Consider the following 131,697-nt stretch of genomic DNA (forward strand, 5'->3'; position numbering starts at 1 on the left):
CATGAAAATAATGTAATGCTGGTCCACCGGTGTTGTTCGTGTACCTCATTTAGCAGCATTTTGACCGTGTGCAGCCTCACCATGTCTTGAAATGCGGTCAATAATAGCGTAGTAAGATTCAATATCAGCAGTCTTATACGTGTGAATGGATGTCACTCCTTGGTCCGACCGAGAGACACAGACAGACTTACGTCACTTGTAGCCGCAGGGCTAGTCCCAGTAAATCAACTTTCGGCAGCGTTGCCAAATACCATATTACGGTATTCTTTCTTCAGCAATTTAGCTTTTCACGGGAGTAGGCAACGTGGTGTGTTCAAGAAGAACAAGATGCATATATCCCTGACAGAAACCGGGGTCTGCATCTACCAGTTCCCAGCTTGCTTTATACTTCTTCCGCCAGCCACAACATCCACTGCCTGACACTATCGGTAAAGCCTCATCCACGAACAGGCAAAGCCCCTACCACGTAATTCAAGCAAGCACTCCTCCCATAGATTCATCAAAGCTTTTGCCCCCCATCGCTGTTGAACAAAGCCTTGTCAAACGCACAGACATGCATGGCTCTACCACGGGGATGCTCGAAGATCTTGTATTTGAACAGTGCCTTCAGCCGAGGAAGAAGCCACGACACAGAATTTCCGGCGGTGGAACGCCATCCCCAACGTGAGGCAAGACCTTTCAAGTGTGCAATGGTTTTTTGTTTTTTTTTTGTCCTGTGTGAATCTTCTCGAGGTTTTTTTTTTTTATGGCAAGCTGCCGCCCACCCCGGGGGGTTGCATCTGCGGTCTCGGCCGGAGAACTAACTACTACGGGATCGTATGACCTGGCCTATGAAAATGTGTGGGTGGAAACCAGGCAGGGTCAACCCGCGCATGCTAGGAACCTGTGCTATGCAAGCTCTGTTTTTTTTTTTTTTTTTTTTTTTTTTTTTTTTTTTTTTTTTTTTTTTTTTTTTTTTTTTTTTTTTTTTTTGGGGGGGGGGGGGTTCTTCTTTTCTTCTTGATTTTCTTTTTTTAGAGATAAGCAAAGAACGTATCAGAAATCTCTCACTCTCTTGCGATATGCTGCTGAATCATTGCGCCATCTTGCTGAGACCTTATCCATCTCCAATACCACCCACGGCGGCTTATAAGTAGTGCGTATCATATAAAAATTCTTATTTCTTTCTCTTTTGGGGGTGTTTTTTTTTGGTAGTAGTTCAATTCATGAAACGCACATGTCCATGCAGTAAACAATTGATTTTGTCTTGTTCTTGTTACATGACGTCTTCCCTATCTGTGATACTTTTAGTACGCGTCCTGCGGCTGTGAAACTCCAAGGGAAGGGTAACGTCCCGGTCTCCCTAGACGGAGACCGCCGTTGCCGCCGGCGGGGCTGACGGAGAGGAGGCGGGGAATGTTCATACAGTCGTCTACCCGATACCTCCGGGAACCAAATCATGCATCTATACTTTTTTTTTTTCCCTCATCGGGTTCGCGATATTCCTTGTGTACTCTGCATTGTGTAAGCAAAATTCGGTTTCAAAAAACTTGGTTTGAAAGCAGGCAGGGACAGCATCGAAGTGAGTGGTCGTCTCGCTTACTGATTTTGGAAAGTTATTGCTGTTCCATTCTGATTTGGTACTGTACAGTCGAGGTGCATCAAACAAATGACTCGAGATACTGTGTTAAAGATAGTACTTGGAATACAACAGTATGCATACTTGCATAGTACCTTGCGGCCTCTCTACTAGGTTGACCCCCTAATCCACACTTTTTCTTTTTCTTTTCTCTACCAGAGTTCTTTTTTTTTTTTTTTTGTGATGGGGGGGCGGTCACCACGAGGATGGGGGAAGGTTAGTCAATAAGGTCCGCATGACACTTTTTTTTTTTTATCCCAAAGTGCGGAGGAGGGGGGGCGGCGATTTCTTGCATCCATCCATGTATGACATGTCCCAAATTTGTACTACCATGCGATTTGGCAATTAATACTGTGTGAAATAGTACATGGTAGAACCTTCTGTCATCCCGTAACTGGGATCTCCAACTTTTTGCCTCTGAATGGTTGTTCCATGTTTTGATAAACAAAAAGCCCCGAGAAAGAGAGAGATAGAGAGACATACATGGAATGAGGCCTCTCCCCGCCCTCCCCTTCCTGGTAGTTCTGCACGGGTGGGCCTTCGGGAGGCCGGGAATTGTTTCGATACGGATCAGGCTGCTTCTTTAAGTTCTTTCTGCGGGAGGATTGGTTATGATGCAATCATGCAGCACCGTGTCCAAGCAAGCATGCAAGCAAGGTCGATGCACGATAAAAACTTAGCTCGCAATCGTTGTTTTAAAACAAGGCATATGATTAAGGGGGCACGCGATCGAATATCTTGAAGCGCATAGTGGTGTAAGTAAATAAATAGCATCGGCGAAAAGAGTTCACAATAGGACATGTTACCGACATTTTAGGGGTTCCTGGACGAGAAAAATTGATCGATCGTCACTGCATGCTCACCCAGAATCATGTGTATGAAGATCTTGTGAGCCGGCGAGGCAGTTTGATATTTGTATCACTACTTTTTTCGACCTCTATGCAGAAAAGGCATAATTAATGTTGTCTTTTATATCGTACATTACGATGTATATTGACATACTGGTTATTTGTTTCTAATATATAAATCTGTTGATACAGAAATAGCATACATATTAAGACAACGGAACGATCGGACTTTATTAACTTTCTTAACCTTGAAAAGAAGTACATAGTCTCCACGTAACATCAATCAATCCTGAAATCAACTTGTTTTATTATAACCATTACGTACCGAGTGCTTTCCAGTTCATTTATCTGGTACATGCTCATTAATATTGCAAGACTCCTATCCCTGATTATACGTAAGTTCGCCTGCAGGGAGCTTCACTAACATGGGGATTGTACACACTATATGGTCAACATATACTCAGGAGTAGGTCGCTAAACAATCGGAAATGCCCCTCAGTTTCCCATCATGGCTCCCGGATGACGACCCGATCAATCCAATTCCTGATTCAGTCCTTTTTGAACCAGTGACCTCCGGAGATACTAGCATACATACCCGGCCTCCCAAGCTGCAGACCTCTCTATGCTAACCCAGGATGCTGGCGAGAGTTGAGTGCCATGATACCTCGAAGTCATAGACTCGGAAACAGAATTACTTCTGTGGCTACCTCTACTGGTGGAATCTGTGATCTAGGCAAGACAAGCAACATGCCAGTCTGCCAAAAAAAAGTCTTTCCAAAGAGGCTGACAGGAGGTCTGGGTAGGTAGACGGCTAGTTGGCTGCGAACAGAAACACAAATACACAAACACACCATACTTTCCCGGAGGGAATTGGCACACTCCTGATATTCCTATGGCAAAACTGCATCCTATTCAAGCTGATTTAGCCGGCCTCTCCTCTTGCCGCACTTCAGCATAGAGCTCTTTGGAGGCCACCTGCCTGTGGTTCGGCCATTCAGCCCTGAATGGCACTGCAGCATGATCTATACGCCGCTCGATTGCTATTCTCTCCGGACATACCCAGATGAATTAGTAGTATAGATGCACAAACAACTCTGACCAACCATATTTGGCGCTGATGTTACTGACAGGCGACCCGATGAGAGTTTGCAAGGCCCACAGTGAGCATCGGTCCCGGCTCGAGCTACATGTGTAACAACAAGGATAAAGAGCCGGATAATCTATATCCAAGTATGTGCTCCCTATGCTTTTGTTCGCATCTCGATTTTTTTTTATTCCTCTTTGCACGTGGACAGCGTCTCTACAGTAGTTTGTCGAGCAAGACAGTCTCCCTGAAGACAATGTAAGGTCACATAAAGAAACGATAAGCCCCATCCAAGCTTCATCTTGTGAGTCCTTTACAAAAAGTCCCATCAAATAAATACTCAAGGCCTAGGGCATGTCATCAACACGACGCCAAGAATACTGAAGCCCCTATTAAGTTACTACGTACAGCTCGGGAACCAGCCTTCATTCCGCGTGGAGACTAAGGGCTTTCTCTGCAAGTTCTTCCCTTGAGCATAAATTACAGATTTAATACTTTTAAAGTGACTTCTTGTTTTCGCGGGAGTCACATGGGCATACATAACTAACCATTAAAGGGGCAATAAAACAGATAGGGGCCCGAGACAAGTGGAAGCCAAGTCTGCTCGCTCAAAACACAAATCACAAAAAGATATAACATCACCAAAGGTGAATAGGTCGTTGCTAGCCTTCATGGTCCCAGAGAGGGTCGAACTCTCGACCTTCGCATATGCTCAATTACTTGATATACCATCGCAAGAATGATATATTAGTACGACGCTCTAACCAACTGAGCTATGGGACCCGACAGGATGTGTCATGGACAAGCCATTCGAGATGCGGGTCCGAACTTGACTTTGGTATATTAAACTTGCCAAAGAGGAGCTCCGAGAGCGGGGTTTTACGGGACCCGTGTGGGCGTCTCCTATGAGGGCAATCTCCCGATCGACCGGATAAAGCTGTCCAAGGCGCTCCTGGATGGACCTGGCCAAGTTGTAGCAACACGACGACAAATTCTGCAAATCGGGTACCGTCGAGTTCGTACATTCAGGTCTGGTGCTGGCTGGGGCATCCGTAGTGGAGACAGACATCGCGCCCACTCGCACACAAATCACACAAACAATACCGCCAAAAATAAAAATAATAATCTCTCATGCAAAATAAACATACCACAGAGAAATTCCAGTGCCCTGGATCAAAAACAACCCGTGAACATGTCACGAATGGTCCCAGAGAGGGTCGAACTCTCGACCTTCGCATGCTAGTTACTTGATATGCCCTGTGTGATACCTCTTGTGGAGGACCAACTGGAGAACATATTAGTACGACGCTCTAACCAACTGAGCTATGGGACCCGGTTAGAAATGTTGTGGTGACGCAGCCGTAGTGACATGTTATGAAGAGAGGGTCCGTATTGCCCTGAGTCGAGTGATTTCAGCAAGACATATATGGGTTGTGCACTTTGCTTGGATCCTCCTTTGATGGAGACTGCAATGCCTGGGCCTCATCAGAGGTTCTAATGAACCAAACAAAGGTGCAAGGGGTACCCGGCAACGATATGTGCTGGTCTGTGTAGATACCACAACAAAGAACTGGCTCACGAGACTTGGTGGGATATGAGAATGAAGATGGGAATGCCAAGATCTCACAACACTTTGCAGATTAACCGTTAGCCCTTGGGGGGATCAGGGTTGTGACAAAGATCGGAAATTTGGGGTTCTAGGGGCCGTCTTAGATATGAAGAAGTAGGAGGCAAATAATCATTGGAACTAATAAATAGATGTGTAATATAATCAAGTAAAAAGAAATCACAGGTTGCCGTTGCCAGTTCCAAGAAGTGAAACGATAAGTGCCATCCAATTCTTTTGACAGAAAGCAGAAAAAATCACAATCTTTGCCTCCCAGGATTTAAAGCGAACAAGATTCATAGTCGTCATATGTCCGAAAAAAATGGAAAGAAAAGCGTGACAAGACAAACGTCGATTGGTAAAATGATTGCCAGATAAAAGCAAATGTTGCCATCCAAAAGAAGGGGGTATCTAGCTTGAAATCGAAATGGTGCAAAATTTGAACAAAAAACATCTTTCAGTGTAAATTGATTGTGAAGAAACTGTGCCATCAAAATAGGTTGTCGATCCTCGATGACTGAGGCTTTCGTAGCTGTGCCATGCAACACGCTGCATGTGCAAGACATGGATGGGTTGATCGAATCGGTTGCGTCGAGTAACACCATAGTGAATGGCTCCGGGTACTCTAAGGAGCGTAACAATCGTTGACGGCAGATTTGGAAAGGCAGTGACGTGCAAACACCGCCACTGTACGCCCCTGATGACGCAATCGTACCCGGCTCGAGCTGTCGATCCACTAGAATTAACCAGGTCGGCATGCTCAAGAATTACTGCAGAGGGAAAAGTAACATGGTGCCCCTCAAACAGCAATGGTCGTGTTCTTGCGCATCTCGGCCTCTTCAACAGTGAATCCAAACACCAGCTTGTACAGCTCCCTCAAAAATCCATAGTGCGAGCTCCGGTGCATCATCCAACCCACCGACTTTGCAAGGTCAACCGCGCCAACTCTCTTTCCTCGTGTCGGTAGAAGGTTACCGGCGGCGCCGCTGCCAACAAGCGCGGCGTCGCTCAGGACCAGGTTCTTGTAGTTTTGAAGTAGTGTTGCATGCTGTGGAAGGTTTCCAAAAGAGCCAGACGGCAGTGATTTGACGAACGCCTGAAGAGCAGTCGCACCGCCGGTCCCATCTGCCATCGCGGACGCGCTGTCCCGGCTGAAGCCAATGTTCATCGCCGCTTTGACTATCAAAGCCTTGATACGAGTGATGTTGATATCCTCCACAGTACCTCCGGAACTCCCTCCGCTGATATTGCTCCCTGCTCCGCTCGCCCCGGTGCCCGTGACCTTTGATTTCGTCTTCTTTCCGGCAGTTGCAGTGCTGCTGGTCTTCTGGCTACTCTGCGAGAAGCTTGACAAATTGCTGGCGCTGCTTGACCACCTCGGAACAGTCACACGGCTGCTCTCGCTGCTTGTTCCTAGCACAAGTATGTTGGGCATCTGAGGACTGGAGCTCTCGGGAGAGATAGGGGTATCCTCAAACTCAGTTACGGGCGTCTCAGGTACCGGCGGTGCATCTCGCTTCCTGGGTCGCTCGCTGTTGACACTCCTCAAGCTTTCTCGCTTGGAGTGCATCGAAGCCCGACTTCCTGCTGTGCTACGAGTCTCAGCAGCCATTGCATGCGGCGCATGCCATGAGAATGTAACTTGACTGGGGCGTGGCGTTCCACGTTCAGGTCTAATCTGTGTCCAGCCCTCCCTGAAAATGTCGCATAGTTCCCAACACGCTTGAACCGCGGAACCGAGAAGATCCTCATCAGGGGCCTTGCCGTCCCGCCGGTTCTGTCGAATGCTGAAAAGCATCTCGGCAAGCGACCAACAGGCCCGCAATAGAGAGTCGGTTTGTTCGGCAAGTTCACTGCGCTGCTTCATCAGACGATGGCACAAGGTAATGTAAAAATCTAGGGTACGCTCGCGAAATGCTTCGGGCAGATTTCGCGTGTCCTGTGCGCTGTATAGACTGTGAGACAGGTTTAGTCAATACATGTCCAAGAAGATGTTGTCGATCAGTCCACTGAAGCTTACTGGTTGTTGAGCTCGAAACTGACACGCAGGACCGAATCCGCTGTGTCGTCCTTGCGAGTCCTGACATCGAATAGTGCTTGACAGAAATCACGACACAGATCAAGATTGGTTCGCAGAGTGTATGACTCCTCCGTTTCGTCCCGACTGTGATATAATCTCTGACACAGCTTCCAGCAGCACTTCCATGCCTTCTCGTGAGCATCAGGCGTGCCTGAGCTGCTGAAGACGCGCTCCCTGTGGATCGAACTCAGACCCGCTAGTGTGTTGCATAGAGTCCAGCACTCCTCGAGTGCAGTGTTGAGCGCCTGGATTTCATTCTCCTCTTCCATTACCGGGCTGTGATAATCAGGGTCGTTTTCATACTGCTCTGCATCCGATTCGCCCTGGCTATTTTCTGGTATCACTATAGTGCAGTCAGCATCTGTATTAAAAAGCAGGTAGACTACTCATCGGACTGGCTTCTCACGTTCTAGACTGCTCGCGCTGCTTGAGCGCAGTCTGTTCTGATCACTGATGACGTCTTGCAAGTTTTGTGCCTGTGGTGTCGCGGTTTCCATTGAAAACTTTGCAGGTTTGACGTTTGTTGAAATGGGTGGCGGTGATATTACGGGTGACTTGACGGAAAGATACGATATTAGTACATGGGATATATTTATTACCAAATGACAAACTGATCACAAGCATACCTTGGTTGAGCGTTCACTCGGGGGTGGGCTAACGATATCTGCTGGTGTCTCCGGCTGGTTTGGACAAGCATGTTAGTTAGATTGCTCGCAACATACCGAGAACATCGTTTGTACCATCCTTTAAACATCCAACATGGGTTATACATACCCAGGCTTGGAAATTCTGAGGAGCATGGATGACAGACACAGCCTCCTCACTGCCGCTTTTTCGTAGATGTTCTGGTATGTTCGTCTTCAGCATTTGGAGCTTTTGTGAGTTATGCAGAGAGTTAGCGTCTTTGGCAGATGGAATAAAATTTCTCGGAGTGGTTGCAATATAGGAAGTACCTGTGGTTGAGGGCTCGGATGTATGCGCTGCACAGTGAACCCAGTATCTACGGACTCGTCGTCATCTTCGATCTCGGTTGTCTCAGTGCCGGTGGATGTCACTGGTGAGGGGCCAACGATGTCACTGATGGGGCTCATAAGGTGGTTGTTGGCAGAGCTGGCCCTTGTGAAAGAGTGAGGACGAAGGCTCTGAGGTGAACTTGTGGACCCGGCAGGTGAGGACCTAATGTAATGTTATGATCGATGTCAGAAAGTCGCAAACCAACGTAAGGGATGTTTCTGTGTCACTAAGGGCTGCGGCCACGAAGTCTAGGGAGGTTGGTCCCCTTTGGGAATTGCAGCTCATGAGCGCCAGAAGTCTTGTGTCATGGTACATACATTGACAATAACTTGTTCGACACCGCCGGCGAGTCTGGCGATGACACGGACATGTCTGCGTACGCCGAGGAGTGCGATGAAATAAGGCTACCGGTTGAGGATCTTAAAGGCGCTTCTAGGGCCATGACGCAGTCCACGCAAGGCCGCCGCACGCTTGTTCAGACGCCAATGGCAGTGGTACCAAGGGTTCACCTGTAGGAGGAGGAATCCCGCGATTCTGCCTTGTTGGTCAAGGGAGTTGGCTCTGCTGCAACCTAGATCAGAGATGAAGCGAGTTATACCAGGATTGGAGCCGCGGATACGCTAGTGCTTGAGGCGGCCGCAGGAACCGGCCTCTTCGTCTGTTGTCTGCAGCAACTAGCGTATACCGACGGGAGCAGTAACGTTGACCCGGTTTTGTCGTGGGAGATGCGAAGCCCAGTTGAATCCTGATCAAAGAAAAATACTGAGGAGGATGCGGCTTGGAGCTATCCTAGTCCTGCGCTTAACCGCAGTTGCGAGCGCGTCGGGTTTGTAGGAGTAACAGATGCAGGAAGACGCAGATAGGTCGAGCAGCCGCTTTGCTCTGCTTAAAGATCCTAGAGCTGGTACAACCTTAGCTGGCCCGAGGCTTGATACCAATTGATATAGTTGCGGCAGTGTGGTCGAGTTTGAAAGATGATACAGCTCGACGCGCACAATGTTCGGGAAGACGCTCGGCGTCTGTCGTACAAAAATCAAAGAATCCGCCTGGCGCCGATAGGTAAAGAAATATAAGCCGGTTACAACAGAAGAAGTAGGAGAAACAAGTAAAAAAAATATTATCAAAAAAGGACGAGACGCAGTTGTGATATGGGTATGCAGCCTGCTAGTTTGGCGGTATTGGCAGGTCAGCTTAGCTGGGTTGTTGGTGTTTGCGACTGCGAATCGCAGATGCAGAGTGTCGTAGCCAAAGATGACCTGTTCTGCATGGCCTGCTGGAGAAGCGATGAGAGAGGGGCGGCGACCGGGGGACTAAGGTAGTGAGCTGCGGTTGAAATGAGGGACCAAGAACAGATCGTGGTGGGCGGTGGGCCTAGTATAGTGGCTCCTTGGCTTGGCGTTCGGTATCTGTTGGACTTTACGGCAGGCAGGCAGCTGAAGGTGAGGTAGGCACCTAGATACTGCGTACAATTCGAGGTATGATAATATTCGTCTTCCTGACAACTCGAAAAGGAAGAGGGAGAGATGCAATTCTCGTCATCAGGCCAGCCTCACTTAAAGCTGATAGGCGAAGTTCCGGAGGAGGATGCGCGCCGACGTGTGGACGACGTCCAGGTCGTGTTTCCACGGATGCAGGTGGGGTCAGACAACAGGTCTTCAAAATCCATATTGGTATGGATAATAATGGTAAGGCTTTTGCTATCTTTGTATACTTCCCACATACAGGCTTGCTAATAGAGGTCCATCGCGTTGATGCAGGCGAATTGAAAGTCGGAGGCTCCAGCCCTGTGCTGCGGTAGCCCATACGGATCTTTGCGCAAAAACTGGCTAGATTCGAGCTCTTCTCGTGCCAGGACACCTTCTGTACGCAGCGCGGCCACTCACAGAGCAGCATTGGCCTGGTCTGCAGTCGTAGTGGATGGCGGGGCTCTCTGAATGATGCCCTGCATGAAAAGCGACAGGCGTCGGCGCTTAAAAGCCATCTGGGGGGGTAGGCTGCCGTGTAGGTGCGGAGACGAGTGCGCCCAGATGCTACCCTGCTGTGCCCCCTAGCAAGCTCTCCTACCAATCGGCAGCTCTGTTTCTAGGTAAAATGCCATCCTGATTGGAAGACTGTACAGTAGTAGAATCTTTCTTTTCATGATGACGGATAGACTCATGAGTCGCCGGAAAAGAGGATTGAGACGTGCGATGGGGCTTGCTCGAAAGGTATGAGATTTATGAAATTAAGTTGAGTCGATTCAAGTGTAATAGTAGCCAGAAGACGTTGGTCTCTGTGCATGCACTAGGTACTTAAAGTCAGGTAAACCAAGCAAGGTACATTGGCATCCGACTCCACTTAGTTCGCAATAGGAACCTTGAGTTGGCAGGCGCCCTACGGGGGACAATAAGGATGGGCTGGCCGTTCCTGGGCGCGGCCCGTCCATAGCCCGCACCGTTTGGCGTTCATCACAGCCGCAGCTTTGGTACAAAACTGACCACAAGACATCCCTGCCGGAGAAAAAAAAAAGAGCAGGAGCTCTGAGACAGAGGGCTTGGTTTTGTGCCTTATGAATTTATTGTTTTATGCACACGAACCATACACGGATTGAGTCATTCAAAGTAGATAGCTTATAGGATGAACCTGTTCATTAGAAGGTGCTGTGTATTGCATCTCGATAATGGCAAACGGCTCATTCAAAATATGAAGAAAATGAATAAGGGGTACTGGTGCTCAATTTACGACGTACAGCCGCCAGGTCGCGGGTGGTCTTGCCGAAACTACCAACGCCATCAATATCGTTCGAAACATGCTGCAGAACATTGCTGGTAAAATAGTGTGATCGATTCCTCCTCATGCATCGGAAGGTAACATGCGAAGTAACATCTTAACAAGATGCCAAACGGCCACAACACCCAAAAGAGAAACGTTTTCCAGACGGACGATCTGGTGCATTGAAGGGCCACATGTTTTTCTTCGGCTACACTACTCTTTTGTTCCGCCGAGCCCGAGCTAAGCAGCTCTGCCACTCATTTCTTTCTGTTCTGTCACATCCGGCGGCTCGACGAACCCGACAGCTTGGGTCGCTTCCCCCCCTCCTCGCCTTTTTGTGTATACTGTAGTACTTTGAATGGTGAACCTTACTGAAAGACCCCACAAGGAAGCCATCCCCGGCCCCTCTTTTTCTTGCTCGAACGGTTGTTTTGGTTTCTTTGTAGAGAGATATTGCACACAAACGGATCCCCCAGTCGATATCGCTTTACAACAACATCGAATCAAGAGGTTCCCACATGTCCACGTCAGGTCATGGCGGGCTCAAGCTTGCGTAGCCGTCTTGGGCGCTCCTGAGCTTCCTACTGGCTCATCTATGATCTTGCACCAACCAGCCTAGCAAGGCGCCCTACCGGCAGGTGGAGTATTTTCACCAGACATACTTCTATCATGCTTTTCGACATCTGTGGTGCGTGGATGCGTGATTGCGGCACGACGAACGGTAGAAGAGTGAGCTGAATAAAAAGAAAAGAGAAAAGCAAGAAGAAAAAAAGATATCACGTAAAATAAAGAAGACAAGCTTAATGTGCGTTCATGCAACGAAGTCTCCCAGGGCCCCTGGTTTATCTTGTGTACAACCATACCAGCCTGTGTGTCAGAAACAAGCGTCACAACCGAGCGAGGACCGGTGTGACAATGATTCTACATTCCCACTAAACAGCAAAAAGCCCGATCTGCGCCAACAAACCAGCCAAAGAGCCGCACATCACTACTAGGGGAGGTACACAAGAACCAATGGCCATGGTGCCCGCGTCTAATCCTTCAACGCACAGAACCCGGCGCTTGTTTTCTGCTTATCCTTGGTCTATTGATCTTTAGTTCCGGCTTATATGCACTGCATCAATGCATGCTGGGCCCATACCTACCCAAAGGTTGCAAGATCCATTGCATTAATTAGGACAGTATCAGCAAAACAAACACAGCAGGGCAATTTGCTTTCGTGGTGGTTGGGAGGTGATCTGCCTTCGATTACCCCATTGGAGCCACGACTATTGCAATGTTCAGTTATTGAATCCCTCGACGTCTACCCACTCGGTTGATCCGTCAGGCATGAACAACTTCACCGCTGCCTGACCCGACAGTATGGTAGCGCGCGTTTTTGCTCGGAATATTTGCATAATCAACCAGACTTCCTGCCTTACCTTAGCTCACTTGTCAAAGTTTTTAGTGGAACAGACCATACCTTCCACAGATTAGTCTAGTGGATGGACTTGTTTGACGTGGCACCCAGGTATAGGCCCGGGTTATATTTGTTATGGCAGCAAGCGGTGAGTTGATTAAACCCTTCAAATCCCAGACTTTCTGCTTTGAATTGCCCAATGATACCGCATCAGCAATCTTGATATTCCATCAACCCCAATATTTGTACCACCCTTGTTTACTATCCGTAGAAATTTCTCGGCCTTCATTCCCTAAAGCGTATTGATTTGCAAGATACCCTGAATTTATGAGGAGGCAGCTAAGAGCAGCCAAGTTACTCCCAAGCTCCGTACACTCCATCCTTGCTGCTCACATGATTGCTTGTGGATTCGCTTTCAGGTAGACATACCTGCTCCATGCAAGCAAGAAGCTGTTAGCAGTTGAACATGGAAACGATCCTTCTAGCCAAGTTCGCTTGCGCTTGTGTAAGCGCCGTACTGCAACACACCACTTCAAACACAGGGATGAATGTCCACCACACCAGAGGCCTCAAGACAAAAACAAACAAGTGCGCCTAGTCTGGAAAGCCGCTTCTCCCTTGTCATGTAGAGTAATTGTACTTGCGTAACTACTCCCTGTAGACGACAGCATAAGGGGAATGGGGACCTTCCTTCAGAACTAGAACACGACCCGCGCCTAAATCCTTTGCGCGGGCACCCAAGATGTTGGGTTCCCCTTGTGCCTAGGATCATAAGCGCCCAAAAATGCTCGTGTCATCATGCTCAAGTGTGGTGTGTGAAAACATGTAGAATAAATCCCCCAGAACGCCATGCCAATATTGTAGAGTATGCGGCCATTAGAATCCGCCCGGTCTGTCGAGAAGGACCTGCGGGAACTGGCCTAGTAAATCCAGCCGATCACCAACAAGACCACAGATTTTGTAAGAATTTTTTAATGTTGCAGAACAGCCACTCATGACGAGTGCGACAGGTTCATCTTCTTGTCGTGTCGACCTTCGGTCGAATATCTGCAGATGCCGAGTATCCCGGGTCAGCATATTTAGATCTCATGCAAGTCCCAAAAGGACCAAGATGACATACTTGAGCAGCTTTTCAATCAGATCGACGTGTGTCATGATCATACGGCGGCAGCAATACCTCTTGCAGCCAAGGGCATCCATAGCATCTCTAGAGTGTCAAGTAGAAGTTTAGTCAGCCCCTGAATGTCGTCTATAGATGGCATCGCAAGTCCCCTCCCAGCACCGCACATACCCGTCAGACATTCCACTGTCGATGAGGTTGAGAAAACGCTCCCAGAGGTCGCCAGTGACCTAATGCGGGAGACAAGATGTCGAGGTTAGCGGTGGCTCTTCGCAAGGGGGAGCGATCAACCAAGGGTTCTCTACCTTGCCACAGGAGAAGCATCGGATGGGAATAATCATTTTGACTGTTGTGACGGAGTGTTAGGTCTTAGAGTAGCTCGAGGCAGGTGCGTAATTGAGAGACGGTTTTGGCGATGTTTTAACGATTTCCTTTGTCGCAACAGGCTTGTAAATGGCGGGACACGTCGGGAGGCCTGTCGCGTCAGAATGCGGAATCGGCAAAAAAAGGCGTCGCTACAAATTTTAGTATGGGTCTCGCGGGGATTGATTGGTCAGAATTGAACCCCACACCTCGATGCGCCTTATCGCAGAGCTTATCGGCGGGCTGCAGCTCAAAATTTCTTTGAATTGGAGGGTCCGAGGTGAGAATTGGAAAGCTGGGTGAAGCATAGCAAGTTAGGCTGCCCGCGGTGAAGAATATTTGCACGAGCTCCCTTTTCACTTTTAACCACGCATCAGTCGTTTTGCAGGCGATCACCGTAAAAAGGCCCACTCTGCCACAGATCCAGTTATGGACTCGTCTGCAGTAGAAGACGTGCCTTCGCCGGCCATGGCCAAGGGCAAGCGGAAGCGAGACAAGGCGGAGCAGGGCGAGAAGAAGACTTCAAAGCGACATCGATCAAAGTCCAAGCTCCGAACAAGCGATGCTGAAGCTTCAGCTCTACCCAAAGCCGAGGATGATGAAACCAGCATGGCCTTGGTGAAGACAGAAGTTGAGGAAGAAAGTGACACCGAGGAGCAGGCTCTCGTACCTGCGGCAGCTCTGGCGGCAACATGGAAGATTTCGGAACCCATGGGCGGTCGTCTGGCTGATGTAGAGCCCATTCTCAGCCAGGATGAGAAGTCAGTCACTCCAAGTGCAGACTATTTGAGGCAAAAAGCTAACAATGAAATATTTCAGATATATCGTTCTCGCGTACGAAACCTCGATCCAGGTCTACTCCACAGAAGATTCACTCCTCGTCAGGAGGATACCAATCGGAAAACCGCTACGAAATCGCAGCAAATCTCACTCCAAGTCCAGCGGCGCCCCGCGAGTCTCGGCCGCTGTTCCTTCGTTGATCGAGTCCCAGGTGGTGTGGGTAGCCGACGACTGGCAAGTTATCTGGAAAGTCAACTGGGAGACGGGAGACGCAGCAATTCACACCAAATCTGGCTCCAAGGTGTCGGCGATGCAGGCTATCAACCCAACTGGTTCCAAAGACCAGGAGCTTCTCCTCACGTCCGAGAACTCTGCCAAGGGAACCTCACAGCTCGTGGCGTATGCCACTGCCTCGGGACGAGCTGATCGTTACGAGCTGAACAGCTGCCCTGGAGATGTTCACATTCTCAGGGCCACAGCTGATGGCTGCACTGTTGTCGGTGCTATGGATGCCAGACTGCTGATTGCGAAACTAAGACTGGAAAAGGATTCGACCAATGCGTTTGTTGTGTCAAGCGAGACCTACGTCCTTGAAGCCCCGGATGATGTGTGTTCTCTTGACGTAAAATTGGGTTCGAAGAAAACAACTTCCACACCAAAAAAGCCGAAGTCGAAACAGAACTCTGGAGCAGCTGAGGCTGGCCTGGTTTTAGATGTTGTTGTTGGAACCGTCAGGGGCTCGATATACGCGTATAACGACGTTCTTTCTCACCTCCAAAAGTCTGGCTCTATTGAGCGGATCCAGCCCAGGCAATATCATTGGCACCCCCGCGCTGTGCACAGCGTCAAGTGGTCTCTCGATGGTAAGTTCCCTTTTTTACTATTGGACTGCTTCATGGTACTAATAGACTATTTTCAGGCGAGTACTTTATTTCTGGAGGCACTGAGAATACCTTGGTTCTGTGGCAGGTTGATACAGGAAGGAGAGAGTATCTCCCCCATTTGTCAGCCTGCGTCAACAACATTGTTGTTTCACCTCTGGGATCTTCATACGCCATTACCCTTGACGACAATTCGGCCATGATTCTCTCCACGTCTGAAATGACGCCCACAACGTATATATCAGGTCTCCAGTCTCTAGTCTTGAGTGGCAAGAAGAAGAGAGACAAGGCTGTTCGGCGGGTCTGGAAGCCAGTTGAGCAGATCACCAGACCGCTCACTGCCGCCATCAATCCCAAGGAGCCCACACGGCTTTATTTGAGCGTCGGCAACGGCCAGTCGGCGATGAATACTGATTCTACCCCGTCAGCTTCTTCAGTACAAGTATTTGATTTCTCAACTTTCCAGAGCTTATCCAAGCAACCTCTAGCTCGCACTAATCCCACCGAAAACAACATCACCCCGAAAGGCTACCCTGTCACCGAGCCTTGGGTTTCGCACATGTCCTTCTCACATCAAGGAGACTGGCTGGCATCCGTCGATGAATGGCAGCCACCGGTCCGCGATCTGGAACCGATTGCCGAGGACAAACATGCAGCCGAGTCACTTAGCCAGGAGAGGAAGGAGATCCACCTCAAGTTCTGGAAGGTCGGCGCGGAAGACAGTGGTCAGATGGAGCTAATATCACGTATTGATGAGGCGCATTTCTCGACAAGACCTGAGTCGATTCTGAGCTTGGCAGCTAGCCCGAGGACATCTTTATTCAGCACAGTCGGCGCAGATGGCAAAGTTCGGCTGTGGGGGCCGTTTTCACAACAATCTAGCAAAACGCCCGCCAATGCTCTAGTGGCGAAGGGAAAGGGAGCACAAGTCGCAACTGAGACGGTGGAGGGATGGACTTGTGTCCAGGAGATTCCTTTGGCCTCCAACACCAGCATCACGGAGATTGAGGTTGACTCTGCGGATGAGCCCCTGAATTTCAAGCCATCAGGTGCCTCGACTTTCTCCGACGATGGCTCGACATTGTTTGTTGCATATGGTCTTCCTGACGAAGTGGTGCTGTATATCATCGACGCATCTTCTGGTCGGATACGCAACAGAGTAAACCAACTATTTGAAGGCGAGGTTCGCAGCTTGCAAATACTTGGGTCGTGTCTGATCATATTAGCCGGCAGCGTCGTTGTCTATGATGTTGTTGAGGATACAATTCGGTACAACGTTACGTTTGACGACCCCAACCCGAACCTGAAGCTGCAGATGACACAATTAGCAGTGGACAAAAGATCAAAGACATTTGCCCTCGCGGTGCCCGTATTCTACAAGTCAGACAAGCCAAGCTACAAGAAGGGTGTTGTGTCGGAGGTCGCAGTCTTCACGCTTGAAGAAGACCGACCAGTCCTGGTGCAGGCCATACCAAACCTAGTCATCTCGTTACTCGCTGTTCCTGGCTCTGCTGGGTTCGTCGCAGTTGATTCTGCCGCACATGTACTCGCAGTTATCCAGGCAACGGCAATGAATCCGCTCGCGGCACCGCTATCAGATTTGCAGCTGGACAAAGTGCCAGATAATAACGACCAAGACGCAATGGAAGTTGACGATGAGGACGAACCCGATAGCAACAGAATGCTGTTGCAACTCAGCGGAACCAGCGACGCAATGGACGAAGATAATGATGCGGACGATATGGAAGACATGGAGACGCACAACGCAATATTAGTGCCTGAGAAGCTGACACAGATCTTTGACGGTGCCCCTGCATTTGCGCTGCCGCCGATTGAGGATCTTTTCTACCAAGTCTCGGAGCTGATTTCATCCAAACCGGTTTCTAGTTCCGCTTGAGACCGTCTATCGAGATTTTTATTTGTGTTCGTCTTGGATGGTTGACCAGAGGCGTCGCTTACCTAACTAAGGTACCTCAAGTAGGTTCGTAGTTAGGGAGGTTAGCTTTGCTTCCGATGTCGGGAGTATAGTTGTGTGGGCAGGTCTGTGCTTGTGCTGCGGTTGAATTGCGCGACTGCGGGGAAGGGATTTCTAACCCCATTACGCCATGTTGTAAAGCCGAAGACAAAGGGGTATAAAAGCGATTTTTCGTACATGCATCCTCATTGAGACTCTGGAGCGAGTTCTGGAGTTAATACTTGAATTTCTAGTTCACATTCATCTCATCCGTTTTCTCTTTCTTTTTCTTTTGTTCCCTTGTCAAATGTCTGTCTCTGTGTTCATTGACGATTTAAATGTCATAAAGTAACTTGGCATTATCTAGTGGCTATTCAGCCGCCTATACCTGAAAGATACAATTAAAGTGGCGATCCCGACCTTCATACCAATCCCTTTTCGCGCGCGTCTGGAACATCAAAGTCCCGGGTTTCAGGGTGATTTAATTCAAGGTCTTCTTTTTTTTTTTTTTTTATACTTTTAAAGCATAAGACTCATACCATACGATCAAGGAGCCGATTTCACAATACTCCAAGATGTCGTTTACTTCCATCCCTGTGCTTGACCTCTCCCTGGCCTCGTCGCCAACGACGAAACCAGCATTCCTCGCCGACCTGCGCTCCGCCCTTATGGAGGTTGGCTTCTTGTACCTCAAAAATGTTGGAATCCCGGATTCACTCTTTGCGTCAGCCATCTCCCACGGCCGGGCCTTTTTTGACCTGCCGCTGGACGAGAAACTCAAAATCGAAATGAAGAACGCGCCGTCGTTTCTGGGCTACAGCCGGCTCTCGGCTGAGGTGACGGCCGGAGCGGTCGACCACCGCGAGCAGATCGACCTGTCAACCGAGCACGTCGTGCCGACGGCGCCCGGCACACCGAGATACTACAACCTCCTCGGCCCTAACCAGTGGCCAGACGAGGCGGCGCTGCCGGGGTTCCGCGACACCTTCACGGCGTACATGAAGGCCATGGGCGCCGTCTCGATGCGCTTCACGGCGCTGGTGGCCGAGGCCATCGGGCTGCCGGCGTCGGCTTTTGAGCGCTACTTTGAGCGCAACGTCCAAGACCAGCAGCACAAGCTCAAGATCGTCAAGTACCCAGACGTTGGGGAGCTGGGCGCCGACGGGGCGGCCAGGCAGGGCGTCGGCCCGCACAAGGACAGCATGTACACGAGCTACCTGCTCCAGGCCAGCGGGCACCGCGGCCTGCAGGTGCAGAACCTCCGCGGCGACTGGGTCGACTGCCCGCCCGTGGACGGCACGCTGGTCGTCGCCATCGGGCAGGGGCTCGAGGCGCTGACGGGCGGCGTGTGCGCGAGCACCACGCACCGCGTCCTATCGCCCGCCGCCGGGGAGGGTGCCCGCTTCTCCATCCCCTTCTTCCAGGGCGTCAGGCTCGACACCGAGTTCGAGGAGCTCGAGAAGGCGGGGCTGGGCCGCGCCGTGCCGGAAGAGGTGCGCGAGCAGCGCCGGAAAGTGCTGCTGGAGGGGAGCGGCGAGAGGCTGGACGACGTCGAGTTCACGTTCCGCACGGGAGGGGTCGCGACGACGCTTGGCGAGGCGACGCTCAGGAACCGTGTAAAGAGCCACCCGGACGTGGGCGAGCGGTGGTATCCCGATATTCTGGCGAGCATCAGGGAAGAGCAGAGGATTGCCGGTAGGCAAGGGGCTGGGACGAGCACGGCGCCTGGGGTGGACAAGCTCAGGGGTGATGCGCAGGCTGTTTGAGAGCACTTTTCGGTTGATTTCTTGGCATGGGGAAAGGAGGGGGAGATATTCCCGATGCGGCAAGTAGAGGGACAGCGTGCAAAAAGGCTACAAACAGAAAGCCTTGAATACAGAGCTTTTTCCAAGTCGTGAATTCGTTTCAATCTTGTTCCTCATATCGGCCCAGTCAAGCAAACAGCCGCAATGTCCTGAGCAGTGATCCTGACAAGAGTGCAAGCGGCACCCCCGAACCATCGTGCGCATATCAAGTCGACTGCGCCCAGTGACCCCAAAGTTGAGCAGTTCTTCAAAAGTTTGCTCTATAGAGAAACTTGATACCAGCCTGAAGCCAGCCGAAAACTCGATTCCATTGAACAAGGAACAGACGGTCGCTGAAAAAGCCAAAAGCCACAAATGCCCCCTAGATAACTCCCTGCTCCCAACACCATTGGCCCATCCCTAGTAGCCAATTCCTGTGTCCAGCAAAGAAGCGCATCTATTTGCCATATGTCGGGAAGCAGTCGGCAATCGTCTTGCTGTGCTTGTTCTCGGCGTGCTGGAGCAATCTACAATGTCGCAAAGAAAAGTGTCAGCGAAGTCCTGACCGAGCCCAGAGGGAAAGTGCAAGAGTAGGGAAGGGTTAGCAACGTACTGGGGCTCTCGCGTGGTCATCAAGAAGGTCGACTTGCAGATCTCGCACTGGATGTTTTTGGCATTCTCGTTCTAGAAGGATTGGTTTCGTTGTGTCAGCGGGAATGGGCGGTGGCCTTGTGCGGCTCTGCGCAAGTAAAAAAAAAAAAAAAAAAAAAAAAAAAAAAAAAAAAAAAAAAAAAAAAGGCGGCGCCACATACAACTTTGAGCTGCGATTTCGGCGCGCTCTTTGCGTCCTTGGCGTTGCGCTCGCGCTTCTGCTGTGCTCGGTTGCCCTGTTTTGCAGTGGTTGTTTTGCCCGTCAGGTTCCAATTCCATGTCAAGTTCGCTTGGGATAATGGCGGCTGGGGCGGGGCAGTAGGGTGTTGGTTGAACGCCAACAGCCTTGAGGGGACTCGCTTACGTTGCCCATTTTTGCTTTCTGTAACTACTCCGTCTCGTCCAGGTAAAACCGTTTATGATTCTGCTCGTTGGAAGTTGCTGGCTGTCTGTGCTTGAGAGGTTGGCTTAAGGATCGATACATAGAAAAAGAGAAAAAAAGAAGTCAAGAGTCGCGACCGCTTACTCTGGCAGCAACGAAGATCGTTCTTTTTTTAGTGGGTCGGCAGCGGGAGGCAGTGGGGGTGGTCTCGATCTGGACCCCTGGCCCATGGGGGCCAGGAGGTTCGGTTGCTTACTAGGCGGTCTTGCTGGTCTTGTCGTCGTACAGCTGGATGCACGTGATTTTTAAGGGACATGCAAGCTGTCGTCAGGTGCTCGTATTTACACAAGCTACCTAGTCTGGGTGTTTTGTCCGAGGCTAAAATATTTGGCTGTTCAAGTAAAGTAATTATATGCTGGTCTATTGTTCAGATGAAATATAAGCCGATCGTTTTCTTGGAAGAGGAAAATCAAAATAAAAAAATAGAATGGACGTTGAGGGAGGAAAACAGGCACTCATATCAAGCAATCTGATCTTGTCTGTACTCGTTATCTTGGCGTCGATCTCAGAGTGGCCGCGAACATACATGTCAACCTGCCCCGCGGATATATCTCTCGGGCCTTTATCTACCTCCTTGCAGTTCCCAGTCAACCTTGACAAATAAAAGTCATCAAACAAGAACATGGTTCAACTCGGCGTAATCGTGCATTCCCCGCCATCACGTTATCTCGCACGTTCATAGGCGTCAGTTCAGTCCCTGGTTCCTGGTCTGATCTGGTCTGTGCACCGTCTCAAAAGCAAGAGCGACCGTTGAAGCTAATTTTACAGCACAGAGAGAGGCGTGTGTCACTAGAAGTGCTGTGTCGTCATCGCTATTTCTTTATTTCAAACTCAATGTTGAGCACGTATTTACGCCCTCCATCCCAGATAAAGGAAAGGTTCTTAAGGTATTTACTAAACTTCCTTTTGCTACATGTATGTACATGATTATAGGCACGAAGCTTCAGTGCAACTGTAAAAAAAACAAGAGTTCTTTCATCTCTAGGACCCTCAACCTGACCTACTGGTAAATCAAAGAGCGTCGACCCTGTTTACCCTGAATTTCATTGGAGCCGTGAGCAGCAGCAGAGCTTTGACACGCACTTTACTTTGCCTGGTTGGTTAGTGTCAAGCTCGTCCACTTCAGCTTCGACCAACATCGATCGCCTTTGATCGCATCAAACAACCTAAAAAAAGCAACCCCCGGGGAAATCAAAAGAAAAACAACAAAAGAAAGAAGAAACCACATCGCACCTCTTACACAATTTCTTGTACCCAAAACCCAAAGGGCTGGAGGCATCCAACAGAAGGTTCGCCAAAAACTCACGCCGAGGTTCGTCAAACGAGGTGCTTGTACCGCCGTCACAGCTCAAAATATAGTCGGGCTAGTAGCAACCATGGCTGGGCATGGCAATGCTATTGTCTCGCCGGACGAGATTACAAAGGCGGAATTTGAGAAGGCTCGCAGAGAATACACCGCTCTCATACAAGTTATTTCCGAAACTAAAGCCAGTTCGTATCCTTCTTCACATCCTTGTCCTTTTTTCTTTTCTTTTTTCGGTTGTATATTTTTGGTACATCATTGCTTTGTTCGACTAAATCAATATATCAGTCTATTAACCATACTTCACAGCCATTACAAGATTCAAAACCGCGCAAAAGACTCTGGCAGAGCTGGACAAGTGGCGTTATAGAGCGGTCTTGAAACAGTACGAGGGGCAATCAAGCCTCAGCTATGATGATGTCCAACAGCTAGTCGAATGGAAGCTACGCCATGGCAAGTTCCGGCCCATGATACAGAAGTACATCGATTCCAACGACCCGGCCGCGGTTGAATCCTGTATCAGCGCCGGTCTCGCCATTTACCACGAGACCAAGGATGCTTCAGCCGGCATGGCCGAGATTGTTAAGCATGTCAAGGGCATGGGACCTGCCACGGCCTCGCTGATGCTGGCCGTCTTTGACCCCAGCAAGGTCATCTTTTTCAGTGACGAGGCCTACCTGTGGTTATGTTGTGATTACACCAACCCGTCCGCGTCCAAGATCAAGTACACCATGCGCGAGTATCAGAATCTTGACCGCGCCGCCCGCCTGCTGGCCGCGAGGCTAGGCGTACGTGCCGTTGATGTTGAGCAGGTAGCCTTTGTGCTCATGCACAAGCAGTACGCAGTCGCCCGAGAAATGCCCTCCACGCCCGTATCGTTGACCATAATGACCCCAACGCCGCCCCGCAGCAAGCGGACCCCTTCGGACACCGTTTCCAAACTCGAGATGGACAAAGACGTGGTCTCAAGCGGTAAGGCCGACCTCTCGACTGGCGAGGCTGTTGATGCCAATAGGATTGTAAGTAGATCCAAGGATTTGAAGACAATTGGGCGCACGACTGCCTTCACGAAGATCACGCTCAGCGGCGGCTGGACTTCGCCTCGGGCCGAATTTACGGCGCTGAGGCAGCTGTCGGCCAGATATGTCAGGCCGGCCGCCGTGACAGGGCTGCTTACTCCTTTGGGGAAACTTGATGGTTACAATGCTGATGAGACTCAGGATGAAAACGACGTACCCATGGAGGAGGCGCCCCCAGTTGTGAATACCAAGCGAGTAGCAGCCGCGGGGAAGCCGTTGGCGCCACCAGACAAGGGAGAAAAGAAGAGGAAAAACGGCAGCATGGCTCCCGAGGAGCCTACACGGCGTTCCACTCGGCTCAAGAAGGCGTAGTGAGGTGCGATATTTGGGTAGGATTAGTCAATGACGATTTCAGGCATCAAAATGAAGCTTGGAGGAGTCACAGGACTGAGTGTGACAAGGCAAAGTGAAAGTAAGACCATGTGTTGCTTTCTCTCTGCTGATATGGGGGGAATTTCTGACTGTCAGCCCTTTTATCCAGGGTTTCAAGATTGATTGTGTGCGGACAAGAGCTTGGCTAAAGGTCTTTTAATGCAGCGTGTATGCTTTCTAGGTGGCGAGGGCTATCACTCGCTCGGCCTCTTTCTTGAATGTAATGTATAACTATAACGAAGACCCGTGGTCTTTGGTATTTTCATGACGCATTGGAACAAAATACTCGAGTAATTAGTGTGTTCAAAAGAGTCCTGTTTCGCCCCTCCAGAACACCAGTGTGACAAATTACAATAAAGAGGCAGGCCGCATAGATATATCAAAACACCTCTTACATGACATCTTGACCACCTCCCTTGTATAACCACTTGGACGGCTCGAAAAACACCTCGAGGCTCACAAAGTCAAACGTGCCAATCGCGGCGGTGATGTCGTGCCAGCCCTCGAGTCCCTGGACACCACCGACCTCGGTGGCGTCTGTCTCCTCGTGCAGGTCCCAGCTCCCGTCGACCTTGCCGCCCCTGGTGAAGAAGATGACGACCCTGCCGCCGGGCCCGCCGGCGAACTTGATGCCCAGCCCCATCCTCTCGCCGCGCCGGAACGGCGTCGTGAAGCTGCAGCCGCCGGCCAGGTCGTTGGTGTAGCGGTGGCCGTCGTCGCCGTGCACGGCCAAGCTGGCGCGGTGCCAACCCGGGAGCCGAAAGGGCGGGTAGGGCAGTGCGGCGAAGCCGACGGCCAGGGACGTCTCGTCGGCGCGGCTGTCGCTGCGGATCTGGACCTCGTAGTAGACGACGGTCGGCTTTCCGGCAGCGGCGCTGGCTTGCTGCTGGCGGCCCGCGCAGTACAGCGGCGGGTAGGCAAGTACGGTGGAGTCGGTGCAGCGGCGGTCGGCGGTGCGCAGCTCCCAGTGGCCGTGGCCGAGCCAGCGGAGCAAGCCGCGGAAGTTGGCTGGCTGCATCAGGCGCGGGTTGTGGGCCTCGTGGGCGGCGGCCGAGGGAGGGTCCAGCGCCAGCGGGGGCGACAGCGGGTGCGCCGCGCACCAGGCCTCGCCGGCTTCCATCTCCAACTCGGAAGCGTTGTTGGCAGGGGAGAACTCGTGGTGCGAGAAGATGTCCGGCGGCGGTGGGAAGAGAGACGTGTCCGGGACGGCGGCCTGCCAGTCGTGCTGGGGTGGTTGTTCTTGTTGTTGTTGTTGCTGGGCGGGCGGGCTGCTGTAGTCTGGGGGTGGGCCGGAGGGGTTCTGGGATGGGGGAGGGCCTGGGGGTGGTGCGTAGTCTGTCGTTGACGTGGTGTTTCCTGCCGCTGCTGCTCCGGGAGGTGGTCCTGGTGGTGGTGCATAATCGGCACTTGTCGTTGCTGAGGGTTGGGGAGTATGCGATGGAGGCGGACCTGGAGGCGGCGCAAAACCATCATCAACTGCAGGTTGAGGAGGTCGAGGAGTCTGCGACGACCCAGGTGGTGGGCCCGGCGGCGGCGTATACTCCTCAGACTGCCGTTGTGGTTGCTGCTGCTGTTGCGGTGCGGTATGGGAAGTCTTTGATGCTACCGGTACCGATGCCGAGTTCTGCTGAGCTACAGCGGCCGCAGGCTTGGGCCCGACGGCGGACTGGTCACGCTGAGATTTGCTGCCAAAGCACATGATGGCGGGCTTTTGGCAGATGTGATGTATAGCAGACCGGGTATAACCCCAAAGGACGTCAAGGCGCGCACCTGTTGACAATTCCTCTCGCTTTTATCTGAGCAGGGAAGGGGAGGCTTCCGTGCTGGAAGACAGCAAAGGCCTTGCACACAGCCCTCTCCACAGTTGACTCCGTTATGTGTCTTTTTTTTTTGTTCTAGGCTTCTAGCAGACCAACGAGCAAAAAAAAAAATGTCATCTACCAACGTGTTGGCGGGTGGGGGTTTGCCTATTTTAGATATGATTTGTTTGGCTAGCCCTGTGCTTTTTGAGAGGAAAGTTTCAGCAACGAATACGATAGTGTGAACGCCTTTGCAGAAATCGGAAACTTTTTTTTTTTTTGTCTTATCGTTTTTATCTCGAGAGAGGGGGATTGAGGAAGAAAAACGATGACGAATGAACGGAAATAAGCGACCAAGGGCGCACCAAAAGTTGTCAGGGATGAGGATAAATGAAGGAAAGAATACATGTATTACCTACCGAAGTTGGTGGGTTGGTCACTGTGGTGACGACAAGGGGGCGCAGCAACAGGCACCAAAAAAGAGAGAAAAAATAAAAGTAAGTAACGAAAACGGAAATCCGGTGCGAATCGCTTGCGGGGAAACGCAATCTCTCAATTCGACAGGTGACAGAAAGTCCAAGTAGGCTGTGTACAAATGTTCTGAACTAAGGAGCTTGGTATGTACCTTACCAGGTAGGCACCTAGAAGTGAGGTACAGTAAATAGGTAGGTACCCACCTAGGCGCCCAGAGTTTCTGTACTGTACGACCTGGTCCGATTCCATCAATCAAAGAACCATCATAGCCCGCAGCACACCCAGGTCACGCCAGTCTGCAAACGTTGAATCACAATCGCGTTTTTGTGTCAATCAATCTCAAGACGTTGAGCAGCAATTTCATCAATGTTGAACAACAACAAACAAATCCTCGATTGAACTTGATTGATCAGAATCAAAATCCCAGCTGATCTGCGAGCTAAACAAGCCTATCTCTTCGATTTCCAGAACCTCGGAAAAAAAGCAAGATAGCAAGAAAAAGTCAACCAAAGTGGACGGACAAAGAAAAAAAACAGAACTGGTCCGTAAAAGTCCGTCCAAAAACAAAAAGAATGAAAAAAAAAGCCAAAAGACCAACGCCCCATCGATGTCCATGCCTCAAGTTGGAAACATCGTTTATGCAGGATTCCGATATGCAGGTTACCCCCGTCTTCGTTCCTTCGAGATGAATGCAAACGTACCATGTTTGATGCTCGCAAGGAAAAGGCCATGAAAAAAAAGACGAGAAAGGAAGAGAAATTGCGTCTAAAAAGAACGCCATTCTACCATCCTATATGCGTCGAGAGAAGAAGAACCATGTGGAAATATATGCCATGCATGTGACTTGTAAAACGTTACGCAGAAATCAAAACAGAAACTGGTTTATATGAAAGAGAAAACAGTAAATCGCGAGAGAAAAAAAAAAGACAAAGACTGTTAAGGAAAGGAGGGTATCTCAAGAAGAACCATGCATGACTGTGCTTCGCCAAAAGCCCTGAACGCCACATACAGAACACCTATATCCATGAAAACAGAAAAACAAGATGCCACGCACGCATGCCTCTTTTGATGAGGCTGCTCTCACTGTTTAGAGAGCGACAAAAGTATAAAGAGCAAAACACCTGTAAGAGAAAAAGAACGGGGGGTTATTTTTTCAAATGATTCATGACCAATGTGAATGTCTGAAGAAAGTGTAAAAAAAGAATGGAATGGGTATCATTTCATGAACAATGAGAAGCAAAAATTGAAAGACAAGAATCAAGAGGACTAACGGTTACCAATCAGGAGTGAAAGGCACCAAACCAACGCTGGCCACGACGAAGGAGCATCATAGGTATGGGATCGACCTCCTGTGGTCGGGTGGTGACAGGCTTGTTGTTCTCCTTGGGGGCATCCTTGGTAGCTTCCTTGGGGGTTTCTTTGGCAGCTTCTTTAGGAGCGTCCTTGTTAGGAGCAGCTGTGGCCGCGGGAGCTGCCGGGGGAGTAGTGGGTTGGGCACCATTGCCAGCCGTGACGGTGACTGTAGTCACGCCCTGGGTGACAGTTACAGTCTTTACCTGCTTCTCAAAAGTCGTAGGCACAGCGGCCGGTGGGTTGGTCGTTGTGGCAGCAGGCGGGTTCGTCTTGGGGGCAGCTTCTTTGGGAGTCTCCTTGGGCTTTTCCTCCTTGGGAGCCTCCTTGGGAGTCTCCTTGGGCTTGTTGTCCTTAGGGGTCTCCTTTGGCTTGTCATCCTTCTTATCTTCCTCCTTGGGCTTCGGTGTAGCAGCAGCTCCCCCCTTGGGAGCGCCATCGGGCAAGCCCATCGTCAGCTGCTTGGGGTCGGCAGCGTCCTTGAAGTTCTGCTTCTCGTCAAATTGGAAGGGCTCGTTCGACTTGATCGATTCGTCGAGTGCAATCTCCATGCAAGAGCTGTAAAACTCCTTGGATACAACCTTGGCACCGTTGAGGTCGTCGCTGGTCTTTGCAGTGTTTTCCTTGTCCGTGAGACTAAAGTCCCAGACCCAGTAGATGGTCAAGTCGCCCTTCTTGATATCCGCAGGCAGCTTGATGTCGTTCTGGCACCAGTTGTGAACGCTCGAGTCCTTACCGGGTTGGGTGAACCCTGGCAACGCTGATCTCCTCTTGCTCTCGTCTTTATTGTTATTGCCCTCAAAACAGCGTCCGTCGTCGTAATTGCGCATGGCCAAAAGACGACCTTTCTTGTCTCCGCCCTGACCGTCGGCTGTCCACTTCTTGTGGACATCCTGGATGGCCTGGCCATCTCTGGGCTCGGTGGTTGCGTAGATGTAGACTGTGCCTCGGTTAGTGGGCTTCTTAAGATCTGGCCCCGTCACGTGGCCATTCTCCAGGTAGCGAATGGCAATCATCTCGCCTGGGGCGGCCTTGAGCTTGGGGTACTTGGCATTCTTGTAGCCATCGGCCTTCGTTCCAAGAGCTGGGTTGCACAAAGGTCCCTTGATTGGGTCATTAGGACCGCCGAGGTTCTTGGAGAAGTTTTCATCTTCGCGGCCTTCCCGAGGTCGGAAGTTTCGTGTGTAGCCTTTCGGCTCCAAGAACTCGCCCTTTTTCCCAATGCGCTGGATTGTCTCTGGCCACGAATGAGCAGTAGCCTCCCCAGCTAGTAAAAGTAGGGCGGAAAGGGCACCCGAGGTTGATATCACGAATTTCATGATTGATGACAAGGATGTGAGTGAAGATGTTGGGTAAGTGGGTGGTGTTGAAGTCAATAGATCCGGCAGGGGAAAGGCAGGAAGCCTTTGTCTTGTGTCTCGGGAAACCAGATGTATCAAAGATGAATCGAGTTTGGACTTTTGGTTGAATTTTTGGGAGATGTCCCTGGTCGTGTTTCGCTCAGCGATTGTTGGTCAAGATGTTTGTTGTTGTTGTTGTTGTTATTGTTATTTTTCGAACGTTGGTGACAAGATAGGCAAGACCAAGAAAAACAATGGTATACGTTTGTGAATGGTAGAATAGAATAGAAAGGGAAAGGAGAGGACCCTCGATGAGGAAGCAGGGGGTAGGGACAGTATTTTAGTATCAACCCAAGTGGGAGGGATCACGCTCAGCGTGGAGTGTTCAGACCTGCTGAGTGTAAAAGGAAAGGGATATGAAAGGCGGCTTTGAGTAACTAGTCATCCCGATTGTGGCTCACAAAGACATTGTGGTGTCCGGGGATAAAGGATTCGTCGTGCCTAGAAAGAAAAACGCAAAGCAAAGCACAAAGCGGAGCCGGTTGATGGTGGGGTTCGCCTGGCTTTGTCCACGCCTTTGGACTGCCGGTGCTTTGTTGCGTTGGGTTGGGTTGCGCAAAATTCGGGAGGTGTCAGTCCTTGGAGGTGAGGCAAAGGTGACCAGAAAGCAATAAGCTGCTGACGGTGTCGATTTTGAGGGATCGGCCGTGTTGTCCCAAAAGGGAAAGCGCAGCAATAAGATGGAATAAGACGAAAAGTTCCCAAACTCCGAACCCTGACCAAACCAAATTCCCTGCTGACTGTGTAGAGAGGTGTAAGGTATGTTGAATCTGGGTCTGCCAAGCCCACATTTGCTCTTCCCCCCTCCTTCCGAAAAGAATCCTTGTAGTAAGTACCTTAGGTAGATAACAACCCAATGCCGCAGGTCTGACAAGTTTGTTGCCTGCAGAAACTCGAAATTCTCTTGTCGATCCCGTCGAGGCTCGCTTCAGTCCAGGCACAAAATAAAATTGAGGTGATACCTGAGATCCGACGCCCGAACAGGTATGCGATGATGGGACGGACAAGGCAAACTGAGCTTCCAGAAACAACCCTTATTTAGGTCTCCAAACGAGGTAGGCTGAACAAAAACGAAACAACGATTGCTGTCAACTCGACCTAATTTGATTCAGGGTTGACTGCTGAAGATAGGATGGACGGGTGTCAGAGGTCATAAAGATCAGAAGAGTCCAGTTGGTTTTTGAACATGAGTAGGTTCATCCGTATCATACCGTTGCAGTAAAATTGGGAGATGACGATGATGGGGCCTGGTGACTCGATCCTAGGTGGATATTACGACAGAGAAACAGAAGAAGAAACAAGTTGATAATATATCCCTGCGCCTATGAATGCTGGTCAGAGGAAGCCACTGGATATCGTGTTGTCTTTGTAGAGACATGAAGCTGGCCGGCCAAGATGGTCGCCCCCATCATGAGACGACGCGACTTGATCTCTTTTATTACTTTCCCTGCTTTGTCCAGTACCACCATAGAATTACCTTTTCTCTTGCCGCCGGCTTTCGAGCCGCCACCCGAATGATGGGGCCAGGAAGGCCCCAGACTATGATACGGAGAAAAAAAAGCAGCATAGAAGTCGGCTTCTCTGCTTGGCTTTTGGCTTTTGGGGCTCTATGAAGATCATTTGGATTTCCCCCCCGTTTGAGCTACCCCTGTCCGTAGATTTTCTTTTGTCAGGGTGGGCATGACAAAAGAACGACACCCCATCGATTCGGATGGGCCTGGCGGTTCCGTGGGTGGAACCCCCTTTGTGTCGCGTGTGGCAGCCAGTCAAAACCATCCGTGACACTAGGGTATTGCAGTTGGCTAAATTGGGCAGATACACCGTTCCATGATACATTCGACTGACAAAAGAGTCAAATCACCAAAAGTAACTTGGGTCAAAAAGACATCATACCAAGATATCAATCGTGAAAAAGACCAACGTGAGGCTGGCTCGGACGTGGCGGTGACGTTGGTGGATTTGCGCGAACTGCAGTTTTTTGTGGGCAAATGTTTGAAAGAAGATCAACCGTTTACCGTCCGTCCGATGTGCTGTTCTTTGAGATGGAGCAGCGGCCCCACTTGTTCCTTGCTTGCTTGGTGGTTCAGTCGGATAACGAATGCTAGAACCCTGCCCTGCCTTACTGGGTACCTTGCCTTGCCTTGCAACCTTACCCACCAAGCCTACCAAACGGGCGGCGCATGTACTAAGCTCCCAGGGCTTCAACCTCTATGCTGAGTACGCAGTGCGTCATAACAGAAGCATTTTGCGTCTCCCGCTGCGCCCATCAGCCTCAGACCAAAGCCTGCCTGTCGATCGATGATCAGACATTTAAAAAAAAAAAAAAAAAAAAAAAAAAAAAAAAAAAAAAAAGTTCACCATTACTGTACACGTGGCCAGAATGCCGGTTTTATTTCAACTTTATCGTCTTTTGAGTATTTCTGAAATGTCTCGACTGGTCTTTGCGACGCTGCGGGTCCAAAGTTATTTAGACTGAATACCAGTAATATTCAGTAGCAAAGACGAGAAGGGATGCGCCGACGTGGTGGGACTTGTGGTTTACAGGGGTCGGGTTGCGAATCGATCTTGGGCGCTTCTCCCGAATTGAAATGCTTAGGCAAGCCAGGACAAAAGGTAGGTATCGTATGGATGGATGTCACTGGTCCATATGGCTAGTAGACGGAGAGGTATTTCTCAGCTAGTTCTAGTTTTTTGGCGGGGTCGAGGAAACGAAAAAAGCAACCCCTGCATCCCATGCTGAAGATAAACAAACACTTTCTGTAACGATACAAGGGGGATGGCGCGACAAGAAAACCCCAATTTACCTGCAGATTTGAATGCACCTCATCCAGTCAGTCACCTTGTAATTGTCGGTGCGCACATGATCTACACTTTACCCGCATTTCCGTTTGAACGTGCGTGCGCCTTACCTAGGTCTAGTCTAGTTCTAGTTCTAGCTAGCAGCAGTCAATTCCTAAAAACAGCTTTAAACGTGGTAGACAGCCAGACGAAAAGCGCCACAACAAGCTCCAAAATGTCTATGCGGCTGTGTTAAATAGGCTGCAGGGGGTTCACGATTGGTGATGACTGAACCACTTTGTCGACAGCGGTAACCGCCGGCATAATCCAGGCCCGACGCCTGAGAGCCTCTGCATCTTCCGTGGTAGCTATAACAGCCCGCATGGATGTTAGCTTGTTCGCCACTATTCTGTCGCAAGATATCGCTCATGGCCCTTTAATTTTTGCTAGTGTCGCAATAGGGCTTCCTTACCACCCCGCCGCTGCCGCCAAGTGATACTCGTGTAACGCGTTTCAAGATGGTCAGCGAATATTTGCCAGTATTTCCTCTTCTCATAGTCGTACTCGTATTATACTGTAGCCAGCCAGGAAACCGAGCATACAAGACCAGTCTTGCATTGTCGAAGATGGATGGGTTGTTGCTCTGTGCGTACAGTAGCGCGTTCGACCGCTGCAACGAGATATTTCACCTGTAGATTTCTGGCCGGTTTTAACTAGACGAACCTTTGAGTTGCCATGTGCATCCCGCACCAAGAAAAAAATAATCAAAAATTAAAAAAATCAAAGAAGAAGAGACGAACCCAACCACCAAACATCACTAGTGTCACCAGATCTTCGGAGAGCTCTATCTAGTCATGACATGTTCGATCGGAGACAAGGGCCTCGATTTTGTTCTTCTCCCATAAAACGGTTTTTGCGTTCTCGTCCTATATCCGAAGCTGTTTGATCGACAGGATCCGATCTGGGGAGATTAGATTCTTTCCTATCTGGTGTTTCTGTTGTAGAATGTTGATACCGCTCAGCCACCGCCTTTGAGATGCATCAAAAGAGCTATATGCTCATTTAGGAGTACTTTTTTTTCTTCTTTTGCTATTGTTGCGTGCGTCCAACGGAGATACGAATGTGTCTTCCCCTTTGACGCGCAGCCGTCTGTACTGCTGCGACACCCGTCTCGTCTTTCCATGGTGCAATCAAGTCTTACAATACCTGAACACTCGTAGAACCGCATTAACACCTTTTAATTCCCGGTGGTCATTATCATTATTTCCCACCATGGTCGTTTCAAAAAATACTTATCGTGTTCTAGTTCTCGTTGGTAAAAGGGCATGTTGAACCGTACAATCCTTGCAGACCCATATTCCCCAGATCATCAAAGTGGGAAGCGCGCGCCAAAAAAAAGCAACGCGAGGAATGGAAATTTAAAAGGGTTTTTTTTTTCTTGCCCGGGAAGCCCGGGGACAACTCTCTCTTTTTTTCCCCCTTTGGCCCCCTCTTCTCTTCGCCTGGACTTTCTGCGCCGGGGGTTTCCTATCGAATTGGTGCGATGAAACACGAAACATTTCCCATTATCCACATAAGCTCCCACCTAAAACGTTTCCTGCCGGTCCTCAAATATACTTGTGTTTAATTAATTTGAAATATTGGGTATCGATTCGGCCCATCATAGAGAGCCCTCTCTTTTCTTCTTCCGCATTCGGTTGCGCGGGGGGGGGGGTTTCTTTTTTCTTTTCTGACCGTTTTGTTACTCCTTGTCTAGGGATAGTCCCTGAGTTGCGGGCAATATTTGACCAAGAAAAAATAGCCATGTTAGGTACCTAGTTACCTTATGTCTATGCATGTAGTTGTAGCATGTATTGGCCCGGACCTTCCCGTCAGAAGCGCCGTGGTGGGCGGCCAAAGCTAAGGCCTACATTTCCGCTAGGTCGCCTGCCAATTGCCAAACATGGCTTTGCATGCATGCATGCATGGTCTGCTTGTTGCAATTCGACTATATCAGAATAAACCTTCATCGGCTACCGCACCAGTAAGCAGCCACCTTGGATGCGGCATAAATGTAGTAAGCATAGCATGCACAACAGAGAGGCAAGACCAATGGAAATTGTTCTTAGACTCACTGATTGTTCGACTTTGACCAAGGCAAGATGGCCGAGTTGGTTATGGCGTAGGATTAAGGTGTTTAATCCATGTTTCCTATGGAGAAATCCGCGTGGGTTCAAGTCCCACTCTTGTCAAGATTGTTGTGTTTTTTGATGAGTGTAAGTAAGAAGGCTCTCGTGAGTTTTTACCTTTACTGGGAATTATAGTATTGTCCCATCGCAAACCTGTGTATTATATTATGAGCTAACAATACTATTGTATTACACTGATAAATAATAAAATGTCTTTAATAAGACATAATAATATTGTATCACTTTTCGGGATCGCACTAGTTTTAGTAGGCACTTGTATGGTATGGTATCTTGTTTCCCATGCACTAAATCGTTCGTTATCCACTCCAATAGTATGCAGATATACAGTTAATAGGAATGCAAAAACAGAGATGAAAGTAGTAGGTATATCACACTGATGATAAACAACCCTGGCCCAAATGAAACGACTAAAATGCCCTAAACCTACAGACCATAAACTGCAACAATAAAGGACAAAGAAAACAAAAATTAATCGAGTTGGCAAAGTAACATCCATGCCAGCGCTTTTTATTTTACTCAAGCAATAATTAAATCCCAAGCATCCTCATGATCGTTGCCGCACACCGGCGCGTCAGCAACGTCAGCACCGACCCTGCGATGGCCTTGATCATCCTGGTCCTCGTCCTCGAGCGCTCGCTTCCGCGAGATTTGGCTGCCGGTACCAGCCAGAAGTAACTGCTGCTGCTCTTGATTCAGCTGCTGGTCGGAGTGGTTCAAGTCGGTGCCCAGTTGGGCTGCTGCATGTTGCGGCCCGTGGGGGGACGGGGAGTGGCAAGGGGACGGCTGGGACGACGAGACCCGGTACTGCTGCTGCTGCTGCTGCTGCTGCTGCTGCTGCTGCTCCCTCCATTGAATATGGTGTTGTGTAGACGCGGCCCCGTCGTTCTGGTTGTACTCGGCTGCACCGGGACCCAAGTCTAGGACCGTCGAGCCGGGCGTCGACGCGGCTGGGGTGTTCCAGTGCTGGTGCGACTGTTGCCGAGACAAGTGAGGTAATTGAGACGCCCAGTACGGATGGTCGTTGAAGCTCGACGCGGCCGAGCCTGCGCCGCCTACGTTGCTTCCCGAATTGACGGTCCAGCCGCCCGAGGGCATGCCGTGGAGTCCGAAGGAAGAGCCTGCGTGAACCACCTCCCAGCTATCCGGGACGACGACCTCGTGGTGGTAACTAGCAAAGGAACCGGAGGTCAAGAATGGATCGACGACGGACTCGGCGCAGCTGTCGGCCGTCGACATGAAGCTCATGCTCGGGGCTAGGCTGCTGCTGGTCATGTGCTGGGGCAGCGGTGCCGCCGACGAACCCGACATGGAAGCCAGCCCGGCCGTGGGCGGGGGAGTTGCGAGCCCAGAGCCGGGGCTGCCGCCGTGGCGGAAGTCGTCCATCAGGCCGCGGAACAGGGGCGTGCCGCCGCGCTGGCCGTAGGCGACCGAGGACGAGGGGTGGTGCATCACTGCCGTGGGTTGAGGTGCTTGAGGGTGGTGGCTGTGGTAGTTTGCGGCGTAGGCGTTGCCGTTGCTGGGAAGGATGCGGGGGCCGGACCAGGCGGACGTGTTGGCGTAGTTCTCCGCCATGGAAGCGTGTATGTGTTGTTGGAAGCTGGGTGAGGGTGACATGATATGGTCGCGGTGGAGGCCGCCTCCGAGTCTGGAGGTGGTTCTGTTTACGGACGATGGGGTAGATGAAGGCACGATCATGCCGGCGGAGACGCTGGCGACCCCTGGTGCCGGGGACGAGCCGAGCATGGCGGGCTCGGACGGGGTGTAGGCCGCGTTTGCCGACATGCTCTGCGCAACGGCGGCAATTTGATCGGCCGCCTCGTCGCCCCCGATTATCGACTGCTGCAGGTGGATGGGGTCCGACGGGTCGATGGCCGACATGAAGCGCCAGGACATGCTGCCAGCGGCCTGGCGGTTGATTGGGTACTTGTGGCCGGCGGCGAGACGCTTCTCGTCGATCGAGTAGAGCGTCTCAAAGGTCCAGAGCAGCAGGCACCGCCGCGTCCAGGGCCGTTGCTGTCCCGAAGTCGTGGCCACCGACGCCGGCTCCTGTGACCACAGTTCCTGCATCATGGCGACCTGACTGATGAGGCTCATCTGTGTCACTGGCTCGTCTGGGCCATTCGATCCGTCTTTTGAGCTGGAACCGCTGCCATCTTCACTCTGGGGCAGTGTGGCGGAGGCCATCGGCTTTCTGGATGCGGGAGATGTGGTCGTGCTGTGCAGCTTCTTTTGTACAAGTCCGGCTTTGGCCCGTTTCATTTCATCAAGCATCATGTTCATGCTCCGGTCAGCTTCATCGTCCCCGGTGCCCGTGTTTGATTTGCGGCTACGCTTCTTGCGACCAGCCTCAGCGGCAAGCTCTTCAGGGGAGGGTTCGAAGCCGACGTAGGCATGGGGCTGGTAGGTCGCCAGGCGGCTGAGCATGACGGCGAGCTCTGCGGCTGGATAAGGGACCATGAGCTCGTTCTTGTGGCGGGAAGCGACACAGTTGCAGTTGCCGCCGGCGGCGAGGCTGACGCCGTCGCATTTGCTATCGTGGCCAACGGGCTTGTTCTCGATGGAGAAGAAGGGATCTGAGCCGGCACCTCGGTCGCGGCATAGCTCCTTAGGTCTGCACAGGCGAGTCACGACCTTCCAGTCGTGGCCCACGAGCTCGGGCTGGTCGATCGAGACCTCGATGCACGAGTTGAGCTCCGCGCCGGCGGGGAACTGCGTGGCCTGGGATATGTCGAGCGTCGCCTTGCAGTGCAGAATGTCCTGGACGCCGTCTTCGAGAGCAGTAGAAAGCGGCTCATGCAGCTCCGGGAAGTCTTCCTCCCAGTCCTTCCTGAGGTTGCGGATCGAAGTCGACGGCACCTGGGTCATGGTCCGCGTGTACTCGTGCAGCATGCATCCCTTGATATTGGCTCCACTGCGCGGCCAGTCCTCACGCTTCAGGTTCTTCTCGAGGTGCGGGAACAGGTCCTCGTCGAGCCTCTCCCCCGTCTTGGTGTGGTACGCATGGAACGAAGTTGAAGGCTTGCCTGTGCCATTCTGGCTGTGACTTTCGCCATTGCCGGAGGATGATGACGAGGCGATTCTGGCCGATGACGACGTCGACACAAAGTTGACCGATGTTGCGGCCACCAGGATCCAACACTCCTTTGGCCGAATTTGGACGCGCTTATCGGCAGCTAAAAGGTACGACCAGTACCGGTAATTGTATCTCTTGTCAGGGAGACGGGACTCCCTTAGCGCGAGCAGCACCGTGTTGTCCTTGAAGCTCTCGCGTTCCTCTTCCTCTTCGCGGCCATTGGCTCGCTTCTCCTCTGTGACGAAAACGAAATGTTCTGCACATTGACAGTCGATTCGAAGTTCATAGGTCAGCCAAGTCTTCACAAAGTCACAAGGTTAAATCGCAAAAAAGGAAAACAGAAAGAAAATAAAAAAAAAAGGTCGACAGGGGGGAAGCCGCCGATCTCATCCCAGGACAAAGATAGGCGTTATGTTCATCCCTTGCATCCCCAACGGCTTCTCCGCACCACAGGATACACCCTGTCACCTTCCCCCTGTAGTTTGTGCATGTGTCCAACTGAGCTCACAGGGAGAGGCCCCTGGTCTAAGCGGCAACATGAACGGCACCGCCGCATCGCTTAGAGACTTGACTTCTTTTTTTTTCTCTGGGGGCTAAAAAGATGCTTGGGAAAGTTATGGTTTTCTTTGCTTTTCTCCAGTTGCAAAGAAAGCTTATCTAGTGAAAAAAAAACTCCAGGTCGGTGATCACCCGAAGTTACGGGGCCATATGCACAGCCCACTGCCTTGTTCCCGTATCTCGCCCCTTGGCAAAACTTCCGGATCCGGCTGCTTGGGAAGGTGATGAATTGGGGACGGGACTGGTGTGGGCAAGGCGCATTAAGAAAAAAAAAAGGATGGTGACACGACATGTGTTCTAGCCAGAAAAAAGAAACAAGGGGGGTTAAAAGAAAACGTCAACCAAAAACTTACGCATGGGGTTGTCCTTGAAGAAGTTCTTCGTCACCTGGATATGGCTAGACACCATCTTGCGGTCACGAACCATGGCATGGTTCATCATTTTTGTCTGGCTCTCACCGGTCCTCTTGTTGACCACTTGCATCTCCCACTGCCTGACCGGCAACTCCGCGCCGACAGAGGGCAACGTCTCCAGGTACACAAGCCATAGCCACTCGCTGATGAGCATATTCCTTCCGGCCTGGTCGCTGCTGTTGGATGTGTTACAGCTGTTGCTGCTGCCTCCCTCCGCGTCGGGAGCCAGGCGCCTCATCATCTGGTACTTGTGTCGTCCCATTGCCGGTATAGTTAAAAGAGCTTGTGCGACAGGCATGTTAGCTCACACTTGGCCGATGAGAAACGTTCCCTGTATGTTAATAAATAAAAAAGAGACTGAAAAAGGGGGGAAATTTCGAGCATGTGATGGTACTAGAATTCCTATTTCATTTCTTACCGTCACAAAACGCCTGTTCCAGCCATTCGGGCCACTTCTGCTCCTCGCGTCCATCAACAGCCTTCTCGGCCTGCTTGGCTCGGTAAGCCCTAAAGGCAGAATTGTTATAGAGGGGATTGTAGCTGATGGGAGGTGCCCCCGCCGTTGACATGCCCTTGCGAGGCGTCGATGCGCCGTGGAGGCTCCGACCTTGGCCATTGGCAAAGTCGAGGTGCAGGTGCTGGCTATTGCCGCGCCTGGCACCGAAGCTGTTCCGCCTGGTTTGTTCGTCTGCCAGCTCAAGCAGCCATGCCGAAGGGTTGCTGGGCCCACAGACGGCAGAGCGATGGCTGCTGTCTTGTGTCGACAACGGAGTGAGCGTCGGGGATGTGGCAGCGCTGTTATTTGCTGTTGATGCTGTCGAGCAGTGCGCGAGAGGGTTTTGGATGCTACCGCTGCTGCTGTTGCTGCTGCTGCTACCAAAGACTACTACTTCTCTGTTCTGCGCAAAGCTCTGGACGTTTTGATGCTGTACGTTGCCGGTCGACTCGCTCAGAGGCAGTCTGCCTGCTGTGGTGGCGTCGACGATGCTACCAGCGGCGAACGGTGCGAACCGCGCCGGGGCTGCATCGTCGGCGCTGGCAAAATGTGACAACCTCTGGCGTTTCCTCACACCACCGGTCTCAAAGTGATCTGGAGGAGGGTGAGGAGGACCTTGTTGATGGAGGCGGCGGACGGGAGGATTGGTGAGAATGACCATGATGGACGGTTTACGATTACGGGTGGCGGTGGATGCGGGAAAGAATGCTGCGGGTGGGATGTGACAGGATTCCTAAAGCCAAGGTGATGATGCGTGTGACTGGAGTAGAGTGACTGTGTGTGTGTGTGATAGAGAGAAGAGAGAGAAATGAAATGAAAAAAAGGGGAATGAGAGATGAACGTAGGATATGTTGAGAAAGGAATGGATAAGACTCGTTTGGCGAGAGTCCGGCTTTTGTAAGTCCAAGTGCACAAGAACACCCTCCCACCCTATTGAGTAGTAGAACAGGTTGAGCTAGGTATGGTAGAGAGCCGTAGAGGGAGTGTACCTTGCATGAGAGCAGACAAAGACTACACCCCTCCACCCCCACCTCTCTCTTTCTCTCTTCTCCTCCTCCTCCTATCCTCCTCCCGCCCTAGGATCGCGGCCGATCTAGGCTTGATTCTGTTGCAATTTTCTCGGGGTACTCCAGGGTAGGGAATCCAGGGTAGTCATTCTTTTCCTCTAACTTGGTAACACTAGCTCGCTCACACCGAAAGGATCTTGCAAAGGGAGAATCTCAAAGTACCAATAGCCCCCACGTTGACGTCGTTGGAAAGCAGCAAGGCAGCAAGTAGCCAAACAGGTAGTAGAGCCTATTGCTAAGAAGCTCATTATACTACAACAAAGTATGCCATTTTACACCCGCAGCCCTTGATGTATCAGGCATGCAATAGGTGTGTGGTCCAGAGTAAGAAGCAGCGAAAACATGGAGAGGCAGACAGAAGCGACACAAAATGGTATGTTGGTGGCAAACCCATGCAAGTACTATGGACGAGCTTGAATATACTCCGGGGTCTGACTTGTCTTTGGTTACTTGCAGAACAAAGTCAACGGCCGGCCGTCGCCCGAGGGAAGGGTAGGTAGGTAGGGGGGTGTGTGTGGATGGGACTTGGAAGCTGATCCAGAGATGGAATTCGGTGCAGTGCATCCACATCCGACAGGCATGCTGGCAAGATTGCATGGCGTCTTACAAGATCGAAGAGAAGGAAGGGAGAAATCCAAGCATGCAACAAACATACCGGTAGAAGGCAAGAAAAACACAATAAACAAAATCGACGAATAGAAGAAGTATCAAAAGGATAGAAATAAAACAAATTATAAAAAAAAAAATAAAACCAAAAAGGAAAAGACTGTAGGACGAACAAATGACGCCAATCGTGTCAGTCAGTATCGGTATTCGATGGATGTGGTTCAAGGGACGACTGTGACAAGACGAACCGCTTCCATTGAGCTCAAATCGTCCCCGTTTGTGCAACTTTCTCTGCGATGCTATGGGAGGAGGAATACTAACCAGCCCTGCGCTTTACTTGAGGGCAAAGACTATTAAAGACTCCCACCGGACTCGACTCTAATTAATGTCCTAGTTGATGTGGTCAATTGATGTCGGTCTCGTCCACAACTTCCGAACCCTTCAGAAAGGGCGCCCAGAAAGTCGGCCAGAACCTCGACTCGCCATCATCCAACGTTACTAGACCGTCCCAGACTAGACTAGTCCTAAGGGCAGGCGCAAATTTGTGTGGTTTGAGACACGTCGATTGATCGATACATTTCAATTCTTCATCAAACTTCATGCCTTTGCTAAAGCATTCAAGTCGCCCTCCAAATGCGCTGCCCTCGACATTGTCCACGCCTTCGCTTCCTTTGTCTGGACCACATCAAGCACAAATCAAATGCAATGCATCACTTGCTAACCATAGGAATGAGAGGTAAATGGTTGCTTTTTGGGGAGATAAATACTGAAAAAGGGGTATCTAGTTGTTCATCAGTCGAAATGCAAAGAAAAGAAAACTGTACTCTCACCCAAAAAAAAAAAAAAAAAAAAAAAAAAAACCAAGTCCCTCCCAAGTCCACTGGATCCAAGACAAAACCCTTACATCTCGTCGCCCTCTTCATCCTGCCCAATAGTCACCTTCTTCCGTCCTTTTCCTATAAGGTTTTGGAGTGCAACCTTGTTAGCCTGTCCCTCTGTCTTCTTTTGCATCTTGGCAATCTCCTCCTCGGCGTCAACCGCCTCTGCCTCAGCAAAGTCAAGCACCAACTTCCTGCCTAGCAAATGCGTGTTCTTGAGAGCATTGAGCGCATTCTCCGCCTCCTTGGGCGTCGTGAACTCTGCGAATGCGAAACCACGGGTGCGGTTCTCAAAGTTCTTGGGTACCCGGACAGAGCGCAGCTGTCCATAAGTCCCAAATAGAGTACGGACATCCTTTTTGGTTGCCTCGAACGGCAAGTTCTTGACGACAATCTTTGTCCGCTGGCCTGCCTGTTTCTTGGCCTTGTCCTCACGACGCCGCTCTTCAGCCGCATCCAGACCTCGGTGCGACGCCCTCACCGTTAGTGTGTGACCTTCGAGGTTGTAATTGTCCATGACTTTGAGCGCAGCTTGTGCAAGCTCTTTGCTACGAAACTCTACGAACCCGAAGCCCATGCTGAGAACTTGGCCGGGTTTCTTCGGGTCGGTCTTTGTCTTCACTCTGGCAGACACAAAGCCTTCTAGTGATTGGAAGGTTTCGGCCAGCTTTTCGGTCGTTGTGGCGAAATTGAGACCCTTAACAAAGAGTGACGTCGTCTCGCCTTGTTCCTCTGCGTCATCACGTTCCAAAAGCTCCGTCACCGACAACTTCTGTTTTCCCTGCTCCTGTACAGTTGGCTCGGGGACATTCTTGAAAACATCCTTGGGTGCCATCTCCAGATACAACAGTGAGGACTTGAACTTGGAGTAAGCAAGCTTCTTGAACGCTGTCTTGGCATGTGCTGCATGAGAAAATTGCACAATAGCTATTGTTGCACTGGGAGGCATCAATACCCGCGTCAGAGGGCCATACTCCTCGAATGTTTTCTTGAGCTCATCCACAGTGGTGCCGTGGCTGAAATTTTTAACCAAGATAGTCGTGTCACCCCGTTCCTTGTGTCTGAAAGCATCCAGATCCACTCCGTTGGAGGCAAAGTAGGATTTGACCTCTTCGATGGTCGAGGTCTCTGCAATCGCCTGCTTGACACCTGCGTCTGAGGACGAGGGATCGAACAAAGCCGATTTCGAAACACCTAAACGCTCCGCCACCGCTGCGTTGACGGCATCTTGGCTCATATAAAGTGCATTCCAGTTGAACCGCTTCGTTGCCGCCTCGGCCTTTCTCTTGATTTGCTGTTGCTTCTTGAGGGGCAGTTGTGAGATTGCGTACTCGTCTAGCACCCTTTTGGCCTGGCCGGGTAACACGTGCAGGATTCGCCCCTGAAAATCACACCCATCCAGCTTCTGGAATGCCTCTACGGCCGACGAAGATTCAGAGTACTGTATGAAGGCTATACCTTTACTTGTGCCGTCACGCCCAGCATGAGATAAGTGAATCTGTATAGTCTCTTGGTCAGCCTTGCTTGCAGTGGTCGAAATTTAGATTGAGACATCAGACGACGGGTCCTTTTATCAGAAAACAGAGCATCTACTAAAATACTGTGATCCAGGTTGGCATCATATACCATCGGTATAAGCTGTCCCTATCAGATGTTCATCACGTGGAATCCCGTCGTCGATAAAAAGAAAAAAAAAAACTAAATTGGTGAACTTACCTCATCAAGGGGCCCGAATGCGCCAAAGACAGACTTCAAGTCATCTTCGGTGGCACTGTAGGGCAAGTTTCGCACAAAGAGTCGCGATGTCTTACGGATAGATTCCACCGGATCATCCTTTTTGACCTTCTCGGGCGCAGGCTTGCTTTGCTCATCTTGCACATCATCTTGAGGCGGCTGGTCCGTTTCAGGGGCCACCTCAATAACTGGTGCGGGCCCTTCATCAACGGGCACAGGCTGTAATGCTTTGGGATCATCCGGATCAACCAAATCAAGTAACCGGTTTGTCCGTGATCGAAGCCAGTCGTCATCAGTTGCCGGTTTCACATCAGCCTGAGCCGGTGTATCGGTACTTTCATGAGCTGGTGCTTCTGGAGGGGGTAGGACTTCAGCTGGCGCTGCTTTCACCACAGCGGCTGTAATATCCTTAGCCTCTACGGCCTGTCTCTTGACTGGACGGGCCGGAATATCTTCATATTCATCATCACTTTCATTCTCCAATCCAACCAGGGCTTCACTTGGGTTGGCCCCTGTTTGATCGGTATCGACGATCATGGTTGATGACTCGGCGGCAGCACCTCCAGGCTTCAAGTTCATTGTCTCCAAATACTCCTTCAGCTTTGGGTCCGCCATGTCGAGCTCATCTCGCTTCCTCTTTTGTTTACTCGGAGCTGGTTCAGCGTCTGGCTTTGCCGCACGCGCTGCTTCCTTCTCCGTTGTGTGGGCTGCAACGATTGCTTGTGCGGTGACCACCTTCTTGGAGGCAGGAAGGGATGGGTCGGAGATCTACATGCCAGTATTGGTAAGCTAGTGCTCATGGACGTATCCGGGACGTGGATTTTGGCGAATCAAGGGATCAAGGTGAGCCAGGAGAAAGGAGGCGGCTTGGCATAGAATGATGCTTACCGGACGAGCTATGTCAACTGCAATCTTGGACATTCGTATGTAAGACCGGTTGTAATATTTTGCAGCATCAGCCGCAATCTGGGGGCTTTTGAATCCCACGTATCCAATCCTCCTCTTCGGTATCAGCTTTAAGTCTGTGATTTCTTGACCTTTGGACGCAAAGTGCTTCCGAAAGTCCGCCTCGGTGATGTTGGGCGGAAGGTTCCGCACGAATATTCGTGAGGAATCCATTGTGTTTGCCATCTCGCCCGCGGCGGTGTAGGCCTTGAAAGGAAAGGCAAAGAGACACAAGTGATGAACTTGAGCTGAACAAACAATCAAGGGATTGATGGGAGGCGTCCTGGTTTTGAGTTGAGCTTGTCGCCAAAACTTTTTTTTTCTCTGCCACTTTTCCCCCACTTTGTTACGTCGCCGCCTTCTTCAAATGGCTAGAGGCTCCACAGTGGATAACCAAGTTGCCCAGTGCGATGCCAAGTACATGTTAAACGATCGATTTTCACGAGACTTGAGTTAGGTCGTGTTTAGTGGTTCTTAGTAGAGAGCTTCTATTTTTTCTCGGGATATTGTCTAATAATACCTTATCTACATATCTACCTTACTACATGGTAAACCGAAACGTTCAAGAGGTGATATCGATAGTACAATTTTCTACAAGTAACTTCCGAACTCAATAGATCAGTCAAAAGTGGACCTTGGACAAAAGTACCCACTGGCGCGTGGGATGTGTACTGGTAGTAGGCCCTAGCGCTCGATTCTCATTATTGTCTTCTACTCGTGTAACGGTCTGTTTTGCTTGTACTTAGCGAAAGTTCACAAGTGCCATGCACTTATACCTAATAATCACTCCACTTTCACATCGTAACATCTGGCTTGTTCGCTAATAGGCACGATAATCCGTTCGGCTCAAACGTCAAGACAGGATAATTCCTCAGGTGAGATGCAAAGGCTTCCTTATGCACCCAAAATCCCACTTAATCCTCCCCAATATCCAAAGGGGTGGGCCCAAAAAGGCGCGTTGCTTCTCCGGCGCCTCGGCCGCCCCGCGCCGTGTTGCATTAGACGGCCGAAGGATGCGGGCCTCTGACCACCGGTCCGCCCTGCTCATTTGGGTCCGATCGCGACTGCAACTCAATAGAGTCACAGAGGGATATCCGTGCCCACAATCAAAAGACATAATATCTGACGCCGATACCAATTTATAGCCAAAAAAACAAAAACTCACAGCCCATTCCCGATATCAAACACAACAGCAATCCACCCGTCAAGATGGCAGAAGCGAACCCCGCCACACGGGAAAAGTTGGACGGTACGTCTTATAGCGCAAAGTCCTACCTGGCACAGTACCATGAGAACCCTACTGACAGACTCGTTGCAGCCCAGATCAAGGCGGCGGACATGGTGAGCGCCTAACACCTACTCCTTGGACCTCGAGGTCGCCCACTTCGATCCGACATATGGCAATACGCTTACCAATTCCGCCATGATCCAGAACGATGACCTAGCAATGGAGATCATTGACGTCGGTACGTATAAAAATATCTTGTCTGGCGCAAGGGAAACTGGTGGCAATGCCGAGACGTTACTGACATGCAATCGTGCTGCACCTCATCAGCCCAAGAGGCGATGTCCAGGCTCACTATCGAAAAGGTCCGTCGCGAAACACACCCCCCCTGATTTTCGGAATCGAGCCGCAAGACACAAATGCCGACCCGAGAAACAATCGGAAGGGAGGCTAGGGGCGCAGCAAGACGTGATATAAACATGATGCTGACTGATAGGGGGCGTGTGCAGGACATTGCGGAGCATGTCAAGAAGACCGTACGTTGCAGGGCATCCTATCTTCCTGAGACACAGCTGAGTGTTTTTGCTGACCCCCAATGACTATCTAGTTTGACGAGAGAAAGGGTCCCACATGGCACTGCATCGTCGGTCGGAACTTTGGCAGCTTTGTCACCCACGGTATATACCATCTTCTTCAGCCCCTCGACAGCTCGAAGCCAAGCTGGCCCACTAATTATTCCCTCGCCATGTACAGAGTCCAAACACTTTCTTTACTTCTACCTTGGCCACTGCGCTTTCCTCGTCTTTAAGACGCAGTAGTCTGGGCCTTATCGAGTAGGCTACAGTTCGATACCACGGCGGTTCAGCATGATTTGACATGCTTATGTTGTTCTATATACCTGGAACAAACATACGACATCAGTGTTTTCATATTTGGGGCAGAGACTGAAAGAATTAAAGGAACATTAAAGTACAACGTTCCATGTCACCATCGGAACGATGTCAGCCTATCACCCGCTAATGTCATTTGAGAAGCAAGAACTGGAATGCGGGGCACAGAATCAATAATTTCTCTATAATTCACGTGTCTGACTTTTTCGTCACTCTTGTGTTGGCGCGGATCACAAACATAAGATCTGAGGACAATCTATACATTCCTAGGGTCGACAGTTCCTTGGCACGACTCTCGCAAATTCTCCGCCATTGTCACCTCGACACTCCTGTGCAGTCCTCAGATATCGATTTCGGGGAGTTTGTACTAGCAGACTTATCCGAACGGGTGTGTACCGGGGAAGCTGAAGGGCGTTCCGGGCTCGTCCCTTGTGCCCTCTGAACGTGAGACCAGACCGTGGAGAGAGGACTCCATATATCTATAGGCGTCTGAGGTGCAAGGACGGACCTGTCAGGAATTTGTGATTTTGCGTAAATCACTGGCTGCACCTTTTAGGGATTACACAACCTTAATCCATCTATGGGGCGGTGGCAGGTAGATTATGGAGGCGCTGTGGTAAACATATCAACTGTCAGCCAGCTCCTGGTTTCTCTAACCTCGGCCCCGTACTAACCATCCACAGCTGTATAGAGAAAGCCGGGATCGGCATGGGAAACGTGGTTTCATGAAAAACATTCGCCTGCCACTAGTCCAAAGACGGCGGCTATCATCTCGGGTGCGTAGTCATGAAGACCTGATCAGCAGCATCACACGGGTGAGTTTGGGCGGCCGAGCTCAAACACTCCACCGGTATAAATGAGGATGACAAAGGGCCTTATCACCGTTGAGGTAACAGTCTGTACCATGTTACTGCTGTCTAGGCGACTGACTGATTGGTATTGGCCTCTATCCGTGCAAACCCTGGGATGGACTTGTTATAAGCATAAGTGTTGTGGACATTGGATAATACGCCGTGTTCTGTCCTTGTGGGATCAACAATGTACTCGGATATTCCCTTGACCCCATTTAATTTTTAATGTCCGTCCAACATATATTCAGCTATGTGATATATACATTGCTGGTGCTAATAGAGTGTTGGTTCACAATCATGTCGCCTGTTATCACATCACCCTGTTCGTTGCCAATCGCTACATATCCAATGTTAATTATGTGTTTTATATGTTGGCATACGGAAGAAATGCTTCAGTCGTAATGTGAGCTACTCTAGTAGTCAGGAACCTTGGGATAAATCATTGCGCTACCGAAAAGAACAAGATGTCTCTGTAGTCTTGAAGGTCGACAAGGAGATAACAACTGGTCCGAGCTACGATCGATCTTAGCCACAAGCAAAGATGATACACTTCTTGTACATAATTAACAACTTGGTAACCCAAAATTAAGTTCAGGCATGCTTGACTGACAATTAATTAGCATTATTATTATTTATTTTTATTTTTCTTATTGTTGTTCTGACTGTAAGCATGAAAAACTAAACCAACGACCCAGGCAAGCCAGGCGAGTCGGTTGTGACGGAAACGATACCCTTGGAAGCAGCGGTCACAAGTACTATTTGGTGGTCGCGAAGCCCCACTCCTAATCTGGCCTGACACCTCCACTTTGTACCCACCGAGCATTACGAAGCAGTGTAGACGGGGATGCCCGTACACAGTCATGCTGCGTACCGACCACGACTTCCTCCGAGCAGGGCCGACAACAAACCTACCAACATTTCATGAAATCCATGTTGTGTTTCTTGTACAGGGTAGATAGACACTCGAGATCGACAGGTGCAACCGCAGATCATCCAGAGGAGAAACGTTGCCCATCCATACAATATTTCTGGTACAAATGGTACGAGGACTGGACTCTCCTTTTTAGACCTTTCCATGATCCCGTCTGATTGCCCAAGGTGTTAAAGTTTCCAGATCGCCAATTGATGGCCTCAAGCCACTACATTCCAAGACAATTATGCAACGGCCCCGAGGAACGACCAGCCCAAGCAGGCCCTTCCCCTGCCGTGGCTTTTGGTGGCTGTGAAGGAAGTAAACCTCGCCCGTCCAAGTCATCAAAGGTTTGATGCATGTCAGGCTAATGCTCGACACAGAAGCCCAGTCAGCTAGGCTTTGCCAGGTAGGACAAAGCTCCTAGTGCAGGGCGCCTTGAAAGAGAGAGAGAGAGAGAGAGAGAGAGAGAGAAAGAGAAAGGCTCGCTACTTGAGGCTACTGTAGTAAGTTATTCGTAGGATATCGGTAGATCGAAAGTCAGGGGCGGGGCGAGCGATGGGTTAAACGCCAAGTCCCTTGGTCGGGCCCTGACCGAGAGGCGAGGGAGTGCAAGCTAAGCTGGGCTCGCATGGCGCGGTACATTTCTGCTCGATCCCACCATTCAACTGGCCTCGTTTAAATATTACATACCTTGGGCACCCAAACAAGATAATATTGAGTACTTTTTCCAACACCGGCGGCCCTTTTGAGGTTGTCGAATCAGGATCTTTTGTCTCTTGTTGGCTAGCAGCACCCTAGCTGAGCTTGTGAAGAGTGGGGTATGGAAGGTTACAGCGCAGCATTCAAGGTCGGGTTGGGTGGATGCATCTGGAAAAAGGCGGATGGATGGAAACATTGAATTCACTCAACAACGCAGCTGCGAAGAAAAAATAAAGCTCCCCGCTCAGGATATTTCAAAATACTCTCACCCTTACCTCCAGCTGCCAAGGCATACTGCAGCTAGGGTCAAGCTTTCACTGCGTCCTGGAAAGTAAGATAGATTCCCCTTCGGCCGTTTCTACTTATTACCGCCCGAGTAGCCCGAGATGGAGATTATGTCTGTGACCACTAGATTTAGGATCCAGATCCCCTTTCCTTCCCTTTTTCCCACCTCTGAAGAACCAATGCGGATAACGGCGGGCCGGAACCGACGGCCGACATGGCAAGGGATTTTTTGATTCCATCCCCTTCCCGTAAAATCGTCCATTGCCCGCTCACCCCCGCACTCTGCAGTGTTTATTGTGGGTGGAGGGTCTACTGCTGCGGTTTACGGGATTCGTTCCTGCGTGTCCGCGCTGGTTAGGCCCAGGGATTTTGTTTTGTTCTCGGTTCTGAACTCGGCAGGCTAAAAAAGCATTTTGCCCATATTTTATCAAGCCCCACTAGATTTCCCGGGACTAGCTTTGATACATCTGCAGTTGATTTAAAAAGAAGAAAGGTAAATAAATTCACGAACAAAATTTCCTTGCAAAAAAAAAAAAAAAATAAACATCTCATGCGCCAATTATTCTGCCACCTCAATTGTACTGTGTAACTCTGTACCTACCTAGGTACATACCTTAGGTACCTTACTAAACCCGTAGGCCTGGCCGGTACGGAGTACGATGAACGCCCCCACTTGCACCACACCAGCTTTTTTCTCCTTAGATCGGCCGGGGGAGGGTGTAGGTGCTCTCTCATCCAGGCACATGGCATCCCCTTTCCCCTCCAAGCTGAAAGACAAGGTCTTACTGTCATTACCTTTCGCACTCGCCGGCCAAAAAAAAAGGTAATAATCACAAAAATGCATACTGATAATGTTTATTGTTTATATTTTGTGCGGGCTATCTTGAAGGAGCCAGCATGACTAGTTTACCATACTAATCGTGCGTTGCAACTACTCGCGGGAGAGCTGTCGCATGTTCCTTGCCGGCTGGTGAAGAATATCGCATTATAACCCACGCCATGGTATACCCGGCCCGACCGGCCCAGTCCGACCACTGACGACAACGAACTCAGCCAAAAGAGGAACCAGCAGGTTGGACAGGTACATGCGGGTCTAAGACATGCATGCGCATATTTTTCTTCTTTCTATAAGTTATGCAGGCAAGCAAAGCAAGAAAAAAACTACTATAGTAACTCTACGGTACGTTGAGCCAGATTGACTTTTGTACTGTATACTGCATTGCCGTTCCGAGACACCGCGGATGGTGAGAGATTGGTGGTTATTAGAAGTTTTCTCCTTTGTTCATCCGACCGGGCCGAGAGAGCCTTCGAGGGGTAAATAAGGCAAAACGGTACTCAGTGGGAAGCGAAGCCTAACTAACGAGTGAGGGATTCCTAGCTGCAGGCGTAATGTGAAAGTAATCATTGGAGCTCCACATACCAGGAAAAAGAAGCAGCTTCTCTTTTGGGATTCGGGACCTGTCGTAAGGTTAACCGAAAATGCCCTTCGTGGATTAGTGCTAGTTGCCACCACCAAATATAACTAAAATACCTAGACTAGTTCTAGATCTGGAGCTGCCCAATTAGAGAGCGACCGACACCCGTTGCTGAGCCGGTAATAGGCACTCGAGAGAGCCTTTGAACTAGCATACGGTTGTCAGTCAGCTCGTAATATCGGCATTGCTGTAGAGTCAAGCTGGAATGTGAGCTGAGAATAAGCTATGAGCTGGAAAGAGGGGGACAAAAAAAATAGCTGTATCTTGGGGGTTGCACGCATTAAAACCAAATCTTATAGACAATAATTATAGACTTATCGCAGCTGTCGGTGGGCTACGTTCTCTATACCGCTAAGTATAAGTTGATTGACTCCTCTGATTCAAATCGTTTGGGTTCAATAAAAAGCCTTTTTGAGCCTTGCAAATTCCCGTCTAATTCTGATGGGCGGACTTGTTAGGTTGACAGAATCCACTTGCAATGGGCTTCTAGAAAGAAAGAAAAAAAAAAAAAAAAACAGCCCATGTGACAAGGCAATGGACCAGTAGATCATCAACGCGGAAAAAGCTCGGGAGTTTTGTTTACTTGATCGTTCGGTAACATACTCGCCCACAATTTCAAAATGAGGAAGTTATTGATTTCTTTTGCTTTTCAAATTACCCAAGAAATACAACGAATGCGAATTCGCCACAGGCAAATCGTAACATGTCACGTCTTGGTTGTACGTGGTACAGCCTCAGATTAAAACGACGCCAAGGGTAAGAAGCTCGTCCAGTAAAGGCTAGTACAGCCGGCATCATGCCTGACACCCGTGGAGTGGATTTGGATTTCTCCTGGGTGCTAAAGTAGCATTAGCATTTTAGCAGCATTGTTATTGTGGTACGTGGGTACAATGGTCGGTCTCCCGGGGTACATCAGACGGAAACAACAGATGTCTCCCCCAGGAATAAATAGATCTTTTGTTTGAGAACTTGAGTGGTACGGTGTATGGCCCCCTTTTTTTAATCTTTCTTTTTCTTTTCCCTGCCAGTTCCTAACCGATTGTTTTATACTCCGGGTGGAGATTCAAGTTGTCATTTTTAAACCTCGTCTTTGGTACCTCATAAAGCCTTTGATGAACAAATGAGAACGAGTAAGTAACGCTGTGCACAGGAGGCGAAGAAGGTTTGGTCTCGATTCAATTCTTTAGTTCCTTCATTATTACTGACCCCAAGTAGAATTTCAAAGCCAAGCACAGCACAGCCGTAGCAGTTCCTTTCTGACAATGACATGTCTGTCCATGCCAAGCAACCACGGGGACCCCCCCTGCAAGGTCGATCATTAAAATGGATCGGATCCACCTGGAGCAAAGCGGGCAAAGGTGGGCTTACTCGTTCAGGGTAATAATGCAGAGCCCCCAAAAAAGCCCGCCGTAGTAAACAAAGCTGTAGGCAACACATCCATGTTAACCCATAGCATTTTGTTGCCAGCAACAATCCAGCTGAAAGTCACTCCTAAAGCCGGTTGGCCCAGGTTTACCTAGACAAAGAAAAGGGCCAGCCTGGAAATTCTCAGTGAAAACACATTAATTGGATAGGTCCATCCGCTATGAGTTCTCTATCTCTGGCACGGGAAGGAGGAGGCCCGGGCGCGTGCAAAGGTTGCGGATTTAAAACATGTCGAAAAATAAAGAGGACTGCCCTGCCGCCGGCTAAAGGTACAATTAATAATAGTTCAGCGGCGCGGCAAAGTGCCGCTGCAGAAACCTGGATCAACTCACAATAACGAGCGTGAAGAATAACATCTACGTGGTAATATGCCTTGCATTAACAATTCTTCAGTCGGCCAGAACATTCAACCCTTGTATCGGGCTTTCGTCGGACTTGAAAAAAAAAAAAAAAAAAAAAAAAAGCCTTTTTGGCCACAAGAGTTGTTTACAGACTGTACCCTTCCATCAAACCCGACAAAACAAGACTTCTACTTCTAGGAACTCCTAGGAAAATGGCGAAGCTTAATGTGTGGAATTGACACCAGGAAAGAGGAGCATCTCCAAAGGGGAGCAAATGGTGTTTCAGCACATTGAGAGATGGGATCCCTGCCATGAAATGATTTCGTCATGCAACGCACCCTGGGATGTGTACAAGACCGTACTGTACAGTAGGCAAAGATCAGCTATTCCCTGCCTATCGTAACCGAATGGCGTGTGAGATGACTAGTTCTAGGAGTCCAGGCACAATGAGTAATTAATTACCTGCGTAGTAGATGATTGATTGTGGGAAAGCGAAAAAAAGGTAACACAATTTGTTAGCACTTTGGAAACAAGTCTAATGCGGTTCAGTAGGATTCTGCAGGCGTTGCTGTTGCACATGCCGAGATCTAGACTTTGACGTAACTCAGAACACATGGCACAGCGGAGACACCGAATTGTCGGGAAGCAGTCGGTCGAATAAACGCACAGTACTGACAAGCGATGCGGTGTTTAAGACCCGAAGCTTCTTTGTTTTGGCAGGGATACCTTTCTTTTCTTTTTCCCTTCTCCTATCTTGGGAAAATAAAAATTCGAAAAAAAAAAGTGACTTACCCACCGAGAAAGCCGATTGCTGACAGCCCGGGGAGGTGCTCGCTCAGTGGAGAGAGCCTACCGTACATCCATCTTACTGAGGCGGTAAAGGAAACTTTGGGTAGAAGGGCGTGAAAAATAAAACAAAAATAAAATAAAAAAGCCCGGCTGACGGCAGTCACCCAATTGCACAACGCTTTTAAGAAGTGAAGTGGCGTGGCGTGTTCGGACGGTCTACAATTCTGTACTAGATGGGTGAAAAGGTACCGGAACCGAACCTTCGATCAGCTGGTCACGATGAGGCCGTAACTGCATACTCCGTGTAAGCCTCGATCAACCCTGTCGTCCTCGTGTGGTCATCTTGGGATGCCAGGCTGTTTTGTTGACAAATGGTGTGTTTCTTAGAAACATGCAAGACATTTTTTTTCTTCAATTTTTTTTTGTCTTGTAATAAAAAAATAATAGACTCAAAATCTTATCTCCCGACTCTTTTCTTTCTTTCTGATTTACCCTTTGTCTTTATTTTTGTTTGTGTGATCGTAATCGACTACTTGCCATTTTCTTTGCTTAGGTGATGATGAAGGGTTCGGATTAGACTTGGGCAAGGTTACCTGACGCATACACAACTAGATATGACTTCTAACCCAATCTAGTTACGGCTCGGGGATGGACAGCTGACGCAAGCTAGGTCCTTGGTACTTTATTACGGGTATCTACGATGTGATTGATCAATTATGCGACTGATAGTTTGACGAGTGAAAGCTTCCCGCGCCTCGAGTTTGTGACCAAGAATCCATAGCATCCAGGAGAATAATAGCAGATGGTGCTGGATCTTACTTACCTGCACTGGCCAATTTCTATCCCACCTAGCTGATAAATATGCACTGTCGTGTCCTGCGGTACCGATTGCTGTCCATCCTTAATTAAGTGCATGTTATATTGTACAGTTCCAAGTAAGTTGATGGAGGGCAAGTAACAATGATTCATTCGTACACATGCCCTGATACTCATCCCGTGTTCATATGTACGCACAGTCGCCCGAACAAAGTTGGGACGAAGAAAATTAGACAAGCCAAAAAAGAACCTTCATCCTGAAGTTTCTCTCCCTCTCATTATTTTTCTCTTATGGTTGATCATGCATATACAAACCTAGTCAGGTACCTGGGGCAAGTAATTATTTTGTTTTCTTGACTTTTCGGAGCGAACGCCTTAGGTGCTCATTGAACAGCTACCTTACGGTAGTTCGGACATGTAGTCATTGGGGCCTTTCAATAGTTGGGTGGACAAAACGGTATTACCTTTACACGAATTGGGGTCCAGTCTCGGCTCGCTTATCCAAACTTGAATTACCTCGAAATGCACCGAGAGTCGTGAGTGAGTGATGTCAACAGGTACGGCCGTCATGTCATGGCAGGGCCCGCCAAAACTTTAGGCTCAATTTAATGCCGCCACGCCATCGGCCAGCGGCCAAGTAACCTCTCACCGTCTGTGACCGACCTCGACGAAGCATCCTATTACGGAGTACAAAGAAAAATCAGACAATACGTTACTGCATTGTCAATTTTCTGCCAGATATCGTTTGTACTTCGTGCAGAGTTGCCTGATGGCTGCTGTGCTACCCATCCATCCAATGCCGCTACCTATTTCTCGGTGCCCTTGTTGGGCGACCACGCCGCTGGAGTTTTGAGGTGCCCAGGGTGGCCATAGCTGCACCCAGCTGAGTGCAACTGGGTGATGGAAGGGTGGGGCCTGGAAACCATTGAAACAGCTTAGCACCAGCCAGCCCAGTCTTGAGAATGGAGACACTTGATTGCTTTTCCAGCGTCTTTTTCGGCCATAATGGTCAAACGGTCTGCAACTGGCTTTTTGTCGGTGTAGAAGAAATCATGGGCTTCTCGCGTCATTATGAAGCAGCTTATCAATAAAACTTGGAGGTGAAGAAGAAGAACCTAAGATTGTTTACCTATACAACATATTTTGAAGGTACGAAGTAGAAGCCGGTCAACGGAGGTAGACAAGTAGAATACCTACCTACCTAGGTGCCTACCTTACCTACCTTAGGTGGTAAGGTTAGTACGCACGCAACGTAGTAGCGGCGGTCACCATAGCAAAGCCATAGGACTGAGCCACGTGCCGTGCCGGGTCGCCCTGGAGAAGCGTCTTCGCCTGGCCGTCCGTCCCCACCCTCCTACTTCGTAGTTCTAGTCACTTGTGAACAATTGAACTAGGAAATAGCCAGCGTCGGTGCGGTACTCTTTTTTTTTCTTTTTCTTTTTCTCACTGGCTCCAATCAACCTCTGTCAGAACGTTCTCTTCCGCACATAGCCAGCATCATGACATGCCAATGATGCCCTGACTTCAGGCTTGACATCTCTGAGCAGTGTTGTGTATTGAGTACTGTATGGTACATAAACTCAAGCGACATTAACCATGCGGTGGACTAAAACGCACCACTGCGCGTCGTACTCTTTGAGCAGCTGTGGGAATCCGTACCTCCCTGGCCCTTGTCCCACCAAGCCCCCCCGTCTTGCCCCGTCCTGGGTGGCTGACCCACAATAGCGGGACAGGTACTGGGTACAAGAACCTCTTGCTGACTGTTCCCTGAGTGGCTGGTCGGCTCACCGCCCGTGCGCCCCTGTAGCTCAAAACTACAGCGCACAGCGACCGCTCGTTGACCAGGCGGCCCAGAGGTACCGTCTACCTTCGTCCAGGCTGTCTCAATCGTCGTGGGGCTGGCCTTGCATACAAAGCAAAAGGAGGAGAGAGACTGTGCCTAGAGGTACCCGGCCGGAACGCCTGGCCCCTGCAACTCACCAACTCCGCCCTCCACTGACGTTCCCACTCCATTTCTCGTGCCTCTTTCGTTGTTCGCTCCACCCACCCATCCATTCTTTGCCTGTGTGCGTGTCGGGGCGATCCCAGGTGCATCTTCCGTACGACCTCTTTCGCCCCGGGTTTGCTTTGTGCTGCCTTTTTGCTCTGCTTGCTCATCACTGCTTGCAAGTGAATGTAGTGCTTGTACGCCCTCTTTGGAAACAACTGTTGGGTCACTTCTTGCTCCGTCCTTCTTTTTTCCACCGGTCATTGTTCTTTTTGGATCTGCCAATTTACTTGTTACCTCACCACTGAACTGGCAAACCCCTGTTCCTCTCGTTTCTTTGCTTTACTACCCGCTCTACATCTTTGCTCTCAGTATTCAGTCTTCTTTGGACCGACATCGACACTTTCCCTTTCGACACCGACTGTCTCCTTACCTCGCCAGGGACCTCCAGAAGAACTATCGGCATGCAATGAGGTGAAGAGTGCTACATTACGGAAGGATACTTGCAGCATTGAAAGCCTGAAGAACGTCTGTCGGCTTCGGCCGCCCGCCGTGCTCGGCTGGTCTGACAACTGACGTCCTCTTCCCCCCCTTTACTCTCTTGAAGAAACCAACAACAACAACAACAACAATAACCCATTCTTTTCGACGAATGCCAAACAACCTTACCACGACCGACGACGATAAGGACCAGCGGAATCCTCGCTGTGATTAGACTCGGACGAATTGCAAGACGGCCGAGCCGAGTTGCCCGTCAAAATGTCTCTCGTCATTCCGGCAGGGGGTCTGGAGCTGGAGACGTCGGTCGACAAGATGACCAGTCTCCCGCTCCAGGCTTTTGCCATAACTTTGAGCGATGACATGCTGGAGGATCTGATAGACAGCTTCCAAAATGGACAGGAGATCGAGTTGTCCCTGGGGCAGTCACCGGTATGTTTATTGTGGATCGAACGTCCCTAATCATGTCTTTTGGAAGTGCCCTGTTGTTTGCCTGCGCCCGTCAATCACCCGGCTACAATCAGAATAGATATTGTGATTGTGAACAAAAAAGCCTTTGAAAAGCTGGTTACTTTGCGCTCCCGTAACCTGCTTGGCGAAGAAGACGTTCAGCCCTACATATCAAACTTGCATGAACCATAACTCACCTACCCGTCAACTCGCAACTCACTGACCACTGCTGTCTTTATATCAAGGCTTTTCTCTACGGCGGCAACACTCAACCTGTCACTCGAATACCCGAGAATTTCTCCTACGATCTCTACGTCACCGATCCAAACTCACCCGAAATCGCTAGCCTTGCACCCAACCCGACGATGCCACTATTCAAGAAACCGCACCTTAACTATGTTAAGAAGCCCAAGTATATGCCAAAGGGCTTAATTGACGAAGATGAGACTCCGGAGCTGGGAGCTTTGGAGATCATCGAGAACCCGGAAAAGTCTCAGACGTCCTCACAGTATGCATTCTGTGTCCAACTGACCTTTTTACCCAGTGGTCAGGTAACTAACGCTAGAGCTCACTTTAAAGGTCCAAGAGCTCTTCACTTCAACCTCAGTCTGCGCTGAACAAGAAGCCGAAGCCTGCAACGACGGGGAAGAAGACAGCGGCTAGCAATGCGATAACCATGTCAACACAGGCTCGCTCGCGTCCTACAAGTCCGGCAATCAGCGCCGTCGGCTCTCCTCTTCCCGAGTCGTCGATCGAGTCTTCGCACCAGCAAATCGTGAAGGAGGCCAAAGAGCTGCGCGCACCGCTCATCCACGCTCTCGCTGTTCGGGAGATGACATATGACGAACTCTGGGAGAAGTGGGGCAAGGGTCGTGACGATGATGACGACTCGAGGCGAGAGTTCCGTAATATTCTGAACAAGGTCGCCGATCAGGTCAAGAACTCTAACAAGTACATGATGAAGAAGAATCACTGGAAGGAGTTGGATGTTTGGAATCACAATTACGACTCGGATTCGGATCGTCAAACCGCCATCGACAACGCTGTGCGGCACTTTGACAAGATGCGAATTGGTGCCTCGGAGCCAGAGTGGCAGAAGCTGTTGCCGTTTGACGACCGTGGAAAGGGCAAATGTCTGAGCAAGCTCCAGGCCTCGCTAGCCAGGGGCCCTAAAGGACTCACCGTTCACGTCCAGAATGCAGATGATACGAGCGGAGGTGGTTCGCCGGACACGGACAATCGCTCCATCAGCGGGTCGCAGCCCATGTCTAGGTCGAGCTCACAAAACAAGCCCAAGAAGACAGCCGAAAAGAAACCAGTTGAAAAGAAACCAGCCGTGTCAGCACCGAAAAAGCCGGCGGCACCCAAGGTTTCTCCCTCCAAGCCCGCTGCCAAGCCCACTGCCAAGACGGGAGCCAGAGGACCGCTATCAAAAGAAATCATCACGGATTCTGACGAATCCAGCGACGAAATCCCGCTTTCACAGACAAAGAATGTGGTCAAAAAACAAGCGGCACCTGCGGTGAGGGCTCCCAAGCCTCCGGTATCTGCGCCGACTTCGGGTCCTTCGTCGCTTCCCAAGAAGCCCCCGCCACCTGCGGCACGCGAGCCTGCTAAGCCACAGATCACAGCAAAGGCGCCGGTCAAGAGACCCCGCGAGGAGGAGGACAGCAGTTCCAGCTCGGGCACACCTCTTGCTAAGAAATTCAAGGTCAAGGAACCAGTGAGGGCACCAAAAGAGCCCATCAGGGCACCGAAGGAACCTATCAGGGCGCCCAAGGAAACCACCGTCAGGGCACCCAAGGACGTCATCCGTGCGCCACGAGAGACGAAGCCGATCAAGGAAGCCAAGGCTGCACCGTTGCCTGTCAGCAAGCCCCGTCCGGCAGATTTGAGCCAGAGCACGTCGAGAACCGGAAGCTCAAACATTTCATTCAACCGATCGAAGAACACATCGCCTGCCAAGTCTTCGCCTCTTGCATCATCGCCTCCAACCAATGCCTCCGATATCGATCCGGCTGAGGAGGCCATGATTGCCAATGCCAATCGCAAGCGCAAGGCTGACGCATACTATAATGACTCGTCCTCGACCACTAGCAGCAGCAGCAGCAACGTGCAAACTTCGAGCAAGAACTCGATCAAGAAGCGCACACACGACGATGACGTGAGCGCGAGCAGGCGAGGCGCCGGTAGCAAACTTTCCCCGGATGTTGTGGCTAAGGCACGGCGCTTCAAGGAGGCTTACTCGGATTATGAGCGACTGCACTACGAGCTTTCGGGAATGAACAACCCAGAGGAAAGCAAACTCAATGAGCTCATGAACATGCACCGCAGGTTGGAAAAGATGAAAAAGGAGATTTACTCGACTACAGGCGCTGCTTACAATGGGGATCGTGGCCGTGACCGCGCCCAAAAGTCTGGAGAGCAGAAGCGGAGTAGCGCCGTGGCCAGCAGCCGCCGCGAGCGCGACGAGTACAGTGACTATGGCCGGCATTGAGATTTGACGAGGCGATAAAAGTCGAGCGATACAGCGCCGGTAATATTATTCTTGGCAGCGATTCGCTCCTTCGCATCTCAAAACGTATTGCTGATACACGTCGATTGACTCGGATGTGCTTCTGCTCCCAGACTCTGAAGGCGACGGTGGACCTCAAACCCGTTAGCCGGTGTTGTCTTGATTATTTCCCGAGGAGTGTTTTTTTTGTTTTCATACTTGTGCTTTCTTTTCTTTTTCTTTTCTTTTTTTGCTTTTTATATGATCATTATACTGCATGTTTCCCAAGTTTACCCCGGAGTGCGGCAAAGAAGCAACTCTTGCACATTTCATTTCATCATTCTATGGCGCACCTTGATTCTGGAGTTCATGGGTGGCATATAACAAATCACAGCATATTTTATCTTTTCATGGAAAATGGTTTTTGGATTTACTACTCCCCTTGCCCTCTTTTTCCTTTGCATTAATCTTATACGAATAACCTGAGGAGCATATCATTGTATGATCCTTTTATCGATTACACTCTCTTCGGGACACGGGCATTTGAAATTGATGGATGCCACACCAGGATACACTTGGTATTTCTGTCCCATGACGAAAACTGGATGGCGAAGGGGCTCGAAAACAGAGGGTTGGGAAGATTGTGAGGGACGACGATGGTTATTGCCAAGGTTGCTACTCTGCTTGACTAGTTCTAGTTGATTGGTTTGGATCAGCTACTTGACGTTTGGGTTACTTCGCTTGCATTTGACTCGAGGACTCATGTTGATTTGCATAGAGTCTCATTCAGTGTCTCTAGCAGGTTTAGAGCAATGGTTCATTTAGCTACCGAATTGAAGACAGAGAGTTAAGCTCACAAGCGTGTCACCATAGGCTGTCGACAGCACATACTGGAGACATTTGGTGATGATTCAGACTCGGCAAATGAGCAAGGTTTTATATGCATGTGCTTTACGTGTGAGTTGACGACAACTAATCCGATTAAAAGTTGTCTGCCGAGCTGAATACATTCATCCTATTAATTATTGCAGTACGACGACTTCGCACGGCCCCTCAGCCCTCCGTATCCTCCCAACAAGGATTCAGATGAGAAGGAAATCCGTCTCATCAAGTGAGCACCCTGTACTCGCTTGGCGTCAGCCCTCCCCCAGCACCATCCTCAACCGGCAGGCGACGCCATTCCTCGAACCTGGCAATCTTGCCGCGCTCGATGACCAGATCCACTACCCCGGAAAACTGCCCGCCGTCTTCTCGCCTCTGCTGCTGCTCACCACCCCCTTCAACCTCGTCGCCGCCGCCGATCCTTCGACCTCTGTTCAGCGTCCGGTACCTGCACCTTCCGTAGCCGGCGGCCAGATCGACGTCGCGCCACCAGACCTCGTGGTCCGGATCGACCTCGCACGCCACAAGCACGCCTCCATAGCTGTCCCTTCCATCACCACCACCGGCGCCGCCGCCGCCACTGGCGTCGTCGTCATCGTCGTCACGGTGACGGCCCTCACTGCTCCCCCACCGGTCCCGGTGGTGACGGCGCAGCGGCGAGCCGGGCGACAGGATCCTCAGCTGCGCGCCGTGGTCCACGTAGACGAGGTCAGGGGCAAAGTGAGATAGGAACGGCGTCGGGTCCGGGTTCGCACAGGCGCTGGAGATGAGGTGTGGAATGTGCCGGATGTCGATGTCGACTGCGGCGGGTGTTGCTGCTGCTGCTGTTGCTGGGTCAGGCTGAGCTTTTTGTGGTGGACTGTATTTGCTGTTTTTGCCGCCCTCGCTATTGTTCTTGTTGTTCTCGCGCCTGACCGCGGCACTCTTGCTGCGTGTCCGCGTCGGCGGCCGAGGCGGGAATATATGCTTGCGCAGTTGTCTTTTGGTCCGAGGGGATAACATGTGTATGGATTATTAATATTAAGCAATACTTTTTTTGAATTGTTTTTTTTTCTCTTTCTCCTGGGTGTAAGTAAGATATAAAAATATGCCCAGAACAAGTGAAAGATCACAAAAGAGCTGTTGGGGGGTATGGTAATTTGATGGATAGTAGAGCAAGCGGAGGTTTCAGTGATCTGAGCTCCTCATCCCTTTTCTTCTTATTTGTTTCTTTTTCCTCTGAAGAACAAAAACAAAGAATATCCCTCTCAACCAAAAAAAATGAGCGAGTCGGTAAACGTGTTCCAGGGGTCTCAAATTTAGCAATCATAACCTTCCTTGATGTTCCTTATTAAAACCAACCCTTCTTCCTCAAAACGAAAAACCTCGGGCAAAGCATCGGGGACGAGGGTGACGTTTGACTTGGAAGGGATGAAATAAAAAAGCTAGGATGGGACCACAAGGTCCCATCTATCTGTTGATTGAACCCCGCCCTTTGAATAGGGAGAAAAAAAAAAAAGAACATATGATTGCCAGCTACGGGTGGGAAGAAAAAGACTGGAGCCTACTCAGTACCAACAGTACCAACAGTACCAACTCGGCAAGACGGCAAAAAAGAGTAGAGACAAAGAAGAAAAGATAGAAACAAGAGTAGAAACAAAAGCAATAAGCCGTCTTTGTGGCGCTAAAAACAAGGAAGTGAAAAGACCGTGGTTCCTTGCATGCTTCGTCTTTTTTTGGGGGGCTTAAACAGTCAGTGTTACTCAACCCCCCAGTGGCTCTGCACAGCTGATGTGTACATTATTTTTTTTTTACCAAGTTGTCACAAATGCTGGGACCAAAAGGGGGGAACAAAAGAAGGGACCGTTCGTCATCGACGCAAGGGAACGTCTGAGCTGCAAGGCGCCGGAGAGCCGAAAAACAAGAAAAGAAAAGAAAAACCAACTGGAGACATGATGGGATGAAGAAAGTTTGAACGTCTGCGGTTGACCAAGCAGACATCTTTAGACCAGGAATTGCCGCCTTGGTTTTTTTTTACAGGTCCTGATGACCAACCAAGCCGAACCAACTAGCGTCGCGAAAGAGAGAAGAAGAAGAAGAAAAACAACCCGTGATTTATCAAAGCAGCCGCTCTTCCCGTGCTCCAACTGAGCGAGACATTCGACCTGAACCCCGAACCCCCGTCTCCGGGGCCCAGTGCGGCACGTCCCGAGTTGCCAAACCCTCGCCGCCGCGGTAAAAAAAAAGATCACATGACGGATGTGCAAAGTCTACTTCTAAGCCTCATTCCCCCTTGCCCAGTCGAGTCAGGATGATATTGAGGTCTGAAAATGGTGTACTAGTTCCGCGTCATCAACACGTATTCCTTCCACGGCATGTGGCAACTGTCTTCAAAACTAAGCCTCCGGCGGTCCAACAGCAAGAATGACATCAACTTAGTTCTGAAGTAATTTAATCTGTACGCCGCTGGCGCGGATGTCGTGGCTGGTGATGATGATGTAGTCTTGTAGCTCATGACCCTCCACTTATCCCCCCCCCCCCCGTTGGATGTGCAAAACGTAAGTGCCCACGTAGACCGTAGATTGCTACTTTGATTGTTTCCTTTGAGCCTTTCTTCATTCGGAGTGCCGAATGGTACTTTCTTCTTGTATGTTGCCTTGAGATTCTTCAGAGGAAACGACCCAAGTCATACACTAAGGGCAAACAGCGAAGCAAAAGAATATCATCAGATGTACCCGTGAATCACCAACAGACTAGGCAGATAGAGGCAGTAAAGGACTTTTTTGTTCCGATCCAAACGACTGTTGTTTTGCTCCCATGCTGCTGTTTGTCAAGTACAGTCACCAAAGGACAGGATCTTGGGTTTGTGTCCTTGTTTGCGCTTGCATTTATTCCGTATGTTCCGTTTGCAAGAGCTGACCAGGCGTCTTGCTCAAAACTTTGAGAGCAATGGCATTGCAGAAGCATTCAGGGGGGCTGTTTAGACGACGCTGGTTTGCTCCAGGTTTAACCAAATGGTATCAATCTTCTACAACATCCGCGCCCATGTGAAAGCAAGGAAACTGGACAAGCATCCTAAGATCTTCCATTGACCGTTCCAGTGCAAGCAGTGTGGCAGCCTGAACGATATATACCACTCAATAGATACCAGTACAATCAATTGTATTTTTGTTGAACAATAGAATAGTGGGCCGATGCTTGTCAAGGACAATAGCTTGCCTGCGAAGAATAGAGAATATAATGGAGCCATTGTCTGCCTAGGCGTCACCTCTTGCATAAAACCAACACTTAGCCAGTAAACAACATATTATTCCCTGTCAAAGTGTTCTCGCGCACCAGAGCACACTGAAATCAGAAGAAAAGACAGCGGCGGTCAACTCGTCAACCATCATGTCCAACGACCATAGCAGCAGAGACGGGCGTGGGCGCCAGCATGAAGATCAGAGGTTCTTCCATGAGAGTTCAGGTTACGGCAACGACGGCGGAGGTCCACGCACACCTGCGAGATACCCCAGCGACCAGTCATCGAGAGGCAGCCCTTCGGCAGCTATGTTTGTCGATCGGTGGGCGCATGGCGATGCTTACGGCTCGCGACGCCCGCTACTGGTGCCAGCGTACTCGAGAGGGCCTGAGATCTCACCATCCCGACCCATCGGTGACGGCGTCCCACCACAGCGTGGCCATCGACATAACTCTGGCAATCAGCAAGGGTCAAGCCGCCGAGACTCCAGCTATCATAGGCCTGACGATGACGGTAGTCCACAGCAGCGGTACCGGTCCCCAGAGGGCAACGCAAAGGGTGCAGGCGAAAACAACAACAGCAGCAAACAGCTTGTCAGGACACAAGGACGCCGTCTAAATCAGGCCGGATATGCACTACCAAGTCGCTACCCGGACTCGGACGACCCGAGCCTGGACTACGTTTTGGAGCAGCTTGAGCGAGAGCTCCAAGCAGCAAGCAGATTTTATGGAGCGTACATTGAAGCTCATGCTAGTCAACTCGCCGAAACCGGCGATGCTAGCCGCAATAACGATGTACTCAACATGATTTGGGTACAGGTCGTTTCGGCAAAGATCAACAAGGACATCAACGAGAGGAACAGATTCCATGACATATGTGCTGCAATCAAAAAGAACTTTGACACAGTCGAGAAAGTCTCTATTGATCTGGACAACCCCAATTGGGACAAGTCCGGTGGCGCCCTGGAAAGCGCCATGAGCAAGCAAAGGCGTGTAGGACTGAAGGCGCTGGTAGTGCTGGTCCAAGGAATCATGATGACGGCCCAGACGGTACAGAGGGAGCGAACCAGTTGCTTGGCCGTCTATAGCCTAGTCAAGCAAGCCCTTGCTATGCTCGATCAAGACAAGACAGAGAACCATTACTTGTACAAGAAGTATGACGAGGTCGATGCGGTGAGCCCGGGCAACAAGGCCGAGCCCGAGCAATAGGACAACGCGGCAAACGAGTCCTCAAACGAATGGAACCCATAGACTACCGAATGACTGGGTCTCTACTTGGTCTCCTGAGATGGGGGAACCGATTTGGAGATAGAGCAATGATGTTGTACGGTCATCGTACCAGTGAGTGAGAAGATAAGGGGGTGGCAGGAGCGAAGGTGGTGTTGTAACTACTGGGCGGTCAAGAGCTGCTCTGAGAAGTGTGGTTGTAGGCAGAGTTGCTGGTGACCAGCCGAAAACAGATCGTGATGACAACGCTTGATATCCCACCTCCCGGGTGTGAGTATCTAGGATATGCATCTGGGTCGAGCCCACCATTGCAGTTATTATCAAGATAGAGTTGATTAGCAAGTATCCCATACCTCAGATATCACTCAGATTCTGGAAATCAACATATACACCACTGACCTGAGAAAAAAAAAATTGAAGCATCGTCCTCAGCAGAGTAATCGGAATTGAATTGTTACTCGGACAAGGCCACCTCAACCCCGAAGAGAAGAGGGACACGAGTCCCGTGGTAACGCCGCGTATCGCACTCCAGTGTCTCCCGACACAAATCTTCGCAACGGCTCTCCCAGAGGTGATCGGCTTGACGAGCTTAAAAAGCCGTCTACCGTCCCTGCTTTTCTGATGCCAATTGCAGACGTGAAGTCACGCCAGGCCGTCACGGGCTTGAAGAAGTTGGGTATCGCCCGTCCTTTTTTTCTTTGCAGAAAAACGACCGCGGCTTCCCCTGGTGGATGAAGATTACTCCGAATTTCTCACATGTACGGTGATGAGAGTCTATCGTGAGACAGACTCTCCGTAGATTTCGACATGGAAACGCAGCGTTGAAGAGGACGATGCTTGGGGGAGAAAGAAGAAAGGAAACAGGAATGGGCGTGAATTTTTTTCGGGTTTTGACGCGTCTAGTCATACAAGGCTGAAAATCGTGGGAGGTCGACCAGCCAATCAAAGGGCCAGTTTGTAAGCTTTAAGTGGGGTATAGTGGCCCAATGACGACTGCTTATCTCAGCTTGGAGGTGGATGGACCCTGAATCTCGATTCATCTGGCCTTGACCTGACCGCCCTGAACAAAACGAACGGGCAGTACAATTGCCCACAAACCCCCCCTACTCCGGCCGGTGGTGGAGGGGAGTGGACCCCCCTTTTTATTCTATCAATCGTCTCGTGAACCATTAATCGCCCCCTTAGGCTGACCTAACCAAAATGCATACTTAACAATCCCCGACTCGTTTTGGTGCTGGATTCGCAGGATCTTTCCCTCCCTTGACATACATAGACCGAACGACGTTCTCGACAAAACCCCTTAGCATTGTGAATCCATGTCCAGCGTGTGAATTATACCTTTGGCATTTCGTACTTCCCAGGTAACAGCAACAGCCACAGGAGGCTCTTCTCTTCTTGACCACTTATTTGTCGAAGCTTTTTTTTTTTTTTTGTTTCTTCATCATCGCCCCGAAACGCAGCAGCAATGACTAGCACGCCTCAAATTCCACCAGAGGATTTCCCTCAAATGTGGCAGAAGCCTGCCTTTGAAGACATACTCGAGTGTCTGTTGAGTTTGCGTGTGGAACCCCCGATCTGGAAGTGGAACTCGAAGCCCGCAGCAGCTAGACTTCAGGACAATCAAAAGCAAACCCAGGACTTGTCGGAAAGTACTCGGCAGGCCATTGCTAGGTACTTGTCAAGTGTCATCAGTAGCCCCCTAAGCTGGCTGGAGGATGATGAGCAGAGAGATGCCTTGTGGACGGAAGCAGGCCGGCGGTTGTCAGAGCGTTGCGGAAGGGCAGGTACGTTACAGCCACGCTGCTCGTTACTTGTCTCTTGCGCTCCTCCAGAGCTTTGGGACAAGACTGCTTTTGCTACCGCCATATGCTCACAGGCCTACAGCTATGGGTGAGATCATCAGGAGTTGGCCTTTTGATAGCGAAAATGGATACCCCCCCTTCGAGCTTGTCATCAGGGAACCCCCCTTGACCGGCGATTCTCTTGGGTTAAAAACTTGGGGTTCATCCTACGCTCTAGCACGCATGCTTGGTCAATTTGCCGCTGGTCCCCTGCAACATCTGGTTCGACCCCTAAAATTGTCGTCGTCGTCACCACCACAACCGCCAACACAACCCCGCGTATTGGAACTTGGCTCGGGCACTGGGCTGCTCGGCCTAGCGGCTGCTGCTATCTGGGCCTGTCAAGTTACATTGAGCGATCTCCCAGATATCATGTCCAATCTCCGTCACAATGTAGAACGCAACCAATCGATTGTCAAGGCAATGGGTGGGGACTTGGAAGCCGGTGCCCTTACATGGGGTGGTAACGGGGACGATGAGGTCGATCCGGATCTGTTTGGAGACAAGAATCAGTTCGAGGTGCGTAGTTCCTGTTGTAGATTCGAGTGCTTGATCAGAAAAAAAAGCTGCATGGTTGATGACAGTCAATATGCGGCCGCTTGAATATCGCCTCGTAAAAAGTGAACTACTGACTGACATGTTACTTTTAGATGATCATTGTTGCCGATCCCATGTACGACGACGACCACCCGAGTTTGCTGGCCGGTGCAATCAATGAACAGCTAGCCATCTCGGCTAACGCTAGGGCTCTTGTCATGGTGCCACGGAGGGACACCACCACTATTGGACTTCTCTCATCTTTTAGGCAGTTGATAGAAGAGCGCCCGGATGCTTCATTTGTTTGTAAAGAGGAGGGCATGGTTGCCAGTCAAGATGACTGGGGTGGTGATGAGGAGGACGAAGCGCAGAAAAACGTCGACTGTTGGTGGGGAATCTTTCAAAGGAGGTAGCATGTATGTTCTCAATCGTTCATTAGCCTCCACGTCCATGTTTGGATAGACACTGTGTGATTTTCTTTAGACACCAGATAAACACATACATACGATAGATGGACTCTCTCCTATTAGGAAAATATACATGCTGGTGGTTCTGTGACTTTGATGCTCCGAGACTCTCTTCCTTTCACGAATGTCACCGATTCTTGAAGGCCTGATAAATTGGCATAAACGTGATCTACAGGCTTTTAAATTCCATTTTCTGTGGGCTGTAAGTCACGTTCAGTGCGCATGCTAGTCACCACCTTTTATATCTCTTTCAATCTCACATCACTCCCCTGTGACGGTATGGTGCTCCAAATCGCTCCACTTTTGACCTCCCGGTGACCTCGGATTTCTTTCATCTTTCACCTTTCGTCCTGCATTCAAAAATCCTAATCACTTATTGCGGTAGATTTTGGAGCTGAGCCAGCATCTTATTGTCCGACAATACTTCCCATATGACCCTGAATCAAGATTTCACTGAACCCCGAAGTCACCACGACAACTGCTAGCACACCATCTCCCACGACTGATTTCTACGCATGCTTGTTTGCTTAGTTTCTTCTTCCTTTCTCCCCATAATGGTTTCTTGCTCCACTGACTGTCAAAAGTCAACAGCACGTTCAGCGCATCCACGACGTCGCATCTCTCTGTAGAGTTGCTCCATGAGTGGCCTGTCTGTCATCGGAGCAAGTCGGTACACTGGGAAGAGGTAGGGAAAGGGAGACAAAGGTGGAAACTGCTCAACATCCTGACAACCAGCTGGTGCCTCCCACGCAAGTCGCAACCAAAAAAAAGAAAAGAAAAAAAAAAAAAAAAACAGACCAAGTGTTCTACAGAGGTAAGTTTCTCTGTTCTAGGGTCTATTCTCTTGTCTCTAATCCTTCACTGTCCCTCTATTTATTAGAGAAAACTTCATCTTGCTGTATGGAATTCAAGGAGGGAGTTTTGCTCCGAGGCCAGTCACTGCCAAAATAGTCGTGGTCATCCTTGACCGTCTTGTCATTTTTTGGGGGAGAGATTTCAACTTTTCTTTGAGGCCAGAAGGAGGGGCAGACAAAAATTCATAAGCAGGCAAAAGAATTAACAACAATGACCTCCCCGAGGCGATCATCTTCAGCAACAGGCAGGGCCGAGAGAATGGTGTCGCACAACCGGTACACGGACGAGCAGAAGCGATTCTTTGCCATCCACCTCAAACTTTGGAGCCAGAAGCAGATCAGCAAGGACGAGGTCATCAAGCGCTTCCAGGAAAAGTTCAAGGACCCAAGGTTTGGCTACAGCCAGTATAGATATCTCCGTCAGGAGGTCGGCCGGGACGTGGAGTTTGGGTATGTCATCTTTGGGTTGCAGTGGTTGCATCTTGGCCATGCTTCTTTTAGAAACATTCATTCGTTTTTTTATCCCGCTCCAAAAACGGATATATATTGCCACATAACTGAAGAGCACTGTCACTGACAACCCCCTGGATATATACAGGGCTCCTCTTCTCCAAATCCATGAACAAAATACCCTCATAACGGCACCGCAACCCGCATCATATGTACAAAGCTTTCCATACCAGCAGCAGCAGACCGCCTCAGCCCCTCAAGGCTCGTACGAAGACCAGTTTGCCGGGCCGGTCACGGACAGCTCGCCCCTCCCCCAGCAGGACTTCTCGGGCGGATATGACGACTTCCCTGACCTTGAACTGCTCCTCGAAGACGGTGCTCAAGCCCCTCCAGCAGCGGCTGTACTTACAAGTACGCGAGGCTTTGCAGCTTTTGTGCCATCCCAGCATCAGCAGCAGCAGTATCGACAACAGCCAGACGCCACGGACGCTTTCAAGTGCTCCGGCGGCGGCCCATGCACTATTCCACTGGGAGCACCACACAGACATGAGCTGAATGGCTCGATAGTGTTCCCGAACGAGAAGGCAATCGCGGGCATGCTCGCCACGGAGAAGATTCTGATGGGGGTGGACAATATGCGTCAGGAAATCGACGGTACAAATTCCAAGCCGCCAGTCAGCAGCAGTGCAACAGGATATCCGTTCACTGCAACGACAACTCTACGAAGCAACTATGCTGCTGCCCCGGCCACCAGGGACATTAAAAGCAACAGCATATTCGCTGGTTTCGAGTACGAATCTCCCCATTTGCAAGATCAATCGACAAGTCTCGGCACCACCACGGGCAGGATGAATCTCGACAGCAACCAAACAGATATGGTGTTTGACGACGACATGTTGAATCAACTATGTAACGACACCACAAGCCAAGGCACCACCAGGGGTACTGATTCAATGTACCTGCCGACCACCATGGCGACGCAGTACCCATTCTTTGAGCTCCCGACCCGGGATCCATGGATGCCGACGAACAACCCACCTGACAGCAGCCTCAACTACGCCATTACTAACCCCACCGGCCTCCCGAACTTGACCCAAGCCAGCAGTTATCATCATGCACCCAGGACCCAAGCAGGAATGACCGCCAGCCCGTCCGACTGGAGAAACCAGCAGCTGGGCCGGATGACCACTCAGCAGCCGGTAGCTGCCATGACCATCCCGCACCGCGGCGTCGGGTCCAGCCACGCTTCAACCGGGGCGAGGCAGCTACAGAACAGGAACACTGGATTCGGGTTTGATATGGGCGCCGGCGGCATGCAGACGGCATATTCTCCGAGCACCACAGCTGTCGTGCCGCAGTCGATGTGGCCTCAAAATGCATCACCTACCGTCATAGACCCGGATCTCACCGTAGCGGCAACCTCCGAGCCATCCCAATGCTTTGACACAAAGGGTGCTGGTGAATCCGGCGCGCTAATGTAAGGTCTTTGTTTTTTTGGCGTGTTTGTTCTTGATGAGCTCTGTGATTCTGATCACTTTGTTTATGTCTTTTCAACTTGGTGGGCAGGACTGGAATACTCATTTTCATTACGTTGAGTAACCGTGGCATATTTCGGGAGTTTGGGAGAATTTGTTGGAACTCGAAAGGAAGTTGGCATCTATTTCCCCCATGTTGCTTTTATTCTCTGATACCCCACTATGGCCATGATCGAATCCAACACTTCGGGCAGAGTATGTGAGTGTATTTCTATTTCTCTTCTCTTTTCGGAGTCTAATACATTCCTCAGACGGCCAGCTGAGCTGGGATATCCATTACCCATTCATCTTCTGAACATTCTCTTCTCAATCATCATAATCCGTTTTCTTAGTCTTTTCATTACCTTGTCGCTATTGTGAAGTTTCCACGATGAATGAATATCTCTATTTCTCTGTTCTTGTCAAACCCGTACATAGTAGGTGCTGATACCGAAGAATGACTAGACTGGTACATAGTTTTTGCAAGTACCTAGGCCCTACTACTCTAGGTATGGATCACAGGCTGGCTGTTTGAGATCACACAGTCCATGGTTTGTACTTGATGCCTGTTGCTGTATTCGTGCGTGGTAGCAAAGCGTTTGAGGCTCTCAAGGTATTCCATGGAACACACATTAAAAGCATAAAAAAAATCAACAAATGAACAAAGCTCCAAATTTTCATAGACAAAGGAAGAGAACATCAATGGGGTAAAATTTTTATTAAATGATGTGGTATTGTCATTCGGCTCATCGAACCAAGGTCCTTCCCTTGGACAACTAGTTGCCAAAATCTAGACCAGTCATACATCCGATTTCTGAGGTGAACTCCCTTCAGATCAGACGCCATTAAGCCGTTTCCGCTACCCGCTCCCGCGTTGAAGACCAAGAACGAACAAAATGCTACCCAGAAACGCCACCGTACTCCTTTTGTCTATATGTACAGATACCATCTATGAACTGTAACCTTCTCTTCTGGAAAAGTGACCTCGCGGCACGAGAAACCCGGGTCACGTCTTGTTAGGTGGATTGATAATGCTCTTGGGTGAGTAGAGTTGTCTCATATGCCCTGATAAAGGCCTGTGAGGCTGTTAGGCGTGTGATAGTGATATAAAAAAAAAAGCCGAGATTCGGCGGACAAGATCAACATCTATGCCGAAGTAGCTTCGGTCTTCTCGGACTTTTCCTTCTTGCCCTCGCCGTTGACCTTGGTGGCGGCGTCCTCGCGAGCCTTCTTCTGGTTGGCTAACCTCTTCTCCTCAGCAGCAACCATATCTAATCAAGAGCATGTTAGTACAAAATGTCCTTTTTTTTTTAAAAAAACCATGGCAGTACAACCCAGCAAAGGAGCTTGACTCACCCATCCACAAATCCTGTCCCTCGTACTCCTCCTTGTGGATCCTCTTCTCAATCAGATGCTTGTGCTCGGGATCGTTGGGGTCGACGACCATGACGGTCTGCCACCTGCCCCTGCCGCTCTTGGCATCGGCCGTCTCGAATACGGCGGTGGCGATGAGGACGGCAAGGGTCAGACCCTGGGCGTAGACACGGGCCTGGACCAGCTTCTGGGCAGTGGTCAGGTACTTGTCCTTGCCGACTGCGGCGAGGGCGACACCCATGCTGGCCAGCCAGCTGGCGAAGACGATGGTGTACCTGTTCTCGCGGCCCCAGTCCTTGAGGCGCTGCATCTGCGAGGCCTGCTGGCGCGCCTCCTCGAGCACGCGCGTCGACTCGTCCTTGTAAAAGTTCATTGGGTCTTGCTGCTTGGCGAACGCGATGCTGTACCGCTCCGCCACCGTGATGGCGCCAAAGGTGCCCGATGACGTGACCAAGAAGGCACGGAATGGCAGCGTCAGCGACCGGAAGGCGGCATATCGTTTGGACGCGCCCACGACTCCTGCAAGACCCAGCGCCAGGCCGACGCTGCCGCCAACCAGGCCACCCTTGATGGTCGCACTGTAGTGGGCGGCTTCTTCCTCTTTGCTGATGACTCTCATGATTGCGGTCTGGTGTGCAAATTTCGGGCTTTATTCGTGTGATGCGAGTTCGAATTGGAGTTCGTGTACTTGTTTGGTGTTTTGTTTGATTTTATTGCCGTGACTTTGACTGCGAAGCGGGCTCGAAATATTATAGCTCGGTGTAGATGACGATATTGGTCGTAATAGTTTGATAGGAGTGGGAGAAAAGTTTGGAATTGATGATGTCAGAGTGTTGCCAAGTGCAATTGATAAGGCAGAACAGAGTGGATGGTGTCTGAATCGGCCTCTAACTTGGGGACAGTGGCGGTTCCAACGAATGGACTATCTACAATTATGTACAGACCAAGGGCCCTTCTTGTTGTCTCGAAATCAAGAAATAAAATACAAGCAATGACTGCAAAAGTTCGTGAAATCTCGGGTCGGTGATTGAGCGCTCAATCAGATCATTGCGTAGTGGGACGATTTCTCGGGATCTGAGAGCGCGATTGCCGAAAAAACCCTACCCAGTATTACATCCTGATGCCATTCAGCCACAAAGTATAGCTTGAGCTTTTGGACTTTTGGCCCCGCGCTCGACCAAGTCGTGGCTGAGTTCCCGAGTTATGTCCGGGCGTGGCGTTCTCACTCAATCTGTTCATCTCCAAAAGCCCGAGTTGTCATCAAGTAGATGCCGATTGCTTTTCCAAAGTTTAGGCGCGCAGTGACGCATGGAATGCGATCAATCGGAAATAATGCGACAGTCTGCCGTTTTTGAAAGTTGAATGCAGGTACTTGATGTACGTTGGTATGCACCGTATTCGAGCCTAGACAGGGAGGCCAAGCTCCTCTCAAGCTGCATGCTGTTCAAGAGTTAGGGTTGTTGCAACCCAACCTTTACCCGTCAACAACTTGGGTTGCCGTGAATGGTGAATGATTGTCCCCTCCATCAGTCCTTCCATCAGTCACATCAAGTGAGTCAAAATTGGATGACATACCTTTTCGCCCCATATTGTTTATAAATCCAAAAAAAAAAAAAAAAAAAAAAAAAAAAAAACCTCTCGAGGCTCTGGAGGATTATCTATCTTACGAGACGTGGTTAGCACATGCATGTCTGTTTTGCAGTAATTACCTGCCTACCTAGCTGCCACATAGGGCCGAGACAGAGACGAAACCTCCAGCTGAAGGACTACCGCTAGCCACGGCACTAAGTGGCCGTTTACCAAATGCCAATCGGCGCGTTCCGGCTTACACGCCTTTACGGGCCTAGCCTCGCTGCCATGCGTTTTAGTTCAAAAAATTCACGGCGAAGATGTTCCGAGCAGCATGTGCCTGACTGCCTGCTGCTGTCATCCACCCATCATTCAATTCCCCCATTCAGACCCCGAATTCTAGCCAAAACCCGACCTATCCCGAGGCGGCATTTGTTTAATTTCGTTTTTCATTCTTTTGAGTGGTTTTTTTTTTTGGGAGTCACTCAAGGCGGAATTAATTCCCCGTGGCCAAGAGGCGAATACTCCATACGGACTAACATGGAAGAAAGTACGGTAGGTTCTTGTTCCACGCGATAGTCGCGCTTGGTGGACACTTGGAAGAACAAATCCAGTTCTACAGCGTTGTCAACTGAACAAATCACATAGTAGTACAATTAAACAAAATATTTTAGCTACCTCTAGCTGCCCACCCTGCGTACTGTATGTAACACGGTAGTTACAATTTCGGGGTCCGACCGGATTTACGTGGTAATATGTGCAAAGTAATTGTGAGGCGACGATTTCTTGGTCTTGGCATAAACCATCCCAAAACCACCAAGGTTTACCTGCCGACGAACCTTCCATTTGTAGCAAAGATCGGCACACAACATAAAATTTACTGCAGTAAGGGTCTTTTGGATTTTGATGTTTTTGCAGCGTTTTTTTTTTAAAGTTGCTGGAGAAAACAACTTGACTTTGCCGGCTCGCTTCGGCATATCCACTTTACACTACGAAATTTGTTTTGAAGACCGAGAGGGAAAGAGGATCAAAGTTTGTATTATTAGCAGGGAAGAGCGACACGAGCTTCCCAGCCCAAGATACAAAACTTTCGCTACAGATTGCTGCCTGGAGGAAAGGATGGTCTCTAACTTCTGGGGAGAAAAGGCCAAAGTCGCCGGAGTATGCTGCACCACTTTGCGCTCAGCAGATAACCTGTTACATTGAAAAAGGACCTCCCTCTGGAACAAACCATAAGGCAACTCACCGCCACGCGCCGTTGGTCCGACAGCCCTAGAACAAGTCTGGAAGACGTCCGAAGTTTGGGAACAATTGCCAGGGCAAGGTTCCCTGGGACTTGGACCGCATCAAACCGTCTGTCGTTCTCGTTAGGTAACCGGTGAGAATTGCAGGGTAGGTCCCTACTTAAATTACAACAAGTCTAGACGTATTGATTGGTGCGAGAATACGTAATGAACAAGGTGGAGCCCTGAATAAATGCTACATGATTCGGGCCATTTAGGCTTGTCCCCCCCCCAAAACGGAGCGCCAAGCTTCATGCGACCATGACAGAGCCGCCCCCAGAGTGCTGCAAGTGCGCAGCAGACCTTCATGTGCCAATATGATGATTGCTTTAGTTGCGAATGCGACTGGCAAAAGAAATATCCGTGCCAAAAAAATAAATAAAAATAAGAAAAATCCATCGCTGTTTTTAATAAATCAACTAGTTCTAGTGCAAGTGTTATTGCTTTTAGAAGAACTCCTCCATTTTTAGAACATACTAATTACTCATGGTACGAATAAAATGCTGCGGCAAGGGTTCTAGCTGTTCTGGAAACGCGCTCACCCTTTTTCATTACTACGTAGGTTAAGTCCCTGAAATATAAGTAATGCTACGATATAGGCGGTAAATATCACTCTCTCAAACCCCGTTGTATACAACCCGTCTGTGCGTGTCCATCTCTGCCAGCCAAGAAAGTTTAATTTCTCGGCCAGAATATCATTTGACCAAAAGGAGAAACTAAGGACCTTTTTTTTCGCGGGATACCGTTATTTCTTCACTGGTCCCCAATGAAACTGGATGGACCCTTGGCCACTTAGATTATATGACCACAGCGATTTCTACTTTTAAATCGTCTCGGGGATTTTCAGGCAATTGTGTCAGGCCAGCTGCTTGTATTTTTTTTTTTTTTTTTTTGAGCGACAACTCACGCGACAGGCCGTTGCAATTTGAGACGTCGGGTGGCCCGAGACGAGGCCTGTCCCGGATGTTGCCGTCGAGATGCCAAGACCCTGCCATTTAAGAATATACCTACTCGGTCTACCAAACCGGCCAACCATATAAATACTGTACACTCTTTTTGTTTGTTTATTTTTGTCTTTCCAGATAGGGGTTGCCGAGAACCATGGTTGGCTGTAAAACGTATCCTTGCTACCTTGAACCTATGCAATCTTTCGTGTCTTACCGTATGTATAGTAAGTATACTACAGTCAAGTCAGGAGAAAGGGGGATCCGTGTCAGTGATAAAATATCGGGGACTAGTCCGAGAGTAGAATAGAGAGGCTCCAGAGAAACGGTTTGACGCGTACGGATGAGGTTGTCGACTGGCGCCATGTTGTCGTGGAGCTTGGCTCGTCTCAAAATGCCAAGGGACCGGGGGACCGAGTTGTAAGGAAATGTGACCTTAGTTGCTAGTGATCAATAAGTCTCTCTCCTATAGGCTGGACAACAAGGCAGACAACCATTTGTGTCCCCTTGGTAATATTTGCTTGGGTCTCCTTGCCATAATACTATTACAAGTTGTAGGGGCACTCTGGCACCCAAGTCAATGGGCGCTCTTTGTAACGGTTATTGAATGAAGTCATCTTACATACCAATTGCTGACTATTAGTCTAGTATTGTAAACAATCAAGTGAGTACTGATATTTTTGCCACGTACAGCCAGACGTGACCCCCCATTTCTGTGCATACTGTACATACCTCTACAACTTGCCCAAGTTGTACAATATAGTCGCCGCCGATCACGGAACAGCTCTAGAGGCCTAGCAAGGCAGCGGGTTACAATTACAGTAAATGAATCGGCACCGTCAACCTCCTCTCCCTTAGTCCATGGAATATGACCCCGATCAATTCCTGCTCCTTTTCTTCTTTTCATCATTGAGGAGTGAGCCCCATTGTTTCCGTTTCCCACTTGCGGCGCTTCGTCGCAACCGTTTCGGGATTTTGTTGTTGTTGTTGACGCTAGCAGGGACATGAGTGACAAAAAATTGAGTCGGCCCTGTCCTTAATGATGGATGCCAGACGTTTAGAGTGGAGAAAAAGAGAATAAATCGGACAACTGTGCGTAGGATTCCCCAAGTGAACTGTGTTGTGCGAATTTACCACGGGATAAATGGGTATCCAGTTCGACTACGTAAAGGTTTCGTTTGTTGTACCATAGGGTTTTCCTTCGGGTACAGGCCTGCCCCCACCGAATGACAAAAAAGCCACATGGTTAATCCCGGTACGTTGCTTTTGTGATACTCTGTTTTTTTTTTTTTTTTTTTTTTTTTTTTTTCTTTCTTTCCCAAAGTACCAAAAATGATTCCTTGTCTGCCACGCCTGTTTGGTGTGACTTGAGCTGGAGTTTCTCGGAAATACCCCTAAAGCACTGGATAAGTGTAGTATTTGGGCCCCTCTGCCTGCAAAAAGAAAAAGCATGTGGGAGAAATGGTTAAAGTGTGTTTTATCAAAAAAAAAAAAAAAAAATATGGTCTACGAAGGTGGCAAGCCAGCTGGAGCTTATATTACCAGTGGTTTTTTTTCTTCCCTCTCTCCAAACAGCAGGCGCGCGGTTGGCCTTCTTCTGTGCAACAACCATCACAAGCATTTCAGTTTCTCCGATCTCGTTCATTTTACCGTAAGTAGCATAGTAGGCTAGTCTACCTTAGTTACCTACTGTAGGTGGTAATGCGAGTCATTGTTTAGTGCCTGCTGCGAGGGTTCGAACGGCTTGCAGGAAAAAAAGGGCTGGGAATTATTTATTTTTTGGGTCAAGTCCCATTTGACCGGCGAGCTCTTGCGTCAGAGTTGGAGAAGAAATAGGAATAAGGAAGCGCGCCAAGATGCACTCATGCCAACGGGGACCGCCTTTTTTCCCCATCACTTGCAACTGACTCGAATAGGGCCTTCAGGACTTGGCGCCGCGCAATTCAAGCAAAACAACAGTGGGAGGATGGCGTTTGGAGCAGATTTTGGGGTAAATCACAATGTCGTCAACTTTTCCTCTTGAGGCGGGACCTGGGCTCATTGTGGTGCCAAGAACCTTGGAAGACCACGGGTAGTTGAAGGAGAAATCCTGCTGTAGGCGAGATGATACCAAAACACAGGGCCCAGTATAAATGGAATGCATACCTACTCGGTAGTTACATTCCAATAGCCAATAGTACTATTAACACGAGATCGTTATACCGTAGTAAGGTGGAGTCTTTGAAAGAAACAACCCGAGGGTCACGTTGCGTACAACGCAAGACCACTCCGACTCCGACATGTGTTACTTTCATCTGTCAACGCCTTGATTTCCTTTCCCAACTTTCCTAAGAAAGTCTGGTGAAACGAGCAGGTACTCCACGCTGCGATCAAGTATGGAGCGCATGCATAGGTAGATCTGGTCGGCATGACCTACCGCGAAGAGTGCCCCGTAAAAGGTAGTAGGCAGGTACCTTGCCCATACTACTTTAATGAATGGGACAAATTTGGGAAAAGTATAGTGCAAGTGTGGCGCTGATCGGAGAGGAAGTTTAATGCCATACTTTTGCATCGTAAAGGCGATAAAAGAGTTCGTTGGTCTGAATTTCAACCCATTAACTCGGGTTGACTGTAGAAACCAAGTGTAATTATGTTAAAGCTTGGGGTTCCTAGTATGAACCTTCTCCAAATTTCAAACGAAATGGAGGGGGGAACTCTCCAAGATAGGTACACACAAAATATTGCCACTGAGCATACTATATGGACAGACAATGGGATTCTAAGAAGACCATGCATTGTACCATGTAAATCTCCGGTCTCGGGGTTTAAGTGGGAATTGATTTCGATGGAATGTTGGAATGTAGGTGGAAACATTTCCTGCGACGAAACTTGGTCGTATGCGAGCATCTTTGACAACAGGATGGAGGCATGCGTGAAATGCAAGTGATAAGCGATCTACAGAAAAAGGTTGGGGTAGATATCTGGAAACCACATAAGCAAGCTCGCCGAATATGACTAGCACAAAGCCCGCCCGAGTTGTGGTTCGCAGGCTTGGTAAGGCAAGCAATTAAACTGATGTACCGTACCTACGTACATCAATGACTGACAGCCAATACGTACTCTGTAAGGTAACCTAATTCTAGAATTAACCTAAGGCATAATAGAAAGCAAAAAAACACCAGGGCTGGCTGGGCCTTGTTCGAGAGTACCGTGCGAGACACCCACTTGGTGTGGGGCTGAAGTCGGTTGCACACATCCATGTCATGAACCAGCGAGCATCATCCTGGCTCACATTTACCAGCAGTAAATAACATGCGGTAGGTAAGAACCTGGCAAGCCTGGGCATCTTAATGGAGATGCCGAAGTTAACAGACTTGCATGCGCAAAGCATAGAATGTATGGGTAATGCTAGTCTTCGGGGTCTTACCAGTAAGTACATTGTCCTAGGTAGGGTACCTGAGGTAAGTTGTTTGTGGGTAGGTATGTAACTCGTACCGGTAGTACCTGAGGTACCTAGTTAAGTTAGTTGAGCAGCAAGACAGGCCTGCCAATCAACCAGAAAAAGCACTCAAGGAACTGCAGACGGGTAGGCAAGTGTTCAAGCCCCTAGTCTACCTAGTACAGTCTAGTCTAGTTTAGTCTAGCACTCCGTAAAGATTCTAGCGGCTGTTGCAGATGTTGTTGGAGATGGCTTTGTACTAGTGTACAAGGTCAGTGGATTGGCCTTCTGTGCGCAGATCAAAGACGGCAGGCTGAGCTTCCAGGATAGATGGTTGGCCAGATCGGCCAGCAATGCATCAACATGTTTCTTTTTGTATGCACAAGGGGGTAAATACGCTCTCGAGAAGAAAGATAGGGAAAGGGGGGCTGGCCTCCATGCAATGACATATGCGATCAGTAACTTGGCTCGATTTGCGCTTACCCTTTTGCCTGGTAGCTATCTGGCTTTGCTACATGTTCCCCCTCAAATGTGACCTATCTACAGCCAGGGCCCTACCTTGCTTCCTTGAGCTTTCTCCGCCTACCCTTCGCACTTCGAGTCCGATGTAATAAATGATCAACGAGGGCGGAGAACAACAAAACAGAGTGACATAGCCTACATGCCTACGGTATATAACTACCTACGCCTTGTCAACACCCTCATCCCCCCTCCTCGACTTTGCGATCGGGACCCTTTATTGATCCTCCATTGCGCGTACATTTGAACATATTATCCTTACGGTACTTGCATCCCATTGATCTTGAATACCGACTTAAAAAAAAAAAAATCAAAAGCCAAAAAAACAAACTACACTAAGCCTTAGGCAAACGTACACTTTTAGCGGCTTATTCCCGTCTTTCACACGCCTACTCCACGTTCACTTTGTAAGCATCGATTGCCACCCGGGACTATTTGTTCCTCAGGGTCCTTTTCAACCTGGAGACGGCAAAAAGCCATCAACAAGCAATCTTGGCACGATTTACGGGGAACGAACACGGTACCATTTTGGTTATTATTATTATTTTTTTATTTTTATTTTTTTTTTTGCCTTTCATTTTGTATCTTGCCCCCTTGCTTGGTGGCAGGATAAACCAGACAGCCAGTCTATATCAGGCGCGCGCAACAAACAGAGACAACAGCCACCCTCAGCCGGCCACCCTGAAAACACATTGGAAAATACAAAAGAAACCACACCAAAAAAAGGACACTTCAAATCAATCAAAAACCCCAGACTCGGCAACCACCTATCCTACGCATCGATATATTACCTATTCTATTTTCGTCTGAGCGACATACAAATCGCAGTCACACAAGGCATCAAATCAAGACCAGATCACGCTCGCTCGAGCTTATTCTGGATGCTCCGAGTCGGGGATGTGATTGCCACATTAGTCATTTACTTACACCGCCAGACGCCCCTAGACAGCCAAGCAACCCGCAGTTACGAGACGGGAAGCGACGGTACCCTCGACTCATAGCACCCGCGACTTCCGTCCTGCCGACGTCGAAAAAGGGTGTACTGTACCAAAGAAAGCAGGGAGATTGGATCGTCTGCACTGCGAGTTTGCTTTCCCGGTCGGAGTGTGTTTCCGGGGAATCCACCGTTTTCATTTCCCTCGGACAGCCTGGGAACCCTTCCTTTCCAAAGTCGATTGACTGTTGCAATATTCACCCAGCATTAATTTCCTGTCCATTTGCATTTGAACCTACTCCCTCCGTACGACACGACACACCCACTTCTTGCCTCCCGTTTGTCGTCCGTCCATCCTTCATTCTATTCCAAACAAAGTCACCATGAAAAAGGGCGCTCTCCGTGGTTGGTTTAGTTCAAGTACCGAGGCCCCGTCAGACAAGGGTAAGCCAGCCAATACCAGCAGCTACAGCAGCCCAACTCGCATCAGCGCCAACTCGAGCCGCAGCAGCTCCAGTGCATGTCCCAGTCCTAGACCCTCGCCCGGCGGAGCCCGACCCAGCACAGTGGCAGCGCCAGGAGGAAAGCGTAGCAGTGACACCACCACTACTACTACCACTTGTAACAACAATACCGCCGCCCCGACTAATAAAGACAACACCACTACTACCACAACCACAACCACAACCACTAGAAATCACGATATTAACAGAAGGTATCGCGCATCTCGTATCGACGACGACAGCAGAGGAGTCTCATTTTCTCGCTCCATCTCCCCCTCCGGACTTTACCAGTCCACATCGTCGGCCTCACCTTCACCTCAGCCGCCTACCCCTACTGCAGAACGTCGCGCGAGCATTTCGCGCACCAAGCCTAGACCCATCGCCTTTCCGGGTTCACAGTCGCCGTCGCTACACCTTTCTGGCCTACGAGAGTCGTTGCCAAACTTTGACCAAGAAGACTTTGGCGGCTTCATCCACGACGATCCAAGGGACGACATTGTGGTAATCGACGACTTTTTCCGTCCCTCTTCTGTGAGCGACCCCAAGACCGCCGCCGATATGACTGCCGGCCCTATAGACTCGGCCATGAGCCGTAGTCGACAGGACTCGTTCGTCTCTGCCGGCCCCAAGCCCATTTCTATGATCAATCCCAATCGCGCCGACAACCGCCCAAGGCGAGAGAGCGTTGCTGGCAGTTTGATGGGTGGCATGAGCTGGGGAGGCATGTCTGTTAGTAGTTTCATTCGCGACGAGTAAGATCCTCCCCCCATTTCTTTTTTTCGTGAATCAAACCCCGCAAAACAAACCCGTCATCGCATGTCTTGCATCTTCGTGTGGACTTTTTTTTCGTTTGTGACAGACGCCTCGTTTGCGCCAAATCCCACGCGATGGTGTGTGTTGCTGCAATGTCTCGGAGTAATCACTGCCGACGCCTCTCAACACCCTCTTTTGCACATAGTCATTCCACCCCCGCGACTTCAGTCCAGTCCCCCAATTCTGGCCCTTGCCGCCAGTGCGCATGCAACTTTCGCATGGCATTACACTTTGTCACGATTGATGGGCGACGCTTACTAACGAGGTGCCTTTGAACTCCCCCCCCTACGTATAGGATACAGATGACGGGAACATCACCATACCCAACCCATCAATCGCCCTCACACCACTCCTCCTCATACATTCCAAAACTCGAAGCAAACTTCATGCGCAACTTTACATGTTGCGACAGGACATGGCCGACCATGCACGATCTCCTGACTCATTATGAGGAGAGCCACACAAACGGCGCGCCGTCCGAGCGCAACGGCTCCCAGATGAACGCCAATGCCAGCCAGCAAACTCCCAAAACGCCCGCGCGGGCCTTGGCGAGCACGTCGACGTTCGGTACGCCACAGACCGCCCGTCCTAGCCAAGGACAAGGCCAACAGACTAGGCCTGGTGGCGTTGGTGCTGCGGGCACGGCCGCTTTGGGGATGAGTGGACTCCAACAGTTGATGCGCCAGCAGCAGCAACAGCAGCAGCAACAACAGAACACCAACCAAAAGCAAACCACTTCTTTGTCGCAGTTACAGAACGACGACTTGGACACAGTACATGACATGGAGATGGACGATCCGGTTGGTACTATGGACCTAGACGATGGTGACGGAGACGCTGGAAACGCGTCCATTCAGCAAACCCGTCAGTTGTTCGGCCAGCAACAACGGAGCAATATGCCACTAAACAATGCCTCTGGTCTCGTGCACCAAGGCCTGCGAACTTCGCAGCCTTCGACGCCACTTGCCGGTAACTTCAACTTCCAAGACCCGACCGTGTCCTCGGTAAACACGCCGACTCTCACCACACATGGGCTACCGCAAACGACGCAGGGCCAGTTCGCAAATACTTCATTTGCATCGATGGACAGCGATATGGACGAAGAAATTCCCGGAATGCCGATTCAAATGAACCTGGGCAACATGAACCTGAACTTCGCTGGTTTCGATACCAGCAACTTGAACTGCATACAAGACCCGGGCAAGCGCCTGTTCAGTCCAGGAGGCGCAACGCAAGCTCAGCAGCAACAGCAACAGCAGCAGCAGCAACAACACCAGCGAGAGCAGCAGATTTTGAGGAATCAACAGCTTCTCCAGCAGCAGCTTGCGCAGTTCAACCTCGAAACCCAGCAGTTCCCCCCAGGCACCAACACAGAAGCACTTCTAGCTCAGATGAGGGAGATGATGATGCCCGAGGAGAACAAGCCATACAAGTGCCCTGTCATTGGTTGCGAGAAGGCATACAAGAACCAGAACGGACTGAAGTATGTAGCCCCGATGATTTACTTTCTCCCACGAGTTGTGATGCTGACGTTTGTTTTCCCTCAGGTACCACAAGACACACGGACATGCTACACAGCAACTGCATGAGAACGGCGATGGTACTTTCTCTATAGTCAACCCAGAGACGTCTGCTCCTTACCCTGGAACCATGGGGATGGAGAAGGAAAAGCCATTCAAGTGTGAGGCTTGCGGGAAGCGCTACAAGAACTTGAACGGCCTGAAATACGTAAGCTTGCAATCCTTGCCGGTAACAACGTGACGAACAGACAGGATGCTGACCGGTCAACCCTTTTGACAGCACAAAGCACACTCTCCTTTCTGCGACCCTGAGCTCAAACTGCAACAGCAAAACGCTTTGGCGGTGGCAGCAGCGGCCGCTGCTCTGAACCAAAATCAACTCGCTCTGAATCTTGGCCTGATTCACGGCGGTGGCGGTGGTGGCCTGCCCAACATCAACGAGGATACACTTTTATAAGGCATGCTGTCTGGAGTGTTACCCAAGGGTATCATTCACACACGTGTTGCCGGCGATTGCCGCTTCACTATTTCAAGTCCTTGCATTTCCACTTGTGGCGTTTTGCATATCTCAACTAATGTGAGTTGGGCGGCATTATTCTATGTCTGCTTTGGTGCTTTTTCCCTTGCCTTTGTCCTTTCCTCTCAAAGCATGTTTGGAGCAATATACCCCATCTCTCCTCCCTAATTATAGACTAGCATGGCATACGCGCCTGGACTGCTGCGAGCTTTTCTGCTTCGTTGCCGACCTGAAGTGTACCATTATGTTTGGGTACTCGGGCCTCGACTTGGATGGGGGGGCGGTTCCTGTTTGATTGTCCCTTGAGGGTTTGCGAAAAAATCTCTTTTCTCTGGTACATGCTATTCAAAAATGATACAGAAAAGCTTCTATGGTTCTGCGTTTTCTTTTCTTTTTTTTTTTTCCCTTTGAAAGAGGTGGCTTGTACGGAGTATAATGCATTTCTTTTTCGTTTCTTGTCTCTAATTTTCTGCCATTGTCAAGGAGGCCGTTACAAAAGTCAAAAAGGGAGTTTCAAAAGGGAGCACATGAATAGAATCCATTTTTTTTCTTTAGTTCTCTGCCCTCTCCTCTTGCGTCTGCTTTTGCTCCTCGATACAGCGAGTTGAGGAGTATACACGAAAAGCGATACCTTCAGTATCATCAGGACTTATTAGGGTGTGTCATGTATATTGGCGGAGTTTGTTTGTCTTGTCTTGGACTGGATAGGTAGCCAAAAAAAAAAAAAAAAAAAGCCCTTTTGACTTGAGGACATACACTTTAGGATGCTGAATGTCACTCAGACTATCCTGGAGCAGCCGTTTCTGTGCAATCATGTATTCGCAGGTGTGCACTTAAATCGTATTGACTGGGTGGTTTTTTGGGTTCAATAGATCCCTTGTCCCAGTCTAGATCCATTGACGCGAGATTGCATTCTTAGTGGCAGATGGAGACTGCGATGTCATATATTCATCTTGATCAAGCCTAGTAATCATACCGGTGTTGGGACGACCTAATCTAGTCCAACGGATGTGGTTCATTACCTTACGGTAAACATGCAATGTAAGACATGTGAAATTAGCCAAGGTTATTAACCAACATTGCGCACGTGACCATGATTTGACTACGCCACACAACTCCGCCCTGGGCGCCCCGCCAGAAGAGCTTTAAGCTACCCCACCAGCCACGCGATGACGTTGTCGACTCCATGCAACGCGGCCTGTGTGGAGAGTGACGTCTGGGGAGGGGACAGCTCATCCCTCCGACCTTGCTTGGTCTTGCTCTCCATTCCTCCAATCCTTTGTGACTAAAGAGCAGCTTCCGACAACCTTTTTGTTTTCTTTCTCTCGAACAAGCTCCGCCCATTTATATCGCGAGACACGTCTCCTCATTTGCATAGAAAAAAAAAAAAAGGACAGCAAGCCATTTTGTTTTCGGTCTTTTCCTACAATACTTATTCACGCTCTTACCGCTATTCCGTCGAGCCAGTGACAAAACCGACACAGAAACACAAAGTTATTTCTGACCTCTGTTTATTTGCCATCGCGTGAGCTGCGTACATCTTGGTGTTCATTACTGTCGACACGATGACGCTCTATTACACTCTTGTATGTCTCCCTCATTCCCCCGTCCCACCTAGGCTGGACAGCTTTTTCAGGTGCTCCGGGTTAGCAGCAAACATGGCTGACCGTTGGTGATTGTTGTGTGTTCCGACAGGTGTTTGTGCTGCTCATGGCAGAGATGGGCCTCTTTATGCTGCTCATTGTTCCTCTGCCCTTCACCATTCGCCGGAGAATGTTTACGTGAGTCCAATTTCACCCACTCGTTTACCGGCTCACCAAGCGCTTTCGAAATCTAAGTTCATGAGCACACCCGCTGACTTTGAGCCCCCTGGGGCACCTCAAGCTTCATCTCGGAAAACCCGCTCGTCGCCAAGGTCCAGTATGCTATGAAGATCACCTTCATATTCATCTTGATCCTTTTTATCGACAGTGTCAACCGCGTCTACCGCGTTCAGCTCGAGCTGGTCGCCGCTTCCGACAACAATAAGAATGCGTAAGGACCCGAATATTCTGACTACAAAAAAGAAAAACACCAATAAAAAGTAACACAGAAAGGCTGACATTCACTCTACAACTGCAAACAGACCTACCATCATGGGCCACGAGCGTCTTGAGGTCCAGGCCCGCAAGTTTTACAGCCAAAGGAACATGTACCTCTGCGGCTTCACGCTCTTCCTCTCCCTCATCCTTAACCGCACGTACACGATGATTCTGGACGTGCTTCGCCTCGAGGAGAAGGTCAAGCAGTACGAGGGCACGGACAAGTCTCACTCGGCCGGTAAGCAATCGGCCAAGCTTGCCGAGGCTGGAGACGCTGGGGAGATCGCTCGTCTCAGGAAGGAGCTCGAGCGCAAGGAGAAGAACATTCAGGCTCTCAAGTCCCAGAGCGAGGGCCTGCACCGGGAGTACGACTCCCTCGGAGAGAAGTTTACCGTCCAGGATGGGAGCAACAAGAAGGAGAGGTAGATGGTAAAAGTATGACGGGTGGGGCCCAAGTTAGGTGATATCGGCTCGAGTATGGTTATTTGATGGTGCATGGCTTGCGGAAGACGTTATTTCCGGCTACTAGGGGTACTATCCGCTGCGGAAACAACTTCATCTACGGAAGGCCAGGACTTCTCGGGCTTTAATAGCCCTACATCGTTCTCGGCAGAAACGCATCGCTAATGGCGGACATCCATCACCCGGGCACCCTCGGTTATAAGGTTAGCTGTCAACGGTTACAGACAGAGATGTTGGCAGCTTTGTGGCAGAGGAGTGACAAAAGGCATTGAAATCGGCTTTGCCGTTGGTAACGGCGGCGTTGATTTGGAGTTTTGTATTATCTATATTTGTTATTTGGGAATGCAACAACAGCCAAGGCGTATAGCGCGCGTACTCATCGCGTCAAGTCACTCAGTTGGACTGCGATCAAGTTAGCTCTCAATTAGTTTGTGTTTTGCCGAGGCCCCGACGGGTAAGCTGTTGACGTAGGTACCTTTGGTACCTAGTGTGGTCGCCCGTCCATTTAATGAGCTCATTGTTTCAAAAGATGAGATGCATGTTGGTAGCTCGCGACATGCATGTAGGCAGTAGGACTACTAACCCTGCACACAGACCAGCCAGTCTAGAGCTAGCCTGTTTGCACACCGCGCAAGGGCCACACCTTTGAACAAATGCCAAGGCAGAGTAGGAAGAGTTGGAGGTGTCATTAATATATATTTTTGGTATGCTCGCGCATCTGAGAAACTTCCTTGTTTCGCTATTTTCTTTTGTTGTTGTTGTTGTTGCAAGCCTGCATCTACGGGCCACGTTCATTATTGCAACGCGATGCCAACCCACTCTCCCCCTGCGCGTGCTATGTCTTTTCTCCGACATGTTTAGGAATCATTGAATGATCCTGTTTTTGTTCTTCAGAGATAAAAAGCTCTCATCCCCCTTCCCGTACCTTTACCCCATGATGAGAAGAAAGAAATGTGCCGTAGCTCTGGATAACAGCACTGCAGCCACCAAGACCGGCATAGGGAGAAATAAGAGAGGGCTTCGGGATGAGTTTGGGTTGGAAAGCAATGGGAAGAAAAAAAAAAAGACAAAACGAATGGGAGCCTGTTCTTCCACTTTACAAATCTTGACTGAAATGATGGAGGGACAACACAAGTACAGGTACAGATTGAGGGCAAGCCTCTTTCGTTTTCCAGCGACCAGCTCATTTGAGTTTGGCGCCGACAGAGGCCATTAGCCCCAGAGTTCCACCTTGCCTCTGAGCCCTAGAGCGATTTCGATAAGGTACCCAAGAAGCAAAGACGGCCAAAGTTGTGAGTGAGGATTGTATGCGATAGGTCGGTGGGGTATTTTCGGGTAAGGAGATTCGGATGATTTGATGTTTGGCCAGCTCAGGTGCTTTTGCGCGTTTAGGCGCGTCGTGTGTCGTTGTAGAACCCTATTTGTTCGTTTGGAATGGGTTCGCAAGAACAAGGTGTTGCGCTTGATCGCCTATACCCATGAGTGAGTTCTCTAGCGTGCCGTGAATGACCGCATTGAGCGGTGATTCCATCGCAAGCTAGTTGGTTGCTTTCTTTTCATCATGCATCGTTGAATCCGCCGGCTTCTTCGTGGCCGCCAGATTCTTTTGTCCAGGTGCCGTTCAAGAGCGGGCATAGCCTTTTCGCGAGGGCGGGGAAGAAAACGAGAGCAAATGTTAGTAAAAACTTGAACACGAGTAGATGGATGTGAGACTCAGGGCTTTGATGTTGTATGAGGCCTCCATGGCAGAGTGTGATATAACCCCTGCGCAAGGATACAAAAACAACGCAAAAGTAGGCCCACATCTCAGAGGGGCCAGCACCCAAACTAGTGGGCGTAAGCAACGGAAGAAGAAACCTTGTTTCTCTTCCTATGGCGCAGCATCCTCAGGACGCAGCGCCGACAAGTGTAGTAGATTAATGTTGGGGCAGTGTCATGATTGTGACGAGGAGGGGCTGGATCGTCATGAAAGGGGCGCCTGTACTTTTTGTTGGTCTTGATATGTCCCACCTGCCCACAGTTGGCGCACTTCCTAGACGTGCCGCCAGCAGGTGCACCAGCACCCTTCTCGATGCTCGGAGCGGGCGAGTCTGGGTCGTTGGGCCCGCCGCTGGGAGTGCTGGCACGTGCCGCAGTAACAGAGGGACCGAGCTTGCTCTTGCTCTTCTCCCGCTGGAGACGTCGCTCCTTGTTGCGGATGAGGCGTGCTTGCTCTTGGTTGATGCTGTAGTATTGTTTTGATTTCGTTAGTATAACAGAATCCAGACATGAGGGACATCAAGCCAGGGGGTGAAATCGTACCGCTGTATCATGGCCGCATTGTACTCTTCGTCGTTGGTGAACCCTATGTTCTCGCTGAAGACACTGTAAAGAGAGAGTTGGTTAGCCATCAACCCTAATCTCACACATTTTCTTCTCCAGGGACAAGCGTCTGTAACATACTCAATCTCGTTCGACCTAGCCTCCCTTCTCTGGTCAATGTATCGCTTCATGACCTTCTCGTCAAACACCATCTCCACCGTCTCTTCGCTACCGTCAGCCATCCTCCTGTAAATCTTGAGCATCTTCTTCCTTCCACCGCCGACGCCGCTAGCACCGCCGATTTCAGTCGCGCTGCGTCGACTAAACACGCTCGTCTTGTCATCTATTACGGTGCTGCCACCAATACCACCGGGCGTTGGCGGCATGACGCTCGAGGCTGGCGCCTGCGAGCCGCCAAAGTTGCCGCTCTGTGCAAAAGAGGCGTTGGCGCTGACGTTTCCGTTCCCGTAGAACCTGTCGTCCTCGTCATCCATCTTCTGCATGTCTTCGTCGTCATGCTCCATGGGGTCGGAGAGCGTCATCTTCTGCTTGGTCCAGATTTCCCCGATCTCCTTGTTATACAGCTCCTCTTGCTGTTTCACGTTGTAAGAGTGCCCGTTGGCATCTTTACGCTGCGCCTCGATCGTCATAGCGTCGTTGGCAGTGTTGCCCGGGCCGCGGTCCTTCTGCAGCGCCTCCATATAGCCACCCTTCATAGAGGTCTTTATGAAGCTGAACCCGAGACCATGTCCGGTCGGGTCGCCAGGCCCGCGCAGGCGTACCATTGCCTTGCCAGCGCATGCGTCGATGAAGGCCTTGGTGGTATTCCAGGGCGACATGGACTTGGCGAACGACTGCTCGTTGCCATCATCAAGGTCATGGTCGTTTTCCTCAACCTTGGACACAGTGTACCCATTAATAAGGAGTTCACCTGCGCCCACCTGATGCGCATCGTTGAGACAAACATCCTCGGGCTTGATCATCTTGTCGATCGAGTCCTTGTCCAGGAGGGTGTCGGACTCCTTTATCTTCCAGGCCTTGATATTCTTGTCATATGACAAGAATTCCTTGAGCTTTTGCCTATTTTGAGGATCTGTGGACCCTTTGACGTGTTTCGTCATCTCGGGGAGCTCAACCGCCCCCTTGGAATGAATCAACCGATATGCAATCATCTTCATACGGTTCTTGCTGAGAGTCGTCACCTTTCGCGAGTGAGGACCAGGAACCTCCATCGAAGGGAAGTTCTGACCAACAACGTAGAGGTGGTCGATCTTGCGGAGGTAGTAGAATGGTCCTTCTTTACCAGTGGTGCTGCGCCCGAGTATGAAGTCTGTTTTCCTCGGTTGATGCTTGAAGATGGGAGCGTGATACATCGCATTCGTAAGGGTCGGCACCACCTCGCCCTGCTCAACACGTCCAAAGGTTGAAAATGGAGACTTGTCCTCGGTGGTGAGGATATTCTCCTCGCCAAGCTCATATATCTTCTTGTCGACGACGGATGATTCGTCTTCGGTGTTTGTTCTTTTCCGCGCGTGATTGACGATCTTGTTACCCATGCCAAACTTGGAGAGTACTGTGGGGATCTGCTCAGAATACTCAAAGAGCACCACGTATGAGTTGTCATTGAGCGTGAGGTCCTTGGAAGAAGAGAACGTCTCTTGAACCTTGCGGTTCTTCTCGATCTTGCGCTTCCGCTTGGTCGGCTGCGCAAACCTGACCCAGTCACCTGCGCCCTTGTTGGTCTGCAAGAGTGGCCTGTGGTAGTCGTAGGGCTGGATGGCTTCCGGCTTAACCGAGTAGTACGGCCACAGAAGCTTGATGGCGGGTATACTGTGCTCAACTGCCATGTTTCCAATGGTGGCGCGGACCTTGTGTTTGTGGTTGAGCTTGAGGTTCTCGTACTGTTCATCATTGGCAAAGTTGAAGCGAGACAGGGCGTTACGCCCGAGGCGGCCATTAGCTGCCTTGGTATTGTTCAGCTTGCGATGCTTGACAGTCTGCTCTTCAATGAGAAGGTGGGGGTCTGCAAAGTCGAGATGCACGCGCTTGGCTGCCCTGGCCGTGGCCTCCTCGAACTGGTCAAAGCTGGGTGCCACAAACCGTGGTATCCTCGGTAGCCCCCTTTCGACCTCGATCTTGCGGCGCTTGGCTGCAGGCTGCGGATCCAGGAACATCTTGTCCCAGTCATCCTCATCATCGCCGTGAGCATTCAAGGTAGGCGTGAGCGGTGGCGAAATCGGCTGCCCAGCATCAATCATGGATTCGAAATCAAAGCAGATGGTTTCGATATCAGCCAGAGTGAACCCTCCTACCACTTCGTTGTCGTCATCCAACTCTCTACTAAAGATGGTGATGTCGGCCTCTTCGATGGGCTCTGGAACAAGACACGAGACGAGGCCCTTAGCTTCGGCATCGCGGATCTTCTGTCGAGTTGTTCCCGCAGCTGGACCCGGCACACGGAAGGTTTTCTCCTGGTCTACATCAAGATCCAAACTGAGCTTTGTAGGGGCCAGAGGTTTTGGAGCACGCGTCGGCTTCTTGCCCACCCAGGTTGCCTTCTTAGGTGGAAGGAGCCGATTCCAGTCAAACTGTGTACCCGTATCAAACGTAGGCCACACGGACTTGACAAGCTCCAGTTCGGTTTGCGCAACCGCAGGGATGCTTGGGTCCTGGTTGAGTGAATAGTCTGCAGTAGGGAAGTTGATGTCAAAATCGCTGGGCTTGTACGGCGCCGAGTCTTCCCTTTCCTTCGCGTCGGGACTTGTATCCATAGTATCGGCATCGGCATCGTCAGTTGCTTCAGGCGGGGGTGATGATGGCGCTCCGATTAATGGCGACGACGGACCAAGATCAGCATCGCCGTCACCCTCGCCTTCACCCCAGAGATCATCGTTGTCATTGCTCGTGCCGCCATCGTCCGTCAAGCCAGGCAGCTCAGCCGATGCAGTCTGGGTCCCAGCCGTCTCCTCCTCCTCGGGCAGGTCGTCATCGCTGATATCCTCGAAGTCTTCGGCATCGTCGGCCTTTCCGCTCTGGTCGAACCTGTAATCCGCATTCATGTACTCCTGGGGTAGAATATTAACCTGTCCGTTGGAGTCCTGGGCAAGCAGCTTCTTCATGGTCTCGTTATCCTCATGCTTCTGGCGTTCCCAGTCATCGTCGCTAGCAGGCGGCGTGCCGCCCGGCGCCGTCGGTGCCTCGGGGTCGGCCTTGGCCGCATCACTCTCCGCCATCGTTGCGGTGTGTCAAGGCGCCAGTCAACAGATGAGTGTTCCTGTGTGTTTTATTTTTTTTTTTCGTTTTCGCCCGTGTCGCGTTCACCACTGGATCGCTAACTGTCCGTCTCCCTCTTCTCCCTCCCCACTGCCCACCTCGAGAGCGCGCTCGGCGTCGGTACGGCCTCACCTCATAGCGGTTCCAACTGTCAGGTATCCGGTCCCCGCCAGTCTATGAGCTGTCCTTTGCGAGTGACTCCAAGCCCGTGATGGCGGTTGAGAGTATGCGTAGGAGGTTGGGAGAAGAGGCGCTGCGCGCGGTCGCAGATCGGATTTGTGCGAATTTCCGGTCGCTTTCGGTCGGGCAATCGCTGATCGGTGCGATATGGCTGAACGGAAGGGAAGAATAGACACAGAGTTGAATTTTCTATCCTTCTGAGAGATGATCTATCGTCGTGGGGTCCAAGTGGTCGGTTTCCGGGTTGATTCTGATGCCAGGCAGATACGCCAAAAGTGATGTGGAGGTGGGAAGGTTTCGTCAAGCGCGGTGGAAAGTGCTGGCGCGATTGGCTGCCTGAGGCATTCATGCATGTTTGTTCTACGACACTCCTTACAAATTGCGGGGAAATGGATCTCTGTCTTTTCTAGCACAAAACTAACCCATATTCTAGCGGCTTGGCGGTCGTTCATCAGTCACTTTATAACCGTAAATCAGAGATTTGATTGACAGGTATCGAATCTGTTATTAACTGAGGTAAGACTAGGTAACTAAAAAAATAAAAAATAAAATTAGCGTGAAGCACTTCCCATGTATTTAATTTTGGAAAGTCAAGAAAAGTATGGGTTAGGTGTCTACGCCCTAATTAGGAGCTATGCCTTTGATAACACCAATAATGATTGACCGAAACCCTCTTGCATAAAACGAAATATACCTGACCAACAAGTGTTCGATATATGGCTGAGGTGTATGTTTACATACAATACTAGTTTTGAATACGTACATATATATGTCCCCATGTTAGCATTGTATTTCGGACATTTGCGACGGATTCTATGGTGCATTTGACGGGCATCCCAAAGGCGACCACCCTGTGGATATGGTGCTAGGTTCTGGGAGGGAGAAGCATGATACGGGTCTTTAATACTGCTATAGTACGTACAGTACATTTTTCTGTGTCTCCAAGAGAGCAGATAGTAGACATGGTAGCTCCAGACCAGCTTGACAGTCAGTTCATGCCCCCGAGTCGTTTTGATTAAAGCCTACGACTCAGCCCTGGAGTAGCGCCGGACTTGCCTACCTACCTATGTACCCGTGACGGACAAAAATTTGAATCCGGTGACAGGGCCAGATGAGGTATATGTTACTGCCCTCCCTATTTCTGGCCGCCTCCTTGTAGTAGCCGACAGTATTCCAAGCACACTCCTTCTTCTTTCCTCGCTACTGGTTTTTTTCTTCTTCTTCTTCTTTACTATTGCCTTGCTTGGTCCTTTTTGTTCAGATACCACCCTCTCTTTTCCCAAAAAATAAGAACAAAAATAAAAAGTCCCCTGTTCATCCCAATCGAGCAAAAATGCGTTTTCAATACATTCTCTCCGCTCTTTTCGTCTGCGGCGCCATCGCCAGCAGGCTTGAACGCCGCGAAGACTTCAACAAGTGTGTGGAGGATTGTTGGGCAAAGCACAATTATGCTCGAGATCAATACGTACCATGCCAGAAGGGTTGTAATAAGGGAACCACGCAAGACCGGGCCACCGACCACGGTAATTTCGACGACCACCGATAGATCGAAATCCTATGGGCTTTAAACCTCCTTTACCTTACCTGCCAATAAAAAAATAAAAAAATAAAAAAAAGAATACATCACTCGGACTGCAACCCCCAAGTAAGCCCTCGAGCATCACACGTCAGGAGTCCTGTTATCAAGTTAGCATGTATAGCTGTTATATAGAATCCTCACCGCTGGCAAATTTATATTATTCAAAAAACTTATTGTAACAATGTGATACCAATACCGAATCAAACTCCCTTTTTGGGTTTCTGCCACAACATACATCATAACCACGCCTCACCGCTGCCATTGACCGTAACCAAAACACGTCAGCCACGTAAAATCTGACGTAGTATTCAGCAGGTGGAGACGAGAAGTAAAAGTCATTATCAGCCTCGTTTTCCCTGGTATAAATCTATGATCGTCGCCGCTCCCATGCCCGCAGTGAAATCAATTCGCAAAGAAAATGACATAGATCCCACCCATGATCAGCCTGCACCCCGACCCGGTAACTCGGACAAAGGTAGATACATAAAACAAAAACAAGCATCCAGAAAAAAGAGGTGCTCTACACCTTCATTCACATCAGACTTCAATACTAAAGTGACTGATCTGCGAGTAGTAAGCATGTACGGCCAGCTCCAGCATCCACACCTCACCAAAAACCTCGCTGCCGTCGAAGCCGCCGATTACCAGCAGCCGCGAGTCGTGCAGGACCGTGCCGTGGTATCCCCTCCCGCTGGGAGGAAGGCCATATACGCGCCGCCGGTCCCACGTCATGGTCACAAGGTTCAGGAGCAGCACGTCATTGCTGTACTCGTTGCCATCGTGCCCGCCCACCACAAACAGAAAGCTGCCTACAATGGTTGACGTGTGGCTGAGCCGTCGGTGCGCCTGAGGGATGCTAACGGACCGCCACAGCGCCGTATCCACGTCCCAGACCCACACGTCGTTGAAGCACTCTCCTCCGTCCGACCCACCAAAGATGATCAGCTTGCTGCCCACCATGTTGGCCGTGTGGTAGCCTCGAGCTTTGGGTCGCAAGTCCTTCTTGCCCTTAGTGGCAGGGGCGGCCCCCGATGCGGAATCGTCGCTCGGCCCGCTGACGAGCTTCCATGACATCTTGCTCATGTCGCTGACGTCTAACCTCCATATGTCGTTGAGCGCCCTGACACCGTCGCCGCCGCCAAACACATAAATCCCATTCTTGTACAAACACGCCGTATGTGCCCTCCTCTTGCTGGGGACCTTGTCCCCCACGATCCGCGGCCGGCTCCACCGGAAGTTGACCGTGTCAAGGACGTAGACATCGTTGTAGTAGGCTGGGCCATCGCCGCCCCCAAATATCACGAGCTTCTTCCCAACGGCTGTGCATGTCATGGCGCGCAGCGGTACCGGTATGTCACCGACAACGTGGGGCGTAGACCAATAGAAGGAGTCGGCGTCGAGTACGTAGAGCTGGTTGAAGCAGGCACGGCTGTCGCAGCCGCCAAAGACAAAAACGTTGCTACCAATCATGGTCGTCGTGTGTGCGCGCAGTGCTGTGTGTCGTACCCCACTCACGGGGGCACGCGACCAGTACATGCCCGAGGATGGCGCGGGGGGTACGTCGGGCGCTGTACGAGGGTCGATCAGCGGTGGGAAAGGAATATGAGCGTGGAATTGGTTGTTATGTTGAGATTGCCGCGGACCTGACCGCGAAGTACGTGTTGAAGAGGGCTTGTGTACGCTCGAAGCTGCCGAGGTAGCGTTGGCGTTCGTCGGGACAGATATGGGCGTCTGGGCGGTCGAGGGGCCGGCGCCGGGCTTCGATGCTATGGCGGATGTGGAACGGAGGCCAGGGGTTCTTCGCGCCGCTGCCATTCCTTCCCTGTCGGCTTCGGTGCTAGTCTTGGTGTTGAGTTGGAGGTGGGAGCGGGCGGATGTCGGGGTAGGTGTAGCTGCTGGCGCATTCGAGTACAGAGTGTTTGCAGATAATAGTGACACTTTGCTCGAGGTCGAGGTCGGTAGCGCAGGTGTATGAGAAGTAGATAGGGACGCTGCAGATTGGGAACGGTGCCGGATTGAAAGCTCTGCTGGTTTGCCGCGGCGATCGTGGGATTTGGAGGCGAGATGCCCTGGAGTGTGAGACCGGGTGAGTGGAGGGGCGCGGTCCATGGCTTCCTCTTCCTCTTCGTCGTCATCGTCGTCCTCATCTTCTTCATCTTCTTCCTCATCGTCGTCGTCATCATCATCGTCATCGTCGGCCAAGTGAGCACCGTAGTCGTGTCGCCGCGGTGGTTCCGTTGGCGATGTGACGGTAGCGATCTTCTGCGACCGAATTATCTTTGACTGGAGAGGCGAGCGGATAGAATGGCCGGCCGACGATGAGTGATGGTGGCCAGCATATTGTTTTGGCTCGGCCATGGCAGGCAGGTGGCTGCAGCGTAGGCGGTAGGCAGGTGAAGTGGTGCAGTTGCTGTCACCACATTTCACCCCCTGCCAGGCGTAGGGCAGGATTCGGAGATCGGATCAGACCTTTTTAAAGGATTGTGACCAGGGGCGGTATTAGCGAGTGAGTGCCGAGGATGCTGTCTAAGCCGAAGTGGGAATAAAAAGGCTTGAAACGACGGTTATGAGAACCGTTGCAAAAGGAGAAGTGTTACGTTGGAGAGATTGTTTGGGTCTCGTCGGGCAAGAATTGAACTTGGAACGATGACGAGGTCCCTAAGAATGTTTGTTGCTTGGTACCTGGTAGGCAGGATCCGTTTGATTCGCTAGCTGATGAAAAGAAAATTGGAAAGCGCGGCGGGCTCGTTTGGTAGAATTAAGAGTGTGGGAGCTAAGGGATGGGACAGGCCGGGATGTGATTAGTGCAACCGAAGACCAACGGCATCAAATGCACTCCTTCAATCTCAACTCAGGGCAGGGCCATGTCCCTGCAGAAATCTGATGTTTTGAACAGCAATTAAGAGACGGGTAGAAGAAAAAAAAATACGAACCAAGAGTAGAACGGCACAACCAACAGTAATAAAAAATCTAAAAGAAGAAAGAAAAAAATAACCTCCCCAATGGCCGCAAGACCATGCATGTCCTATTATTACTCTAGGGGTAGGTAGCTTTTAATCCAGGTACCCGTCCGTGCCTGCTGGTTGTACTGTAAGCATCAAGTCTTCGCCGTTGCATTGCTGTGACCTCCCTCCCCAGCTGACCGTACTATGTACTCTCCGCCCACTTGATGCGGGCCCTTGCATGCCATGTAGTGGTGCCCTAGGCTGCTGACAAAAAACCCAGATGCATCGAAATGGGTATGGACCAGGCATATTTTCATTCCGGTTGGTATCAACGTCGCAGCCAACTCAAGCCCCCCCCCCCACTCGTGCTCGGCAACCCAGATTCTAGCACCAGATCTAGCCCAATCTACAACATCTTTGTTTTTGATTTTATCCTCTTGGAAACAAGTTTGTCTCACAGTTTCTTTCCCTCTCTCTTTGGTGCATCTATTGCAAGTACCCTACACTACTGCGTATAATCAGCCACTCTTGATCTACACACCGTATATGCATCGTCGTTTTCCCCTCGATCCGATATGAGCTGCACAAACTTTCTTCAGCCGAACTCTTTTTTGCCCCGCGCCCCTGTGCCGCTCCAAACAAGAAATGCGCCAAATGCACAAAAGTTGAGTTGAAAGGCTATCTGGCAGGCCGCTAAATATGCGAGCGACAACGCACCGATTTTTCAGCTTGCGTTTCACCAGGGAGCAAGTCATGGATATTAGTCAACCCTGGCTTTTGGGGGGGGGGGAAATGTATTGGTTCAAAATCCTGTGGAATGCCACCACCACCTTCTTCTACCTATGTGCTACGGTACTGGCAGACCAAAGTAATTAGCCTTAATAGTAAGTTTTAGTTCTAGTATAGTGGCAGAATTCTTTCAATTCAAACTACTTCTTCGTAGTCTTGTCCGAGACTGGTTCCGATCATAAGCAACACGGCGTAGCCGTTGAGATCATGCCGCGCATGCATTGAATGGAAAGGCAAGGCACCCAAAATTGTCTTGTTTTAGTAAACAATGCTGTATCCCTACCGATACTAGTCTAATGTATAAGTATACGTTACCTTGCCTTGCTTGCTTACCTGGGTACCTTGGTGGCAACTTGGGCTACCCCGGTGAACGTTCGTTCCTTCGCGGAAGCCGCTCCCCGGAACCCCTCTGCACGATGACGGGGTATTGGTGGGGCACCGAACCGGCGCTCCTTCCGATTTTGACTCGGTGCTTTTTTTTTTCTTTTTTTTTTTTTCCAGCTCGCCCATGGATGTAATTTTTACGGCACCAAAGAAAACAAGGTGAAAAAGAAAACCTTGTTTCAATGCAACGCGGTTTTTTTGAACGACAAATCGCGTTAAATCTCTGAATCGGGAATTCTGTACGTCTGACGCATTACTTGGACTCTCGTATACACCAATAATTTTTTTCCCTTCCAATTTCGGGGCTGTTTGTGGCAATGGACCCTGACACAACCCCAATCCCTCCTCCACCAGAGCTGGCCTCGACCGCTGAGAAGCGATTGAGTGAGACTGAAAATGGTGAGCCTGCAGCTAAGCGTGTAAGGCTTGATGGGGATGGCGGCGAAAACGGAAAGAATGTTGCTGTGAAGGAGGATGCCGCCAATGGCCAGCACAACAACAACACCTCGGCCGCTTCCGAGATTAAACCAGACAACCGTGTCAAGGGCCAAGCGCCCATCAAGGCTGAGTGAGTTTTTGCATGCATGGGATATATTTTCTTGACATGAGCAACAAAACATGGTTCTTTACTAAACTTTCCATTATATTTCAGGTATCTGGTCGAGGTCATACACAACAACGGCCGCGATGCACGTGATGATGGCCCAGATGACGACGCCGCCGAGGGCCGCACCGCCTCTGAGCCTTCAGGCAAGGTCGCCCGCAAGGGCAAAAAGGGCCAGAACCAGGCCCGTGACTTTGGCCGTTCCGCAGACTCTATTCGTCTGTGCAACAGCCGCATGCTCTCGGATGAGTTTTCCCCCAAGCACTGCAGCTTCGGCGACCGCTGCAACCTGTCGCATGATCTTCGCAAGTATCTGGCCGAGGGCCGGCGTCCGGACCTCAAGACCTTTGGTGGCAAGTGTCCCATATTTGAGGCCCACGGCTGGTGCAAAGCTGGCTGGAAATGTTTGTTTGTGAAGAGCCACATGGAGGAGGTAGAGCGCGAGGATGGCAGGAAGGAACTGGTGCTGCTCAGGGATACCACACGCAGCAAGAAGCCCGACGGCCATGCGAGCAGCGAAGACGGGCCGTACGGGGTGGTGAACACGGTCGCCAGCGTGGACAAGCACCGTATGGGGCGCAGCAAGGTCGATCTCAGCAGGTCGATCGAGTATAGCAAGTGGATGGATCAGTACACGAATCTAGTCAAGCAGCTGCACAATGCGCGAGTCGACGAGAAGAAGCGCGAGGAGGAGCTCGGGGAGCTTCGCGCCACTTTCGTCGAGCCGCCGTTCAAGCCATCAGAGAAGCGCCGGCTCTATTTCGGGCGCGAGACGCCCGTACTTGCGCCGCTGACGACTCAGGGAAACCTTCCCTTCCGTCGACTGTGCGTGGATCTCGGCGCCCAGGGGACATACTCGGAGATGGCCATGGCGAAGCCCATAGTGCAGGGCCAACAGTCGGAGTGGGCGCTGATGAAGGCTCATGAGTCGGAAATACAACCACCGACCTTGTCTCCTGAGACATTAGCTTCGAATAACCCGATCGTCAAGGTCTACGACAACAGTAGGGACCTACGTTTCGGTGCGCAAATCTCGGCATCCTCTCACCCTCTTGCCATCAAGGCCGCCGAGTGCCTCACGACCTTCCTCCCCCATCTCAGGCTTATCGACCTCAACTGCGGGTGTCCGATTGACATGATCTACAAGGCCGGTGCTGGATCAGCCCTGCTCGAGCAGCACAACAAGATCGAGCGCATCATCCGTGGTATGAACGCCGTTTCAGGCGAGGTGCCCATCACGTGCAAGCTGCGCATAGGTGTCAAAGAGAACCACCCGCTGGCCAAGAAAAACATCGAGCGCGTCGTGTTCGGCAGCCCGGATTTCAGGGAGCAGCTGGGGGCGCCAGGATGCGCCGCCATCACTTTGCACGGGCGGACACGGCAGCAGCGCTACAAGAAGCCGGCGGACTGGGGCTACATCGCCGAGTGCGCGGCGCTGATCCAGAGCTATCGCGACAAGAGGGACGAGTTGACGGACACGGTGCGGGAGCCGGATGCGAGCACCCTCGCCCCGTCGTCAGAAGTCTTCTTCCTCGGCAACGGCGATTGCTACAGCCACGCAGACTACTACAAGGCCATAGACCAGTCGCGCGTCGACACGGTCATGATCGGACGCGGCGCTCTCATCAAGCCCTGGGTGTTTGAGGAGATCGCGGCGGGTCAGTACCTGGACAAGTCCTCGACGGAGCGGTTGGGCTATATCGAGCGCTTCTGCAGGTACGGCATGGAGGCGTGGGGCGCCGACGAGATGGGCATCGGCACCACGCGTCGCTTCCTGCTCGAGTACCTATCCTTTGCTTATCGCTACGTACCCATCGGCTTGCTCGAGCGCCTGCCACCGGCAATCAACGACCGGCCGCCCGCGTACCGCGGAAGGGATGATCTCGAGACACTGATGGCGAGCGACAACTATCGGGATTGGATCAAGATCAGGTATGTCTTTTTGTTTTCTTATTTGCTGTGATGTTGCCGCGACTCTGCAGGGAGACTGGAGACGTTGCTTGTACGTTACTAACGTGCCTTGGGGGGTTGCCCTTGTAACAGTGAAATGTTCCTCGGTCCGGCACATGAGGGCTTCAAGTTCCAGCCAAAGCATAAGAGTAACAGCTACGAGATGGAAGCTGAGGGTTGAGCGGTGTTGTTTCGGGGTCGCAGACAAGAAATTTGTCTTGGCAAAGGATAGGGGGGGCTTTGCGATGGTTTCATGCCTTGGTATTGACACGCGCACTATTATGATGTTCATGACAATGCAGTAAATATATGTTGCACCTCCTCGAAGGGCTCCTTGCATAATCCCTCTACGCCGTGCCGGTAGTTTACAGGGTCAGTTACCGGAAACTGGACGTACGGATACCTTCATTGCCCTCCACCAACGCTGGTCAAAGACTGAGCCGGAATTTGACGGGGCATCAAAGGACTATATTGCTGCATACCATCACAGAGGCGTATCTGAACAGGCACAAAAATAAGAGAAGAACAAGTCTTTCATTTGTTGACAAAAAGTCGCCTAACTAGCTGGGGACTCCGTAGTGTCCACGAGTTCAAAACCGCCCCGGCACCTCGACAACCCTCTTGGACACAGGTATCTCGCTATATTACCATTGTGATGCCCACCTCCCAGGACATATCGCGCCTTTAACACGGAACCGACGCGTATTGACCATTGATCCCACCATTCAGGCGGCAGCCCAGGGCTCAATGAGTCGATCATGGTCGCTAACGATGCGACTATCTGGACGAGAGAGATGTTGACGGACGCCCGTTCGGCTTGGGATTACCCCCGAAATATCTGCGGAGCTGATACCCAAGAGATCCAGTGCAACGTAGCATTTTGGTGGGGAAATAAAAAAAAATCATCGAGATTATGACTGAGGTACCAAGGTACTGAAGGGAGATGACCAGCTCTGCTGTATGACAACGCCTGCTGGTTGCAGATCAGACTTGATTCATGATACCGTCTCAGATAGGTGCTGATGAAGCATGACGTGAAGAAAGAGAAACCCCTTGAGAAAAAAAAAAGAAAAAAAAAAAGGAAAAAAAAAAGAACGCTGGACTCATCACTCATCACGTACTTGACACCATACACATGTCAAAATCGACAGCATCTATTCATGCCGCCACCCAATACATTCATGTCACCGAGAAAGCAGTATTCACATTGCCATGGATCAACACCAAGCTTGAACATTGCAACTAAAAATTGATAAAAATTTTGAAAGACAAATTCCACACCAAGCCTCTAGATTAATAAGTAAAGAGATCCCAAAACAACAAAGAACCAACCCACCCAGGCTCAAACGTCCAATGGTATCCTGAACCGGTTTCCCCGTGCAATGCATTTGCTTATTTCCCTTTCGAGAAAATGAAAGAAAAAAAGACAAAAAAACAAAAAAAAGAAAGAACAGCCGTACTGAGATAAAAGAGATGACGAAGGAAATCTTGTATGTCATCGTTGATTCACACCCCAACTCCCCCAGAAGTAAAACCAACGAATGTTTCGAGTCATCCAACGCCACTAATAATGATTCTTCAAACAAAGCAGTGTAAACAAGAATAAGATAAGGAAAAGAGAAGAAATAAGAGCATGAAAAAAAAGAATAAAAAAATAAAGCGTGAATGTGGTATATGTGCGAGAACAAAGGCCGCCGCCCCTAACAAGGCCAAACTGTTGATCTCATTCTATGCGTATCGGTCATTGTTCTCAACGGAGTAGGGTAAAAAGAGTTTAATGAATATAGACATTTGAAGTGGGAAAAGTGGAGGATAACCTTAAGCAAAAGAGTCGAGTTGTAAATCAAGAGTCTACCTTGACCCTTTTTGGCTCATTTCCAGCCTCAAGAGGGTTGTCCGAGATTGGCCCGTGTATGCTCAAGTTGTCGGGGCTCTTCCGCTTGAGACCACCGCCTGCACCTTCATCCCTCAGGAAGCTAGGCCCTGTACCGACAACAGGAGTAGCAAAGTTGAGCGGGCTGGGCAGTGTGTTGTTGTCCCCACCGCGGAAGTTCCAGTCTGGGTAGAAGCTTGAAGGACTGGGAAGAAACTCATTGTTGAGGAATCGGGATGGCAACGCAGATACTGGTGTGTCTATGTGCAAACCAGGAGCCGGGTGTTGAGGTGGGCGCTTGGGTGCAAATGGGTTTGGCGGGCCTGTTGCACCAGCCGAAAGCAGAGCTGTGGCTGATGGTGATGGCGGCGGCAGAACCATGTTGGTGGATGAGTGCGAGTCGTTTTGACGCGTCGATTGTGAAGTGGCATCTGTTGAGGCGCCTCCTTGCGCCGATGAAGCAGACTCAGCTGTAGCGCTCCCGCTGCCATCCTCTGACTGTTCGTCGGGAATCTGCACCTTGAGGCGAGGTCGTGGAGGACCAGCTCGCAGACTGTTGGACCGCGAGGGCGGTGCGGGTGCACTTTCAGAGTTTGATGATGCAGATGAGATAGAGGCACGGGGATCAGCCCGCTTCAACAGCGGGGGAGATGAAGCGATATCTTTGTCTTTACCGCGCGACACCTCGCTCGAATTGCTTGTACTTTCGTCAACGGACGAGGAACGGTGAGGAGGACTGGATTTCGACTTGCTCGGCTCGGCGTGGAAAGCTGCCAGATGTTGGCTGAGGATAGACCTATTCTCGTCGATGGGCGTGAAGATGCTGTGCTGCTTCTGTCGCGGGAGCTTCTTTACTGCAGTATCCAATAGCGATGGCTGTGGAATACGTCCGGGCTGCGCTGGCGGTGCAAGCTCTGTCTTGACTTCCAATGGGGGTGGTGGCGGAGGAAGCGAGCGTGCAGGCTCCGACTGGGACTCCTGAGATTGCGACGGCTGCTGCTGCTCCGGACGAGGCTCTTGTGGCTCCGATTGCTGTTGTTGCGGTGGCTCGATTTGCTGCGGTGACTCAAACTTGACCATAGGCTCGGGCGGGCTCTGCATCTGATGATGTTGAGGCTGTGGCGGTGACGAGTGAGGGTGTTGCTGTGGTGGCGGTGGTTGCTGAGGAGGAAGCTGAGGAACATGGTGAGGATGCTGTTGCGGTGGAGAAACAGAATGCCTGTGCATGCCCATTGGTCCGTGTGGTGGTGGCGGGTGAGGAGGAAAGCTGGCTGGCATGGTAGCGCGCCTCCCGTCTTCAATGAACTGCGGTTGCATCTGAGGCTGGTGTGGTTGGTGTGGTTGCTGTGGGTGCTGTGGGTGCGGTGGGTGTTGCGGGTGCTGAGGGTAGGGGAACGGCGGCCCGGGAGCCATCTGCGGTGGCATATGAGGCGGCATGGTCGTATTCGGGGGTCCATACATGCTTTGCTGTTGACCAAAACCGAAACCATTCACTGGTGGGCTTCCTTGGGGACCCATCGGTTGGCCCATTCGTCGCACATCGTTTCGAGAGCCAGGCCTAGAAAGCATCTGGGGCTGCGGTGTGTGGCCACGAGGCACGGCGTGTCCATGCTGAGGGAATGGAACTCCGTTTTGTATCGGAGGCGAGGCTGAAGGTGTATAATGTCTCATGACGTGCGGTGGGAAGGGTGCTTGGCCTTGGAAATGGGGAGGCATCATGTGCGCATCCATGGGTTGATCGATAGGAGGCGTACCGTCTCCCTCTTCATCGTCATCGTCATCGCCACCGTTGAAGTCAGAAGGGCCCTTGTGTTCGGTTGCGCCGCCGTGCTGTGAACTTGTTAGCCGGTGTCGTTATCCGCAAGCTGAACCCATCTCTAGGAACTTACGTATGTGTATCTCGTAATAAGCTCCCGCATGTCACCCGATGAGTATTCGTATAGCTTCTTGTTTGTACCAAAGATAAAGACGGCGACATCTACTGAGCAGAGGACGGAAAGCTCGTGTGCCTTCTTGAAAAGACCGCCCTTGCGCTTCAAAAAGGTGCTGTGGAATCGGACATGGACAGGTTAGTCCTTTACTCATGGCAAAAAGCCCGACTAGTATGGAAACGTGGTTGCGGAGCCTCGAGTGGCAGTACATACACAGAGCGATTTCTGTCATCCTTTATCGCCTTGATTTCAATCTTCCTGCGACCCATCTTGGAGACTAATCGCGAAGGTGGTCGCTATGTGTAACAAAAAGAGAGAAAGAAAAAAAACAAATGCCTGTCTAGGCTGGTGAAGTGTCTCCAGGCGGAGATGGCTGTAGCTCCAGTCAGTGCGTCTGGGCGCAGACGGTCGGTGACTGAAGAATCTCTTAGCCGGCGATCGTGAGCGTCGCCGAGGGCGTGTGTGTGAGCGTGATGCTATGGCTTGTTTGACGACCGGCGACAGTAAAAACAAGTGTATCCGAAAGGAAGGTAAGGTCTCTTTAAAGGCTGGATGGCCGAATCCAAAATAGAAACGCAGGGCCCAGGCTCGCGGTTGAGAAGGAGTGGTGCTGTGGCGGATGGGACGCGAAAAATATGTAGTAGATGACCTGGTCCGAGATGAGGGGAGCAGCACCGTTGGTACTTGTACGGGGGAGCTCCCGACGACTATGCCCTTGTCAAACAAAATCAACCGATGCCAAGATCAGGGACGGTTGGTTTTTGGACGCGGGATGGCACAAGCAAGTAGCTTGGAGATATCTGAACCAGTCTGGGTCAAAATGCCGTTGCTTGCTGCATCAGTGCAGAGAAAAAGGTAATGGGGCTGAAATGGTTGATCCAAAAATAGAAGAATGGAGGGTTCAGAGACCATGATATAGAGGGCGGGCCGGTGGGTGGTGGGAATTTGAAGAGAAAGGAAAGAAGGGAACGGGGGTGTTCAGAAAGAGGGCAGGGTCAGCACCCAACTGGGAGGAGGGAGTGGAGGGGGAACTTGCAGCCCCGGCTAGGGCCCCATCGGTCAATGAGCTGGCCAGTAGCATGCAGGAGCAACCAGCGAGTAATGTGCCCCCAACGGATGGTTGTGGAGCCGGACGAAAAGACGTGGGAGCATACAAGTGGGTCCCCTGGAGGTGGTACTCGTAGTAGACTGGCACATTTTCTTACCAGGCGAAACAGGGTCTGACAGAGAGAAGATTAGCGATCCATGACAACCCCAAAGTCAACAAGCGAGCAAAAGGCTTGTGTTGATTATCAATAATTCTGAATTTCTCGTGTCTTTTTTGGGAGCGTGAATGTGGGAAATTGGGTAAATTCATGGGTTCTCTACGCAATGGACATGGAAAGGTTTGCTTTTCTTGGGTTGTGGGCATGAATGGACGTTTTGCAGACCAACCTAGACACCTGGGAAAATAGACGCGACACCACTCTTGTCAGCACCCACTCACATCAACCCTACCTTGTCCAATACAATACGTACCAAGTACGAAGTAGGTAGGTGCTCGGCTAGCTCGAAAAGCAAGCCACGCTCTAAACGTCCGTGGACGGGAACCGAATCGACGGGAGTGTCTCTGATACGCCCTTGTCCTCTTTTTTTTTTTTTTTTTTTTTTTTTTACTCCCCCTCTCTGCTTCAATCTATCCCTACCAGGTAATTACCTACCTACCTACCTAGGTTCCTTCCATTACCGGACCAGAATTTCTAGAATTACCCGGTCAAATATCCCAGCCCAGAAATGCGCTTACCAATGCTAGCCAATCCTTGCTTAACCATGCGCCTGTCAATTGCATGGTCCTTACATGTATTTTGGTACCTAGTCTACTTTCCTCGTGGCTATAGGGATTTTCCTCTCAATCTGAATCCCGATAAAGCACTCTGGAAACATAGATGCCCCTGCCATGTTTGCTGTCATCGGTCATGAGCGCGTCTTTGTTCCGCGCTCTTACTCTCTTTTTGCGCATGGCATTGGATGTAAAGAACCTAAAACGGCCACTTTTGACGTGTCTCTGGCTGGCGGGGATGTGTCAAATGCCAATCCCTACCCCACTTTTTCGACATCTGCACGTCGTAGGAAGCGCGACAGGGAGCGATGAATACCTGGGCTGGTCGATGAGAATTGATCGATCCCGTCAATCTATCAAAAGCACCTTGCCTTGTAAAGTGATTGATTGGCTTTCCTTACCAACAGCTCTACCTCTTTTGGCGTCCTTTTTTTGCTCGCTGCCGATCTCTGTCGGGCCGCATTGTGCTAGTCTGGTTGATCGGCACGACCGCAGAAACGTCTGTATTTTTTCTTTTTTTACTTTTTTTTCTTTCTTTTCTATTTCCTTTGTTCTTTTCTTTTTCTGTAGCAATCGGAAGTCTGGTCCACAGGGAACAAGTTTATTTTTTTCTTTAGCAACACAACAAAATTAATAGATCCAGTTAAACTCCAGCTCTTGAGAGTCAGTCACCCTCCAAGTCAAAGGTGGCACCATTTGGCCATTTGAAGGTACCTACCTTATACCAGTAGGTAGGTACCTTAGCTTTGCCAAGAGGTATTGAATCTTTGCAAAGTTGCGCGAGTCAAGCACACACAGCCCTGCGATACATTATGCCGCACACGTAAGTACCGGCTCTTTACCTCCTGAACTCCGTTCAGCCGTGCTCTTGGCTCGCGGCCTGCTTTTTCGTCTAAACACCTCCAGCTTACCCGCAAATTGCCACAGTGTCTGTCTGCAAATAACCAAAGCCATACCTTGCTTCTTTCCTTTTTTTTTTTTTTTTTTTGTCTAGTATCCATCTACACCGAATCTAACCTTCTTTTTTAGGTCTGTGATACTCCCCCGGAGTTCACTGCCAAAGCCGCTAGTAACCCGTCACCAGGGGTTAGTAAACCCTGCCAATATGTGTCGCGAATAGCTTTAGGGTTATGGAGATCAATGTCATCGTCCTACTCCACGATCCACATCACAAGGGCGGACAATTCATGCGACCCTTAGAGTTCGCGATCGATGTGTCAAAAGAGGTAACTGACCAGTGGCATGATGGGATGAGGCTCTTAACTTTGCCACCTTTGGTCCTGCGCAGCCACCGGTCGGTTTGATGTGACACATGGGAGCGACTCAGTCGTGCCCTGATATGAGCGAGGCTGTTGACGCTGTCAATGCAAGCTCTACGGGCAGCCAGCCTGGTGGTTACGTACACGCCAATCACTTGCTAGGTAGCTGCTGGGTAGATGACCAGCACCAACAGAAATGGTCCCCCTCGGTAATGCGGACCTCCCTGGTGTTTATAATTTTGTCCATAATCACGATGGTGTTGAAATAGGATCGACCACCCACATGCCGATAACCTTCTGGTGCTACTATAACCATTTCTTTACACCGTCTCACATGTACCAGGAAATTTCCTAGTTGAGAAAACGTACGCAACGTAGGACCGCTTTTCACCACCATGTCCTTCTCTACACCTAATTACCATGAGCCCAAACACTTAATTTTGCAGCTCATTCTTTAGGTACTTTGCTTTGAAATGCAGCTTTGCCATCTGTAACAGGGGAGATTAAAGGTTTCCAGCCTGATCGGCATGCCAACACAGATACTACATAGTACCGGTACTTTTGTCGTCTCTACTGTCAAAGCCTTGTGATCTGGCCTCGCAAGCCTGGTACCAAAGGCTCACATCACAATACAGGGCTCATATTGACTGGCCAGAATCACCTTCTCTCGCAATATTCGAGCCACCCGATACCGCGCCCGCGGCGAACATCGATTATCCCAGAAGTCGACGGATATGTCCCAATGTGGAAAGGCGTCAAAAATCCGACATGGGATGCGAGCTAGCCCTCGACAAGGGTATACAGGTCTGTCTGGCTGGCCTCATCCCATTGGGAATCCTACATTCACACCATTAAATCAACGCTCTCCCATAGTAGGCTATTATCTCGCTTCGGTGAGCAAGTGGGGGCGTGTAAGATAGGATGCGGGAGCGCGTTGCGATATCAAAGTAGAAATTTTTGTAAACTTCTATCTTCTCTACCGAGGCATTCCTATACAGTCAAACATATGATCAAGGACCACAGAGGATCTGCTTGATAATAAGTCAGGCGCGCAATCACCTTTTGTGCTGCTGCGTTTGCTCTCTCTTGCTAATTTTAGGCAGTGGAAAAGACGCGTGAAATGCGTGAAAAAAAAAAAAAAAAAAAAAAAAAAAAAAAAAAAAAAAAAAAAACTCAAAATCTCACAAGGAAAGCCCGAGAGATTGGCATATGCGTGTGATGGCAGTTCAAAGTTCGTTTGGCGTCAGCTCGGATGGGATGGTCCGGCTGGCTTTTTTCTTGTACGTAGCTGGCAGTCTAGACTTGCCAAGCTTACTTCTGGTTGATTTACGCCACTTTGGTCGGGCGGACAATAGGAGCCAACCTTTTTAGATTCGTCTTACAGCACGCGCAATCGGACCATGAATTCTACCTCGACAAAACTCCCATCTCCACCCAACATGCATATAGACGGCGCAGATGGCTGCACGCCCTCGACCTTGGTCATCAATCCGAACTGAAATGTCTGACTTCATCAACCCCTCGAATGTGTCACTCACAAGCCTAGGGTTCAGAGAAAACAAAGACTGCTGCACAATTGGTTGAAACAAGCTTCGGCCAAAAAGAATAAATCCAGTTCATGATATCATGTCGTTGTGCGAGCGACAGTAAATCTCGGCTAAAATGTTCAAAATGCCCGCTGACTGCAAGGTTGCTATTACGTTTGACAAACGTAGTAGCTACACCTTGTTGATGCCACTCAAACCTACATGATGAAGATTTCTTTGTCAATCATACATGGGTAAATTAGAGTAGTGCTCATAGCGGCCAGGCTGATGCGCTACCCCATAATCTTGTCTCCTTTGTCAACATGCTCCACAACGCACGCTTTCGCAGTGACATCCGCAGCCTCGCCTGCCCCTAGACTAGACTAGAAATGGTAGACTAGGTACCTTAGGGAGGTGTATACTACATCGCCTGAAGCTGACATCCTCGTCATCCTGACAACCAGTGGATTGTTGAAGCTAAGATTCACCCTACTCAAAACATCCGCATCCCGGAAGGTTCGTGTGTTTAAAACATGTCACATCTTGAGCAGTGCGGTCTGAAAGATGTTGGACGAACACGTAGCAGCCAAAAATGCATCTCGTCCACATTATCAGGAGACAGACTAGGTTCATAGCCCCAAGTCAAATAAAACGGCATAGCGATCGAGGGGTCAAGGTACAGCCCGAATCAATCACCATCGACAGAAGAAAATAAAAGAATCTACTATAGTACAGGGAAATAACACAAAACAAAACAAAACAAACAAAAAATACTTCCATCTATCTCGTACTGACCCCGCCTGTATAGGTCTGGCGTCTGGAAAGCGTTTCCATTGACGAGGGTCCTTCTCATGCGTGAGCAGCAGTTTACGAGTGAGTACTAAATAAAAACGAGCAATACAGGCATGCCGACGGCAAGGGGACATGTCAAAATGACAAAATCTAATATTAACAAAGGAAAGCATTGGTTTTATCAAGAAACAAAACACGCGCAACGCTTGGCATGGTACCACGCCACCAAAAACAAGGTGAGTTAAAATCTAAATTCAAAAACTCGCATAACCGTCATGCTGGGTGGGATTTTCTGTTTTCCCGGCTGTGGATGGTGGGGGCCGGCAAGCACGTGTTGTACGGTTACTCCGATGATGCTAGGAAAAAACTGCACTGCATTCAACATGCGCTTGTACCTGCCTGTTGGGTGGTGTCAGCCTGAAAACGAAACTTTATTTGATCCATGTACCTATATACCACGAGCAGCTGGGATACGATTAACACAGAGAGGCCGTTTTTATTTGTTTGATAGACGTCTTTTTTTGTCTCCAAAAAAATGGGGTCTCGATAGCCCTCCTCTGCTGGGTTTGCCCATCCTGATGACAGTCAAGTTTTTTTTTATATTTATGCCGATCCGCGCTCGAATTGGCCGTGCTGAGACGCTATCAAGGACCCAAGACAAATCGGTATGTGCATTGGATAACTCTATTTCCTTGACTAAGGTGATATGGATCTTTACTTGATGTCTTGTTGTTCAGAAAAGAGCGAGAAAGAGCGAAACACGATTCACGATCTACCCCTTACCTAGTCTGTGCTTTTTTCATCCCTATCCATTTTCTTCTGATCATCTCAACATTTTATGCGTCTTTGCGGCGATACAAGGGGGCAATTACAGACCCCGCATATCACGATGACGATTTGCGATTATGTCGATTGTGCACGGCAAATCATTGCTGCTGCTGTTGCTTGCTTTCACTTTGTTTCTATTTTTAGTCTATTTTTAGATCTGCCACTTTCTTGGTATGGGAGCCCCTCGTCTGTACTTTTTTCTTCCTTTCTTGGTACTAAGTGCACACGGCGTTCCTGCAGGTGTGTGTGGCCCCAACGCACACAGCAACCATCACGCTTAGCAGGAAGCGAATCAGAACGCGAGTCTCGGGAACTTTTAGTCCCCACAAAGCTCGCCTACCAGAATCCGCAGAAGAGATGGACTGCAACCAGTCAAGCAGCGGAAGAAAGGAGAAAAAAAAAAGAGATGTTGATTAACAAAAAGCCCAAGCGCTAGTTTTTCATCACACTCATGCAAGCGCGCACCAATCATATCGGTGCCCGCGGATTGTGTGCATTGGGTTCGGCGCTTGGGGTAAAGGAAAGCCTTTAAGGGCGGGACGCTTTATCACGTAAAATCATGCTCATAGAAAAGGGCGAACTAATTATTCGGGCCGCCCTTTTTTGCTCTTTTTTTTTTTTTTTTGTGCGTCCCACAACCAGTGATAATCCCTCCCAGCCATTGCTATTCCATAATATAACCCTCCGCTGACATTTCTGGAAGCAAGAACCATGGACGCGAGCTGGACATCTGATTTTTACTTTTCTTGTTTCTCCTTTGAGCCATGCCGTTAAATGTTGCAATGCTTGCTTTTCCCCTGAATGTCGTAGCGCAGTGCGCAAATCTTTAGCATATCGCCTTTGCCCGCGTTAAACCGTTGGAGCCAGTGTAACGGTACTATACCATGATCGACATAAGGAACATACATATTAATTTGCCTTGTTTTACTAGAATAGACGCCAATCAACCATGCCTCGGCAAGTTAAAAAAAAAAAAAACGTGGCAACTTTGGGCGTTACCGTCTGCAAACAAACTGATCACGCGTGCTCTTTTTTTGTGTGTGTTCAACTTCTATACTTGATGTCGATATGGTCTTAGCTTCGGTTGCTCAATCTGGACCTCCATTGGATCCAAGCAAGGAACTGGCATATATCTGCATTGAATCAGTCAATCACGTAACCACACACAGGTCCAGGTTGCCCCTACGAGGCCTCAAGGTGACGGGTGTACCTGCGGCGCCCGCCATGATTCATTCTTCGGTGGTTGGACTCCTCTCCCGCGCCCATCATTCATTTGATTTACCATACCCTCCAAGTTCCTTTTTTTTTTTTTTTTTTTTTTTTTTTTTTTCATCCGATGAAAGATACGCGAGTGCCAGGTTTTTTTTTTCTTGTCAGCCCAGAGAGCCTCTGTCCTTGGCAGACATCCATAATTCCCACCCACCCTCCTGCACATCGCATCGGGAAATAATAGATGTTCAGAAATAGATTTAAGCTTGCATGTCCGAAATCCCAGGAACCGCATAAGGGCCCCTTACTTTTCTGTCCAACGGACAAATTCTGGTGACCACCTGCAGTAAGACGGACATTTGGCAATGTTGATAATGATTTGTAACCGCTGGCGGGGTGATACGCTTGTCTTGGCTGGTTGGTAGTCGGCAGCCTAAAGTTCTTCTCACAGCGCGTTGATACTTTTCTTGACAGCCGTATCGTATTGGCAGAGCGTACCCTCTGCTGAGCTCCCTGCTGGCGTTAAATTGCAGTGGGGATCTTATAGGCCAAGCCAGGCTGCTCATGGGGGGCTGCAAGGCTGTAATTTCGAGCAAAGTCGACATGTACAGCTAGTTCCCTGCCTCGCCCAGGCGTCTAAAGTGACTTTAATATCAACAGCACAAGGGTCAAATGGCACGCAGTGGCCCCATTAGCTGGGAACCCCAAACAATCACTGAGTATTATAGCATATAAAATGAAGCTGCTGGTGCTTAAACGGCACAAAGAGCCCGTCCCAAGTCGCTCTGAAACAACATGTGCGATCTGAGAACCCCTGGAGAAGTATGCGTTGTTTAAAGAATCTTGGCCCCTCCTTCCAAGATCTCCAGAGCGCCCCCTATCAGATGTATGCTTCCAGTTACTAGTGCCTGAACTTCACCAGGCCGTTGGTGGCCTTTGCCCGCAGCAGATGTGGTTGTTTCAGTGGCCAGCTGCCGCACAGCTTGGATAGCCTCTTCGATACTGCCAACAACTTTGAGTTGGCCGACATTCGGGTCTAGCTCATGCCACTTTTTGGCGAATGCGTGTTGAACCTTCAGGCTGCCTACCTCGGCGGCGTCGACGGTATGGTTGACAAACTCTGCCAGCGGAGTCTCAATCAGAATATATCTGGAGAAAATTCAGAGACGATTCAGCGGGAAAATAAAAGACAAACCTTGCTTGAAGCCTTCCACGGCATGTGTTCGATTTGTGCAAAAGATCACAAGGTCAAATCCTTTGCCGTCTGGTGACCTTGTAGCAGCACAAAAGTCCTCTAGAAATTCGGTTGCCTCGGAGCGGCCTTGCTGGTTGAATACAAGTGCTCGAGGCCCAGATCTGGGAGGGAGTTAGCTGAGCCATACTATGTGTATATATCATCCAAGACACATACTTGTCTTTCACCTCGTCGGCGAACCATCCACCCGCGACCCTGAGACTATCCAATGTATGCGCACCATCGATGTGCCACCTGACATCGTCTTCCTCCTTGACCTCGCAGCGTCCGCGCCATACAACCTTCTCAAGTCCCTCCACAAACTCTTGCGGAAGACTCTCCTGGACTGTGAATGCCGGGTCAAGCTTGGCCAGCGCGGCTTCGGCAAGCGCAACTCCCAGCGTGGCATTCTTCCTCTGGAATTCCTTATCCGGATGTACTTTGACCGCGTCAAGCCTCGGGTCAATCTCCAGGAACTCCAACCCGGCGCCTTTCTCCGCTGCCCTCTCCTTCAACACGTCTTCGGCTTCCAGAAACGCCTCATGCCTCACCGTGTAGTTCGCACTACCGGGCTTTATGATCCCAGCCTTGTGCCATGCAATCTCCCCAATCGTCCCACCAAGTGCATGTACATGATCTATACCGAGGGTCGTGATGGCCGTCGCCAGCGGCCTCTCGACGACGTTGGTGGCGTCATACTCGCCGCCAATGCCGGTCTCGTAGACGGCAAGGTCGACACCCTCGGACAAGAAGAGGTGCCAACTCATCAGGGTAAGGTAGCGCGCGTAGATGGGCTTGCCAGCGTAGCTCCCTGCGGACCAGTGATCCAGCCAGTCGTCTTTCCTACCAGACCCATCATTTGGTACATCCCCGACAGCTCCCTGGGGTGGGTTCTGTTCCAACCGATCCCATACCTCGAAGAAGTACTTGGCAAACAGGTCCTCGCTGACCGGCTTTGAGTTGATGCGGATGCGCTCCCGGACCGAGATCAAGTGCGGGCTGGTGAGCAGCCCCAGCTTGCTCGGCACGCCATGCGACGCCCGCCACCGGTTGAGGATGGAATCGACGTATGCGCAGACTGTTCCCTTGCCTTTGGTCCCGGCGACGTGCACAATGTTGAGACGGTCTAGATCACGTGGGCTGTGGCCGATGCGTGCCAGACACGAGCGCATCTCGGTCATGAAGCTGGCATCGGGCCGAACGCCGGCAGCGACCCGGGCCTGGAACACCTTGAATGGCGTTTGAAGAGTGTTGAGCAGGTCGATTGCGTCCTGGCTTTCAATGTCAGCATTGAATAAATTGGTCCGTTCGATTAGACAACAAGGCATTGCCTTGGGAGGTCACAGACGCTGTAGCTTCGGCTTCGGCCTCGGGAAACCTGTGAGGAAAAAGTCCTGCTGCGGATGTTGGCAGTGAGTGTCCATCGCAATTGGGCTCTTGGCCCCATGGCAGTGCGAACGACCGGCATTTTGAGTATTTTGTTTCTTTGTTTGAGGGAAGCTACTAGGTAGGCAGTCAAGCGGATTGGACTTGGATTTATTTGACTCTAATTTTGTTCGGCCGCTTCACACGTTAAAAATCCGAACTAGGTACAAACCCACGACATCATGCAATTGCGCTACGTGGGCAACGAAAGTCAATTAGGTATGCGACTTCGTTGCATCAATAGCTAGAGAAATACACTGCGAGTTTGGACATCATAACATTTTCGCTTTTTATGTGAAAGCAATATCCTACCCCCGCCCTCTGTTCCTACCGACTTACCTGCCAGCATCGCAATGGGCACTCATACGTCTCTCCCAATCAATCACCTGTGCTCAACGTATACACGATGGCTGCCTACCTCTTACTTCGTACCTACCAAATATAGCAAAACAATTGTTTTCTCTATGTAAGCTACTAAGGAAGGCAAGCGGGACAATGGCAAATGTTTTCTCAATGTCGTCATGCCTTCCTGTATAAGCACGATAGCCCAAACCATTTGCACCTGCTTACCTTATCCAGACTGATGAAGCTTTTAACCAACATGACTTTTTTTCTCTATCGCAGCTTGATCAACTTTGAAACCACAGCCATACAATTTTCTGACATGGCGCAACACCAAACATCCGCAGTGAGAGCGAGCGGCCCATATCTTGGCGACAGATAACCTCTTCTCCTGCTGGTCATCCAAGGCCCATCGATCGATCGTCCTTTTGTTCATCTGATCAGCATATTCTGTGGCGTATGAATACCAATTCGGATCAACCCATCGCATACGCTCCTCCGAGAATGGTGGACGCAAGGCAGCGCTAAGCATCCAGTGACACGGTAGGTGTTTTATCTGGAGGAGCTATATGTAGGTTCTTCGCTGTCCCGGTTTATATGGAAAGGCTGATGAGACGACCATTTTGCTTGGAACAGTTAGCCAGGTTTTGGTAGTGAGCAGCCGAGGCCCTAGACAGAGCCCACATTATCACGGGTCCGCGAGACGGCGTACGCCTGTACCACCCAAGCCACCCCACACCGCCACCACCGCGACCCTACCCTGGTCTCCGCAGGACACACCCAGCCCCCGCCCTCCCACAATCTCGCTATTCCTTATAGTTAACAAATCCACCTGCCAAACACAAGGTCAGATGGCCGAGCGGTCTAAGGCGCTAGCTTCAGGTTGAAATCTCGCTTCTTCCCAGTCTTTCGAGTTCTGGATCCAGATGATGAGCTCATATCGGGATGCTAGTCACGCAAGTGGCGTGGGTTCGAATCCCACTCTGATCATACTTTTTAATTTTTTGATCACTATTGCAATCTTCCTCCACTGGTGTTAGTTGCCTCAAGTTATGTGTATCTTTTTTTAGTCTCTCCCGTTTTTTTATACCCACTAAAACATATTTACTTCCCAAACCCAATACAACATTTATTGTGCTTTTTTTAATTGGTAGAAGGAAGGTTTCTCAAGTCAGTGCTTGTTTGTAAAAAAAATTGAATGTAAACTGGCAGTTTGGTAATATTAACATGTGTGGTTCTTGTACTCTAAGTTTATTTGTACTAATATTAACAGCAAGTCCCGATGTGGTATTTGTTGCTTGTGTCGTAAGTGAGGGGTAGGCAATCTGGGTTGCTGTTGATAAAGGCCCTGACACAAGAGGATGAAAAATATTTATTCCTCGCGGTGACAAAGCTTCCTCGGCCCTTTGCACAAATTTCCGCCAAAAGCAGAAGACAGATCTGAAATGTATGAAAGGACTACCACATGCATAGGAGGGAGGAAATAATAACAAGAAAGGGTGCACCGGTAGGAGGCAAGGATAGAGGAGACTACCCGTATATTGGAGCCACACATGCGAAAGCTCCGGTGCCCGGCGAACTTAACCTTGCTTTGTTCCCTTAGTCTTACCCAACAGCTATCGTCTATCCCTGCTGCGGCTAGCTAGCCCCGTAAGTTACTTACCCATGCACTTCCTGCATTCAAATTATCCCAGCAATCGTGAAAAGCGCTTCCTCTTATACGCAAGGTTGGTTCAAAATGGGACAAGTTCACCGAAGATGCAGCCGATCCGTTCGCCCGGTGGGTGATTATAGTTGCACAAGCAGTCCCGCATGTCCCGAAGAGCACCAATAGGGAGGGGATGGATGTCCGAGAAGAACTGCGGCGGCATTGGCCAGAATGCGTCATCAAACAGCCCAACAAAGTGTCTACTGCACGTACGAATGATATATAAGTGGCGAATGCATGATGTTGGTGAACATTGGATTTTACCTTTATTACGACCGTAAGCATTATAATGTTAGTGGATAGCTGATAGAAGAAGAGCGACGTTAAATAGCATCGACTGTTCTTAATCGGGCTTCCTGTTTAAATCCACATGGTAATAATAACTAATAGATACCTAAGGTACTTACCTACTTACCTACTTACCTACTTACCTACTTACCTACTTACCTACTTGCCTACTTACCTACTTACCTACTTACCTACTTACCTACTTACCTACTTACCTACTTGCCTACTTGCCTATTAACCAAACTCAATTCAATTCGGGAACTCCGCGTTTGTGTGGAGAACTTAAAGTGGGGTCCCTTGCTTACCTTGCAGCTTAGACGGACCAGCACTGCAGTCTGAGAGTATTTTCACCCCGGAAATTTGGGTCCCAGCTATTGTGAACAAGCTATTCTCCACTGCGAAAACGGGGTCAAATTCACTTCAGCGGAAGGTGCAATAAACTTCACGTTTGACGCAATTTTTGCCTGCGCCAGACCTGTCCAACGACGTCAAAGAGCTGTGCTGTGCCGCTCCAAGCGTTGCAAAAAAACGTCAGAGCTTCCCCGAACCTCAAGGGCTGTGTTTCTTCACCTTGCTGCCGTTCTTAGAGCTGGAATCGCCAAAATAAACTTAGAATACGACCGATAGAGCAACCCCGAACCTCAAACCGACAACCTAATACCTACCTCGCGCAAGCAACCTACGAATTGAAAAAAAAAATCTAACCTAATGTCGCACTTGGGTGCGAAAGGGTCCAAGGCCCTCCTCAGCAATCTTGGAGCACCAGGGCGATCGGCGGTAACCCGAAGATGCAGTGTCGCCCTTTCCACCGCGCCCGGCGTGCGCTACTCTTCAACGGAGCAAAAAAGCCACAGCTTCAAAGGCCAGATGATGGAGAGTATCCAGCAGCGACTGGCCAGGGAAAAGGCTGACAGAGAGCGTATCGAGAGGGAGCGCCAGGAGTCAGCTGGCTCCAAGTTTCTCACCCAGACCTTCAGTACGTCCCTTATGAGCCACAGTCAAGCCAATAACCCGCACTTATACGCGTCCATATCCCTCCCTCCTGGGCTAACCTCGCTCTTGTCGGTCACTTGCTGCAGTGTTCCTCTTTATCGGCGCGTCTGCCTACTACTTAGGCACCAAAGTCCCACAACCTCCTAGCACGGCCTCGACGCTCCCGCTTTCCGCCACACAACCTCTCAAAGAAGTCAAGGCCTCAGAGCTGCAGGCTGCATGGGCGGACCTGGTCGCCATAGTCGGCAAGGAGAACGTTAGCACCAACGACACCGATCTTGACGGCCACTCGGGCTCGACATGGTCCTCGCACCCGCACCGGCCTGAAGACCGCCCATTCTGCGTCGTGTGGCCACAAAGCACCGACGAGGTCTCCAGGATCATGAAGACGCTGCACGAGCGTCGCATCCCCGTGACCGGCTACAGTGGTGGGACGTCACTCGAGGGCCATTTTGCGCCCACCCGTGGAGGTGTCGTTATCGATTTCGGCAAGATGGCTCGCGTCCTAGCCATCAACGACAAGGACCTTGATGCCGTAGTGCAGCCTGGGCTTGGGTGGGAGGCGCTCAACGACGCCCTCTCATCGCACGGGCTGTTCTTCCCACCTGATCCGGGCCCAGGTGCCATGATAGGCGGCATGATCGGCACGGGATGCAGCGGCACAAACGCGTACCGCTACGGCACCATGAAGGATTGGGTCATCTCGCTCACGGTGGTTTTGGCCGATGGCACAGTTGTCAAAACGCGCCAGCGGCCCAGGAAGAGCTCCGCCGGCTACGACTTGACACGCCTGTTTGTCGGCTCAGAGGGCACTCTGGGTCTGGTCACTGAAGCGACGCTCAAACTCGCCGTACGTCCCGCTTCGACGTCTGTGGCGGTCAGCACTTTCCCCACTGTCCGCGCTGCGGCCGACTGCGTCGCCGCCGTGGTGGGCGCAGGCATTCAGGTTGCTGCGGTCGAGCTCCTGGACGACGCCCAGATGAAGTGCATCAACGATGCCGGCATGACGACTCGGTCATGGAAGGAGGCCCCGACCATCTTCTTCAAGTTTGCCGGAACTCAGGGCGGTGTGAAGGAGCAGGTGTCGCTTGTACAGAAGCTGGCCAAGGGCAACAGCGCAACTTCGTTCGACTTTGCCAAGAACGAGGACGAGCAGCTTGAGCTCTGGAGCGCCAGGAAGGAGGCTCTCTGGAGTACCATGGCGGTCAAGAAGGAGGGCGAGCACGTGTGGACCAGTGACGTGGCTGTTCCCATCTCGAGGCTTCCGGACATCATTGAAGAGACCAAGGCGGACTTGAAGCGGAGCGGATTGTTTGGCACCATTGTGGGCCACGTGGGCGACGGCAACTTTCACACGATCTTGGTCTACTCGGATGCTCAGAGGAAGGCTGCGGTCGAGTTTGAGCACAGGATGGTGAAGCGGGCGATTGAGATGGAGGGAACAGTGACTGTGAGTTTTTTCTCCCAAAATCAGCTTTTCGTTCTTTAATATGCAAAGTGTGGTTACTGACGCAAGAACAAATCAAGGGCGAACATGGAATCGGCCTCGTCAAACGGGACTACCTCGCCCATGAGCTGGACGAGAACACGGTCAACCTGATGCGCAAGATGAAGACTGCATTTGATCCGTTGTGTCTACTCAACTGCGACAAGGTTGTTCGCATGCAAAAGCCACGGCCCGGTGAGGTCGATGAGTGGTAGGCTAGTCAGCCTCCAGGATGGGTGTGATACTTAGCTCACTGTGTTGTATATTGTAAGTTTAAACATTTAATAACTGCAGTTTCTAACGATGTGGCCTGGAAAAAAAAAAAAAAAAAAAAAAACGATGGAACTAATGATGGCATGGATATCGTCAAAAGCCCATCACGATAGCGAGCGCGTTCAGAGACGTGGTGTTTTGTATTGATTCCTCATCATGATTATAAGCTTCTCATAATGGAAATCCACTCCATCGAGTCTGATCACAAGATATGCCTCTCTAATATGACATTGGTTACACACCAAAAATTCCTCTCTGTTGGAAGACGCCTTGAAGCTCTCGTGTGCATTCGTACAGTGAATATGATATGAAACCGTATATAATATTGTAGTAAACTACAAATCAATATCAAACAAGCCAGAAAAATTTCCCGTTGTCAATGTGATGCCTGATGGTACAATTCTATAAATGTGAGATAATATACATTTGATATTGAACACAATATGTCACAGCCCGGCCCAACACATGCCAAATCTCTTCATCAGACCTGGTGTGCCCATCGGCCGACCCCCCAAGTTGTCACTCTCACAAAACAAAGTTGCCGCCTGCCCGGATCCGTGCCTGCTGGTTCTTGATGGCCAACTGGCGCCTGCGCAAAGCCTCCCTGCGTATCGAACCACCAGGAGAGGGCTTCTCAGTATCACTCTTCAGACCGGCCAGCATGGTCCTGAGGCGCGACTCCAATTCCTCATCACCCGCCGTCGCCTTCTTCGTCTTCTGCTCCTGTCCGGGCGGCGGCATGTTGAAGAGCACAGGGATGGGGTCGCGCAGCTCGGGCCGCGACGTGAGGGAGAAGCTGCCGGTGAAGAGCACATGCACGGGCCGCGGCCACCAGTTGGGGGTAATGCTCTTCCCGTCGACGATCTGGCGCGCCTTGGAGGCCGCCCTCATGGTGGCGTGGTCGACGTGCTCAAAGTTCCTGAAGCGCAGCCAGGGGTACTGGGCCTCAAAGTGCCGCTGCAGGTTGTCAAAGACCTCGTTGCTTCCCGACGTCGGGCGGATGATGCCGATGTAGGCCAGGGTGCGCTCGTTGAAGAGACCGCCGCTGGATCGAAGTGGTTCGATGAGGGCCGAGAGCAGTGCGATGGGGTCGCGGTCGCGGTCGCGCTGGTCGAAGATGATGACCGCCAGGGCTTTGGCGTTGGTGGTGGTGGTGGTGGTGGTGGTGTTGTTGTTTTGCTCCGCCTCGGCGACCTTGTTTTGGAACCATTGGCCGACGGCGCGGAGGCTGTTTGCGGTGTGGGCACCGTCGAGGTAGATGGTGGCGTTGTGATCGTGACGGGATTTGTAGATCTCGCGGCGGCCGGGGAGGGTCTTTGAGAATGCCATTGCGGAGAGGTGGGTGGGTTTGATCATGGCTTGCCAACGCCCACGGCCAAGGTACGGGCTGAGAGACAAACTCCTGACCCGGGTCTGATATTGGTAGGGAATGACTTCTGATGGTGGTTCGTCCGAGGCAGAAGTCTCGGGGCTGCTACGGACAATCTTGGCCGCTTTGTTGCGGGTCGATTGGATTTGATGGAAGTGCTCACTCACGGCGAGTGAAGCGACTGCCATGTTGAGCTTTTCAACAGGACCACCGACATCAATCTCATCCGGAGGTGCGGATTCATCGGAAATCCCGACGTCAAATGGCACGTCGACCAACTTCTTCACGGCACGGTCGATGGCCCTGCCCCAGATGACACCCATGACAGCATTTCCCTCTGCCTGTTTTAGGTTTTGTTGCTCAGGTGCATCGTCATGCTCTTCCAGCTCGACAGCCGACCATGAAGGTGGCTTAGGCAGACCGTAGGCGCCTTGCGTCATGCCATTCATAAAGTCGTACGTGGTGGCAGAGATGGGCGGTCGCACCACGACGGCCGAAGCTCCGGGCTTGAAGACGCCGGTTTTGTGCCAGGCAATCTCGGGCAACGATTTGCCCAGCATGGACGTATGCTCATAATCAATAGCTGTGACAACACCAACGCTCACATTAGAGGGAGGAATGAGTATGTTGGTGGTGTCGTATTCAGCCCCAATTCCACATTCAACCACGGCGGTTCTGACGCGCATGGTCTGGAATATACGCATGGCGAGCAGGGTCATGAAGTTGAAGAGAAAAGGCATCCGGGTTGCTGCCATGACTTCTTCTTGGGCGTAAAGGTTTTTCAAGGGTGCGCTTCGCACAGCTATATTTCTCCGAGGTCCATGCAGTTTCTCGTCGTAATGCTTCATCCAGCTGGTGGGTATAAAAAGATCTTTAGGTAGATCCTGCTCCCTCGGCTCGTTCCTGCGGAGAACGCGCCAGAACCGAAAGAAATGTTTGGTGAATTCCTCCTCGGAGAGCATGTTGCCGTCGATCTTTATGCGTTCGCGAACCGTGTTGATATGAGGGCTCGTATAAGTGCCTATCTTGCCGGCGCCGAGACCAACAGGCGAGGTGAGAATCGATGTGATGTAGTGTGCCACAGAGCCTTTTCCTTTTGTTCCTGCAATGTGTATATACCGAGTCTTATGCTCTGGTGATTGGAGGTCCATTGCTCCTCCTTCGCCTAGGCCAGCTCGACCACGCAATTGTGTAATTTCCCTTATGCCGATCCGGTTTAACATGTCCCTTCGCCGATGGACTTCGTCAGGGCTAGCATCACGTTGATTTCCGTGAAGGAACTCGTTCTTGGCGCCGCTGTTGGTGGGCAAAAGAGAAATCAGATAGAGAGCGTTTTGGTATGTCTCTTCAAGCTTCACCCTGGTTTCCTCGGGCGAATGTTGTGCTTCCTTCCCTTGCTCAATTTCAACATCGTCAATGGAGGTCTTGCCTAGATCAAGATTCATCCATTTCACACCGGTCAACCTTTTATCTGACACTTTTGCCTCGCCTGCCTCTTGATATTTGAGAGGATGTGTTGAGCCGCGATTTTCTGCAAAGACTCTCACTAATTCACTGTCAGAATCGTGTTTGCTGTTTGACGTTGTAGTGTCAAGTGATTCTTCGACAGCCCCAACTTCATTCGTCGGTGGGTCCTCTTGTTCTCCATTCTCAATCACCATGTCTGAAACTGAGGCATCATGGTTGCTCTTGTCCTTGAGTTCAGTCTCAATAGGAGAACTCTCGTCAGATGGAGCCGAGTGATGGTTCTCGTCCATCGAAGTACTCTCTTTCGTCGTCTGATATTCTTTGACATCTTCCGAGCCGAGCAGCCTGAAACGTTGGTCGAGAAGTTCCATAAGCCCGCGGTATGCATCCGTCTGCCTCCATTCAGAATTTTTATTGAGGGACGCCAGATTCAACCCCTTGAGCCTCTTTCCCACCATGGGATGGTCCCTAGCCAGATGAACGATCTCTGGGGAGCGGATTATCTCGAACTTTCTCCTGCCGGCGGCCATGTCCTCCTGGATATCAGATATGGCGGTAAACACTAGCTTGTGTATGTTGCCCTGCCGGGGTTGTGTTGTGGCTATGCCCCGTCTGGCTGTAGACATTGCACATGGTAGATGCCATGCTGAATTTGACCAGCGGCTGATGCTGCGCTGGGCAGTACGTAGCATGGCGGGCTGGATTGTTCGGGGGGGTTTTTTTTTTTTTCAAGTCATGTCATCCTTAAGAGTTGGTCTGGTTGAATAGGTTTAAATACAAGAATATTCACTAAGCCTGAAGCGATGCATGGTACGTACGGTACATGTAGCACTCGCATGCCGTTTTTTCAGTGGATCCTGCCTGAGCTTGGGAAATTTTGGTATTAGGTACGCTCTCACGTGACTATTTTGACAAAATCCCAATTGTCAAATCACGTGTTGAAGGAAGATATGATATGGGATTTCAAATTCAAATTATGACACTCCGGAAATTCTATCGCTTAGGGTGTGATCTTCTCGTCCATAACAACGAATTTTTCTTGTTAATCTTGCCAAAAGGAGCAGGAAAAATGGGTCTCACCCTCCTTTACGCCGTAAATCCGGCGCTAATGAAACCTAAAGGCCACAGGCCGGGTTCCCCTGCAACAGTATTATGTATTTTTTTCGAAGATCAGCAAAAACCGTTATATAGCGCGTAGATTTCCTATTTGGATTACCACAAAAATACGTAACTTAAGTTACGTATTTTTGTGGTAATCCAAATAGGAAAGAGGGGCCGTATTTGCAGTGGTAGCAGGTTAAAGATAGTTGTTGTTGTTGTTGATGAAAACGTTGATCAAATGAAACCGGAATTACGTTCGTGATGCATTTTTTTGGTGTTGAAAAAAGCCCCTTTTTTATATATATTATTGTATAGCCATGTTTTTAACCTATTTGTAAAAACGGCGGTAGCGGGCGTTTTCCTTTATTGGGCGTTTTTTGTATTTATATAGATAAGTTGGTAGAGGGATTAGATATCGTTAGAACGGTTTGATTTAAAGGTTTGAAATTATCGCCAACGAGAAATTATAAAAGCCGTGATAGAGAGATTGCGCTATGATATGAAACGTGTATAACCGAGGGGTATGTGAAAAGAGGGGTTTTCACGGCCAAAACCCATAGCCCCTGGTCATCCCGGGTAGCCCGGTCGAAAAAGCTACTTCCAAGCCCTTTTCCCACTTTTTCTACATGGGTAAAGTACCGCCTAATTGGGAAGAGAGAACTTTATTAACGAGAAGATCACGCCCTTACGTTCGGAAGTCTTACGCGGGACATGGCATTATCGAAAACAATACTATGAAAAGACGAAAAGAAGGGCACATTCCATCAACTGCCAGTCATGGTATACAACTGGGATGGCTACCGGGATGAATGCTATCGGGTTTACGTTGTCCAGAATAAATCCATGGATGAACTCATGGACCACATGCGGGTCCACCACAGCTTCACTCCGAGGTGCGTTCCCCGGACTCTGCCGCCCTGCCGGAAATTTTTTCATCTACAGTGCAATGCAATACTATACGGTAGCCATAGCGTGTCATTCTTTTTACCAACCTCGAAAAACTGACAAATTCTGACCAACACGTTCTCGTGTGTACTTGACAAAAACCAAAAACAAACAGCAAAAGAGCATTTCAACAACAGCTCCGCAAATGGAACTTTCCCTCCAAACAAGTCGGCGCTCACCGCAATGCACCCTTGGTCGACCGTGTGCGCGAGCTGTGGGAAGCCAACCACTCCCAGGCCGACATGCTGTGCACCCTTCATGACGAGGGATACGATGTCAGCGCCAGACAGCTATTAAGGATACGCGCCCACCATCGGTGGCTGCTAAGGGTGCCCAAAATCGAAGATGCCGTTGACAGCATCGATGCCCTCATCCCTCGCGTCCGCCTCGGTGATTCTTTTACTGCCAATGACCTACAAACTGCCCCGGGTATTCAGTTAAACTGTCAATCTAGCGATTCCCAAAAAGCGGCGCCATCTTTGTCGTCGCCAACTCGCAAGCGTCGGCGTCAAGCCGATGAAGACTGCTCAGGGGTGGTCACTTCGCGGTTTCCGTCAGAAACTACCCTGACCGAGAGCAAAGAGCTACTCAACCTTGATACCGACACTTATAAATACGTTCGTACATGCTTTCAGCAGATCTGTGACAAGGCCGGCCTGGAGAGCAAAAGCTCGGCGGGACAGCAGGCATGGGACGAGGCAAAGGCTATGCTCGTCCGGCAAGTTCCGTACCTACAGAGTGTCATGTCCATGGAAGTCGGCAGGATTCACCAACTGGCCCTGGATGTCATATGCACCGACGTGACAAAGCGTATGCGCAGCCATAATGCTACCGCCGCCACCGGGGCTGCCAGGAAGTTGACGCTCGCTGGTGTCAGAAACATGCTCGGTGTGAACCCCGATGAGGCGAGGGAGATGCGGGATGCGCTGCAGAACTTGCTCTCAGGGCGAGATAATATCCCGTCAGTAGGTGACGAGGAATGGGACGAACTGAAGCAGCAGTGGCAGAGGATATGTCCGGTGTTAAGACGTATCCTGGAAGACGAGGAGCAGCGAGAGCCAAAGGCCAAGGCTATTGATATACTGGCTCGGGATGTTTTCAAACGATACAGGGACCACCATGCCAAAGTCCGAGACAATCAGGCTGCTATTGGGCAGGAGCAGGAGCATGAGCAACCGCAGCTACACTTAGATGCCCAGCCACCCCCGCCTCTGGCACCTTCAGACGATGACGCTGTTGTCGATAACCACGTCTGGGACATAAGCATATACGGTAATAACGGACTCATGGATGATACCATTGTCAGTAACATGTCGCTTCAAGGCATGCACGGTCTGGGGATGCCTTCATTATCTCACAACGCACACATACCACCACTCGACGACCCACTCCTCCTCGCCGCCAGTACTCAGAGTTTCCTGGACCAGCAATACATGAATCAAATTTACACCCACCAAAACCAGCACCACCACAGTCCCATCGCAATTTACCTGCAGCCACACCATGCATCGACGGTCATGGTCGACTCGAGCTTGTGGATCGCAACCCTAATGTCGCCAACCCTGGATGACGTGAGGTCCGTGGCGGTCGAAAAGTATCCCGGCGCCATCTGCTTGTTCGTGGAAGGGGTTGTCAAAGACAGCAGGAATGAACTGTCTGGCGTCTCTGGTCTGTCCCCGGTCCCACTTTCCATAGGGTCGGATCAGGAACTGGTTGCGTACCTACAACATGTGCAGGATTTGGGTATCGCGCCGACATTTTCCGTGCAGCTACACTACTGTGTAGGTTGAGGAATGTTTCTGTGTGTCACTTGTGAGTGTGCAAAATAATTATTTCTTAAGACCATGTTGCATATTAAAAGCGGACAAACCAAAATTCTGTCAACACATGTCTATCTCATAAAAAAAAGGATGAGCTTAAATTTAAAAATGGAAAAAAAGAGACACAGCTGCAAAACAGGGGTACTCATGTCGTCTGAAGTATATGTATGCTAGTTACTGTACGTCACACATCCGGTTGCATCGTTTCGTCCGACGTGATGGGCAGACATACTCCGTACTACTGTAGAAAGGTATGATACACCGGTGGATTACTACTGGTAAGGGCTGAAGGGTGGATCAGATAAACTGGTTATTCTAGCGTCTATGCTGATCGGCCCAATAAATTAAAATTGGAACAGCTCGCCTTATCTGAATAGGTACTACGTACCTTTGACAGTTTCTGAACACTAACTAGATACCTAGGTTTTGTAGTAGGTATGCACTACATGGAAGTGGTTGGATAAGTATACTTTCTAGTAACCAGTAAAAGGTTGGAAAGATCAGATATGGTTTCCAATGCAGAGATGACTGCTATAAAGGCATTCTAGACTAGATTTCCTACCGTTGGTCGCTAGTCGGTCGGACTGCAATATGAAAATGAAGGTAATGATACCAAATATACCGAGGTACATCCTACCTAGTCTAGTCTAGTTTAGTGTAACAAAGTCCCCTGTCCGCGTTCCCTTCCATGTCTGCGTTCCCCACCCAAAACAAAAACGGGACCACTACGTCTTCCTACGGGAGAGAAACCACTGCCCCGATCCCATCGTATCCAATTTTAACCAACCATCCTTGTGCAAGCTTCACCGAGAACAGTAATCACAGCACTCAAAACTGTTTGGATTTGATTTGGGATATCATTGGTCATATCTCGACTGTTAAAACCAGACGCATGTGTCCAATTTTTGGATCACCCAGTTGAAAAAAGAATTGTCCTCGGTTTCTCTATCTAGGTACCTAATTTGTTCTCACAGACAGGGTAAAGAAAAGAAAACAAAGACACAGACAGAATGCCTTCATCACAAAGCGCATCTTCAAAACGGGCATTTGCCAATTACCCGCTCCCCAAGGAATGTCCCAACACCAGTTATAACAATCAAGTGGACAAAAACCCCCCTCTGCGAGGGTACAGCCTCGCTATCGCGTCCACTTTGTAAGTCAATTCAAAAACACAGGGTTCTGAAGAGACAATCGTCACGGCCCCATTGGGATCATTCCCAGCCTTTTCAACTGCTGACAGCGAAAAACCACAAAAAAACAAAAAACAAAAAAAAAAAAAAACAGCCTTGAAAAATTCCCCTCACTGCAGACGTACTTCTGGTCCACCGCTGGCTTCGGCACCGTCAAGGACATCCGCTACCTGGACGATGCCCAGGCCAGGTTCCTGCAGGGGTCGGTGATACCGCTCCCGGCGGAGGGCGATGCCGCCACCACCACCAGACAGACCCCGGCGGAGCTGACCAGCCCGGCAGCCTACCCGGCGCAGGCGGCGCCGCGCTACCACTCCGCGGCCGACTTCCACGCCATGTACAAGTCGGGCGCCGCGACCCCGCTGCAGGTGGCGACGGCGCTGCTGCCGTACATCACGGGCGACAGGGGCGCCGAGCACGCAACGGCCTGGACGGCCTGCAAGCGGGACGAGGTGCTGGCCGAGGCGCGCGCTTCGACCGAGCGCTGGGCCGCGGGTAAGCCCATCGGCGTGCTGGACGGCGTGCCCTTTGGCGTCAAGTGTGATACCCCCGTCGCGGGCTACGTCAACACGTTTGGCATCAAGCCGCAGGCTGGGCTGAGCTTCTTCAAAAAGGTGCAGGAGGAGGATTGCTGGCCGGTCAAGAAGATGCGCGAGGCCGGCGCTATCATGGTTGGGAGGTTGAACATGCATGAGGTTGGGATGGATACCACGGGGTGTAATGTAGGTCAAAGTTGCATGGATCCCTTTTTTTTTTTTTTTTTTTTTTTCCCTCCCTCACTTCCTTTTCTGTTAACATTCCCTAATACTCACCTCGGATATCAAACTTACCTCCCGCAAAAAACAACAGCCCGCAATCGGCACTCCCACAAACTGGTACAACAAATCCTACTACCCAGGCGGCTCGTCTTCTGGCGGCGGGTCGGTCCTCGGCGTCGGCCTGATCCCCATATCCATCGGCACCGACGCGGGCGGGAGCGTGCGCATCCCGGCCGCCTTCAACGGCTGCTTCGGGCTCAAGGTGACGCACGACCGCACCATGGCCATGAACAGCCTCATGTGCGTCACCGGCCCGCTCGGCGCCACCGCGTCGGACCTGCGCGCCGCCTACCGCGTCATGGCCCAGCCCAACCCAGAATGCGAGGTGCAGGGCAAGTTCGCGCCCACGTTCTGCCCGTCTCCCACCGCCACCAGCAACAACAACAACAACAACAACAGCCGACCAAAACTCCTCGGCATCTGCAAGGCGTGGGTGGAGCTCGCCAAGCCGCCGGTGCGGGCGTGCTTCGACGCGGCCGTGGCGCACCTGGTCGAGAAGCAAGGCTACACGGTCGTCGACATCGAGCTCCCCTACCTCCGCGAGGGCCAAGTGGGCCACGCGGCGGGTTGCCTGGTGGAAGGGGTGGACCACGCGCGGATGCGGCACGACCCGGCGGCGGGCGACGGGGGCAGCTGGCTCGACATGCTGTCGTACCCGTCGCGGGTGGTGCTGTCGGTCGGGCAGCACACGCGCGGCGTCGACTACATCAAAATCATGCAGCTGCGGCAGCTGCTGATGCGGCACCTCGCCCACCTGTACTCGGAGAAGCACCCGGGCATGCTGATCGTGAGCCCGCTCAGCGCCATGCCCGGCTGGGCCAAGCACCCGGCCGATGCGCGCTTCGGCGTCAGCGACGGCAACACCACCTTTGAAAACATGCGATACGTTTGGCTCTCCAACATGACGGGCTGCCCGAGCGTGAGCGCGCCCATGGGTTACGTCGAGCCCAAGGTCGGCGAGGGTAGGGTGCCGGTTGGCATCATCGCCATGGGCGAGTGGGGCGAAGAGGAAAGCCTGTTGGACTGGGCTGCCGACGTTGAGGGCTACCTCAACGGGATGGAAGGGGGCAGGCCGAGGCCGAAGGAATGGATTGATGTGATCCAGTTGGCCAAGGAGACTGAGAGCGAGGAGCTCGAGGTTGGGGACGTCAAGGTTGGGAAGCAAAGACAGCAAAAGTTGTGATGATTGTGATACCGCCGCTGATTTGGATTTGTACTCAGTAATCTAACTGTAATGAGCAAAGATGGACGTTACTTAAACTATTTGCTCACGGAAAATTTCACCCCATAAAGATACGGCATGTGGTCTTGTTTGATAGAAACGACAGTTGGATGCAAATAGTGGTATGTCGGTTCTAAGTACAAGGCAGGTATGTCTTTCCAGCAACGCACGACCATTTCAAGTTCCTGAAGCCATATGGCCCCCTAGATTGAGGTGAGGCCGATCAGTTAAAATCCCTCTTTCGACCGAGTTTCTAACATGTGAAATCATCAGCCAAGTAATTGCCCTTGAACCATCTAAGCGTACTCGAATCCGAATACGGAGGTGCGGCATGACGCCGAACGATACGGGCGCGACGCATAGCATTGTCTCTATCTCAAGACAGCGCACTCCTAGGCCTTGGGATCCATAAGTAAGAGTCCAGCTCGCCAGCATCGCATAATGACTTTTTTGTCTGGACCATCGCTTGAGCCTTGCGCTGCAAGGCGGCTTCCTTGAGCTCTGCAGCACGGACGCGGCACATTCTCCGCTCCTCCATGTCCTGCACGTGTGAGATGATGGAGAAGCCGGCCTGCATGGATGTCATGCGCGACACGTCCAGCGTGAGCATCATCGAGGCCGGGTCCTCCTTGTCGTGATATGGTTTTGCTTGGCAGTTCCGCGGAGACCCTCCCGCCTCGACGGCTGCCGAGGTTTCAGGCTCGCAGGAACCCGCGTCTGCCACACGGACCAAGTCGGTCGTGTGGAAGCTCCTCAAGAGCTGTGGTCGCTGCGGCGGCGCGGTGGCGTCTGTGACTTCCTCAGTGAACTCAAAGAGGCCGACCTCGCGCACGGCCACCAGTAGGTTCGGGTCCTTGAGTACCTTTTCCGGGTTGACGGAGCACTCCCTCTGCCGGCCCAGCCGGCGGATGTTCTCCTGCTCGCTGCATGTCAGGTTGATGGGGATGAACAACCTGTCGACCGACTTGGCGGCGGTGGCGTACTCGGCGGCGATCCACTGGCCCTTGCGGGTGCGCGGTTGGCATGCTGTGAAGACGGTCGTTCGACACAGACTCTCCTCGCTGAGTATGTACCGGCGGATGGCGGTGGTGCGGCGGCCGCGGGCCAGCGGATCCTCCTCGACGGCTGGGTCGTCCGCGCACCTGGCATGTTGGTCGAGCTCGACCGCTGATCCGCCTGATAGGTCATCCTCGCCGTCCTCGTTGACTAGCACCACCTCTGAGATTCCCAGCAGCGTCTTGATAAAGCCTGCCACTGACGCCTTGCCGACCGCGGGCCAGCCGTTGATCCATATGACTGGGCGCCGTGTTGGCTTGTCCCAGCTTGGAGGGACACTGAGATATGGAGTTCTCGCGTTCGTTGGTGATAGGACTGAGTTGGACATCTTGAAGGTTGATGAGAGAAAAGTGATTCGAGGGAGGATGGGGGAAGGCTTTGGATGTAAATGCCTCGGAGTCATTTTGAGAAGAAAGTAGGTACCTCAAGGTAGGCAGGTTAGGTAGGTAACTGATTGGGTAGGTGAGACAGGTAGGTAGAGTAGAGGGGAAGGTGGGCAATAGAAATTCACAGTGGCCGTCACTGTTGGATAATCAAGTTGATTTTGGAAGGTGCGAACAAAAGGAGCCTTTTACAAACGATACAAAACTTTGGCCCACGTCAAGGAAAGGATGGTCTCTCCTATTGATATCGCGCTCTCGTTAACTCAATCCAGAACAAATGCTCAGAAGTAGGTAGGTAGGTAGGTAGATAGGTAGTAACGTCAAGTAATGTTTTTAGTACCAAAAATATGCACATGGAATTTTTTTTTTTAAATCAATGAAGAATGCGACCGCTTTTTTTGGGATATGCTCTCATAAAATGGCAATAAAGGAACTTTGTGCTTAAAGACAAAGGGTTGGGCTGCCTCTGAGCGGAATTCCAGACAAGATACTCCCACTTACAAGATTCATTATCGCTATTATTTTTTGATTCTGGGAAAGGGCTGCTGCAGGAGAGACAACCCACTTTAACGCGGGCTGTCCTAACGCTGTCAATCATTTGGTCTCGATTGCACGTTAATGCACACTAGAGGACACCGTCTCTGCCGCCAACGTTCATGGCTGGACCCTAGCCTAGGTCCCCAAAAAGGTCAACGACCGTGGTCCAAACGTGCCAGGTCTACTTGTGATTATGAAAGTTGTACCCAAGAGGCTGGGCCCCGACGAAAGAAAAAAAAAAGGGGGGGTCAAGTCGAATGGTGTCGCAACTATAAATCATGGAAGGTGCTTGTTGTCTCAGGGTGATAGACTAAAAATAATACTGTCCCGCCGATCCCAAGTTCAGCCAAAGGGGTAAAATAAAGACATGTTCATCTTGGATGATGAGGGGAATTGACAATAACACTCGAGATTTTCTATGGCTGCAACCCTGTTCGGTAAACTTTGTTGAGGTAGATACCCAAAAACTCGCATGTACACCGACGCGGCCCAATGATTTTTTTTCTGTGAGATTCAGACCTAAAATGGAAGTGATTTACCCAAAGTACAGGATGTATGTGACAGCTTCAAAGTTCCCATTGTCCAGGCGTTGTTATTTGTCAATAAATGGAAACGACCAAAAGACGAAGAAAATAAAACATTCGAATTACATAAACAGGTAGGTAGGCAAAGGACAGGCTAAATAGCATCTACAATTGTTCGTAACATCGTCCAACTCTAATATCATGCCAGTTAAAAAAAGAACCCAAATGATCGACATTTCGGAATCGAAAAAAGAAAGACAGAAGAAAAGAAATGCTCAGCCCTGAAATCCTTGCAAGTGTCTTAAGCCATAAAGCCAAGTAATAGATACCGAGAAGACTAAAAAACGGAAACTCGGCAATCGGCTCACTCCAAAAGCTTACCGCCTAGGTAGAGGATGTTCTGCTTCATGCTCTCGTGCACCTCGCCGCCATCGGCCATGCACAGGTATGCCCACGTCTGGGGCCACGCCTCGGGATGTGGCATCGGGATTTCGATCCTGTCGCCGTCTCGAAGCTGACCCGAAAGCATCAGGGACGCTAGGATTGGAAGGCAAAGGCGGGCGTGTGGCCAAGCTGCGGTTTGACAGAATCATTAGCCCAATTTGTTTTTTTGTTTCTCACAAGCGGGGCTTGAAAGGTTTTCGCAACCATGAGTTTATACTAACAGATAGGCCTTGTGTTTGGTGGGACGTTCGCGCTATCATTAAAGTCGCCAGCAATGCTGCGCCGAACCACAGCAGGTCGGACCACGACCGAGGATGACCTCCTCTCAACCAGGGTAGACATACGCCGCGGTGTCTCTGGGGATGAAGGAACGCTCGTGATCGATGGCCGGCGCGCTGGACCAGGGATCATGTCGTGAACTTTTTTTAGGTTGAACTCGCGCGACATCCTAAAGGGGGAGCGCTGGTTGACACGAGGAAACACGGTTGCGTTGATGCTGACCTTTCCTCCAACCATGGTAACCTGGTCCCTGCTGCGCGAAGCGACTGCTGTCACTAAGATTGTCTGAGGATGCCTCATCTCCATGGCGACGGACTTGCGCCGCTCCAGGGGTGACTTGATGTCGTTTTCGCTGACACCCGTGAGCAGGAGGGATGTATTTGCGGCGTAAGCACTAGTGCCGCCGACCGACATCCTGTTGAAAGCACCAGACAGAGGAGATGATATAGAAGTGGGCTGGGGTGAAGATATCGTCGCGCTGGTCCGGCGACCAAGCGTTTGGACGAGAGACCTGCCGAGCTCCGTGACCTGATCTTGGTGATGGCGCGGAAGCATAACCTCTGGACCGTGAGCACCATGTGGCGACATTGGTGAGG

General features: G+C 50.5%; 34 protein-coding genes across 34 annotated transcripts in view; 16 read left to right on the top strand and 18 right to left on the bottom strand.

Moving 5' to 3' along the window:
• Window positions 1–5,279: 5,279 nt before the first annotated feature.
• On the bottom strand, window positions 5,280–9,932 carry PgNI_04331 (uncharacterized protein). Its single transcript, XM_031124379.1, has 7 exons — window positions 8,568–9,932; window positions 8,190–8,412; window positions 8,011–8,109; window positions 7,863–7,916; window positions 7,643–7,790; window positions 7,177–7,579; window positions 5,280–7,111 (listed from the first exon to the last, which is right to left on the bottom strand). Exons 1-7 carry the CDS (start codon window positions 8,690–8,692, stop codon window positions 5,956–5,958), a joined length of 2,208 nt encoding a protein of 735 aa, XP_030983883.1. The 5' UTR covers window positions 8,693–9,932; the 3' UTR covers window positions 5,280–5,955.
• On the top strand, window positions 9,585–10,016 carry PgNI_04332 (uncharacterized protein; the record flags this gene model as incomplete). The annotated part of the gene is made up of 3 exons (XM_031124380.1): window positions 9,585–9,689; window positions 9,762–9,935; window positions 9,987–10,016. The coding sequence occupies 3 exons, from the start codon at window positions 9,585–9,587 to the stop codon at window positions 10,014–10,016; spliced, it is 309 nt and encodes a 102-aa protein (XP_030983886.1).
• A 2,464-nt stretch (window positions 10,017–12,480) lies between these two features.
• PgNI_04333 (uncharacterized protein) lies at window positions 12,481–13,988 on the bottom strand. The gene is made up of 4 exons (XM_031124381.1): window positions 13,826–13,988; window positions 13,692–13,750; window positions 13,521–13,607; window positions 12,481–13,447 (listed from the first exon to the last, which is right to left on the bottom strand). Exons 1-4 carry the CDS (start codon window positions 13,859–13,861, stop codon window positions 13,393–13,395), a joined length of 237 nt encoding a protein of 78 aa, XP_030983885.1. The 5' UTR covers window positions 13,862–13,988; the 3' UTR covers window positions 12,481–13,392.
• A 227-nt stretch (window positions 13,989–14,215) lies between these two features.
• PgNI_04334 (uncharacterized protein) lies at window positions 14,216–20,569 on the bottom strand. Its single transcript, XM_031124382.1, has 7 exons — window positions 20,460–20,569; window positions 20,298–20,382; window positions 20,095–20,238; window positions 19,896–19,966; window positions 15,591–19,809; window positions 14,705–15,535; window positions 14,216–14,646 (listed from the first exon to the last, which is right to left on the bottom strand). Exons 2-5 carry the CDS (start codon window positions 20,304–20,306, stop codon window positions 19,740–19,742), a joined length of 294 nt encoding a protein of 97 aa, XP_030983880.1. The 5' UTR covers window positions 20,307–20,382; window positions 20,460–20,569; the 3' UTR covers window positions 14,216–14,646; window positions 14,705–15,535; window positions 15,591–19,739.
• PgNI_04335 (uncharacterized protein) lies at window positions 14,313–17,441 on the top strand (the record flags this gene model as incomplete). The annotated part of the gene is made up of 3 exons (XM_031124383.1): window positions 14,313–14,644; window positions 14,703–15,526; window positions 15,583–17,441. 3 exons carry the CDS (start codon window positions 14,313–14,315, stop codon window positions 17,439–17,441), a joined length of 3,015 nt encoding a protein of 1,004 aa, XP_030983879.1.
• PgNI_04336 (uncharacterized protein) lies at window positions 18,074–19,264 on the top strand (the record flags this gene model as incomplete). Its single annotated transcript, XM_031124384.1, has 1 exon — window positions 18,074–19,264. One exon carries the CDS (start codon window positions 18,074–18,076, stop codon window positions 19,262–19,264), a length of 1,191 nt encoding a protein of 396 aa, XP_030983882.1.
• Window positions 20,570–21,036: 467 nt separating the features above from the next.
• PgNI_04337 (uncharacterized protein) lies at window positions 21,037–23,069 on the top strand (the record flags this gene model as incomplete). The annotated part of the gene is made up of 4 exons (XM_031124385.1): window positions 21,037–21,059; window positions 21,149–21,216; window positions 21,309–21,866; window positions 21,988–23,069. The coding sequence occupies exons 3-4, from the start codon at window positions 21,752–21,754 to the stop codon at window positions 23,067–23,069; spliced, it is 1,197 nt and encodes a 398-aa protein (XP_030983881.1). The 5' UTR covers window positions 21,037–21,059; window positions 21,149–21,216; window positions 21,309–21,751.
• A 451-nt stretch (window positions 23,070–23,520) lies between these two features.
• PgNI_04338 (uncharacterized protein) lies at window positions 23,521–24,828 on the bottom strand (the record flags this gene model as incomplete). The annotated part of the gene is made up of 1 exon (XM_031124386.1): window positions 23,521–24,828. The coding sequence occupies one exon, from the start codon at window positions 24,826–24,828 to the stop codon at window positions 23,521–23,523; it is 1,308 nt and encodes a 435-aa protein (XP_030983888.1).
• A 1,854-nt stretch (window positions 24,829–26,682) lies between these two features.
• PgNI_04339 (uncharacterized protein) lies at window positions 26,683–28,071 on the bottom strand (the record flags this gene model as incomplete). The annotated part of the gene is made up of 1 exon (XM_031124387.1): window positions 26,683–28,071. The coding sequence occupies one exon, from the start codon at window positions 28,069–28,071 to the stop codon at window positions 26,683–26,685; it is 1,389 nt and encodes a 462-aa protein (XP_030983887.1).
• Window positions 28,072–33,635: 5,564 nt separating this feature from the next.
• PgNI_04340 (uncharacterized protein) lies at window positions 33,636–38,320 on the bottom strand (the record flags this gene model as incomplete). The annotated part of the gene is made up of 3 exons (XM_031124388.1): window positions 33,636–36,448; window positions 37,104–37,445; window positions 37,582–38,320. The coding sequence occupies 3 exons, from the start codon at window positions 38,318–38,320 to the stop codon at window positions 33,636–33,638; spliced, it is 3,894 nt and encodes a 1,297-aa protein (XP_030984959.1).
• Window positions 38,321–40,115: 1,795 nt separating this feature from the next.
• On the bottom strand, window positions 40,116–43,171 carry PgNI_04341 (uncharacterized protein; the record flags this gene model as incomplete). Its single annotated transcript, XM_031124389.1, has 3 exons — window positions 40,116–41,708; window positions 41,927–42,712; window positions 42,833–43,171. Coding segments are annotated over 3 exons (2,601 nt in total), but the record flags the coding sequence as incomplete, so codon positions are not given.
• A 463-nt stretch (window positions 43,172–43,634) lies between these two features.
• On the top strand, window positions 43,635–45,403 carry PgNI_04342 (uncharacterized protein). The gene is made up of 8 exons (XM_031124390.1): window positions 43,635–43,764; window positions 44,035–44,138; window positions 44,208–44,230; window positions 44,322–44,355; window positions 44,445–44,479; window positions 44,624–44,650; window positions 44,722–44,791; window positions 44,868–45,403. The coding sequence occupies exons 2-8, from the start codon at window positions 44,099–44,101 to the stop codon at window positions 44,930–44,932; spliced, it is 294 nt and encodes a 97-aa protein (XP_030984961.1). The 5' UTR covers window positions 43,635–43,764; window positions 44,035–44,098; the 3' UTR covers window positions 44,933–45,403.
• Window positions 45,404–47,065: 1,662 nt separating this feature from the next.
• Window positions 47,066–47,434, bottom strand: PgNI_04343 (uncharacterized protein). The gene is made up of 2 exons (XM_031124391.1): window positions 47,258–47,434; window positions 47,066–47,132 (listed from the first exon to the last, which is right to left on the bottom strand). The coding sequence occupies exon 1, from the start codon at window positions 47,408–47,410 to the stop codon at window positions 47,306–47,308; it is 105 nt and encodes a 34-aa protein (XP_030984962.1). The 5' UTR covers window positions 47,411–47,434; the 3' UTR covers window positions 47,066–47,132; window positions 47,258–47,305.
• Window positions 47,435–48,737: 1,303 nt separating this feature from the next.
• PgNI_04344 (uncharacterized protein) lies at window positions 48,738–48,839 on the bottom strand (the record flags this gene model as incomplete). Its single annotated transcript, XM_031124392.1, has 1 exon — window positions 48,738–48,839. One exon carries the CDS (start codon window positions 48,837–48,839, stop codon window positions 48,738–48,740), a length of 102 nt encoding a protein of 33 aa, XP_030984955.1.
• Window positions 48,840–55,144: 6,305 nt separating this feature from the next.
• Window positions 55,145–58,956, top strand: PgNI_04345 (uncharacterized protein). The gene is made up of 3 exons (XM_031124393.1): window positions 55,145–55,515; window positions 55,779–56,041; window positions 56,113–58,956. Exons 1-3 carry the CDS (start codon window positions 55,345–55,347, stop codon window positions 58,028–58,030), a joined length of 2,352 nt encoding a protein of 783 aa, XP_030984956.1. The 5' UTR covers window positions 55,145–55,344; the 3' UTR covers window positions 58,031–58,956.
• Window positions 58,957–59,134: 178 nt separating this feature from the next.
• Window positions 59,135–59,911, bottom strand: PgNI_04346 (uncharacterized protein; the record flags this gene model as incomplete). The annotated part of the gene is made up of 1 exon (XM_031124394.1): window positions 59,135–59,911. One exon carries the CDS (start codon window positions 59,909–59,911, stop codon window positions 59,135–59,137), a length of 777 nt encoding a protein of 258 aa, XP_030984957.1.
• A 2,367-nt stretch (window positions 59,912–62,278) lies between these two features.
• Window positions 62,279–63,337, top strand: PgNI_04347 (uncharacterized protein; the record flags this gene model as incomplete). Its single annotated transcript, XM_031124395.1, has 1 exon — window positions 62,279–63,337. One exon carries the CDS (start codon window positions 62,279–62,281, stop codon window positions 63,335–63,337), a length of 1,059 nt encoding a protein of 352 aa, XP_030984958.1.
• A 1,464-nt stretch (window positions 63,338–64,801) lies between these two features.
• Window positions 64,802–66,288, top strand: PgNI_04348 (uncharacterized protein). The gene is made up of 3 exons (XM_031124396.1): window positions 64,802–65,139; window positions 65,240–65,715; window positions 65,847–66,288. Exons 1-3 carry the CDS (start codon window positions 64,821–64,823, stop codon window positions 66,144–66,146), a joined length of 1,095 nt encoding a protein of 364 aa, XP_030984953.1. The 5' UTR covers window positions 64,802–64,820; the 3' UTR covers window positions 66,147–66,288.
• Window positions 66,289–67,265: 977 nt separating this feature from the next.
• On the top strand, window positions 67,266–68,985 carry PgNI_04349 (uncharacterized protein; the record flags this gene model as incomplete). Its single annotated transcript, XM_031124397.1, has 2 exons — window positions 67,266–67,504; window positions 67,653–68,985. The coding sequence occupies 2 exons, from the start codon at window positions 67,266–67,268 to the stop codon at window positions 68,983–68,985; spliced, it is 1,572 nt and encodes a 523-aa protein (XP_030984954.1).
• Window positions 68,986–69,722: 737 nt separating this feature from the next.
• On the bottom strand, window positions 69,723–71,728 carry PgNI_04350 (uncharacterized protein). Its single transcript, XM_031124398.1, has 2 exons — window positions 70,375–71,728; window positions 69,723–70,289 (listed from the first exon to the last, which is right to left on the bottom strand). The coding sequence occupies exons 1-2, from the start codon at window positions 71,009–71,011 to the stop codon at window positions 70,165–70,167; spliced, it is 762 nt and encodes a 253-aa protein (XP_030983811.1). The 5' UTR covers window positions 71,012–71,728; the 3' UTR covers window positions 69,723–70,164.
• A 7,714-nt stretch (window positions 71,729–79,442) lies between these two features.
• On the top strand, window positions 79,443–83,128 carry PgNI_04351 (uncharacterized protein; the record flags this gene model as incomplete). Its single annotated transcript, XM_031124399.1, has 4 exons — window positions 79,443–80,314; window positions 80,671–81,858; window positions 81,923–82,103; window positions 82,176–83,128. 4 exons carry the CDS (start codon window positions 79,443–79,445, stop codon window positions 82,350–82,352), a joined length of 2,418 nt encoding a protein of 805 aa, XP_030983810.1. The 3' UTR covers window positions 82,353–83,128.
• A 510-nt stretch (window positions 83,129–83,638) lies between these two features.
• PgNI_04352 (uncharacterized protein) lies at window positions 83,639–85,398 on the top strand. Its single transcript, XM_031124400.1, has 4 exons — window positions 83,639–83,998; window positions 84,108–84,193; window positions 84,297–84,446; window positions 84,538–85,398. Exons 1-4 carry the CDS (start codon window positions 83,978–83,980, stop codon window positions 84,917–84,919), a joined length of 639 nt encoding a protein of 212 aa, XP_030983809.1. The 5' UTR covers window positions 83,639–83,977; the 3' UTR covers window positions 84,920–85,398.
• Window positions 85,399–85,635: 237 nt separating this feature from the next.
• Window positions 85,636–90,963, bottom strand: PgNI_04353 (uncharacterized protein). The gene is made up of 4 exons (XM_031124401.1): window positions 87,398–90,963; window positions 87,257–87,319; window positions 86,940–87,179; window positions 85,636–86,593 (listed from the first exon to the last, which is right to left on the bottom strand). Exons 1-4 carry the CDS (start codon window positions 90,487–90,489, stop codon window positions 86,515–86,517), a joined length of 3,474 nt encoding a protein of 1,157 aa, XP_030983808.1. The 5' UTR covers window positions 90,490–90,963; the 3' UTR covers window positions 85,636–86,514.
• Window positions 90,964–92,825: 1,862 nt separating this feature from the next.
• PgNI_04354 (uncharacterized protein) lies at window positions 92,826–94,646 on the bottom strand (the record flags this gene model as incomplete). Its single annotated transcript, XM_031124402.1, has 1 exon — window positions 92,826–94,646. One exon carries the CDS (start codon window positions 94,644–94,646, stop codon window positions 92,826–92,828), a length of 1,821 nt encoding a protein of 606 aa, XP_030983815.1.
• Window positions 94,647–96,539: 1,893 nt separating this feature from the next.
• On the top strand, window positions 96,540–99,278 carry PgNI_04355 (uncharacterized protein). Its single transcript, XM_031124403.1, has 3 exons — window positions 96,540–96,974; window positions 97,059–98,942; window positions 99,054–99,278. Exons 1-3 carry the CDS (start codon window positions 96,724–96,726, stop codon window positions 99,139–99,141), a joined length of 2,223 nt encoding a protein of 740 aa, XP_030983814.1. The 5' UTR covers window positions 96,540–96,723; the 3' UTR covers window positions 99,142–99,278.
• An 898-nt stretch (window positions 99,279–100,176) lies between these two features.
• On the bottom strand, window positions 100,177–103,667 carry PgNI_04356 (uncharacterized protein). The gene is made up of 3 exons (XM_031124404.1): window positions 102,978–103,667; window positions 102,723–102,879; window positions 100,177–102,663 (listed from the first exon to the last, which is right to left on the bottom strand). The coding sequence occupies exons 1-3, from the start codon at window positions 103,031–103,033 to the stop codon at window positions 100,804–100,806; spliced, it is 2,073 nt and encodes a 690-aa protein (XP_030983813.1). The 5' UTR covers window positions 103,034–103,667; the 3' UTR covers window positions 100,177–100,803.
• A 2,168-nt stretch (window positions 103,668–105,835) lies between these two features.
• On the top strand, window positions 105,836–106,356 carry PgNI_04357 (uncharacterized protein). Its single transcript, XM_031124405.1, has 2 exons — window positions 105,836–106,207; window positions 106,301–106,356. Exon 1 carries the CDS (start codon window positions 105,896–105,898, stop codon window positions 106,109–106,111), a length of 216 nt encoding a protein of 71 aa, XP_030983812.1. The 5' UTR covers window positions 105,836–105,895; the 3' UTR covers window positions 106,112–106,207; window positions 106,301–106,356.
• A 4,575-nt stretch (window positions 106,357–110,931) lies between these two features.
• On the bottom strand, window positions 110,932–112,972 carry PgNI_04358 (uncharacterized protein). The gene is made up of 4 exons (XM_031124406.1): window positions 112,780–112,972; window positions 111,609–112,702; window positions 111,393–111,553; window positions 110,932–111,317 (listed from the first exon to the last, which is right to left on the bottom strand). The coding sequence occupies exons 1-4, from the start codon at window positions 112,897–112,899 to the stop codon at window positions 111,031–111,033; spliced, it is 1,662 nt and encodes a 553-aa protein (XP_030983817.1). The 5' UTR covers window positions 112,900–112,972; the 3' UTR covers window positions 110,932–111,030.
• Window positions 112,973–115,360: 2,388 nt separating this feature from the next.
• PgNI_04359 (uncharacterized protein) lies at window positions 115,361–118,214 on the top strand. Its single transcript, XM_031124407.1, has 4 exons — window positions 115,361–116,170; window positions 116,274–117,637; window positions 117,715–117,940; window positions 118,047–118,214. Exons 1-3 carry the CDS (start codon window positions 115,903–115,905, stop codon window positions 117,886–117,888), a joined length of 1,806 nt encoding a protein of 601 aa, XP_030983816.1. The 5' UTR covers window positions 115,361–115,902; the 3' UTR covers window positions 117,889–117,940; window positions 118,047–118,214.
• A 257-nt stretch (window positions 118,215–118,471) lies between these two features.
• PgNI_04360 (uncharacterized protein) lies at window positions 118,472–121,474 on the bottom strand (the record flags this gene model as incomplete). The annotated part of the gene is made up of 1 exon (XM_031124408.1): window positions 118,472–121,474. One exon carries the CDS (start codon window positions 121,472–121,474, stop codon window positions 118,472–118,474), a length of 3,003 nt encoding a protein of 1,000 aa, XP_030984844.1.
• Window positions 121,475–122,604: 1,130 nt separating this feature from the next.
• PgNI_04361 (uncharacterized protein) lies at window positions 122,605–125,004 on the top strand. Its single transcript, XM_031124409.1, has 2 exons — window positions 122,605–122,776; window positions 122,944–125,004. The coding sequence occupies exons 1-2, from the start codon at window positions 122,661–122,663 to the stop codon at window positions 124,616–124,618; spliced, it is 1,791 nt and encodes a 596-aa protein (XP_030984845.1). The 5' UTR covers window positions 122,605–122,660; the 3' UTR covers window positions 124,619–125,004.
• Window positions 125,005–125,455: 451 nt separating this feature from the next.
• PgNI_04362 (uncharacterized protein) lies at window positions 125,456–127,839 on the top strand (the record flags this gene model as incomplete). The annotated part of the gene is made up of 3 exons (XM_031124410.1): window positions 125,456–125,801; window positions 125,933–126,560; window positions 126,688–127,839. Exons 1-3 carry the CDS (start codon window positions 125,659–125,661, stop codon window positions 127,837–127,839), a joined length of 1,923 nt encoding a protein of 640 aa, XP_030984842.1. The 5' UTR covers window positions 125,456–125,658.
• Window positions 127,840–128,254: 415 nt separating this feature from the next.
• On the bottom strand, window positions 128,255–129,262 carry PgNI_04363 (uncharacterized protein; the record flags this gene model as incomplete). The annotated part of the gene is made up of 1 exon (XM_031124411.1): window positions 128,255–129,262. One exon carries the CDS (start codon window positions 129,260–129,262, stop codon window positions 128,255–128,257), a length of 1,008 nt encoding a protein of 335 aa, XP_030984843.1.
• A 1,480-nt stretch (window positions 129,263–130,742) lies between these two features.
• PgNI_04364 (uncharacterized protein) overlaps window positions 130,743–131,697 on the bottom strand; it is a gene marked incomplete at its 3' end in the record, with an annotated part of 1,188 nt that continues 233 nt past the window's right edge. The window contains exons 1-2 of the mRNA XM_031124412.1: window positions 131,044–131,697; window positions 130,743–130,951 (exon numbers count right to left, since the gene is read on the bottom strand). The exon at window positions 131,044–131,697 is cut by the window's right edge and continues 233 nt beyond it. Coding sequence (XP_030984848.1) covers window positions 130,743–130,951; window positions 131,044–131,697 — 863 coding nt within the window. The remainder of the gene's footprint in view (window positions 130,952–131,043) is intronic.

This window comes from Pyricularia grisea, assembly GCF_004355905.1.
Source record: "Pyricularia grisea strain NI907 chromosome Unknown Pyricularia_grisea_NI907_Scaffold_2, whole genome shotgun sequence".
In the NCBI taxonomy this organism is placed as follows: Eukaryota; Fungi; Ascomycota; class Sordariomycetes; order Magnaporthales; family Pyriculariaceae; genus Pyricularia; species Pyricularia grisea.

Excerpts from the sequence above, each read along its gene's own strand:
- PgNI_04331 (XM_031124379.1), bottom strand. The coding sequence starts at position 8,692 with ATGGCCCTAGAAGCGCCTTTAAGATCCTCAACCGGTAGCCTTATTTCA. Across the intron at positions 7,917-8,010 it reads CTCAGAATTTCCAAGCCTGG|CCGGAGACACCAGCAGATAT; the intron begins GTATGTATAACC and ends TGTCCAAACCAG. Across the intron at positions 7,791-7,862 it reads CGAGTGAACGCTCAACCAAG|TCACCCGTAATATCACCGCC; the intron begins GTATGCTTGTGA and ends CTTTCCGTCAAG.
- PgNI_04333 (XM_031124381.1), bottom strand. The coding sequence starts at position 13,861 with ATGATTATTCCCATCCGATGCTTCTCCTGTGGCAAG. Across the intron at positions 13,751-13,825 it reads GATGCTTCTCCTGTGGCAAG|GTCACTGGCGACCTCTGGGA; the intron begins GTAGAGAACCCT and ends CTCCCGCATTAG. Across the intron at positions 13,608-13,691 it reads GACAGTGGAATGTCTGACGG|AGATGCTATGGATGCCCTTG; the intron begins GTATGTGCGGTG and ends TTGACACTCTAG.
- PgNI_04334 (XM_031124382.1), bottom strand. Across the intron at positions 19,967-20,094 it reads CGAAATCGCAGCTCAAAGTT|AACGAGAATGCCAAAAACAT; the intron begins GTATGTGGCGCC and ends CAATCCTTCTAG. Across the intron at positions 19,810-19,895 it reads ATGACCACGCGAGAGCCCCA|ATTGCTCCAGCACGCCGAGA; the intron begins GTACGTTGCTAA and ends GCGACATTGTAG.
- PgNI_04342 (XM_031124390.1), top strand. The coding sequence starts at position 44,099 with ATGGCAGAAGCGAACCCCGCCACACGGGAAAAGTTGGACG. Across the intron at positions 44,139-44,207 it reads CACACGGGAAAAGTTGGACG|CCCAGATCAAGGCGGCGGAC; the intron begins GTACGTCTTATA and ends GACTCGTTGCAG. Across the intron at positions 44,651-44,721 it reads CGGAGCATGTCAAGAAGACC|TTTGACGAGAGAAAGGGTCC; the intron begins GTACGTTGCAGG and ends ATGACTATCTAG.
- PgNI_04343 (XM_031124391.1), bottom strand. The coding sequence starts at position 47,410 with ATGTACCGCGCCATGCGAGCCCAGCTTAGCTTGCACTCCCTCGCCTCT.
- PgNI_04345 (XM_031124393.1), top strand. The coding sequence starts at position 55,345 with ATGTCTCTCGTCATTCCGGCAGGGGGTCTGGAGCTGGAGACGTCGGTC. Across the intron at positions 55,516-55,778 it reads TGTCCCTGGGGCAGTCACCG|GCTTTTCTCTACGGCGGCAA; the intron begins GTATGTTTATTG and ends CTTTATATCAAG. Across the intron at positions 56,042-56,112 it reads AAGTCTCAGACGTCCTCACA|GTCCAAGAGCTCTTCACTTC; the intron begins GTATGCATTCTG and ends CTCACTTTAAAG.
- PgNI_04348 (XM_031124396.1), top strand. The coding sequence starts at position 64,821 with ATGACTAGCACGCCTCAAATTCCACCAGAGGATTTCCCTCAAATGTGG. Across the intron at positions 65,140-65,239 it reads AGAGCGTTGCGGAAGGGCAG|CTATGGGTGAGATCATCAGG; the intron begins GTACGTTACAGC and ends ACAGGCCTACAG. Across the intron at positions 65,716-65,846 it reads GAGACAAGAATCAGTTCGAG|ATGATCATTGTTGCCGATCC; the intron begins GTGCGTAGTTCC and ends TGTTACTTTTAG.
- PgNI_04350 (XM_031124398.1), bottom strand. The coding sequence starts at position 71,011 with ATGAGAGTCATCAGCAAAGAGGAAGAAGCCGCCCACTACAGTGCGACC. Across the intron at positions 70,290-70,374 it reads GGGACAGGATTTGTGGATGG|ATATGGTTGCTGCTGAGGAG; the intron begins GTGAGTCAAGCT and ends GCTCTTGATTAG.
- PgNI_04352 (XM_031124400.1), top strand. The coding sequence starts at position 83,978 with ATGACGCTCTATTACACTCTT. Across the intron at positions 83,999-84,107 it reads TGACGCTCTATTACACTCTT|GTGTTTGTGCTGCTCATGGC; the intron begins GTATGTCTCCCT and ends GTGTTCCGACAG. Across the intron at positions 84,194-84,296 it reads ATTCGCCGGAGAATGTTTAC|CTTCATCTCGGAAAACCCGC; the intron begins GTGAGTCCAATT and ends GGGCACCTCAAG.
- PgNI_04353 (XM_031124401.1), bottom strand. The coding sequence starts at position 90,489 with ATGGCGGAGAGTGATGCGGCCAAGGCCGACCCCGAGGCACCGACGGCG. Across the intron at positions 87,180-87,256 it reads AATGCGGCCATGATACAGCG|CATCAACCAAGAGCAAGCAC; the intron begins GTACGATTTCAC and ends ACAATACTACAG. Across the intron at positions 86,594-86,939 it reads CATATCAAGACCAACAAAAA|GCTATGCCCGCTCTTGAACG; the intron begins GTACAGGCGCCC and ends CCTCGCGAAAAG.
- PgNI_04355 (XM_031124403.1), top strand. The coding sequence starts at position 96,724 with ATGGACCCTGACACAACCCCAATCCCTCCTCCACCAGAGCTGGCCTCG. Across the intron at positions 96,975-97,058 it reads CAAGCGCCCATCAAGGCTGA|GTATCTGGTCGAGGTCATAC; the intron begins GTGAGTTTTTGC and ends ATTATATTTCAG. Across the intron at positions 98,943-99,053 it reads CGGGATTGGATCAAGATCAG|TGAAATGTTCCTCGGTCCGG; the intron begins GTATGTCTTTTT and ends CCCTTGTAACAG.
- PgNI_04356 (XM_031124404.1), bottom strand. The coding sequence starts at position 103,033 with ATGGGTCGCAGGAAGATTGAAATCAAGGCGATAAAGGATGACAGAAAT. Across the intron at positions 102,880-102,977 it reads GATGACAGAAATCGCTCTGT|CACCTTTTTGAAGCGCAAGG; the intron begins GTATGTACTGCC and ends CCGATTCCACAG. Across the intron at positions 102,664-102,722 it reads TTATTACGAGATACACATAC|CACGGCGGCGCAACCGAACA; the intron begins GTAAGTTCCTAG and ends ACAAGTTCACAG.
- PgNI_04357 (XM_031124405.1), top strand. The coding sequence starts at position 105,896 with ATGGGAGCGACTCAGTCGTGCCCTGATATGAGCGAGGCTGTTGACGCT.
- PgNI_04358 (XM_031124406.1), bottom strand. The coding sequence starts at position 112,899 with ATGCCGGTCGTTCGCACTGCCATGGGGCCAAGAGCCCAATTGCGATGG. Across the intron at positions 112,703-112,779 it reads GCCGAAGCCGAAGCTACAGC|GACGCAATCGACCTGCTCAA; the intron begins GTCTGTGACCTC and ends ATTGAAAGCCAG. Across the intron at positions 111,318-111,392 it reads CGTGGAAGGCTTCAAGCAAG|AGTTTGTCAACCATACCGTC; the intron begins GTTTGTCTTTTA and ends CTCCGCTGGCAG.
- PgNI_04359 (XM_031124407.1), top strand. The coding sequence starts at position 115,903 with ATGTCGCACTTGGGTGCGAAAGGGTCCAAGGCCCTCCTCAGCAATCTT. Across the intron at positions 116,171-116,273 it reads GTTTCTCACCCAGACCTTCA|TGTTCCTCTTTATCGGCGCG; the intron begins GTACGTCCCTTA and ends CACTTGCTGCAG. Across the intron at positions 117,638-117,714 it reads AGATGGAGGGAACAGTGACT|GGCGAACATGGAATCGGCCT; the intron begins GTGAGTTTTTTC and ends GAACAAATCAAG.
- PgNI_04361 (XM_031124409.1), top strand. The coding sequence starts at position 122,661 with ATGGTATACAACTGGGATGGCTACCGGGATGAATGCTATCGGGTTTAC. Across the intron at positions 122,777-122,943 it reads CACCACAGCTTCACTCCGAG|CAAAAGAGCATTTCAACAAC; the intron begins GTGCGTTCCCCG and ends AAAAACAAACAG.